Here is a 144,179-nt window from a genome sequence, read left to right as displayed (position 1 = left end):
GAAACATGCAATTTTGAGGCGCGGTGGATTTTCCCTGGACACGCGTTGAGGTGCAAATGTGCATGCGTGACATTAGGGGCGTTTGGGCGTTTTCGCTCGCCTCTTTCGCGTCCGGTGTGAACGCACCGTAAGATATGACCTCGGCTTCCTGTGCAGTATATTCTGTTCTTTCTAATCAGACAAATAAGGCCATGAGTCTCTGAAAACAGTATTTCTTATAAATCAGCATTATAATGCATCATAAAACAGTGTAATGATTTTACAAACTTTAATCCAAGGCATGTGGCCTATAGCCATATAATGATTCAACAATTCTTTGATTAGAAGTATAGGGTGGCATTAAATAGTATAATAATCTCACAGTCTGTAATGTCACTAAATCTTCTAATTTCAACAATTTCAATTATTTGTATGTTCTCTATATTTAACATTTTGAACCATTCATACCACTTTCTTCTGTAACAAGTATAAAGGTTTTATATTACTCGCATATGTATTCCCCCACACTTCAGCATAATAACTGAGATAGGGGAAAATTAGTGAGAAATATAAAATACGCATTGCCTTATAATCTAGTATATCTCTGACATTACACAAAGTATAAATATTTTTAACCATCTTTTTCTAACATGTTCAATATGAGGTTTCCATGTTAGTTTATCATCCACTATTATCCCCCAAAAACGGAGTTCAGTAACTCTCTCAATCGGAACTCCATCAATGGACAGAGTTACTTCATCCTCTTTTACACGATTTCTGAAAAATCATAAATTTTGTTTCTGTCAGGTTCAAAGATAATTTGTTTACATCAAACCATTTCTTTAGTTTTTCCATGTCAGAAACCATAATTTCGACCAATTCTTTTAAATTGTCCCCAGCACAATAAAAATTTGTGTCGTCTGCAAACAAAACAATGTTTAACATTTTGGACACATCACAAATATCATTTATATATAAATTAAACATTTTTGGTCCCAAAACAGAACCTTGAGGAACCCCTCATTCAATTTTCAATCTTTCAGAGGAATTGCCTAAATAATGCACTTACTGGGACCTATTTTCTAAATAACTGCTTAACCAGTGCAATTCCTCTCACACCATAAGTATTCAGCTTAGAAATCAAACTAGAATGTTGCAGCATATCAAAAGCTTTTTTAAAAAAATAATAAATACCCCTATTGTATATTTATTATTGTGTGTTGCAAATGAAATATCTTCAATAGTATTAATCAGTGCTAATGCTGTTGATCTATTTTTTTAAAAAACCATATTGATTTTCATTGATTTACAGTCCAATGTCTTTTTAACTATAACCATATCTAAACCATCGCAATCAGTAGCTGTCTTACTTTTAGTCTGTTGTATAATTGCTGCAATTTCTTTTGGCTAAAAATATAGACTTAACCACTCTGCTTTCACCTTTCCAACCATCCTTTTGTTCTAGCTCATCATGTTTTCTAATTAAATTTGCCAAATTAGGTCCAATATTTACAAAAAAGGAATTAAATTCATTTACTACTTCATTCATATCCTTTAAAATCTTATTTTTCTTATTAAAATAAAAAGGCAAATCTAAGGATACGTTCTTATTACCCAATACGTCTTTGAAAATATTCCAAATACCTGTAATATTATTTTATTTTCTTGAAATAATTTGTTACAGTAATCTTTCTTGGCCTTCCTGAAAATTAATACTTAAAACTTATTTTTATAGACTTTATATGTCATTTCAGCAGTATTTGTTCTGAGTTTTATATAGTCACTATATAATTTGTTTTCCTTTTTACATGCATTGACTAGCCCCTTAAAAATGTTATTTGTACCATCAATTAACTTCATCCTCACTCTAACCCGTTCCTCAAATACTGTGCACACACAAACTGGAGGAATATTTACACTGAACTACGTAAACCAGTCAATCAATCAGTAAGTAAATACAAACACTTCCATTAGTTACACAAGAAAATTTTTTAAACCTTTTCATTACAAATGATATTTCTCCTCCTCTTGTTTGTGTAACCAAAACCTGAGTCACAGACTGAATCAAACATTCGTGTCAGTGGTTCATAAAGCCTCGCTTTACCTGGACTGAGATTCAAGTTTCAGTAACATATAAACATCAAAAGGCCAGAGCAGCTCTACCACAGTGAGTAGGTCAAAAATCAGGCAATGAGTGGAGAGAAGAGTTGGAGTGACTCTGGAGAAGGAAGCACAGGTAGTGAGCCAAACAAGTGGGTGCAGAGGTCATCCTTACTGAGGACTGACTGAACAGGAGTGAATTTGCATGTTCTCCCCATGTTACCATGTTGTTCTCTGGTTTTTCCCCACCATCCAAATAAGTCCACATCATTGGAAACTCTCAATCATCCACTTAATCTGGCTGTTAATTTGAAACTAAAGCTGATCATCTGGGTATTAAACCCAGGCTTTCTTGTGATTTTCTCCAAGAACATGTCTAGTTGAAAGTGGCTTAACTGTTTTGCAGTAAATGTAACTGACCATGAGAGGGAGAGAAAAACACACAAATAAAAAGTCATTGGTTTGTGACTGAAAGTACAATATACTCATTAACGTTTTACTGGATAGATCTGACACAAAAGAACACTGAACCTTCTAAATTGATGAGTAAGATAATAATTATTAATTAGAACTATTAAGCTATTAAGGTGTGAAGAATCAGCTGTCTACCCTTGCTGCACAACAACCAAACTGTACTTACTGTGTTACTCTGAAGCATCTCTTGATATGTGATTATTGTTAGTGATGAAAAAAATCACTCCAGATATAATGGAAAAAAATATATTTAGATTGTAATTGATATTTAAATGTATTTGTCAACAGATAAATGAGTCATTTAGTAAAAGAAGAACCATTTAAACACACTGAGAATGTTGGTCAACACGTTGACAGCTTTCTGTAATAAAGTTATAATTAATGTTAGATTCATGTCAAAGTAACATCAATATGGATGTCAAGGGCCAGCAGAAGAGCACACTGTAACAAGATGAGCAGTATTATTCACTTCACTGTAGCTGTGACCTCAGTAATAATGTTGTGTATGTGCTGAACTAGGGATGGGTACCGGTAACCGGTGCCATTCTGACATCTTTTTTTTCTTGAGATGTCATACACTTTGGATTCTAGCCAATCATTTTACCTTTCCAAGGATAGTAGGCGGGCCCAAGTACGTATGTTCTTTTAGAGCAGAGCTACAGATTAAAAATGCCCAAGGCGAAGCGGTCAAACTCTGGTTGTACTTCACAGCAAAAGATGCAAACCCAGCAGCCTGCAACAAGTGCTTTAAGGTGATACTGTGCAAAGGAGGTAACACCTCGAATCTGATGAAACACCTGGCGACACATAGCGTTTTTTTAAAAGCCAAGAAATGCACCGTATTTGATAGCTTGCTGCGAGACCTCACACCGAGCACATCTACTGCGGGTGTGGTGCCTGTTATCAGACCTGCAGTTAGCAACATCCCCCAAGAACCCGAAGAGTAGAGTCCTGGCCCCTAGCCCTGCCAGTGTAGCAGAAATGATGACGGATGATGATGGCAGCAGCAGCCGTTCTCCTCTGCGTGAGTAGCTTAATGTTGTTCGTGTGTAATTTACGTTGAGTAGGCTAACCACATTATTACATTAATGCATGTAAGGTGAACTAGCAAACACCGTCGTAGTTACATGCGGCTGTCTTCTTGTTTGATGGCAGATACTCCCTTCACCCTGGCCAAAAAGGCTAAAATGACCAAAGAAAAAGTGGAAAACAGCTAAACATGAGAGGTTTTTGGACAAAGTTTGTTTTTTCCATTGTTTAAGCACTGCTTCCAGCCAAGAGTGATGCCATAAATCCCCTATAGCTGCAGAAAAGGCTAATATTGTTATCTTTTTACAAAAAAACAGCTAAACATGAGAGGTTTTTGGACAAAGTTTGTGTTCTCCATGCTTTAAGCACCAGTTCGAGCGCCATTTAAGCACCGGCACAGTTTCAAAAGTACCGGTTTGGCACCGGCATCGGATAAAACCTAAACGATACCCATCCCTATGCTGAACAGAAAACATTTCTGTATAAGGCTACATCTGTCTTCAGTGAGAGCAAGTGAGAGCAGAGTGCATGATGGGAACATAAAAAGCAGACTGACTGAATAAAGAAAGACAGAAAACCAAAAGCATCACAGGTCTGTTTGCTTTGACATTACAACATCTAAACAGAGAAGTGTTTCACTCGCTCTGTTTCTGCTTTACTTAGCAATCTGATCATTAGGTAAGGCATTTTTTTTCCATTTTAATAATTGTGTATATTACTCTAAAAAGAGAGTACCTGCTTTAATTTACAACCTTTGAAATTTGTGACATGATTTTCTGTTTTGATCTTTTTGTGTAATTATGGCTTTCCTTTCTATATATTTTTTCCAAGTGATGAGTTTTGTGACAGTCCAGTCTGTGAACATCATGACAGACATCATGTTACTGAGTCTCCTCTTTATTCCAAGTGAGCCGTCTCATTTCAATCATTTACAGTCTGACAGATCAGCACAGATAGAGATACTTTACAAAGTCACACAGTTTATACTGAAGGTGTCGAGAAAAAAGAAACACGGCTGCTAAACTCAACTTAACATAATTATGTTTTTCCTCATATGTATTAGTCTTTTTTTCCAGACACTTTGGCAGCTTGTCCTCAGGATTCACGCCTGTTCATCACTGCACCAACAGAGATGGAAGCTCTGAGTGGATCTTGTTTACAAATCCTATGTAACTTTAGTGAGACAGGAACAGAAAAGTTTGACAGCACAAGACCCGTCTGTGGAGTGTGGATTAAAAATCATTCGGATGTTTTTGCACATCCAAACAATGAGATCTTCAACAGCAGTGGGACAGTTAACATCTATCCAATGAATATTACAGGAGACCTGAAGGAGAAAAACTGCACCACTCTGTTTTCCAATTTAACCACAACTTATACAAACACATACTACTTCAGAATTATGAACTGGCCGTTCAGAGCAACAGCTGTTTGTGATCCTCTTAAAATAATAATTAAAGGTGAGAACGTTTTCATGTTAATAATAAAAAGTCTGATTGGATTGTAAACGGGTGCAGTGTTATAGAAATCAATACCTTCTATTTATTTTTATATTGTTTAACAAACAATTGTTTTAACTACACTACCATGATTAAGTAAAGAGATTACATTTTGCATGTACTGACTTTACCTTTGACAGCTGAATGTCTGAATGCTGAGAAATATCTCATTTTCTCTGCGCTGACTACAACACTCACCAGTTTCTGCTATATGTAAAAAAAAAAAATCTAAAATAGTGAATACATTTATGTTCCTAATTGTACACAAGTTAATTATATTATGAAAAGTTTCAAAAATCCACACTGACCTTCATCTTTTCAGATCATTAACTATTCCTATATTATCAGTGTACAAACTGTGTTTATGATGTGAAACCACAGATTCTCCTTGGAGGCCCAATATTACAATCCCAGGTGATCTGAAGGAGAAGGTCTGTCACTATAACCTGCTCAGCTCTCACTCCCTGTCCACACTCCCCTCCTCAACTCACCTGGAATCTCCAACAAGACTCTCACAACAAAATAGAGGAAAACACAGATGGAAGCTTTACAACTAAAATCCAGCAGACCATCACTCTGTCAGACACACATGATGGAAAGAAGATCAGCTGCTCTGCCAGATATCCTGTGAACCAAGGAAAAGACACCAAGACAGCAGAGACAGAAGAGACTCTCAGTGTTTCATGTAAGACAATCAGAGTTTGTTGTTAAAAACCTGTCAAAATATCATGATTTATTGGGAAGTCAGCTTTTTATATTGAATAATGATAATCTGTGTCACACTTTTCTCCAGATGCTCCTAAAGACACCTCAGCATCCATCAGTCCATCAGGTTTGGTGTCAGCAGGCAGCTGGGTGAAGCTGACCTGCTCCAGCAGAGCCAAACCTCCAGTCAGCAGCTTCACCTGGTTCAAGAAGAGCAGAGATGGAGCTGTGAAAGTATCTGAAGGAGAGATTTACAGCTTCAATGTAACAGATGGAGGAGTTTATTACTGTGTGGCCACTAATGATCTGGGTAATCAGACATCAGCAGAGATTCATGTGACTGTTGGAGGTAAATGCTGAAGCCACTGATGTTTTTTATGCTCTTATCTATTTTTTTCTTCTTCTTTTCTTGAGAAACTCATTTCATCTCTTTGCTTTGTTTTTTTCTAAACAGTGCTGTTTAGATTGTACAATTAAACATGATGGTGATATGAATGAAAAGAAAGATAAAAAAAGAACCTAATCTGTTTAACTCATGTGTTGTTTCATATTTATCTTGTTCTTCTATCAGGAGAGCAGAAGAGTATCTCCTTCCCACTGTGGCTACTTCTTGGAGGAATTCTTGGGATGACGTTACTCCCCTTGGTCATCTTTCTTGTGTAAATATTACATTACAGTAGAAAACATGATAAGTTAGTGTCACTGACATGTTACCTGCATGTTAAATTATCTGTTTACTCGCGCATATATTTAACCTCAAACAGAGGAGTCAGTTAAGTCATGTTAAACTCTCTCTTTTATCTTTTATCTTCCAGGTGGTTAAAGTCAAAGCATCAAACTCAACAACAGACTCATGTAAGAAAATACTCAACTTCTCTGTAATTTATTGAACTGATCAGAAAGTTATTTACTGTAGTACCTCCACCAGAGTCTGCTTACTAGATTTAAATGATACAGAACTTTCGATTTGTTTAATTTTGTAGATTCAAATAAGTGAAGAACAGGTTTGTGAAGAGCCAGCAAGTAAATCAGAAGAAGAAGAAGAAAACATCCATTATGGAGAGATCAGCTTCTCTGTGCTGGGACATGAAGCATCAGCTGACTCAGTGCAGGACAGAGGACAGCAGCAGGATACAGTGTACGCACAGGTGAAAGTCAACAAGCCAAAAAACACAGAGCGCACTCACGACTAAGAGGAACTCTACTCTGAGGTCAAGAAAAAGTTATAACATTACATTAACAAAGTGTATTAAAGAAACACACACACACAGAACCTGCACACAAAAATGTCATTTTCACAGATCAAGTTAAACCAACAAATCACATCCTGCAGCTTTTTATGTTCAGCTTTAATTTCTAACGTCTATTTTGGTTTTTTTAGGTAATTGTTAAAGTGTGTAAATAGTTGTTTCAGCGCTCCAATAATGAACTTGTTTAGATGACAGTCAAGACGTTTCTACAGCAGACTCAAAACCTCCACATACTGTAGCTTTTTTAAATTTTAGTTTTCATCATGTTCACACACTATTTACCTGCTGGTGCCCTGCCTTGTTGTGGGGTTTTTCCAGAACAGTAGTACTTTGGGGTTTGCTGTTCCCGATCTGTTTCTATTTTGTAATTAAAGCTGATTTTTAAGTTTGTTTCTTGTTTTCTGAGTCCTTCATGTTGGATCCTCTCTGCCAACTTTGACAATAGCCACCAAAATGCGGTTGCTAGGTTGTTGAACTACTACATGCTTTGTGTTTGCAGTAGAGTCACAGAATGTAGAATTCTCACTAATATTTTTTGTAACACAGTGAGGCCTGGGTCGGTGTATTACAAGGGTTAGAGAGGTATGTCGAGCTTAAAGTCAGTTTTCAGTGTCTTGAAGATGATGATTTTTTATTCTGCCCAGATCACCAAAGATATTCATGGTTAACACAAGCTGGTCCACAGTGGGTTAGGTTCAAAGTTTTGGTCTAAAATTGTGTTAATGTTCCACATGTTCACTGATTCTTGAAACAATAGTATTTGACACAAATCACACTGCAAAATAGCCTGGGAGGAGTTGGCTCTGTCAGAGAGCTGTCAGAGTCAGAGCCCAAAGCAAAATTAGACTTTTACTGTTGATAATACTGATTATTCACACTCCTATTATAAACTTATTTCATTTTCTAAATAGTAAATAAAAATGCAGATTGTACATTGTAAACTGTATTTAATAATATATTTTTTTTAAAATTAGGAGCAATTTCCCTTATAGCCCACACAGAGAAGCAATGCATAAAACCTCAAAGAGCTGCACAGTTGCACCAGAGCTGTTTAAATCATCCCATTGTCAGCTGGCATGTTTTTACCCATCTCTGGTTTTCAATCTAAAATGGTGGTAAAGTCAGATACAAGTGTGCCGAAACTTGGATAATGAATGTCACTGGCTCACTAAATGTCACAAAATAAACAAACATAAAATAGATTTTCTATAAACTTCTTTATGATTTTTAGTTTTAGATAATCAGAATCAGCATACTTTATAATCCCTAAGGAAATTATGTGGATTTAAGAAATAGCACTAATAAATATAAATCGCTCAATTATAAATATCAAGAATATTATAGAGGTGAAATATATATGATTGACATCTAAATCTAACCTGTGAAACTTTTTATTTGTTGTTGACACTCTGTTCCTCAGTAGCTCTCCATCCTCCAACAAGAAACATAGCTGTAGATAGATTATCAACAGCCCTGCCCAGCAGGACCTCAACTCGGCTGACCAGCAAGGAGCCCAAATGCAAAGTAGATGAAACCAAGCCGCCAGGCCATGAATAGAAGGGCAAGAATGATAGTACAGAGGAGCAGGTGCTGCTGGGGGAGGACCAGATGGACCCAACACTGGGCTCCAAGTCTCAATCAGATCTGTTGTCAGCATTTAGCAGCCATGAGAACATGGCCAAAATAAAACATTATTAAAACATCTAGATCTTTCCAATAAATCTGAATAAATAATGAGTGTAAAACTCCGAAATAACTGCTAAGACTCAAGCCACAGCCCCGTGCGCCCCCGTCCTTCCAAAACAAACCTCTTCTATTCTGTTTCTTTATTATCTAATGTCTGATTAAAGTAAATATCTCCCCAACTGACAAAATGAAGTACACGTGTGCAGTCCACCAGTTTACACAGAGACACAGAATAAGCTGCATGTATTTTGCAAATAGCACAAAACGGATCAAATTAACTGTTATTTTTAACATTTATCTGCATTTTAATAAGAACTCTGACAAGATGCTTAGAAGATGAGTACATATTGTTCGTTTTTCCCTACATTTTGAGAAAATTACTTAAAATTTAAAATGATTTACGCAATACTTAACATTACTTACAGTTCAATAATTTCCTTATTATCTGTAATTGCAAATGAAATTTGCAAATGAAAGACACTGAAATTTCATTTAATCACAGGGAAAGTATGAACTTTGTCATCAGCCTGAAGTGTTTTCAAAACTGTCCAGTTGCTCTGTAAATTGGTCTAAACCACCAGTTTTGCAATTTTTTTTATCCATCCATCCATCCATTCGCTTCCGCTTATCCTTTTCAGGGTTGCGGGGGGTGCTGGAGCCTATCCCAGCTGTCATAGGGCGAGAGGCGGGGTACACCCTGGACAGGTCGCCAGTCTGTCGCAGGGCCAACACACAAGGACAGACAACCATTCACACTCACATTCACACCTAGTGACAATTTGGATTATCCAATTAACCTATCCCCACAAGCTGCATGTCTTTGGACGGTGGAAGGAAGCCGGAGTACCCGGAGGGAACCCACGCAAACACGGGGAGAACATGCAAACTCCGCACAGAAAGACCCCGGCCTGATGGTGGAATTGAACTCAGGACCTTCTTGCTGTGCGGCAACAGTGCTAACCACCGTGCCACCGTGCTGCCCAATTTTTATATATTTTTATATTTTATATGAACAGGAATTGACAGTCCTGGTGTTAACTCCACATGTTAAAAATCTACTAAACGTACAGTAAACCTCTCACCAAGCAGCCAGTTATTCAGTCTTAATTACATTCCATTACACAAAGGGGATTTAAATCTTGTAGAGTTATATCATAACACAGTAAGTAAAGAATCCAAAAGAGAAGATAATTATTGTTTGGAACTCTTAAGCTCAAGTATCAACAATCAGCTGTCTGCTGCACAACAACTAAATTGTATTTACTGCAGTGTTACTGTATAGTTTTCATTCTGACCAAACGAGAATGTGATGAATGATAAATTGCCTGCTTGTTGCTGATTCACTTCACTGATGAACAGCTGACAGAGTAAAAAGGGAACATTTAAGTACATAGGGGAAGTTGGTCAGTGGGGTTCAGACACTGTTTTTAGGAGCTGTGAGAAAACAGACGCACAATATTTTGCAAACAAATGTCTTAATTATGTGGCCTACTATCTGTTAAGCAACTACAAAGGTTATGTGTTCAAGAAATTTACTACAGGACTTTAGGTTTTGTAGCAGAAAATTATACTGGAACAAAATGATTCACCTCTCAGTGGTTTCAATTTTGTGTCTGATTGATGTGAATTCTGCCGTCAGTAAATGACTAATACAGCTGTTGTTGAATCATTTAATCAATTAACAAGATAACATCATTAATGGTGTATAAAATACAAAATATTTATTTTGGTAAACCTTAAGCAGCAAAACATGCAAGGACATAATAATCCTGTATGCATCAACACTGATATAAATTTCCTCCATAGTATTCTTGTTCTTGGATGTATGCCGTGGAGGGTTTTTCTCTTCTTAATCATATCATATTACAGCTCTATATATATATTAGTCCGTAGATGCATAAAGGAGTCTTTCAAATGAAAAGTTGTTATTATTTCATATTTCAGCTAGTCCTCAAAAGCATGTTATTAAAATCAGACCATTTACATTTTTAACTTTTCTTTTATAAATTTGATAAAATTGCTGTTTTTGTATTACTACCCTAAACCTCTATAAGTGGTTTAAAAATGACCCACATTTACTTCCTATGGAATTTCATGTGAACCTTTTATTCTTATCAGCTGTGACTGTCAGGAGTATGGATTTTGTTGACCACAGAGTGTCTCACAGAGTTATTTTACACAGCAACAATTAACAGGGCAGCACTCAGAGAGCAATTCATCAGTGATTGTGTGACTGTAGACAAACAGCTTGCACCATTGGGGCAGAAGTGAAAGTTTCTTCAGTACATGCCAAACAAGCCCTAGTATGGCCTTAAGGTCATCTGGGTTTGTCCCCAATGCAATAGATAGAATGGGAGCTCACAGTATCTACAGTTTAATAAGGAGAGATCATTAGAAGGAATTGAACATGATTTATTGATGTACAGAATTCAGCAGAAAGATGACTGGAGTAGTGATCTCACAATCGGCTTTACAGTGTCAGAAGGTGGAAGTGACGTAAAGCTTAGATTAGCTACAAACACCTGGGAAGCAGAGATGTGTGACTAAAGAGCATACTTATTAAACGTACGCATTAGCTTCACTACATGATGCACACATCCCCTATGCAATAGATGGAATGGTTTACATGGGGAAAAAACCAGAGAAAATGTTCAGAACTATCAGAGGGGAAATATTGTTTAGAGGTTGTGCAGTAGATTCAGAAACACAGGAGAAGGATCCTCACTCTACAACAGAGTCCCTACAATAGTGGGGACATAATTAGATTCTTTGGCAACTTTACCATGGTTAGCTATGTCACATGGAAAGGAATGGCTGTTGTACTCCTGATCATGATGTGTCACAATAAAAAGGCTGATAAAAATAGCAGAAAGGAAAAAAAGACGAATGATCACATTCTACAATAAAAGCAAAGAGGGTGTACACACCATGGAGCAGATGGTTGGTACCTACAGCTGCAAGTATCAAACACAGAGTGGACCCATGGTGCCGTGGTACAACATTCTTGACATCGCCACCCTTAATGGCGACACGTTTTTCAGGGGTCAGCACCCTCAATTCAAGAGTAGTGTCACCAGTACCCGATGTATCTTCGTCAATGAGTTCTCACAGGAGCTTTTCACACCACACATGAGAAGTTGAGTAGAAGGTTGTTGCAACTGCAAAACCAATCACTGAAGCAATGGGAAGGTGTGGTGTGATAAATGCCACAACTCGGCCACAGAAAAAAAAAGCAGAAGGGTTGACCAAAGAGATGGAAGTATCAGATGTGTCCAAGCAATCAACAATCTGTGGGAAAAGTACATGTGTGCAGTGATTAGAGGTAGAAACAGAAGTAGTAATTTAGTCATTTGTCAAACTATATACAGTGAGGAGACAAGGCAAGAAAACATGAAATTTGTCATGATCTGGGTGAGTGCCAGTGTTTTTCCACAGAACCAACAGTTCCTATGTTCCTGCTCATTGCTGTCACCTGTGAGTAATTAAGCTGTCGACATATAAGGCCAGTGCTCTCAACTTCTCTTAACCACAGTTAGTGCAGGCCACCGCTGTGTTTTGTAAACATCATAGTAAATTACCTTGACTTACCTTGTACCTCTCGTTCAGATTATCAGACACAAATCCTTGCCATAGAACCCGCATTTGGACGCTGGAGCTCTCGACAGTCTTCATAGTCACGGTTTTTGCTCACTCCACGCACCTGCCTGCCTCCCTGCCTCAACATCAGGAGATTTGGATTTCTTACCACTCACCCACACCACTGTCCCCTCCACTCTGCTGATCCACCTGTGGCAAGTAAGCAGCTTAAAGGAACATTCAGAACCAATATCTACCAGCATTCTCTTGGAACCATACCTGAACTTGTTTACTCTTGTTTCAGTGACTCTGACCCCCCATCCGGTCTCTCCCTTTGGCCCCAAAATCACAGAACTGCAGTTTCCACAGTTGAAATCTCACTTGTTGTTTGCATAGCTCAGGTTGCCTTTTGGCTTTGTTCACGGCACAAGTTTGAACTCACTGCTCAGTTCACAGTTGAATAGCTTCGTTGCATACACTTGTATTGTATGTAAACCCCAGGTCTGCTGGGGCGGCAACATCTCCGCCGGGGACAGGAAGAGACTGAACAGGCTGATCCGCAGGGCCAGCTCTGTTCTAGGATGCCCTCTGGACCCAGTGGAGGTGGTGAGTAACAGGAGAATGGTGGCTAAGCTGTCATCCCTGTTGGACAACATCTCCCACCCCATGCATGAGACTGTGACAGCACTGAGCAGCTCCTTCAGTGGGAGACTGCGGCACCCACGGTGTGGGACGGAGAGATTTCGCAGGTCTTTCCTCCCCACTGCTGTCAGACTCCACAACAAAGACTTTAACTGATCAAACACACACATCCACAAATGTGCAATAACACTAATGTGCAATAATCTTTTCTGGCATCGTTGTATTTTTACTCAACTGTATATAGCATTTGTACTCTATTTTTATCTCATTGTATATTTTATTCTATTTTATTCTACTGTATATAGTATTTTATTTTATTCTATTCTGTACAGTTGTGTACTGTATTTATTCTTATTTTATTTTATTCTAATTTTTGCTTCATAACTTTTGCACTGTCCACTTCCTGCTGTGACAAAACAAATTTCCCACGTGTGGGACTAATAAAGGTTATCTTATCTTATCTTATCTTAATTTATCATTGATATAGCATTTCTCATCTTCATTGTGTTATTTATAAATACAGGTATATTATTACGGGGCGATCGTGGCTCAAGAGTTGGGAGTTCGCCTTGTAATCGCAAGGTTGCTGGTTCGAGCCCTGGCTTGGACAGTCTCAGTTGTTGGGTCCTTGGGCAAGACACTTCACCCGTTGCCTACTGGTCTTTGGTCAGAGGGCCCGGTGGCGCCAGTGTTTGGCAGCCTCGCCTCTGTCAGTGCGCCCCAGGGTGGCTGTGGCTACTATGTAGCTTACCATCACCAGTGTGAATGGGTGGATGACTGGATATGTAAAGCGCTATATAAATAAATTTACCATTATAGCTGTGATTATGATTATTTAAATCCAAGAAGCCAGTAGTGAGGAAGGAAGGTATGAAGTACTTCCAGCGTCCTTAATCACCAGAAAAGCTTGATGGCTAATATGTGTTTACAAGTAAATGAGTTATTAATATATGTTTAAAAGCTTTCATGTGATTATTTTCATGTTGGATTTCAATAAAATATCTTCCTCTGCTGTTACTGCAGATTACTGCAACATCTGAATGAGGGTCTGTTTCACACTTCACTCAACAAATCATGAAATAGACATGGTGGATCAGTGTATCTGTTACACGTTTTGCTGTGATACTGGGTTAAACTAGAGCAAGGAATCTCACATTACCCAAATTTTCTTTTCTTTTTATTGACTTCCAGGTGATTTTAAAATGTGTTTTAAAATTCCCTCACTTAAATAAACAGCACTAAATGGACAAAATCCAGACGGCTTAACTCAACTTGACCACACTGCTGCTTGCTGTCTCTGCTCAGAATCTATTTAATTTGTTGTTCAGCTGGAAGCTCTCAGTGGATCTTGTTTACAAGTCCCATGTAACTTCAGTGAAACTGGAACAGAAAAGTTCCAGCATTAGATCAGTCTGTGGATTGTGTATGAAAAATCATTCTGATGTTTTTAAACAGATACAGAAAATGAGATCTTCAACAGCAGTGAGACAGTTAACATCTATCCAATGAAGATTACAGGAGACCTGCAACAGAAAGACTGCATCACTCTGTTTTCCAATTCAATCACAACTTATACAAACACATATTACTTCAGCTGTTTGTGATCCTCTTAAAAAACAACTGAAGGAGAGAAAGTTTTCATGTTAATATAAAAATAAAAGGTCTAATTGAAATATTAACAGGTCAGATATTACAGAGATCAGACTGTTTAAATGTTTTCTACATATAGTTTAGGTTATTCAGCAATTTTGCACCACTGTGATTATAGTGGATGGAAAAAATTGGCACTTACTGTATTTGCTGACTTTACAACTGTCAGATAAAAGAGTGAATCCTGAATGACCAGTTTTCTCCGTTATAATATAGCAAGCATCAGAGGTGTTTGGAATGGGGAGGTGAGTGTACAGCTGTGTCAGTTTACATGCGTATGCAAAGATGACAGTGTTTTACAGCATTGACATCTATGGTTGCTAAGTGTGACACTGGTGTAAATATTCATCTTATATTAGCGACATCTCTCGACAGAAAAATTCATTTTTGTTCCTGAGGATTCCAAATAAGCGGCGAAACAGTAAGCATATCAGCATTTTTACTCACCAGTGATTCTCAGCCTATCACAACAAAAGTGATGTTGTGATGGTGACGAATGAAACCAATATGTAAATAAAACCTCTCAAAACAGTTTTTCAGTTTATGTATAGCATATCCATTAAACTGTTAATGGAGAATATAGTGGTAAAGAAATCTCTACAGTGAGTCCAGTTTGTGCTTCTCCCAAAATCTCCTGGAGTTTGTATACTGTATTTAAGAATAGAATAGAATAGAATTCAGCTTTATTGTCATTGCACATGTCACAGGTACAGGGCAACGAAATGCAGTTTGCATCCATCCAGAAGTGCTTTAGCCATGATATAGATATATTACAATATATATTAGCAATAATAGAGACATGTAAGTATATTACAGACATGGGTCTATTATGGTATGTTACAATGTACACGGTATGAAGTATCTTATGAATATGCTATAACTATAAGTATGTGCAGGCTGTAGTGACTACAGGCTATGTACAGGATATAAATATGAAAAAAACTATACAGAAATATGAGATATACAGTTGTAGGATTAAAAATTATTGTATGTAGAGAATGATTATTTACACAGAACTATACAGTAGTGCAGTTAAGATAAGTGAGATATGTGGATAATTTCTACAGAGGCTATATAAAGTGCTAGTGGTTGTGAGTGGTGGTTCAGTCCATGTTATTATTGTGTGTTTGAGGGTACAGTTGTCCATTGTGTGTGTGTGTAGGTGGTTGTGGGTGTGTGTATGTTCAGTCCATGAGTTTAACGTGGGTCAGATGTCAGGAGGCAGAGTTCAGGAGTCTGACAGCTGTGGGGAAGAAGCTGTTCCGGTACTTGTTGGTCTTAGTCCGGAGGCTCCTGTAGCGCCTCCCAGAGGGCAGGAGGGTGAAGAGTCCATGTGATGGGTGACTGGGGTCTTTGATGATTTTCCCAGCCCTTTTCAGACACCGCTTCCTGTAGATGTCCTTTATGGCAGGAAGTGGTGCTCCGGCGATGCGCTGGGCAGTTTTCACGACCCTCTGCAACGCCTTCCGGTCCGAGGCGGAGCAGTTCCCGTACCAGACTGTTATACAGTTGGTCAGGATGCTCTCGATGGTGCAGCGATAGAAGTTCACCAGGATATCTGAGGACAGGTGGTTCTTCCTCAGAGTCCTCAAGAAGAAGAGGCGCTGGTGAGCCTTCTTGACCAGCTTGGAGCAGTTGGTCGTCCAGATGAGATCCTCGGAGATGTGGACTCCCAGGAACTTGAAGCTGTTCACACGCTCCACAGCCGTCCCCTTAATGTGGATGGGTGGATGTGGGTCAGCATTCCTCCTGTAGTCCACGATGAGCTCCTTAGTCTTCTCGGTGTTAAGCAGCAGGTTGTTTGTGTCGCACCACTCAGCCAGACGATCCACCTCCTCCCTGTAGGCGGTCTCATCGTTGTCACTGATGAGGCCAATCACCGTGGTGTCATCTGCAAACTTAATGATGGTGTTGGAACCATCAGCAGGTCTGCAGTCATGGGTGAAGAGGGAGTAGAGGAAAGGGCTCATCACACAGCCTTGTGGTACACCGGTGTTCAGTGTGATTGTAGATGAGCAGCGGTTATCCAGCTGGACATGTTGGGGGTGGTTGGTCAGGAAGTCCAGTAACCATTTGCAGATGAGGGAACTGATGCCCAGGTCTGTCAGTTTCCTGATGAGTTGTGAGGGGTGGATTGTATTGAACGCTGAACTGAAGTCTATAAACAGCATTCTGGCGTAGGTGTTGTTGTTGTCCAGGTGTGAGAGGACAGAGTGCAGTGCAATGGACACTGCATCCTCTGTGCTCCTGTTCTGGCGGTATGCGAATTGGTGAGGGTCCAGGGTGGGGGGCAGACAGGATTTGAAGTGTGCTAAGACCAGTTGCTCTAAGCACTTAGTGATGATGGGGGTGAGTGCTACTGGGCGGTAGTCATTGAGGCTAGATGGGTTGGAGTTTTGGGGTATCGGGACGATGGAGGTGGATTTGAAGCAGGCTGGTACCACAGCGTGGGCCAAGGACAGATTGAATATGTCTGTCAGGACTCCTGCAAGCTCCCCAGAACACGCTCTGAGAACACGCCCGGGGATGCCATCAGGACCTGCAGCCTTGTGGACATTGATCCTGCTCAGCACCGCTCCTACATCGGTGGGGGAGAGAGTCAGAGGTTGGTGGTCTGGCGTCATGTCTGTTTCGGTTGTGGTTGTGGGGTTCCCTCGCTCAAAACGAGCATAAAAGTTGTTGAGCTCGTTGAGGAAGGAGACATAAGAGGATGTGGGGGAGGGTTTGGTGGTCCTGTAGTCTGTAATGGTCTGGAGTCCTTGCCACATGCGTCGGGGGTTGGAGTTGGAGAAGTGTTCTTCTACCTTCTTTTTGTAATGGTGTTTGGCTTTTTTGATGCTCTTCTTTAGATTAGCCCTGGCTGTACTGTAGGCGTGTGCATCTCCTGACCTAAAGGCGGTGTTGCAGGCCTTCAGGAGGAGACGAACATCCCGGTTCATCCAAGGCTTCTGGTTGGGGTACATGGTGATCCGTTTCTGGGTGGTGACACTGTCTGTGGTTTTGGAGATGTAATCCAGTACAGATGAGGCATACTGGTCCAGGTCTGTGTGGGTGAACATATTCCAGTCTGTGTTTTTAAATCTGTCCTGGAGCACTGCGTCTGAATTTAAATGAAATTCATTAATCCTTTTTTTCTCATTTGAATTCAACTTTTGACATGTCACATTTAACTATCACAGCTGGACTATCACAAGTCCAGCTGTAAAGTTACAGCAGTACTACTGTAACTGTGGACTTGAATGTGGAAAGAGCTGTTTCTGAAAAATTTAAATGCTCATGACATCTGTTAATATTAAAAAAGTGAAGGCAGCATTTATTTCATGTGATTTAATGTGCTGACCTGATGAATATAAAATGTGGAATTATTAATTCTTCACTTTATGGTTTTATATTTAGTTTATGTATTACTTGTGGTGTCTCTTTGTTTGATTTTATTCCAGCAGGGTGAGCTGTTGGTGCACTACGTAAAGTAACATTTACAACTCACAGCATACAAGTATATCATTTAAGGACATAGATAATTGAAGCAGAAATCATACAACAACAAAGTAAAATCTTTTTAATATTTATTTTTAAATGAGATTAAAGAAATAATTAAACTAAAAATTAATCTTTATGGAGTCTTTTATCATTTTATCAGCAGTGAAAACACAAAAACAAACAACATGACAACGAATCTTAACAATGTAAAAAGAAACAGTGGTCACAGTGTCTCTCTGACCAGCAGTCAGTGATGTTTTCAATCAATCCTTATCATGATCTTTACTTTCCTTGTCCTGTAATTCACTTTCCAACCATATCTACGTCTTATAAAATGCCTTTGCGTTACCTCTCCTGTAAACTAAACCAAGCAGCAAAGGACAAGATAAAATATAAAGCATGTAAAAAATAAGAACATTGAAATGCATTAAGAACAAAACTCCTCACATTAGTGGCCTCTTTTTTCTTCACGGTTTTCTTTTGGTTTTATAGAAGAGTCTACTTCAAAATGCTTGACATGTAAAGAGAAGGAAACATGAAATGTGTCACTTATGCAAGTGAAGGAGAAAAAACTATGACGGCTAAAAAAAATTTCAGTTCAGTGTTATTTCTATAGAACTAATTCACAATAACAGTATGGATGTATAGTATCGAGGTATATTGCAAATATTAGGCAGATAACCCCAACAATCAATGATCCCCTATGAGCAAATACTCATAGGCAACAGCAGTGAGGAAAAACACCCTTTCAACATGAACAAACTGCCAGCAGAACCAGGCTCAGGGAGTAACAACATCTGCCATGGTTGGTTGTGGATGAAAGGAAAGAGAAGAGTGAATGGAGGTGAGAGAGAACAAAAAGTAAATGACATGCAGTAGTGGTATATAAACATACTCTGACCAGGGGTGACATGTTTAGTCACAGTGCTGGCTGTCTTATTGGTGTCCAAAAAATAACTTGGACTTTATAGATAGTTTGGAAGCTTTTTGGCCAAATTTATTTAACCTCCCTAAAACATGAGATTAAAACTGCAGCTTCTCTCCTCCTGTTATCCCCCCCCAAACCCATCCTCTTCAAGAAAGTGTCTGCTCCCAGACCCTCCAAAAAACAATTTAAACATAAAACAAATGACAAATATAGCATCCTCAGCTCTACCAATATTGTGGGTGTTTTTAATTACAGCCTCAACACGACATTTAATCTATCATTAGACTCAAATGACTTCTCTAAAATATTAAAGACCCCACCCACAATTTCAATTACAGTGGTTCTTATGGTATAGAAACTGAACATTTGAATGTGTTCCCTGAAATGGTGTTCCCTTAAATTTGTCATCATTTCTTATAAATATTTAAATTAGATGTATTTCAGAAAATTATGTCACTAAATTTAAGGATATAATACTTCCACTGTTACTCTTTTCAGTACTATGTGCAAAAATAGTACACACAGATTAGTTATCTCATTAATACGATAACACTGTACACGACTGGGTACTTGGCTCCCAGGTATAACTGTCAAACACTCTCCTTAAAACAATTACCTTCAATGCTGCTGATGTTTGGAATCACCCTCTCTGATTGATGCTTCTGAGCTTACTTTGGTAATTACTCCCTCTAAATGATCAGTGTCTATTTGATCCTATTCCTTTAAGACTGTTAAAAGAAGTCATACCATTTTTAATGCTTCAATCTTAAATCAGATCAATCTATCTCTATTATTGGGCTATGTACCACAGTTAAACTGCAGGAATGTCTTAAAGACATAAAGACCTGGATGACCTCTAAATTCATGCTTCTAAATTCAGATAAAATTGATGTTATTGTACTTGCCCCTAAAAAAATGGTCACTATCCAGATGCTTACTCTGGATGACATTAACTTGGCTTCCTGTAAAATTATGAGGTCAGTCTTCTGTGGAATCAGCTCCCAGTTTAGATACGGGAGGCAGACACTATCTCTACATTTAACATTAGGCTTAAAACTTTCCTTTTCACTAAAGCATATAGTTAGGGCTGGAACAAGTAACCCTGAGCCCACCCTTAGCAGAGATGGGCTGTAATCCAATTACTTTTTTCAAATAATGAGTAAAGTAAGGGATTACTATTGTAACAAATGTAATTAGATTACTGTTACTGTCCCGTAAGCACGCTGTGTTACTGCGTTACTAAACCATTGTGATTTTGTTTGTGAGAGTGTCTCCTGAAAATGACGTCCATGGCAGCAACAGACATGTGCAGATCAACAATGGATAATATGGAGTGCGGGAGAGAGTATGACCATGTAACATTTAAAGCTTGGAAGTACTGACATTACTTTGAGTTTAATTCCATAAGAAGTGACAAAAACATTAGCGTCCACTGTACACATTGCATGGGAAGAAAACTTCTTTCTACAGCAAAAAATTAAACTTCAGATCTGAGCAAGCACCTAGCACACTGCCACAGGGATGTGAAACCCCCGGATCCCCCCACTGATATGTCTGATGCAACACCGGGCAAACCTCCGCCTGCTCCACTCTTGCTAAACAGGTGAAAATAGATTTAAGAGTGACAGAACTTAGTGCCACTGAATCTTGAATTTTATTTATGTATTGCTGTAGTTTTACTTGCATCTATTTGAAAGAGTGAGCGTAAACACAAAATAGTATTTTATTTTATATCCTGGAATATGCTGAAAATAGGTTTAAATGTTAAACAAATTTCAAGTCAAAGACAGTTGCATATAATTAAATTTTTGCTTAATGCAATTTGCATAAAGTTCACACACGCCATCAGACTGCTTATCTCCTCACTGGAGGGGAGAGGGAGGGGAAACAGGAGGACAAGGAGGGCAGGAGCAACTGAGCTGTAGTGCTTTTTTATACTGTGCAATGTTTGCAGTATTTTTTCTTATATTTGACTGTGCAATAATCACTGTGCAATATACTCACTCAAATGTGCAATCCTATTTATCCAACAGGATTACTTTCTTGGAGAAGTAATCAGTAATTAGTCACTAATTACTATTTTCAAGTAACTTCACCAGCACTGTTCCTCAGTTAAGTTGCAATAGCCTAGGCTGCTAAATGTTTCTTCTCACCTTTTTCACTCACTATGTGTTTATACACCACTCTGCCTTTAATTATGACTCACAGCAGATGGCTCACTCTCCCTGAGCCGGAGGTTTCTTCCTGTTAAAAGAGAGTTTTTCCTTCCCACTGTCAAAGTTTAATTGTTGGGGCTTTCATTCTACTATGGTTGGGTCTTTTCCTTACAGTATAAAGCATTTTGGCTTCACACTGTCGCCAAAGTGCTTGCTCATAGGGGGTCATATGATTGTTGGGTTTTTCTCTGTATCTATTATTATAGGACATACTGTACAATATAAAGCACCTTGAGGCAACTTTTGTTGTGATTTGGCGCTATATAAATTGAACTTAACGGGAAGTGAAAAAGGAGTGGACAAGACGTGCTCAGTGGCTCATGACAACTCCATCAGCCACCTAAGTCTCCTACCATTCATCCACCCAGATGCTCTCTGTGGTCTGGGTGGATGAATGTGATGAGGACTAACTCTAAGCTTTATCAAAACAGAGGCCTAATCTTACAACACACTGCTTAGTTAAAGATCATACGCTCCTTGGTGGCAAATTGCGATATACCACCGCCAGGTTCAAATTAGTTAATAATCTCTAGTGATTTAAACTACATTAGCTAACGCTTTTAACACTATTTGGAGAACAAATAAAAATAAGCAGACACTTTATAACTCACAGCAAAATGCCAGCATTGTCTGAAAAGTGTGAACTTTTGTTATATTTCAGTTACAGCGTGTTTTAAATCTGTGTCACTGATTTGTGTGTTTTGAAATGACCTCTTTGCCCATTTTCTGCCACAGTACCAAAAGACTTCTTAGGTCAGGGGCATCCAACTCCAGGCCTCCAGTGCCGGTGTCCTGCTGAGTTTAGATATCAACCTGGGTCAACACACCTGAATCATGATCATGATATCAACAACACTGGGCATTCTATCCTGTACAAGTAACTGTAGACAAGTTAGGGAAATATAACATTTGATGACAATGTTAGTAAATATTACTAAGATGCTCTATGATTACTACTATAAATATAATTATTTTTAAGGGTCCTCAGATTAAATTTGCTTTAGCACCACCAAAATGGTTTAAACTCACCTATAGTTGTGATTAAAACTTTCAGGTTTAAGTAAATCATAAATTTCCTCAATTATTTGTGTTTTCATAGCTCCACAAGACCTGTGCAGCTAATTTCCTGCTGTATGATACTCTGAGTTACATATTCTGTAAAAGTCTGCAAACTTGGAATAACTCAAGTTAGTGAAAAGCATTTGCATGTGTGGGTAATTTTAACAGGTAATTTTAAATTTTAAAAATGTAACGCCTGACTTCCTCTATCACAGGATATTAGCAAACTGATTGTACTTCCGCAGAATATTTCTCAACACCTATAGCAAATATGATCAAGCAAACTGACATTGCACTTTCTTAAACAGTATGTCCTCTTTCTGTGCTTCCTTATTCTAACAACAGTTAGGCGACATGTTTCCCTGTAATTCTGGTTAAGAAATTATGTTCACTTTAAAAACTTCTCCTGAGCTGTGTGTGAACATGTTGACAGTCGGCATGTTACTGATGGTCCTGTTTCTTTCAGGTGAGCTGTTTGTTCACTATAAAAGCATTATTGGATTCATTTAAATCATTAACAGCTTTAAGGAACAAAATTAAAAGGCTGATGGAGAAGCTTTGTTTTTCATACTGTTCATAGTCTGACTGGTAATTGAAATACTTTTTGTTACCAACAGAATTAAAGACATGTTATTCATGTTACAATAGATTGTATTTCAAGCAACAACTATGTAATTTAGCATCATTAATCAAAAAAGGCAGATGGTGAAAATGTGTCTGTCACTTCTGGATTATCTATTATAAATTTAATTTTACATAAACAATTATTTAATTTTAGGAATACTTTGATTAAAGTTTATATCTTAAGTCCTATGGAGGACAAATTAAAATAAGAAAAGTTTATGTTTGTAATAAAATTAATTAATTAATACGTTAGTCGTGACACTGTATTTACAGGTGCTTTGGCTGATTGTCCTAATGAAGCAGACCTCTTCATAAATGCATCAAAGAAGCTGGAAGCACTGAGTGGATCTTGTTTGTTAATCCCATGTAACTTCAGACCCAAAGAAGGACAGAAATTTATCAGCACAAGAAAAACATTTGGAGTGTGGATTAAAAATGATTCTAGATTTGGCATTTATCCAAACAATGTGATCTTCAACAGTAGTGGAGCAGTTAGCACCTATCCAATGAGTATTACTGGGAACCTGAGTCAGAAAGACTGCACCACTCTGTTTACTAATTTAACCACCACATACACGGACACATACTTCTTCAGAGTAGAGAATGAAACATTCATGGCGACAGCTGCTTGTGATCCTCTTCAAATAACAGTCAGAGGTAAAGAAATTTTGAGTTTTTCAATAGAATTATTTTTTCACTTTATTGGGTTTATTTGACTTGCCTTCAGTTAAGTTCATCAGCATTTGTTGAAGAAATATTACATTTCAGTCATAATGATTGTCCCAGAATACAGTTTAATATTGGTCCAATATTTTATTATTAAGCTAAAAAAAATACTTAAATAAATAAATACTCAATAAATCATGACTTTATTAAATTAATAACTTTATATGTAAATTTAAGATAAGATGAGTGGTTTAGAGATTTTAAACACTGGTATAAACTGCAGTCTGCTCTGTAGTGTTAATATCTCTGTGTCCACAGATTCTCCTTGGAGGCCCAATATTACAATCCCAGGTGATCTGAAGGAGAAGGAGTCTGTCACTATAACCTGCTCAGCTCTCACTCCCTGTCCACACTCCCCTCCTCAACTCACCTGGAATCTCACACAAGACTCTCACAACAAAATAGAGGAAAGCAAAGATGGAAGCTTTACAACTAAAATCCAGCAGACCATCACTCTGTCAGACACAGATGATGGAAAGAAGATCAGCTGCTCTGCCAGATATCCTGTGAACCAAGGAAAAGACACCAAGAGAGCAGAGACAGAAGAGACTCTCAGTGTTTCATGTAAGACAATCAGAGTTTGTTGTTGGATCCTGTCAACATATCAGTTGATTCATTGGGAAGTCTGCTGTTTAGAATGAATAATGGTGATTTCTGTCAATCTTTTTCTCCAGATGCTCCTAAAGACACCTCAGCATCCATCAGTCCATCAGGTTTGGTGTCAGCAGACAGCTGGGTGAAGCTGACCTGCTCCAGCAGAGCCAAACCTCCAGTCAGCAGCTTCACCTGGTTCAAGAAGAGCAGAGATGGAGCTGTGAAAGTATCTGAAGGAGAGATTTACAGCTTCAATGTAACAGATGGAGGAGTTTATTACTGTGTGGCCACTAATGATCTGGGTAATCAGACATCAGCAGAGATTCATGTGACTGTTGGAGGTAAAAGCCACTGACATGTTACAGGCTCCTGTTTCTTTTTATCCATTCAAACTCCAAACTTTAAAAATAACTTCAGGTAGTAACCTTTGTATTTCTTTAGGAGACACACTGTGGCTACTTCCTGGAGTAATCATTGTGATCATTGTACTCTTACTTATAATTCTACTCTGTTTGATCATCTTTGTTTGGTAAGTATCACACATCAAAGCAGAAAAACACAATTAGCTACTCTCACAGATATTTTAGCTACACATTAAAAATTTCTGTTTCAAGCTTAACTTTATTCACATATATTTAACATACACAGAGTTAATTTTACTGCCTCTTGTGTCTTCCAGGTTATTAAAGTCAAAGCAACAAACTCAACAACAGATTTTGGTAAGAAAATTACAAAACAAAAATAAAAAAAAAATTAAATAAATAACAAAATAAACTAGCTGCAGGGTTACCTGACTGTTTTGGCGATTACAGCATTGACTTTGCCAGAGCAGTCTAATTATTTAATAAAACATGAATAAGAATGGACCTAATTCACCGAGCTTCCTGTTTTTTAATTCTATAGATTCAAATAAATGAAGAGCAGAAGGTTGATGAACCAGCAAGTAAAAAGGAAGAAGAGGAAGAAAACATCCATTATGGAGAGATCAGCTTCTCTACACTGCCATATGAAGCATCGTCTGACTCAGTGCGGGACAGTGGACAGCAGCAGGAGACGGTGTACGCACAGATCAAAAAGCGAGAAAAGAGCTTAAAACAAAGAGCTCACGGCCAAGAGGAACTGTACGCTGAGGTGAAGAAAAAATGAGAACTGTTGTGAAATAATTTTACATTAACATAGAAATACACACATGGTGCTTGTAAATGTGTCATTTTCACTGCCTACAGTTCAGTGACGTAAAACAGCTAAAATCCCATTCCACGGCTTTTTTATGTCCTATTTTTTGTGCTAATTTCACATGGCTGTTTTCAGATGATTAACTGTGTTCATGGCAAATGTGACTAAATGAGTAAGTGAGAAATTGCAGCACTCCAACAAGGAACTAGTTTTACACAACAACAGATGCTGTTCTGCAAAACTAAAACTTAAAACCTCAACATACTGTAGCTTTTTTTAAGTATATTTTAAGTTATTATGTTCCTAAAGTATTTGCATGCTGCTACGCTGTGTGAGCTGTTGTTTGATTTTGTCAGTTGCATTTTTGAAGTTCTGCTTCAAAAATGTTTTTGTGGAACACCCCCTGAACTAGCGGGTCAAGATGGCTGCACGGAATCTAAACAGAATTAAAACTGTAAACTTTGAATCTGTACTACCATTGTTCTGTATTTTGTCTCACTAAATAAGCCATACACAGAGCATTGATCAGGCTCTATCCATTAAGGTGTTTTTTAGAAGTGTTATGCTGTATCACTTCACATACACATCACTCCAAGTTCCAACATCTGAGTTCCCAGATGTCTAAAATGCAGCACTGGAACCATAAGGCAATATTCCCATTCATGTTGGTGGGTTTTCTCTTTTGGCTGCTCCAGAGTAAGTTTAGCACTCCCGATCTGCATCGGCTAATCTCTTGGAGAGTTGGAAACAGAAGGCAAAGAGGAAATGGAAATATACGCAATAGGAGTGACTTTCTCTGGCCTTTCCATGTATAGTTATCAGTGTTCACTGGCAGGGTAGTTACAGCATGAAGAGAAGCCAAGTAATATTTCAGCTGTTCGTTTAAGGAGTGCAAAAATGTTCAGTGCAAAACCTTCTGTTCCCCACTACCAGAACTTGGCATTCAAATTAAAATTCCACTAAGCTGCTGTGAATTAAAGAGGCATTTAGCAGCCTCAACATCTTAGAGAGCAAAGTCAAAAACCTTTTTAAACTCTACAACGAACTGGTTTGCAATGCTCTGGTCAGTTTCAGTGCAGGAGTGTGCATTTCAGTGTTTGTGTAGCACTGTTCAGCTGGTCTGGACATCAGTGCTCAATTACCTGTGACTCTGCTAGTGCTTACTTAACAACACTGATGTGTAACAGCTGTGTGTACAGCTAATGTTTGGGCAGATCACTCTGTCATAATCCCAGTAAATATGAACCCAAATGCACGACTCAGACACCAGAAACAATTTAAGTTTATTTTTGGAAAACTAAGAACTTACAGAGTCTGGGCTTCTGAACTGTCGAGAGAACAGGAAACCAGAAACAGACAAACTCAATGTGAATCTATGTGAAAAATAGTCAAAGGTTAGACATTTTTATCTGTTCACCACCAGTCCATTCATCCATTCCAAAAAAGGTTTTGTTTTTTGTGGGGTTTTTGTATATTGCAATGGTTTGGTTTAATCAATTAAAAAATGACCATCCATTATGTTCAATTGGTGGTGAATTCAGCTTATTTATTTATTTAGCATATTTTTTCATATGGTCCAGTGTTGTCTTTGTTACTATAACATAAATATAATGTAATTTACGTGGCATGTACCGACTGTGGCTCTGACTGCTGAAAGCGGGAAGTGCTCAGTAATGTTATCTTTAATATTTTCTTAAAAAATGTCTTTTTATCCATTAAAACTGGATAAGTGATTTTTAAAAATCCTTTCAGCGTTGGGTTACTAGAAAGGGGAAAAAACTCAAGAAAAGCATTATTTTTTTTATTATTGTCTTATCTGTTGTTTAATTTCTTCTTTTGTTTTTTAATGTTGAGTTAAGTCAATGTGACAATATGTTGTTTGTTTTGAAGAGTTAAAAAGCTCTTTGTATCCATCTTTGATGTCACTTTTTGGATTTCAGTGCCATCTGCTGTACAAGCTCCTACAGGTTTTGCTTCAGTTCTTCATTCAGTGTGTAAAGAGGAAGCATGAAGACACAGAGCTTTCTGCATGCTGTTGACTGATTTTGGTAGATTTATTTTCTATCAGGGCCAGATGATATAGGTTTGAGTGTTGGGAAAACAGACATTAAGCTGCACTCTGGGACTGCAGAGGAAATTTTCCTTCTCAAAAACTGTACTTGTGCATCCTGATGAATTACTAAACAGATGTTTGTATATTTTTGTATTTGTTTTTGCAGCAAATGTCTTTAAGAAAGTAAAGGACCACACAATATCAGTCACCATGTAACATTTCAACAAATACCGTGATGTAATGCAGTGAGACTCCTAATTCAGTATTTTTTTCCTGAATTTGAGTCCTCTGAACTTGATGAGAGCGTTTGTGTATGTTTATGAAAGGCTGACTAAATCACTCAGAGATCATATTAAGGCTTACATGGGACCCCCAAAAATGCTCGTTTAAAAAATGAGCATTCCTTTCCTTTTTTCTTCACATCTTTAGGCAGTATGGTTTCATGAGAGTTGCTCCCTGCCTGAAGGGTTTTGGTGAAAAGTCATTAAACAACCAGCAGAAGCAGCAGCGAGCTCTTCTGTGTAGTAGATGTTGCAAAAAATACTTGTACAGCAGTTGAAGAGTGATGAGAGCGAACAGGACCTTTCCATCACATGTTATGCTGCTCCACACGACTGACCTGTGTGGCATGTTTGCCAAAGTGAATGATCCTCTATGCTATTCTATGCTATCCTACTTTCAAAAATAAGATAACTTAATTTGAACTGTAGCATTCAGGTTACCTCCTTAAATATTATTATTGGATTTATCGAGTTAAGTACTGCATTTCATCCATCCCTCTCTTTGTATGTGTGTGCAATTATATAGGTGTGGTATGTGGGACGTTTCTGCACCTCTTTGTGTGACACATCAAGGTGATTTGTATCTGTGTTCATTTTCTTTTTACAGTTAATGATACAGAAGTAATGTTTGTGGAGAAGGCACAATACTCCTGTAGTGAAAATAAAATAGGAAACAGGAAAAATTTTAGAAGAATGAAATTATTCAAATCAGGAAAATGTACTTAAAGTATTAAAAGCAAGAATTACAATAATACTGCTGTCACTGATGAAACAATGAAACATTTCTCTGTTTAGATGTTTTAATGTCAAAGCAAACAGACCTCTGATGCTTTTGGTTTTCTGTCTTTCTTTATTCAGTCAGTCTGCTTTTTATATTCCCATCATGCACTCTGCTGTCATTTCACTTGCTGCCACTCCCACCTGCCTTTCTTTAGATTCACCTCGCCTGTCCCTCCACTTACATAATAACCTGTTTATTATTGTAGGGTCTACCTTACAATGTAAGGTGCAGTGAGGTGACTGTAGTTGTGATTTTTCACTGTATAAATAAAATTGATTTTTTCCACTTTCCTCATTCCCTCATTAGGTATATGGTGTTTTTAGCAGCTTATTTCCTCATTTCCTGTCTCCTGCATTATTCTTGTGCCTCAGCTTTCCAGTATTTTGCTTTATGAGTTAATGTGTTCATGCTCATGAACTTCTTCTTTGTTTGTCTGTATCAAATGTTTGTTTTGTTGTATTTTCCCTAATTGAAAACTCTTTACTTTTTACATCCCTCTCCTGAGTCGTGCTCTCCTATCACAAACCTGCTATGAGAACAGTGAAACATTGAAAAGTTTTCACTTTCCTGTGAATAAGGAAGTTAGCTCAGTCTCATCAGGGTGCAAATTGATTATTTTTAAGTAGTCCTGTCAGCGTTGATCTCGTTAAAATGACGTTAACGCCATAACCGCATTAACGCGGCAAATCTCCGTTAGCGAGTTAGCCTGGATCGCCCCATGCATGGGGCTGCACGGCGTAAACGTTTTAGTGCGGTTAGTTCAAATGAGTTCAAATCTTCACAACTGTTGTATTTATGCTATGACTATTATATAGGTACAGTGTAATTGAATAACACTGATCATCTTGTTACAGTGTGATGTTCTGCTGGCTCCTGACAACCATGCTGGTTTTACTTTGACATGAATCAGTCATTTAAACCAAATAAACACAACCCCAAATGTGACTGCAGACACAGACCACATGACTGGGTAATTTTATTACAGGAACTTGTGTGTCTGCAAAGCTTCCTGTTGACGAGCTTCCTCAATGTGTTTAAATGTTTCCGCTTTTATTTAATCAGTCCTTTATCATAAATACATTAAAATGTCAGCCAGAATCTGACACTTAGTGTAAATGTACTCCTTTGGGAGCCAAACAAGGGCTTACAAAGAACCAGTCTTGACATGTTTCACATCTATGTTTTAATTCTTAAGTGGTAATCGTTGAGGTGAACTTCAGTAGAGCTGGACAAAAAAAAAAAAAAAAAATTGGCACCCCAGGAAATGTTATCTCATATATGAAAACACAGACATGTATGTTAACTTATCATATTATTATTTTTAAATAAACTCAGAGCTCTCTGATGTGAACCGAAGCAGTAGTGATGATAATTCCAGCTCTCTTATGGCTCAGCTCACTGAAAAGAGCTCACTCTTCTGCCTCCCAAACAACTCTTCACGTTGTTTTTCTCAATTCATTTAAAAAGAATTAGTAGTGACAAAATATACATTATATCAAAGATTTATTATTTACATGGCTTACTATACTAAACATATAACAAAAAAATGCACATCCCAACTTTCCAAAATTTTCCAAAAATTCCAGTGTCTATGAAGAATTTCTTTTTTTTCTTTTTTTACCACTTACCTCAACTTTAATGTTTTTTTTCTTAGCCATTTATTCTGAAAAGAAATAATCATGCTACAAGGACACATATGGACAATCTCAATAGGGGAGACCGGGGATAGTTGTAACGTGGGTCAGTTGTAACACTTCCAATTTCTCCAATCAGGGCTAGGTTTCAAATGATGTGACTCATCCTGTGCATGCCCAATTCAGTTCTGCTATCACATGTGAAAAATCAGCACATTTTGTCAAACACAGAGAATTTAACAAGAAAAAAAGTAATTTGTATGCCAAAAAGTACGTTTTTCTACTTTATTTCAATTTCTAATAGTATTATCTGCTTTGCAGTTAAACTCATCAAACTTAAATTATGTTATTTGTATGTCTATGGGGATATATTCTGTGTTGGTCTTTAGTGCTAATGTTTTAGCCGTTGGCTGTAATGTTAGCTAGTTCATGGCTATAGGAGTCTGGGTCAGTTGTAACAGCAACAGTCTGGGTTAGTTGTAACAATAATGCAAATGTTACAACTTACCCCACTATTACTTTAACTTATATTAAACAAGTTGGGGCAATGACATCAGCAGAGAGAGGTTCACTGGTCGCCTTTGTATATGCGGTTAATGCCATTGGCAACACAATTCCTCCACTGTTTGTGTTCCCACACATACATTATGCAGACCACTGTGTCAGAGATGGACCAGTAGGAAGTATTGGTAGTGGAAATAAATCAGGATGGGTGCAAGAAACTGATTTCCTCATCTTTCTGAAGCACTTTGCAAACCACACCAAGGTAAGCCATGATAAAAAGTAATGGAATTGCGATGCTGGTGAACAACTACATTTTTTCAGCTTCATTGTTATGTTCAAAAGTTGGTGCAAGAGTTGTAGGTTATAATGCCCACTGAGCCAATGAGGGCAAACTCAAGGAAGACCAACCGAAATTAATCAAATATTCAGTTGCAGAAAATTCCATAATTTGTCTTTTTTGGGGGGTTGGAATATTCTGCATTCTGTCACACACACATAGCTACATAAATGGCTCTAAGTGCATTCATGTGTTGAATAAACAAAGATTACATGTTAATGTTTTGTCAGTACCCTTATTTCATTGTGTTACATTTCACCCCAGGATATGTTACAACTAACCCAGACTATGGGGTTAATTGTAACATTTCACTCTTTGTGTTTGAGACCATAACATGCAATGGGTAATTGTGCTGCAGAGAAAATAGCTGCACTATTTAATAGCAGAGACGTGTAAATACTTTGCATTACATTTTGAATCCACTAACTTAAAAGAGCTCCAATTTACAGACAGAAATGTGAAAAATGTTACAACTATCCCCGGTCTCCCCTACGATGCACAATGCAGAGTACATGAATGAGAAATCACGGTAGGAATTCCTCCTCTCTATTCTTACACTCAATGAGCTCCTCCCTAACGAATGCCAAGTTATCTTCTCCATACTGTTTATATTTGTGTGTAATTTCATCGGAAAATCCAACATCGGTGTACTCAAGTGCATAAGATGGAAAACAATTAATTCTGAAAAAATACAAACCAAGAGTTCTTTGTTGACAGTATATATAGTTTTTTTTAACCTCTTACCACCCACCGGGTCCCTGGTGACAGGGTAGCCACGTCAGATGCCGGTCATTTAAGCAACCAATAATTTTTTGGAATTTAAACAGTGCTAACTCACTTTGTTCAGCACAGCCCAGAGTAAAATTAAAAATTAAACATAGTAGAACTAATTTTGTTAGACACAAGAACAACTCGAGCATCTTTTTTGGGAGCCAAACTAGGGCTTACAAGTTTTGCCATACCCCTGGGACCAACGCGAAGTTCCCGGCGTGGAAGCTGAGGGTCCAGCCAGCCGGAGAAAAGACCGGTTGATGCCTGGATGTGCGTTGGAGCTGCACTACTCGCACAGAGCGTTTCAGGTGTTGCTTATGCAAAAGAGAATTGCAACAATACAGCGTGTTTCTCTGCTCCAAGACGCCAGCAATCCTTTCACACGGTAACCATGCGCTTCATAAATGTATGTTTGATTATTCAAACCTGGTTTAAAACGTGACTCATTTGTTGTCCAAAAACATTTCCTCTTGATATGGAAAGTTACTGATTTAAAAATATATGTATATTTTCAAGTTTTTAGCTGGATGTCAAACATATGATAGACTCTTGAGCATATTTATATAGCAAAATCCACAATGGTATAACCATGCTAAATAAAAGATGCCCAAGTGCGCACACTAATGCAAGCCTTTGAACTGTATGTTAATCAGTACATGAAGTGTACCTCTACCTCTATAGCTGAAAAGAGTCTGTATCCATAATTTGTGAATCTACTGATTTGTTTTTAATGTGACACCTTTTTTCCCCACAAACTGCAGATGATGAAATCCTCTTTATTTTAGAAAATGTCCTTAAACTATGGTTGTTTGTACTTACTGAGTTCCCTAGCTACTTCTTTACTATGTCAATAAACTATTTGAACAAGAAAGGTATCGTAGATTTAAAGACACATCTTAATTGAAGCAAAGTAATTGCCTTGTAATCGGAAGGTTGCCGGTTCGAGCCCCGGCTCGGACAGTCTCGGTCGTTGTGTCCTTGGGCAAGACACTTCACCCGTTGCCTACTGGTGGTGGTCAGAGGGCCCGGTGGCGCCAGTGTCCGGCAGCCTCGCCTCTGTCAGTGCGCCCCAGGGTGGCTGTGGCTACAACGTAGCTTGCCATCACCAGTGTGTGAATGTGTGCGTGAATGGGTGGATGACTGGATGTGTAAAGCGCTTTGGGGTCCTTAGGGACTGGTAAAGCGCTATATAAATACAGGCCATTTACCATTTTACCATTCAAAGGCAAAAAATTTTGAATGAATTTTATGTGGCTGTTCCTCTAAACTAAAGCAGAGATGGAAAATCAAAAAGTTCCTGCAATCCTTTGTATTAATCCGCTCTCCCTCTCTCTCTCTCTGTGTGTGTGTGTGTGTGTGTGTGTGTGTGTGTGCATGCTCGCAGATGGGAGGTCACAACAGGAGCTTCCTGAGTTGACATTTATAAACTATAAAGTCAGTTTGGACTGAGGACTTCCCGAGCTGTTGGTAAACATAAAAGTACATTCACTCTTGATAAAATTACTTTTTATCTACTTCATGCACATCATGCAACAAGAATCTAAATCTCTGTATCATAATAATTTCTATAAAAGCATGGTGTTTTATAGGGACAATATGACACATCTTTACCATAGATCATTAATAGGGAACAAAAAAAAGAGGAAAGGAGGATAAAGTGTCACTTCAGCAAAGCTGCTGGGAGACAGAAGTGTTGACACGTTTTTAACAAAAGGCTTAAAACACAAAACTCTAATATCAGTTACAACCGGTAAGATGATGAGTTTTACTTCTCACTGTCCACATTATGGTATGCTACTTTTGCTCTGTGGGACTGTAAAAAAAATGTTTGTATTGATGGTATAAACCAGACTTTCACAGTCTGCATCTTTACTGTTTTTGCTTCTTTTGTTCACTCCTAGGCTGATAAAAAACCCAAAGACATCCGCTACCCACAAACACAGAACCCACTAACTAAATACAGTGGCTTGCAAAAGTATTCGGCCCCCTTGAACTTTTCCACATTTTGTCACATTACAGCCACAAACATGAATCAATCTTATTGGAATTCCACGTGAAAGACCAATACAGAGTGGTGTACACGTGAGAAGTGGAACAAAAATCATACATGATTCCAAACATTTTTTACAAATAAATAACTGAAAAGTGGGGTGTGCATAATTATTCAGCCCCTTTGGTCTGAGTGCAGTCAGTTGCCCATAGACGTTGCCTGATGAGTGCTGATGACTAAATAGAGTGCACCTGTGTGTAATCTAATGTCAGTACAAATCCAGCTGCCCTGTGACGGCCTCAGAGGTTGTCTAAGAGAATATTGGGAGCAACAACACCATGAAGTCCAAAGAACACACCAGACAGGTGACGGATAAAGTTACTGAGAAATTTAAAGCAGGCTTAGGCTACAAAAAGATTTCCCAAGCCTTGAACATCCCACGGAGCACTGTTCAAGCCATCATTCAGAAATGGAAGGAGTATGGCACAACTGTAAACCTACCAAGACAAGGCCGTCCACCTAAACTCACAGGCCGAACAAGGAGAGCACTGATCAGAAATGCAGCCAAGAGGCCCATGGTGACTCTGGACGAGCTGCAGAGATCTACAGCTCAGGTGGGGGAATCTGTCCATAGGACAACTATTAGTCGTGCACTGCACAAAGTTGGCCTTTATGGAAGAGTGGCAAGAAGAAAGCCATTGTTAACAGAAAACCATAAGAAGTCCCATTTGCAGTTTGCCACAAGCCATGTGGGGGACACAGCAAACATGTGGAAGAAGGTGCTCTGGTCAGATGAGACCAAAATGGAAGTTTTTGGCCAAAATGCAAAACGCTATGTGTGGCAGAAAACTAACACTGCACATCACTCTGAACACACCATCCCCACTGTCAAATATGGTGGTGGCAGCATCATGCTCTGGGGGTGTTTCTCTTCAGCAGGGACAGGGAAGCTGGTCAGAGTTGATGGGAAGATGGATGGAGCCAAATACAGGGCAATCTTGGAAGAAAACCTCTTGGAGTCTGCAAAAGACTTGAGACTGGGGCGGAGGTTCACCTTCCAGCAGGACAACGACCCTAAACATAAAGCCAGGGCAACAATGGAATGGTTTAAAACAAAACATATCCATGTGTTAGAATGGCCCAGTCAAAGTCCAGATCTAAATCCAATCGAGAATCTGTGGCAAGATCTGAAAACTGCTGTTCACAAACGCTGTCCATCTAATCTGACTGAGCTGGAGCTGTTTTGCAAAGAAGAATGGGCAAGGATTTCAGTCTCTAGATGTGCAAAGTTGGTAGAGACATACCCTAAAAGACTGGCAGCTGTAATTGCAGCAAAAGGTGGTTCTACAAAGTATTGACTCAGGGGGCTGAATAAATACGCACACCCCACTTTTCAGTTATTTATTTGTAAAAAATGTTTGGAATCATGTATGATTTTCGTTCCACTTCTCACGTGTACACCACTTTGTATTGGTCTTTCATGTGGAATTCCAATAAAATTGATTCATGTTTGTGGCTGTAATGTGACAAAATGTGGGAAAGTTCAAGGGGGCCAAATACTTTTGCAAGCCACTGTAACTATTAGCTGTTTTTTTCCCTAGACAGTTGTTCAGTTGACTGAGAGAAAACCCTGATGTCATCCACTCGGGTCATTGTGAACGTTGAAGGAGATGTGCTCCATAGTCACACTTATATTTGTATTTCCTTAACTTACATCCTATGTTTTATTTAAATCCGACTTCCCTTTATGATTTGATGAGAAATTGGTTAAACCATTGCTCAACTTACGTCTGGATGATGGCAGATAATTCTGATGAAAAGGAAACTGATCCCGTAACTATTTGTAAGCACTTTGCAGGTGAGTCGAGGGCTAATAAAAATAAGACCATGGGGTGTCCAGTGTAACTACATGTGCAGCTGGATATTCCATTGTGGACATCTGAAAGACTCATTGTGTAACTCAGGGTGTACGCAGCAAGTCCTGTATAGTAGACTGACATAAGACAGTAATATGCAGTGGTACTACTAATACTGAATATTAAACATTGTGCAGCACGTAAGATCGATAGGAACCAACTCCTCAAGCCGGTAAGAGGTCAAGGACACAGTTATATGATTGCTAGAATACCCTCTTTGTTTCTATATAGAGACTGGGCATCTAAATCTCTGTATCATAATAATTTCTATAAAAACATGGTGTATTTCATCAGTCAGTTAAACCTTTGACGTATGTACAATATTACAAGATAACAGAGTAGGATAGTCTGAGTAGAAGCAGCAGGATCACTGCAGTAGGAACTAAGCAGAGCGACGCCAGTCTTATCAGGTCCTAGTTTAAAGTTTCCTCATCCAAGCTCTAAACCAATGGCCAGCTGCCACCTAACACTTACTTAACAGAAAACATAGGAAAAATTGACAGAAGCAGGCTAACTACCATGATCAATTTGTCTCTAAGCAGCCGTATGTGCTTTGACCGGAGATTCTGATGCATCCCTGATCCGGTGTGTTACCCAGAACAATGATGCAACAATGCCTCAGGAATGCCTTGCTCTGACATGCCCCCATCAAAGCAAACATCCCCTCTTCAGCGTTTTAATGGGTTAATGGGTTTTTTAGTGATGCAAGCAGTCAAATGTGTCTGTATATAGTGCATTGCTTACTTAGCAGCCCACGTCTAGATCTTTTTCTTTTCTTCTGTGCCTCAGGTGTCATCACAGTCATGCCTTTTATTCATTTATTCTGCATAGCTAAGATGCACACAGATGCTACTTCATCAGTCTGAGAGGAGAGGCCTCGTCACGTGCCTAGCACGCTTCTGGTCAGACTTTGCGGCACACTTCCAGTCAGGTGACAGGTGGGAAAGTCCCAAGGTCAAAGGTCAAAGGCATCAATCAAACTCAAAGTGACACATGCTATATACCTATATCTATCCAGCCAAATCTCTCCAGAGTACCTGGATTCTACCCCACCCAAAAGGTCCCCTGCAGGCATGCTAGTCACATGCCTGAACCGCCTCAACTGGCTTCTTTTGATTTGGTGAAAAAGTGGCTCTACACTGAGCCCCTCTTGAATGACCACACTCTTTGCCCTATCTCTAAGGGAGAAGCCAGCTACCAGAGCTGTCAGAGACAGCTAATTTCTAGGAATCTGTCACTACCCAAAGGGCACAAGTTGTTTTCCCAAGTGGAGATTAAAAACCAGACTTCAGAAAAGCGAGTGTCCTGCAGAAACAGTCAAAATGTGAGATATTGTCTCAAGATGGGAACAAGAAAAAAAATGCTCTTCCGTCCCAGATAAAGAAGGAGAAATTCTAACTGGACTTCCAGGTGGTAAAAGCTAAAGCATCAAGCTGTGTTAACCTTCTCTGTTCAGATTGTTTTTTTACTATAGTACCTGTACCTGAGCAATCTGTTCTCTTACTTTAAAATGTCTAACAAAAGTTTAAAAGGTTAGAAGGTCTATATGATAGATCCTCAATGTTTTATTTTCTTGTATGACATAAATGAAGAACTGCCAAGTAAAGGAGAAGCAGAGGAAGAAAACTATGAAGAGATCAGCTGATCTGTGCTGGGATTTGACTCTGCCACAGGACAGAGGAGGATAGAAGAAGAGGGGCCGATGGCGCGATATGGCAGCCTCGCTTCTGTCAGCCTGCCCCAGGACAGCTGTGGCTACAACTGTAGCTTGCCTCCACCAATGTGAGAGTGAATGAATAGTGGAATTGTAAAGCGCTTTGAAGGTCTCGAAAAGCGCTATATAAATGCAATCCATTATTATCATTATTATTATTAAGATGGTACACATGGGTAAAGGCTATGAGGAACTCTACACTGAGGTGAAGAAAAAAATGAGAACTGTTGTGAAATAACATTATATTAACAGAGAGTCTTAATGAAGAAATTCACACTGAACCTATAAATGTGTCTTTTTTACAGCTCAATAAATTTAAACAAACTACATCCATCCGCTTTTTATGTTAAGCTTTCTGTCCTAACTTCATCCAACTGTTTTCAGATGATTTCTTGTGGTCATAATAAAAATGAGTAAACGGAAGTTAAAGCACTCAAATAAGGAACTGGTTTCCACAGAAACAGAAGCAGTACTGCAAAAATGAATCTCCACATACTGTAAAACCTTTAATTTGGGTTATCATGTTCATTTAGGATTTCTATGCTAACATGCTTTGTGCGTTCTGTTACGTTTTGTTATTTATTTGGGAGCAAACTTGAAATAAATGTCTCAAATAACAAGAAACTTGTCCAAATGACTGCAGGGAGGCTAGCATAAAAAGCACCTCTGTAAATATATTCAAAGTGTGATGGGTTTACTAGGACAGTATGATAACACAGTTACACAGACACTAACCACTGCCTCACAGCGAGAAGGCCGTGAGTTTGAATCCACCATTCGGCCAGGGCCTGTCTGTGAGTTCTTCATTATTCACAGAAAAGTGAGACTTTTATTTTATTGTCTTAAGTGATCAGATCTATGGACTCAGAGCACAACTCAAGACTGGGATATAAAATGAAAAGTCTAAATTTACGTTATTAAACAAGTATACAAAGGTCAAAGTAGCCAGTGATCACAGAAAATGAAGAGCAGAATTGGCAGAAATAAAAAAATTGGAAATCTTTGGACATCCTTGGAAAGCTCAGACAAAGACAAGTAAGCAGACAACTGATGGAAATGAGCAGCTTTATGTATGAGGGACATTTTGAGGGAATGAGGAACACGTTAAAATGTGAAAGGAGGGTCAGCACAGGTGAATCTAGAGGCAGGTGGGAGTGGAAGCATCTGAAGTATCAGCAGAGTGCATGATGGGAATATAAAAAGACTGACTGAATAAAGAACGACTGAAAACCAAAAGCATCACGGGTCTGTTTGCTTTGGCATTACAACATCTAAACAGAGAAGTGTTTCACTCGCTCCGTTTCTGCTGAAATCACACATTGACATTTACTTTGTCGTCTCTCCTCTGCAGCCTGATCATTTGGTAAGACTTTTTATTTTTTTACATATAGTAATTATATAAAATTGTATATTAGTCTAAAAAGTAACTGCCTAAATTTACTCCTTAGGTTTAGAAATTTGTGACATGATTTTCTGTTTTAATCTTTTATTTGTGTAATTATGGCTTTTTATATATTTTTTCCAGGTGATGAGTTTTGTGACAGTCCAGTCTGTGAACATCATGACAGACATCATGTTACTGAGTCTCCTCTTTATTCCAAGTGAGCCGTCTCATTTCAGTCATTTACAGTCTGACAGATCAGTGCAGATAGAGATACTTTATGAAGTAGACCCATGGCTCTTGGAGTCGATTTTGTCATTATAAATTTTATCTTCATTTAGATTTGCACCTTTTAATTTTTCTCTCACCTTTTCCAGACACTTTGGCAGCTTGTCCTCAAGATTCACACCTGTTCATCACTGCACCAACAGAGATGGAAGCTCTGAGTGGATCTTGTTTACAAATCCCATGTAACTTTAGTGAAACTGGAACAGAAAAGATTGAAAGTAGAAGATCTGTGTTTGGAGTGTGGATTAAAAATCATTGGGATGTTTTTGCACATCCAAACAATGAGATCTTCAACAACAGCGGGACAGTTAACATCTATCCAATGAATATTACAGGAAACCTGAAGGAGAAAAACTGCACCACTCTGTTTTCCAATTTAACCACAACTTATACAAACACATACTACTTCAGAATTATGAACTGGCCGTTCAGAGCAACAGCTATTTGTGATCCTCTTCAAATAACAATTAAAGGTGAGAAAGTTATATTTCAATTTATTAAGAACATAAATCCGAAACAGCTACAACTTTTGTGTAAACAACACAAAGCAGTTGTGGTCAAATGTGCAAATCAACCTGTTTAATTGATTTGTATTCAGATCAGAAATTAATGGAAAATTGTAACTTCATTTCATGAGAAACAAAGACATGGGAAATGAAAAAAACAATTTATAATGTGTTCAACAGTGCTATATAGTAAACACAGTTTTTAAAACCTAAAATACAAACTATATTTCACACTGTTAACAAACAGATATATTTACCACTTATTATCCAAACCTCACAGAGTTCAATAACCACCTTGTTCAGAGGACCGTAAGCTACTGGTGTAAAGCCCTTAAAAATGAACAAGCCTCCAGCAAAACTGCAAGAAAACAGAAAATTAAAAATCCAAGAAATTATTCAAATGAAGAAAAAACTCTTAGTGGCTCATTCTAGTAAAACTCCAAGCAACAAATTAAATTATCAGTTAAAGCATGAATGCAATAATGCAAAATACACAGTGTGAATGCATATTCACGTTTGTATAACAACTTGATTTCAAAGGAAAATAACTAATGGTCATCACAAACTAGAATCCTGCGATTCTCTCTGTTCTCCACTATTGCCTGTGCTTACAATGGGACACAAAAAGAGCATTGTTCTCTGACAGTGATTGGAAATTATAACATATTTTGCAATGGTATTTTGTACAATATCTTATTTACTTTTTTACACACATTTTTTTAGTTCTTCTTTTTTAGTTTTTAGAGAACCAGAAAAAATTAAAAAACATGTTAAAAATGTATGCAAACACTTTTTGTCCACTACATAGGGAGTATATTTTTTTATTATCCAATAGTATCACTGATCTCTGTCTATTTCTTGACTCTATTTCCTGCATTATTGGTGTAAAAAATGTTTAATGTGAAACCACAGATTCTCCTTGGAGGCCCAATATTACAATCCCAGATGATCTGAAGGAGAAGGAGTCTGTCACTATAACCTGCTCAGCTCTCACTCCCTGTCCACACTCCCCTCCTCAACTCACCTGGAATCTCCAACAAGACTCTCACAACAAAACAGAGAAAAACACAGATGGAAGCTTTACAACTAAAATCCAGCAGACCATCACTCTATCAGACACACATGATGGAAAGAAGATCAGCTGCTCTGCCAGATATCCTGTGAACCAAGGAAAAGACACCAAGACAGCAGAGACAGAAGAGACTCTCAGTGTTTCATGTAAGACACTCAGGGGGTTTTTTTTTTGGTTTTTTTTATACTGTCATTAAAAAAATTGTTTACAGGATTTCATTTTTTTTCTCCAGATGCTCCTAAAGACACCTCAGCATCCATCAGTCCATCAGGTTTGGTGTCAGCAGGCAGCTGGGTGAACCTGACCTGCTCCAGCAGAGCCAAACCTCCAGTCAGCAGCTTCACCTGGTTCAAGAAGAGCAGAGATGGAGCTGTGAAAGTATCTGAAGGAGAGATTTACAGCTTCAATGTAACAGATGGAGGAGTTTATTACTGTGTGGCCACTAATGATCTGGGTAATCAGACATCAGCAGAGATTCATGTGATAGTTGCAGGTAAATGCTGTAACCAAGATCTGTTCTCAAATTAGTTTTTCTTTGTGTCCATGCAAAATTAATTGTTGTTACTTGATCTTTTCTTTAGGTCCCATTTCATCTGGAGTCACATTGTGGCCACTTATTGGTGGAATCATTGGGATCATTGACCTCTTACTCTTGTAATGTTATTCTGCTTAATGGTTTTTGTTTGGTAAGTATCACACTTCAAAGCAGAAAACAGAAAAAAAGTTCCTGACACAAATATTTTACCTGCACATTAAAAATATTTGTTTCCAATCACATTTAATTTTTCTCAAATCTAAATTTGACACAATACATACTGTAGTCAATTTAACTGCCTTTTATTTCTTCCTGGTGATTAAATATAGCTCCTTTGTTTATGATCATGTTTATACAGTTTTCCCATGCTCAGATGCTGTGTGTGCTCTCGTGTGATTTATTTGTATGTTAGATATCTTGGTATAAATGTCTCAGAGTTAACAAAAAACTTGTTCAAATGATGTCCAAATGCAACAAAACCATCCTGAAGCAATTCTGTAAAGATTAAATGTGGTACTGTGATACTTCCGATTCATCACACAATAATAAACTAAGTACAATTTTTGACAAAGTGGGATTTTGCCAAAATGTTAGTGAAAATTAAAGGGTTGCCATTAAAGCACGTTTTATTAAAAAGTATTAAATTAAGAACCCTGCCTTATCAAATAGAATAGAATAGAATAGCCCTTTATTTTAATTGTATATGTACAATGCAATCATGAAATTAAGCAGTTAATAAGTTGTGTTTTGTGTTCTTTACATTTGCAAATGTAAAGTGGCAATACATTACAACAACTGGAATTAATGTAATTATTAAATCTTTCATTCAAACTCTTGGATTTTATTCGCTTGATGTTGTGGAAAGCTTTGCTGACTAAAAAAATGCCTAAGACACGTGTTGAATTTATAAATGTTTAACTACAAAGTCTGACATTAATCAACATCTTCTTCACTGAACTTTTTTACACTCTGTGAACAAACTTAGAACTTCCTCAGAGTCGAGCTGTCCTACAAATACAAAGAGTTCCAGTAATTCCACATATCATCAGGGTCTTTCAGTCACAATACAAAATAAAACAGCAACCAATGATTCTGCAGTGTGTTTGGGGTTATTTTATTTATTTATTTTATTCCAGATTATAAAAGGTAGGCAGCTTTACTTATTAAAGTAAGACACATGTGGACTAATAAGGTGTTACAATATTACATTTTATTTTTCAAATCTCATTAATTCTTATGTGCCACAAAGCAAGACATACAAAATAATTATCCTAAACACTCATTCAACACAGTGAGATGCATTTAACATCGAAGGATTAAGGAAAAGTATCAAAAAACTGCATATGTGTCAAACACTCGGATAAAAAGTGTAGCAGAGATGTCAACTCATCACCACCTGGTGGTGTGAATCTGCAGCATTTATTTTATTCATGCAGCATGCTGACTTTTTTAAAATGCTGAAGAAAAGTGATTAGAATAATTTAATCCTGGAATTTATGGTAATTCATCCAGCCTTTTATGAAAGCCATCAACAAAACTCACAAAGTGGTGCAGATCATGTACGTGTTAAGTACTTTTACATTATATTTTTGACAACAGCGTGTTAATCCCATAGCTGAACCATGAAAAAAATCACACTGCTGCTATTGAATCTAATTGTCATCAAGTTTCTGCCTTGTGTAAAGAAGGTAGATTCACATACACTCTGTGAATGCAGATTAGCTGTATTCATTGTTCAAAGTGTGTTTAAGGTTTTTTAGGGCAGGACTGTGGAGACTAAATGTAGGGACGATGACTGGTAAAGGGAGAGAGTTGGCTCATATGATGAAGGTAGATATACTGGGTTTGCAGGACACCGGGTGGAAGCAAGGTCAAGAGCCCTGGAGGTGGATTCAAGCTGTTCTGCCATGATGTAGATAAGTGAAAAAGACTGGGGGTAATCCTGAAGGAAGAGTGTGTGAATACTGTTGTAAAAGCAAAGAGAATGTCAAAATCATGAGTTTGAAGATGGAAATCGAAGGTGTGATGTCTTGCTGTTGTCAGTGTGTATTCACTACAGGTTGGATGTCAGTAGAAAAAGAAATTCCCATGACTAATTAGGTGAAGTTAAAAGGGGCTATGAAGAGATTTTGGGTAGGTATGTTCTTAAGAAGAGAAGGACAGATAGTGGATTTTATGAAAAGAACTGAAATAGCTGTGGTTGACATCTACTTCAAGAAGGAGGAGGAACATAAGATGATGTATACAAGTGGAGGAAGTTGTACACAGGTGGACAGAAGTTGCAATCTGAAAAGAGACAGGAGACAGTGAGGTGGTGTCAGGGGAGAATGTAGATAGGCAGCATCATTGGGTAGTCTGTAGGAGGACTTTGGAACTCAAGAAGAGTGAAGGTAGAGGGGAGGATTAAATGGTGGAAGAAGCTAAAGTAGGGACGAATGTTACCCAGAAATCAGAGTAACAGAGTTTCCTTGCAGTCATTTGGACGAGTTTCTTCATCTTGTTATTCCACTACAGTTCTCAATTTTTCTTCAGTAAAAAGTTCCTCATGGCCGTGAGAACTCTGTGTTGAGCTGTTTTCTGGCTTGTTGACTTTCACCTGTGCGTACACCGTATCCTGCTGCTCTCCTCTGTCCCGCACTGAGTCAGAGGGCACTTCGTATCCCACCATAGAGAAATTGATCTCTCCGTAATGGATGTTTTCTTCCTCTCCTTCTGTTTTACTTGCTGGCTCTTCATCAACCCGATGTTCAGTTATTTGAATCTGTTGAAATAAAACAACAGAAGGTTCTATGATTCTGTGAGTTGGGCCAATTCTTATTCATGTTTTTAGATATTTTACATTAACCTTCCTTTTTTTCTTGTATCAAAAATGGCATTAAAATGTGTTTAACAACAGAAAACCCCTTAGATGTTGTTTTTTCAAATTCAAATGTTATAACAAAAAATGGCAAGATAACATAATCCACACCATCATATGACAACTAGAGCAGCATGGCACCACTAAATGTCACAGAGATGACTCTACAACAACAAAATATATGAAGCATTGTGAACACATTCCAGATATACTAATGCCCTGTCATAAGAGAGGTCTGGGACTATTGAGTGAAGCGGCTGCCATAACTCTACAACCCTAGCACTGAAGTAACAGTCAACAGGCAGCTGGTTCCATTCAGATATAAATGTTCATTCCATGTCTTTAATCAATATTCATTTTGTTGTGTGTTGCTGTACAGCAACACATAATATGGCAGCTTTCTTAAGATAATACTGAGTGGTTTCAACTGGATGAAGCAGTCATTCTGCACTGTGAAAAAGGAAAACTGATATTCACATACAGGGTTTTTTTCTTGCAAAATGGTGTTGGTATTTAAAATTAAATGGCTTTATTTTAAATCTTTGGTGATAATGGGACAATTATGACCCTGAGAGCAACAGCCATATATAGAATGTGAAGACAACAAAAGGGTTAAAAAGTTAGACCGCTCTCATAGAAGTATTACAGTAAATACTTATCTGAAGAGTCAGGTAACACTACAGGTAGTGTTGTATTTCTGTTTTCTTACCTGAGTCTGTTGTTGAATTTGATGCTTTGACTTCAACCACCTGGAAGACGTCAGAGACAGTTGTATTAACTATATTCTGTCTTTTTTATGAGGTAAAAATAAAATTAACTAACTGACTCATGTGTTTTGCTTAGATAGATGATACTTACCAAACAAAGACAATCAAACAGAGTAAGATTAAGAGTATAATGATCCCAATGATTCCTCCTATACGTGGACACTGGGATGAAACATGACCTACAGAAAACAGCAAGTAAAAAACAAATAGAGCATGATTTAATATTGACACATTGATCCAGGCTTGTTCACAACCTGAAGTTAGAAGAAAGAAAAAGAAGAAAAGGAACATTTTGGAGAATATCTAACACATTTATGACTTTAGCCTTTACCTCCAACAGTCACATGAATCTCTGCTGATGTCTGATTACCCAGATCATTAGTGGCCACACAGTAATAAACTCCTCCATCTGTTACATTGAAGCTGTAAATCTCTCCTTCAGATACTTTCACAGCTCCATCTCTGCTCTTCTTGAACCAGGTGAAGCTGCTGACTGGAGGTTTGGCTCTGCTGGAGCAGGTCAGGTTCACCCAGCTGCCTGCTGACACCAAACCTGATGGACTGATGGATGCTGAGGTGTCTTGAGGACCATCTGGAGAAAAAAAAAAGAGATATCCCATAAATCATGTTGTTCTATATGATTCAGTTCAACAACAAACTCTGATTGTCTTACATGAAACACTGAGAGTCTCTTCTGTCTCTGCTGTCTTGGTGTCTTTTCCTTGGTTCACAGGATATCTGGCAGAGCAGCTGATCTTCTTTCCATCATGTGTGTCTGACAGAGTGATGGTCTGCTGGATTTTAGTTGTAAAGCTTCCATCTGTGTTTTCCTCTATTTTGTTGTGAGAGTCTTGTGTGAGATTCCAGGTGAGTTGAGGAGGGGAGTGTGGACAGGGAGTGAGAGCTGAGCAGGTTATAGTGACAGACTCCTTCTCCTTCAGATCACCCGGGATTGTAATATTGGGCCTCCAAGGAGAATCTGTTGTTTCACACCAAAAACAGATTGTACACTGATAATACAGTCAAGAAAAAGATACAAAAAAGTGACAACATTGAATAAAAACAATATAAGTTGTGACAATTACTGATTACTCCCAGATGTGTGCTCCTCAAACAGCAGCACATCATTCCACGATTTAAAGACCCAGCTGAGAAACAAAGTCATTGATGTATTATAGTCTGAAAGGATTACAAAACCATTTCTAAGGCTTTGTGATGCCGCATGAACCACAGTGAGAAGCATTATCCACAAAATGGAGAAAACCTGGAACAGTGGTGAAGTTTCTAGCCAACCTTCCAAAATTACTCAAGAGTGTATTTATGATTCATCCAGGAGTTCACAAAGACCCCAGAACAACATCCAAAGACCTGCAGACCTCCCTTTTCTCAGTTAGGGTCAGAGTTCGTGATTCAACAATAAGAATAAGCAATTGGGCAATAAATGGTCTCCATGGGAAAGTTTAAGGAGAAAACAAATAGAGCTAACAGAACACAAAGGCACAACTTACATCTGCCAAAAATACTCTTTCAAGTAACAAGATGAAACTTGAAATTTCCTGTTACAACAGGCATTAAACTAACAAAGCATTTCATCAAGAGAACATTATACCAACAGTCAAACATGGTGGTGGTTGTGTGACAGTCTGAGGCTGCTTTCGGAAAATGTGGTTGTGATGTGTTCTTAAAGAAAGTGCCATTTTTCATACAGGGTCAGATAGGTCTGCCTTAACCCTAGATGTCCCCAAATACATAAAATCACCATTAAAAAGTGAATTTCTGAATTTTCTCAGGTTATATTTGTTTAATCGTGAACTTTATTTCATTTCAAACATGCAGAAGTGACAAATACACAAAACCTATTTAAGTTTTTAATCACTAAAAGAAAGGATTTCTCCTTTTGCGTCCCCTCTAAGTGCAGGGAATGTTGGGAGAGAGATGTAAAGATAGATTTGTGTCAGAAAGTTAGTTTGTGTTGATGCAGCAGTAACTTGTGAAGGAGTCACTACTTATTCTTTTGAATGATTTCTTCTCTTTGATTTTTAATTTCCAGTTTTCTTGCAGTTTTGCTGAAGTTGTGTTCATTTTTAAAGGCTTTGCACAAGCTGATTAAGGTCTTCTGAACAAGCTGGTATTGACCTCAAGGAGACTTGAGTAATATGTGGTAAATATATCTGTTGACAGTGTGCAGTACAGTACAGACTGTTAAAACCTATGTTTACTGCAGAGCACTGTTAACAACTTTTTAAAATTATTTTTGACTGAATCCCAATTTTACTGTTCACAATAAAGAATACAAAATATAATCTAATATTCTGCATTCCAGTTCACTTTACAGTTGTGGTCAAATAAACAGGGGTGATATCAGCCTGTTTATTTGACCATAACTGCTTTTGATGTTTAAACTGCTAATGATTAAACTTTATATTCTTAATAAGAATTAAATGAAACTCTCTTACCTTTAATTGTTATTTGAACAGATTCACAAGCAGCTGTTGCTCTGAACGGCCAGTTCATGATTCTAAAGTAGTATGTGTTTGTATAATTTGTGGTTAAATTGAAAAACAGAGTGGTGCAGTTTTTCTCCTTCAGGTTTCCTGTAATATTCATTGGATAGATGTTAACTGTCCCACTGCTGTTGAAAATCACGTTTTCTGGATGAGCATCAATGTTGTTATCATGTTTAATCCAAACTCCAAAAACTGATCTTGTGCTGTTAAACTTTTCTGTTCCAGTTTCACTAAAGTTACATGGGATTTGTAAGCATGATCCACTCAGAGCCTCCATGTCTGTTGGTGCAGTGATGAACAGGTTTGTGTGCTGAGGACAAGCAGCCAAAGTGTCTGGGAATCCAGAGAGCAAAAAATAAAAGTTGTAAATCTAAAAGAAGAGAAAATTCATATTTACAAAACTGACTTTAAGTGTCATGGGTTTGCTTTTTTCTCCTGTTCTGTTCACACCTTCAGTATAAAATGTTTTACTTAACTTACAAATATAAAATGTGCGACTTTGTAAAGTGTCTCTATCTGCACTGATCTGTCAGACTGTAAATGACTGAAATGAGACGACTCACTTGGAATAAAGAGGAGACTCAGTAACATGATGTTCACAAACTGGGCTGTCAAAAAACTCATCACCTGTATAAAGAAAATACATAATCACACAAATAAAATATCAAACCAGAAATTATCTTTTACAAGGTGTTTGGGGTTTTTGTAATATGCACAATTGCTCAAATTTTAAAACAAATGTCTTACCTAATGATCAGACTGCTACAGAAGAGAGACAACAAAGTAAAAGTCAATGTGTGATTTCAGCAGAAACAGAGCAAGTGAAACACTTCTCTGTTTAGATGTTGTAATGTCAAAGCAAAATTTTAGTATTCTGTCTTTCTTTATTCAGTCAGTCTGCTTTTTATGTTCCCATCATGCACTCTGCTGACACTTCAGACACTGCCACTCCCACCTGCCTGCCTCTACATTCACCTGTGCTGACCCTTCCCTCACACACTAACCTGTTCCTCATTCCTTCATTATGTCCCTTGTGCTCAGAGCTGCTCATTTCAGTTGTCTTCTTACTTTGTTTTGTCCCATCACTTTTTTCTGTCCTACAATCTGATCTTTATTATTTGTGACTATTGGCTGCTTTGACTTTTCGACCTTGCATTTTTCCCTTAAATAAAGACTTTTAAAATCTTATATCTCACTCCTGAGACGTGCTGTTGGCTCACAATCATTCTGTCTCAACACTGTAACATAAATGTATTTTTATAATAACTGTTTTTGGAGACAAACATGTTATCACACAATATCACGACCTGTGTTACCCCAGACAAGCACTGCTTATTTCAAACTACTGTAGTCTGTGCATTCAAGGCAGTGGTGGGAAACCTTCCATATGTTTCACACACTTTTTTTATGTTTCTTCTCAGTTTGCTGGCTGGATTTACACAGTGCTTTTCTTGTCTTACTGAACATTCTGATCACTTTTAACAACATGTCACACTTTCTGTATAAATCCATACAGCATTTACCTCTATGGTAGCTGGACATTTATTTCAAGATTGCTCCCATATGAATAACAGATCCCATAAGAAGATACAAAACATGTTGGCAGGAACATAAAGACTCAAATTTAAAAAGCTGAAGTATGTGGAGATTACATTTTGCAGAACTATTTCTGTTTTTGTGGAAAAAAAGAGTTCCTCCTTCAACTTCTGCTTCTTGTTATAACCACAAGAAATCACCTAAAAACAGTTTGCACAGGTGAAGTTAAGACAAAAACTGAACTTAAAACCTGGCAGGATGTTGTTTGTGTAATTTCACTAATCTGGAAAAGAGACACATTTATAGGTTTCATGTGCGTATTTCTTGTTAATGTAATGCTACTTCACTACAGTTCTCGTATTTTCTTCACCTCAGTGTAGAGTTCTTTGTAGCTTTCACTCGTGTTTACATATCCTGCTCTCCTCCTGGGTCATAGAAAAAAACACTCCAGATTAACAGAGAAACCCATTTACATGGCAGCTTTTGGCTGGCATGTAAATCTATTTATCAACCAATAAATTACTGATTAAATAAAAGCAGAAACATTTAAACACATTAGGGGAAGTTTGTTATCAGTCAAAGTTTCTGCCACCTGTGTGAGTACAGGCACAAAAATTTCTGTGACGAACCTTTGCAATTTTCTTTCTTCCACACATGATGTCATCTAAATATGATCTCTAGTGATGTAGTCAGCCTTTTATGCACATATATGAACACATGAATCAAACTCAGAGCTCTCTGAAGAGAAGCAAACTACTGAAGTGTAAAGTTCATACCATCAGTGATAAAAGTATGGTTTATATTAATCATCAGATACATCATATACAAACCAGTTATATCTATATTAAGGTCTAAACAACATTAAAGTCTAAAGTCCAAACAGGATTTAAAGCAGTTTTTCTAACTAACATTAACATAGTAACACCTGCAGCAGGAGCAGGGTTTGTTTTTCTTTAGAGAAAGGATCACTCCCAAAGAGAGGAAACTGAAAATATGTGCAGGCAATATAAAATGCCAGAGGGCTCCACTGTATTATATTACAGTATGTGTTAAACTATTACATGGTGTGTGATGCTTTATATTAATGAAGAGATTTACTTCATAAATAAAACTAAAAACCTGAAAATTAGTGAATAACGGTTCACAGAAGTGCAGGAAAAAGTTTCTGTCACAATTTCCTATATAGGGTTAGACCCCTGTTTAATCTTCAGATACTTCAGATTCACAGCTCCATCTCTGCTATTCTGAGGTACAAAGTCTGGTCATCTGTTCATGACCTCAAGCTGAAGAACACAGGTTTTGCAGCAGGGCAATTATCAAAAACATACCATCAAGTCCACCTCTGAATGGCTTAAAAGAAACAAAATAAAGAGTTTTTTAAGCCCTTGTCAAAGACTAAACTCGATGACCCTGAGATGATGTAGCATCACCTTAAACAGACAGTTCATGCTCAAAAAGCCCTCCAATGTGACTGAATTGGAACAGTTCTGCAAAGATGAGTGGGCCAAAGTTCCTCCAAAGCTTTGTAAAAGACAATTGCTAAAAAGACATTGCTAGTTGTCACAAATGCTTGATTGCAGTTGTCGCTGCTAAGGTTGGCCCAACCAGCTAATATATTTAGGAAGATATCCCATTTCACACAGGTAAGTTTGAAATGTTTTCCCCCTTAATAATAAACACCTTCATTTAGAAACTGCATTTTGTGTTTACTTGTGTTATCTCTGTCTGTCATTTGTTTAGTGATCTGAAACATTTAAGTGCAACAAACATACAAAAAAATTGGAAATCGGTAAGGGGGGAAACACTTTTTCACAGCATTTTATACACCGCTCAAAAACATTAAAGGAAGATTGAAAACATATCAGAGTTTAATGGGGGAAAATATCAAACTGATATGGGCTAGTTATGTGCGATACAAAGCAAAATTCAGGGTTGTATCAACGATACGGATCTGATTCTGATACTTTGTACATAAATTTAATGTGTTAATGTTGTATTTCAAATTATAGCTCCACAATTATTACAGGACATCAGACTACTTGATCTTATTGTTTAATTATGAAGAATTATAATATAGAAATAAAGAACCTGAAGCTTTCTGTTAATTGATGTCATTTGAACATGTATGTGTTGTTATTTAAAATGTATATACTTGCCTGGACATTTCAAAAAAAAAATCAACATTCACACTTTCCCTCTTTCTCAGCAGTGTTGTGCCACACTACAAATTTTGGTATTGATCCAATACCAAGTAAACACAGGGCCAGTATAGCCGAAGTTATTTAGGCAGCTAATTGAGGGAGAGTAGTGTGCCGTTACTTATGAGATGAATTCTCAATTTGCAAATTCTGAACACAGTTTAATCACCACTATATCACAATTGTTATTTTCCACAATAATTAGCTAACACAACAAAACACACCTTTCAGCTTTTCATGTGTTTTGAAACTGGGTTTTTGGAGACCTGTGATGAAAATGTTTCTGTCTCTATAGCACACAAAAAGGTTCCGCATTTTTCATAGTGCATGTAGTGCATTTGTTTGAGTATATTATGCAGATAGTAACAAGTTCAGCAGCATACTGATCTGGAGGATAGAAGCAAAGTATCGATCCAGTGTGCTAGTATCGATCAATACAATACTAGTGTTGGTATCGATAATATTGATATTTGGATTGATCCACCCACCTCTAATATCGGCCAAGTACTGTGTTAGAGACAAAGGAAGCCACATTGTTTGATGGAAGTCAAAATTTTCAGCCTGCACAGGGATTAATTCAAAGAAGCCCCACAAATCAAAATAGAAAAAATGGTGCAGCAGACTATTTTTGCTCAAACTTCTTTGCAGCCACTCAGTAGTTTGTATGGTGCCCGCATGCTTGTTCTCATGCCTGGCAATTTGGGGTATGCTCTTAATGAGACAGTGGATGGTGTCCTGGATCCCAGATCTGGGCCAGGTCATTACTGAGCTCCTACACAGTCAGATTATGTCAGATGGACTGATACATAATGTCCCAGAGGTGTTCCCTTGGATTTAGATCAGGTGAGCGTGGGGGCGAGTAATTGCCTGCATATCTTCGCCACATGGCATTCTCGTGCACCAGGAGAAACCGATGACCCACTGCACCAGTGTAGAGTCTGACAATGACTCCACGGAATTCTTCCCAATACGTAATCGAAGTCAGGTTGATGCTGCCTGGCCTGTTTAAGCCACAGCTCTGTAGTGTATTAGTGTATGTGTATCTTATTAGTGTATGTGAAACATTGTACTGTATTATTTCTTGAAAGTGCGTATTTATTGCTGTTGGCAGGGGTATGTGTCACACAGTGGAAATTTGTGTTTGTTTTATGGTTTGTGTTGTCTTGATCTCACTGTGTATTGGTGTGTACAGTATATTTATTCCTGTCAACAGAGACTTTAGCATACAGAGAATGTTTTTATTGCATAAGTATCTTTTAAAATTGTGTTTGTTAATTCCATTTTTTCTTCCTTCTCTGGAACAAATGGTCTGTTTAAGACCTGCTCAGTCTCTGTGCCCTGAGCTCTGATTCACTTGCTCCCCTCCTCCTTGTATGCAAAACAATTTTCTGGGGTGAGATTTAGACCTACCAGCTTTAGTACACAAAGTACTAGTAGCTGCACATTCCATGTCTAGCTTTAGCTTCACTAGTTCGGTGGTATAGTTTATTTGCCTTTTTGTTTCTACATTTTTTTAACAGCCAGAATAAAAGGCTCGCTTTTTGTTAAACTTCACTACTCTCCCTTTTGTTTTCTGCTTTTGGGTCCGCTCCTCAAACACACCGGCCACCCAGGTCATAACAAATAAATTATCTAAACTTAGCAGGTAGCTAGCATCCAACACAAATAACTTGGCAAAAACATTATTTTTTTTTATTGGTCAGAGTTCTGGTCCTAATAAAAGAGTGGCTTCTTAGCACTGATATGTAAAACTGTTTTGAAACTGAGTTTCTGGAGACCTGTGATGTCAATTTTTCTGTCTGTAAAGCACACAAAAAGCCCCCCCCCCCCACCCATGTGAAAATAATAAGCAATAGCTCTAAATGACAAAAAATGTGTTTAGTAGCCCTGTATTTCGCATTTTTCAAATTTACATGAAGAGAATCTACAATGAATGTTTCAATAAATCTGTTTATTTAGAGAAGTGTTATTTTCTTTTCCTTTTTCCAGTCAACAGATTCAGTGTAAATGTGTCTTTGTAAAGAATCTCTATCTGCACTGAACTTTCATACTGTAAATGACTGAAATGCCAACTTGGAATAAAGAGGAGACTCAGTAACATATTTGTAATGAAGTTCACAGATTGTCTGCCACAAAACTCATCACTTAATGAATCAAAAGATTAAATAATTTCATAAATACAATGACCTTAACCTGTTCCTCTTTGTGTAAAGTTTTTATATTTTATATGAACACAGTAATTTATGACAGTTGATTCAACAGAAACTGTATCAGTTATAAAGTAAATTTATTTAGAATTACCGATCACACGCAACAAACCACTGAATGGACACATTCACTTATTAATGGAACAAAAATATATCTTAAAAAATGAACACACACAAAGAATCAGTACACAGAATCACCGAACACATGATTAAGAAATGTTGTTGTAAAAGCTGATAGAAACTTCCTCAGTAAGGTTCTGTTTTTAATTGATCAGTTCTTCACCAGTGAAGTAAATCAGCCACAAACAAACACTTTATCATTCATCATATCACATCATATACACAGCAACACCACAATAAGCACAGTGTCGTTGTTGTGCAGCAACACCATGCTATGTTGTTAGTTAACTTAAACAGTAGGTTTCACAAATGTTGACATTACTTTGAATTCTATACAGATGTTTGTGTCAGCATGCAGATGTTAACACTGCTGATGTCCGAGATTTTTGTCCTCCCGTTGCACTAGTTTGGACTGTGATGCAGCTGGATTCATGTAGATGGTTTCTGTCACTGGTTTGTTGAACTGTCTTGATCTAAACCAGCTGAAGAAAAAAACTAATTGAAATGAAACCAGTTTTTGGTTCATTTTTGTAGCTATGAATAATAAAGCTCAAAATAGAAGTGAAATTAAGCATGTAGCCTGTAAATAGTTATAAATGACTATCATAGAAGCAGCTGACTCACCACTCAAATAAGACCAGTGTGCTCACAAGCAGTATGATTCCCACAGTCTTCACTACAATGCAGACACCAAACAGTTTTCCTGGCTGTTCATCTGCAAGGCAACGAGATTTTAGAGCTACAAAAAGATGAAATAAGAGGAAGACGAACATTTCACATTAAACACGGCCCTCTGAGGTGACTCGACTAGGATGCTATCTATGTGGCTGTGTCCTGTTTTCTCTTCGCTCGCTTAGATACAGCTAACGTGCAGCTAACCCCAGTTATCATTTTGCATCAGACCAGTCTTGAGGCTTAATTCTTCGGCTTATTGTAGAGCAGTGTGACTAGAAAAGTTAATATTATCACCCTCTGTTATTTTGTGACCATTTTTCTATTGTGCGTTTCTTTTTTTTCATGATGAAAGTGGCTGTACTGTGACTTTTCAGCTAATTTAGGACAAAGTTAATGTTTCTTTCATAGGTTTTTTATCGTCCTTAAAAAAATAAATAATAAAAAAATTAAAATATGTTTGAAAAATGCATTTGCTTAGCACTTGAAGCTATATATTAATGTTAGTTTTCATGGACACAAAAAAAGAAAATATGTGAATATAACACATCAGTAGCCTTTACCTTTACCTCCAACAATCACAAGAATCTCTGCTGATGTCTGATTACCCAGATCATTAGTGGCCACACAGTAATAAACTCCTCCATCTGTTACATTGAAGCTGTAAATCTCTCCTTCAGATACTTTCACAGCTCCATCTCTGCTCTTCTTGAACCAGGTGAAGCTGCTGACTGGAGGTTTGGCTCTGCTGGAGCAGGTCAGGTTCACCCAGCTGCCTGCTGACACCAAACCTGATGGACTGATGGATGCTGAGGTGTCTTTAGGAGCATCTGGAGAAAAAAAAGAAAAACATATCCCATAAATCATGTTGTCTTATAGGATTCAGTTAACAAACTCTTATTGTCTTACATGAAACACTGAGAGTCTCTTCTGTCTCTGCTGTCTTGGTGTCTTTTCCTTGGTTCACAGGATATCTGGCAGAGCAGCTGATCTTCTTTCCATCATGTGTGTCTGACAGAGTGATGGTCTGCTGGATTTTAGTTGTAAAGCTTCCATCTGTGTTTTCCTCTATTTTGTTGTGAGAGTCTTGTGTGAGATTCCAGGTGAGTTGAGGAGGGGAGTGTGGACAGGGAGTGAGAGCTGAGCAGGTTATAGTGACAGACTCCTTCTCCTTCAGATCACCTGGGATTGTAATATTGGGCCTCCAAGGAGAATCTGTGGTTTCACATCACAAACACAGTTTGTACACTGATAATACAGGAAAAACAGAATTTAAAAAAAATTACATTTAAAAATCATAAAACTGAAAGCACTCAGCATATACTTTTTTAACTGTCAAAGAGCCAAAGAAGAACAAAACTGCTTCTCCAAACATTAACACAATGGTAGTGTTTAATAATAAAAAATAGAGAGAGAAAATAGTTGAATAGGTGTATTTCTGTGACATCTGACCTGTTAATAATACAATTCGACTTTTCATTGGTTAATATTAACATCAAATCTTTCTTACCTTTAATTGTGATTTGAACAGGTTCACAAACAGCTGTTGATCTGAACGGCCAGTTCATAATTCTGAAGTAGTATGTGTTTGTATAAGTTGTGGTTAAATTGGAAAACAGAGTGGTGCAGTTTTTCTCCTTCAGGTTTCCTGTAATCTTCATTGGATAGATGTTAACTGTCCTACTGCTGTTGAAAATCACGTTTTCTGGATGAGCATCAATGTTGTTATCATGTTTAATCCAAACTCCAAAAACTGATCTTGTACTGTTAAACTTTTCTGTTCCAGTTTCACTAAAGTTACATGGGATTTGTAAACAAGATCCACTCAGAGCCTCCATGTCTGTTGGTGCAGTGATGAACAGGTTTGTGTGCTGAGGACAAGCAGCCAAAGAGTCTGGGAATTCAGAGAGCAAAATTAAAATGTGTAAATCTAAATGAAGAGAAAATTCATATTTACAAAACTGACTTTAAGTGTCATGGGCTTGCTTTCTTCTCCTGTTCTGTTCACACCTTCACTTAACTTATCTCTATCTGCACTGATCTGTCAGACTGTAAATGACTGAAATGAGACGGCTCACTTGGAATAAAGAGGAGACTCAGTAACATGATGTCTGTCATGATGTTCACAGACTGGACTGTCACAAAATTCATCACCTGTATAGAAAATAGATATATATTGACACAAATAAAATATCAAACCAGAAAATGTCTTTTACAAGGTGTTTGGGGTTTTTTTGTAATAAACACAATTACTACAATGTAAAAATAAATGTCTTACCAAATGATCAGACTGCTACAGATGAGAGACGACAAAGTAAAAGTGATTTCAGCAGAAACACAGCGAGTGAAACACTTCTCTGTTTAGATGTTGTAATTTCAAAGCAAACAGACCTGTGATGCTTTTGGTTTTTATCTTTCTTTATTCAGTCAGTCTGTTTTTTATGTTCCCATCATGCACTCTGCTCTCACTTCAGACACTGCCACTCCCACCTGCCTGCTTCTGTGGTCACCTGTGCTGACCCTTCCCTCACACACTAACCTGTTGCTCAATTCCATCAGTTGTTTTCTTAATGGACTTTTTCCTATCACTTTTTTTCCTACTCTTTATTATTTGTGACTATTGGCTGCGTTATCGCACACAACTTGTATTACCCAAGACTAGCACTGCTTATTTCAAACTACTGTAGTCTGTGCATTCAAGGCAGTGGTGGGAAACCTTTCATGTGTGTTTCCCACACTCACTGAAATAGTAGCTCAGGTGCCAATTTAATCATTTGAGCCCCCAAACCCCCTTTTTTATGTTTCTTCTCAGTTTGCTGGCTGGATTTACACAGTGCTTTTCTTGTCTTACTGAACATTCTGATCACTTTTAACAACATGTCACACTTTCTGTATACATCCATACAGCATTTACCCCTATGGTAGCTGGACATTTATTTCAAGATTGCTCCCATATGAATAACAGATCCCATAAGAAGATACAAAACATGTTGGCAGGAACATAAAGACTCAAATTTAAAAAGCTGAAGTATGTGGAGATTACATTTTGCAGAACTATTTCTGTTTTTGTGGAAAAAAGAGTTCCTCCTTCAACTTCTGCTTCTTGTTATAACCACAAGAAATCACCTGAAAACAGTTTGCACAGGTGAAGTTAAGACAAAAACTGAACTTAAAACCTGGCAGGATGTTGTTTGTGTAATTTCACTAAACTGGAAAAGAGACACATTTATAGGTTTCATGTGCGTATTTCTTGTTAATGTAATGCTACTTCACTACAGTTCTCGTATTTTCTTCACCTCAGTGTAGAGTTCTTTGTAGCTTTCACTCGTGTTTACATATCCTGCTCTCCTCCTGGGTCATAGAAAAAAACACTCCAGATTAACAGAGAAACCCATTTATATGGCAGCTTTTGGCTGGCATGTAAATCTATTTATCAACCAATAAATTACTGATTAAATAAAAGCAGAAACATTTAAACACATTAGGGGAAGTTTGTTGTCAGTCAAAGTTTCTGCCACCTGTGTGAGTACAGGCATAAAAATTTCTGTGACAAACCTTTGCAATTTTCTTTCTTCCACACATGATGTCATCTAAATATGATCTCTAGTGATGTAGTCAGCCTTTTATGCACATATATGAACACACGAATCAAACTCAGAGCTCTCTGAAGAGAAGCAAACTACTGAAGTGTAAAGTTCATACCATCAGTGATAAAAGTATGGTTTATATTAATCATCAGATACATCATATACAAACCAGTTACATCTATATTAAGGTCTAAACAACATTAAAGTCTAAAGTCCAAACAGGATTTAAAGCAGTTTTTCTAACTAACATTAACATAGTAACACCTGCAGCAGGAGCAGGGTTTGTTTTTCTTTAGAGAAAGGATCACTCCCAAAGAGAGGAAACTGAAAATATGTGCAGACAATATAAAATGCCAGAGGGCTCCACTGTATTATATTACAGTATGTGTTAAACTATTACATGGTGTGTGATGCTTTATATTAATGAAGAGATTTACTTCATAAATAAAACTAAAAACCTAAAAATTAGTGAATAACAGTTCACAGAAGTGCAGGAAAAAGTTTCTGTCACAATTTCCTATATAGGGTTAGACCCCTGTTTAATCTTCAGATACTTCAGATTCACAGCTCCATCTCTGCTATTCTGAGGTACAAAGTCTGGTCATCTGTTCATGACCTCAAGCTGAAGAACACAGGTTTTGCAGCAGGGCAATTATTAAAAACATACCGTCAAGTCCGCCTCTGAATGGCTTAAAAGAAATGAAATAAAGAGTTTTTTAAGGCCTTGTCAAAGACTAAACTCGATGACCCTGAGATGATGTAGCATCACCTTAAACAGACAGTTCATGCTCAAAAAGCCCTCCAATGTGACTGAATTGGAACAGTTCTGCAAAGATGAGTGGGCCAAAGTTCCTCCAAAGCTTTGTAAAAGACAATTGCTAAAAAGACATTGCTAGTTGTCACAAATGCTTGATTGCAGTTGTCGCTGCTAAGGTTGGCCCAACCAGCTAATATATTTAGGAAGATATCCCATTTCACACAGGTAAGTTTGAAATGTTTTCCCCCTTAATAATAAACACCTTCATTTAGAAACTGCATTTTGTGTTTACTTGTGTTATCTCTGTCTGTCATTTGTTTAGTGATCTGAAACATTTAAGTGCAACAAACATACAAAAAAATTGGAAATCGGTAAGGGGGGAAACACTTTTTCACAGCATTTTTCATACCGCTCAAAAACATTAAAGGAAGATTGAAAACATATCAGAGTTTAATGGGGGAAAATATCAAACTGATATGGGCTAGTTATGTGCGATACAAAGCAAAATTCAGGGTTGTATCAACGATACGGATCTGATTCTGATACTTTGTACATAAATTTAATGTGTTAATGTTGTATTTCAAATTATAGCTCCACAATTATTACAGGACATCAGACTACTTGATCTTATTGTTTAATTATGAAGAATTATAATATAGAAATAAAGAACCTGAAGCTTTCTGTTAATTGATGTCATTTGAACATGTATGTGTTGTTATTTAAAATGTATATACTTGCCTGGACATTTCAAAAAAAAAAATCAACATTCACACTTTCCCTCTTTCTCAGCAGTGTTGTGCCACACTACAAATTTTGGTATTGATCCAATACCAAGTAAACACAGGGCCAGTATAGCCGAAGTTATTTAGGCAGCTAATTGAGGGAGAGTAGTGTGCCATTACTTATGAGATGAATTCTCAATTTGCAAATTCTGAACACAGTTTAATCACCACTATATCACAATTGTTATTTTCCACAATAATTAGCTAACACAACAAAACACACCTTTCAGCCTTTCATGTGTTTTGAAACTGGGTTTTTGGAGACCTGTGATGAAAATGTTTCTGTCTCTATAGCACACAAAAAGGTTCCGCATTTTTCATAGTGCATGTAGTGCAAGTTTGAGTTTTATTTTTTGCAAAGAAATAATTAACACAGTTCAGCAGGCTACATACTGATCTTGAAGGGTAGAAGCAAAGTATCGATCCAGTGGTGCTAGTATCGATCCAATACCAATACTAGTGTTGGTATCGATAATATTGATATTTGGATTGATCCACCCACCTCTAATATCGGCCAAGTACTGTGTTAGAGACAAAGGAAGCCACATTGTTTGATGGAAATCAAAATTTTCAGCCTGCACAGGGATTAATTCAAAGAAGACCCACAAATCAAAATAGAAAAAATGGTGCAGCAGACTATTTTTGCTCAAACTTCTTTGCAGCCACTCAGTAGTTTGTATGGTGCCCGCATGCTTGTTCTCATGCCTGGCAATTTGGGGTATGCTCTTAATGAGACAGTGGATGGTGTCCTGGATCCCAGATCTGGGCCAGGTCATTACTGAGCTCCTACACAGTCAGATTATGTCAGATGGACTGATACATAATGTCCCAGAGGTGTTCCCTTGGATTTAGATCAGGTGAGCGTGGGGGCGAGTAATTGCCTGCATATCTTCGCCACATGGCATTCTCGTGCACCAGGAGAAACCGATGACCCACTGCACCAGTGCAGAGTCTGACTCCACGGAATTCTTCCCAATACGTAATCGAAGTCAGGTTGATGCTGCCTGGCCTGTTTAAGCCACAGCTCTGTAGTGTATTAGTGTATGTGTATCTTATTAGTGTATGTGAAACATTGTACTGTATTATTTCTTGAATAGTGCGTATTTATTGCTGTTGGCAGGGGTATGTGTCACACAGTGGAAATTTGTGTTTGTTTTATGGTTTGTGTTGTCTTGATCTCACTGTGTATTGGTGTGTACAGTATATTTATTCCTGTCAACAGAGACTTTAGCATACAGAGAATGTTTTTATTGCATAAGTATCTTTTAAAATTGTGTTTGTTAATTCCATTTTTTCTTCCTTCTCTGGAATAAATGGTCTGTTTAAGACCTGCTCAGTCTCTGTGCCCTGAGCTCTGATTCACTTGCTCCCCTCCTCCTTGTATGCAAAACAATTTTCTGGGGTGAGATTTAGACCTACCAGCTTTAGTACACAAAGTACTAGTAGCTGCACATTCCATGTCTAGCTTTAGCTTCACTAGTTTGGTGGTATAGTTTATTTGCCTTTTTGTTTCTACATTTTTTTAACAGCCAGAATAAAAGGCTCGCTTTTTGTTAAACTTCACTACTCTCCCTTTTGTTTTCTGCTTTTGGGTCCGCTCCTCAAACACACCGGCCACCCAGGTCATAACAAATAAATTATCTAAACTTAGCAGGTAGCTAGCATCCAACACAAATAACTTGGCAAAAACATTATTTTTTTTTATTGGTCAGAGTTCTGGTCCTAATAAAAGAGTGGCTTCTTAGCACTGATATGTAAAACTGTTTTGAAACTGGGTTTCTGGAGACCTGTGATGTCAATTTTTCTGTCTGTAAAGCACACAAAAAGCCCCCCCACCCCCCACCCATGTGAAAATAATAAGCAATAGCTCTAAATGACAAAAAATGTGTTTAGTAGCCCTGTATTTCGCATTTTTCAAATTTACATGAAGAGAATCTACAATGAATGTTTCAATAAATCTGTTTATTTAGAGAAGTGTTATTTTCTTTTCCTTTTTCCAGTCAACAGATTCAGTGTAAATGTGTCTTTGTAAAGAATCTCTATCTGCACTGAACTTTCATACTGTAAATGACTGAAATGCCAACTTGGAATAAAGAGGAGACTCAGTAACATATTTGTAATGAAGTTCACAGATTGTCTGCCACAAAACTCATCACTTAATGAATCAAAAGATTAAATAATTTCATAAATACATTGACCTTAACCTGTTCCTCTTTGTGTAAAGTTTTTATATTTTATATGAACTAAATAATTTATGACAGTTGATTCAACAGAAGCTGTATCAGTTATAAAGTAAATTTATTTAGAATTACCAATCAGACGCAACAAACCACTGAATGGACACATTCACTTATTTATGGAACAAAAATATATCTTAAAAAATGAACGCACACAAAGAATCAGTACACAGAATCACCGAACACATGATTAAGAAATGTTGTTGTAAAAGCTGATAGAAACTTCCTCAGTAAGGTTCTGTTTTTAATTGATCAGTTCTTCACCAGTGAAGTAAATCAGCCACAAACAAACACTTTATCATTCATCATATCACATCATATACACAGTAACACCACAATAAGCACAGTGTCGTTGTTGTGCAGCAACACCATGCTATGTTGTTAGTTAACTTAAACAGTAGGTTTCACAAATGTTGACATTACTTTGAATTCTATACAGATGTTTGTGTCAGCATGCAGATGTTAACACTGCTGATGTCCGAGATTTTTGTCCTCCCGTTGCACTAGTTTGGACTGTGATGCAGCTGGATTCATGTAGATGGTTTCTGTCACTGGTTTGTTGAACTGTCTTGATCTAAACCAGCTGAAGAAAAAAACTAATTGAAATGAAACCAGTTTTTGGTTCATTTTTGTAGCTATGAATAATAAAGATCTACTTAATAGACTCAAAATAGAAGTGAAATTAACCATGTAGCCTGTAAATAGTTATAAATGACTATCGAAGAAGCAGCTGACTCACCACTCAAATAAGACCAGTGTGCTCACAAGTAGTATGATTCCCACAGTCTTCACTACAATGCAGACACCAAACAGTTTTCCTGGCTGTTCATCTGCAAGGCAACGAGATTTTAGAGCTACAAAGAGATGAAATAAGAGGAAGACAAACATTTCACATTAAACACGGCCCTCTGAGGTGACTCGACTAGGATGCTGTCTATATGGCTGTGTCCTGTTTTCTCTTCGCTCGCTTAGATACAGCTAACGTGCAGCTAACCCCAGTTATCATTTTGCGTCAGACCAGTCTTGAGGCTTAATTCTTCGGCTTATTGTAGAGCAGTGTGACTAGAAAAGTTAATATTATCACTCTCTGTTATTTTGTGACCATTTTTCTATTGTGCGTTTCTTTTTTTTCATGATGAAAGTGGCTGTACTGTGACTTTTCAGCTAATTTAGGACAAAGTTAATGTTTCTTTCATAGGTTTTTTATCGTCCTTAAAAAAATAAATAATAAAAAAATTAAAATATGTTTGGAAAATGCATTTGCTTAGCACTTGAAGCTATATATTAATGTTAGTTTTCATGGACACAAAAAAAGAAAATATGTGAATATAACACATCAGTAGCCTTTACCTTTACCTCCAACAATCACATGAATCTCTGCTGATGTCTGATTACCCAGCTCATTAGTGGCCACACAGTAATAAACTCCTCCATCTGTTACATTGAAGCTGTAAATCTCTCCTTCAGATACTTTCACAGCTCCATCTCTGCTCTTCTTGAACCAGGTGAAGCTGCTGACTGGAGGTTTGGCTCTGCTGGAGCAGGTCAGCTTCACCCAGCTGCCTGCTGACACCAAACCTGATGGACTGATGGATGCTGAGGTGTCTTTAGGAGCATCTGGAGAAAAGTGTGACACAGATTATCATTATTCAATATAAAAAGCTGACTTCCCAATAAATCATGATATTTTGACAGGTTTTTAACAACAAACTCTGATTGTCTTACATGAAACACTGAGAGTCTCTTCTGTCTCTGCTGCCTTGGTGTCCTTTCCTTGGTTCACAGGATATCTGGCAGAGCAGCTGATCTTCTTTCCATCATGTGTGTCTGACAGAGTGATGGTCTGCTGGATTTTAGTTGTAAAGCTTCCATCTGTGTTTTCCTCTATTTTGTTGTGAGAGTCTTGTGTGAGATTCCAGGTGAGTTGAGGAGGGGAGTGTGGACAGGGAGTGAGAGCTGAGCAGGTTATAGTGACAGACTCCTTCTCCTTCAGATCACCTGGGATTGTAATATTGGGCCTCCAAGGAGAATCTGTGGTTTCACATTAAACACAGTTTGTACACTGATAATACATACAAGATACAGATGAAGATCAGTGACAACAGTGGTTAAAAAAACAAAATGTGGTATTTTCCTCCTTACTGAAATCCTGCATATTTGTTTCACTTAAAAGTTTCAGATAAAAACTCATTTTAATATTAGACAAAGATAACCTGAGTAAAAGACGGTGGTGGTTGTGTTATGGTCTGAGGCTTAAAAAAAAAAAACTGAATGAAGGTTTTGGAGCGGCCTAGTCAAAGAAGCTTAAATCCAATGCAAAATGTAATGCTTTGATTTTAAACAGGTTGTTCATGCTTGGAAAATGTAGCTGAATTAAAATAATTTTGCAAAGAAGAGGGAACCAAACTTCCTCCATAGTAATGTGAATGACTCATTACCAGCTATCAAAAACACTTAATTGCAGTTCTTGCTGTCAAGACATTTAATCTTTCACACAGGGGCAGGTAGGTTTGAATAACATTTTTCCTTAAAAAATAAAATCACTGTTCAAAAACTGCAATTTTTATTTAGTCAGGTTATCTTTGTCTTATCATAAAACATTATTTCATTTCATACATGCAGAAGTGAAAAATATCCAAAACCTATTTTAGTTTTTAGTCACTAACAGACAGAATTTTTCCTTTTACATCCCCTGTAAGTGCAGGAAATGTTGGGAAAGAGATGTAGAGAGAGATTTGTGTCAGGAAGTTAGTTTGTGTTAATGCAAAAGTAACTTGTGAAGTTCCAATGGAAACCAGACTATTTAAACATAAAAAATCATAAATATGCTTTTAAACAGTGACTTTTTCTTTGAATGCAGGACTTGTTCTCTCTCTCTTTTTTTTTCTTAGTTTTGCCTGGGGCTTGTTCATGTTTAAGGGCTTTGCAAGCAGCTTAAGGTCTTCTGAACAAGGTGGTATTGAACTATGAGAGGTTTGGGTAGTATTTGGTAAATATGTCTGTGTTTGTTAACAGTGTGCAGGACAGTTTGTATTTTACATTGTTAAAAACTGCTTTTACTACAGTTTTTTTTTTTTGACTGATTCCCAGTGTTACTGTTCACAATAAAGATCCCAAAAGATAACTTACTGTCCTAAGCCAGCTTAATTTGACAAATTTTCAACTAGACATAAAACACTTAAACGTGTTGATGTCTGTTACATTTGACCATAATTTCTTGTTGTTTGTTGTGTCAACAAAAGCTGCAACTGATTATACTTTATTCTTTACAGCAATTAAAGAAAACTTTCTTACCTATAATTGTTATTTGAAGAGGATCACAAAAAGGTGTTGCTCTGAACGGCCAGTTTACAATTCTGAGGTAGTATGTGTTTGTATAAGTTGTGGTTAAATTGGAAAACAGAGTGGTGCAGTTTTTCTCCTTCAGGCTTCCTGTAATATTCATTGGATAGATGTTAACTGTCCTACTGCTGTTGAAGATCTCATTGTTTGGATATGTAAAAACATTGGAATGATTTTTAATCCACACTCCAAACACAGGTCTTGTGCTGTCAAATCCATTGCTCCCAGTCAGTCCATAGTCACTAAAGTTACATGGGATTTGTAAACAAGATCCACTCAGAGCTTCCATCTCTGTTGGTGCAGTGATCAACAGGTTTGTAAGATCAGGACAAGCAGCCAAAGTGTCTGAAAAACCAGAATCATGAAAATATACAAATATAGATAAAGAAAATATTCATAATGAAATATATGACTTTAAGAGTCATGGGTTTGCTTTTTATCTCTTGTTCTGTCAACTTCTTCAGTATATACAGTGTGACTTTGTAAAGTATCTCTGTCTGCACTGATCTGACAGACTGTAAATGACTGAAATGAGACGGCTCACTTGGAATAAAGAGGAGACTCAGTAACATGATGTCTGTCATGATGTTCACAGACTGGACTCATCACCTAGAAAGTAAATATATAAAAACAAAAGCCACAACAACACAAATAAAAAATCAAACCAGGAATTTCCTTGTTTTATAAACACCAAAAAAATTAATGTGTCTGTAGAAATTGAAACATTAAAAAAGCTAAACCAGTTATTTTTAGTGTGATATACAAATGTGTTTTCTTACCAAATGATCAGACACAGAGGAGAGATGACAAAGTACAAGTCAATGTGAAACTCTTCTCTGTAATGTCAACGCAAACAGACCTGTGATGCTTTTGGTTTTCTTTCTTTCATCATGCAGTCAGTCTCCTTTTTATGTGTTCCCATCATGCACTCTGCTGTCACTTCAGAAGCTGCCACTCCCACCTGCCTCTAGAGTCACCTGCCCTTAGCCTCCTCTCACATTTTAACCTGTTCCTCATTCCCTCAGTATGTCATTCATACATAAAGCTGCACATTTTAATCAGTTGTCTGCTCACGTGTCTTTTTTTTTTTAGCTTTCCAGTGCCATGTCATGCTTTCTTTTCCTATCATCTTGATATTCTTGCATTATTTCCCCTAAATAAAGACTATTTAAATCTTATATCCCACTCCGGAGTCATGCTGCTGGCTCATAGTCATTCTGTCAATGTAACAATTGTTGTTGGAGACAAATATGTTAGACAGTGTCATTACCTGTTCATTTTACATTCATACATTCTACACACAACAATTAACCTAACATGCATGTCTTTGGACTGCAGGATGAAGCTGTAATCCCCATCAAAAATGCCCAACAGAAAGGCCATAAATTGTATTGGAACAAGTAACCTTCTTTCTGTGGGTGAAACTGCTATCAAAGCCTCAGTTTGACCTTGGATTTTTTACTATTTAATATATTTTGAGACCCTTTAAACATGAGCAGATGCTCATCTGTACAAAAACCTGAGGAACTGTGTTGGTAACAAGCTTGTGTAAGAATGTCAAGGTACTCCTTTTAGCTTCCTCTGACCAATATTTCATTGATGTGACCCAAACCGATGGATCTAAAATCCATCTCAACAGATATGATTTACAAAAAGGATTACAAATGTAAGCAGTGCTCATTCTCCAGCTTTGAAATTACCTCATTTGATGTGAGTTGCACAAACCCAGTTTTCTGCACTGTCATCAGTCCACCAGCTCACCCTCATCTTCACCAGAATCTTCAGTCTCTCCCTAGATCAGGCAGCCATCCCATCCTGTCTAAAATCAGCCACAATCATCCCAGTGACATAGAAGTCTCCAATCACCAGCCTGAACGATTACCGGCCTGTGGCCCTCACGCTGGTAATCACGAAATACTTTGAGAGACTAGTCCTCCAGCACATCAAGGATTACCTCCCCCCAAAAGTCGACCCCCACCAGTTTGCATACCACGCAAACAGATCCACAGAAGACGCCACGCCATAGCCCTCCACTCTGTGCTGAGTCACCTAGACGTCGGAATGCTCTTCGTGGACTACAGCTCAGCTTTCAATGCAATCATCCCGGACATCTTCATCACCAAACTGGTCACTCTTGGCCTCCCCCCTCTCACATGTTCCTGGATAAAGGACTTTCTCACATTCTCACAAACCAGCCCCAGACTGTAAGACTCGCCCCTTATCTCTCCTCCACTCCCACACTGAGCACCGGTTCCCCACATAGCTGTGTGCTGAGCCCCCTCCTCTATTCTCTCTACACCCACAACTGCAGTTTGACCCACAACAACACTCTCATCATCAAGTTTGCTGATGACACCACGGTAGTCGGACTCATGTCAAAGGGAGCTGAGACAGACTACAGAGAGGAAGTCCTGAAGCTGGCAGCATGGTGTTCAGAAAGCAATCTGGCACTGAACACTAAGAAAACCAAAGAGCTCATTGTTGACTTCAGGAGACACAGTACTGACTTAGTCCCCTTTACATCAAGGGGGAGTGTGTGGAGAGGGTCCACACCTTCCGGTTCCTTGGTGTCCTCATCTCTGCTGACATCTCCTGGACAGACAACATCTCAGCAGTCATTAAGAAGGCCCAACAGCGGCTGCACTTCCTGAGGGTCCTCAGGAAGTACAAGTCGACCTCCAACCTGCTGCTGACCTTCTACCATTTGTCCATTGAGAGCCTGCTAACATACTGCATCACGGTATGGTACGGCAGCTGCACTGAAGCAGATAGAGCGAGGCTTCAGAGTGTGGTCAAGACAGCACAAAAGATCATCGGCTGCCCCCTCTCCTCCCTGATGGACATTTATTCCTCCCGCTGCCTCAGCAGAGCAGCAAACACCATCAAGGACAGAAATTTTAATGAGCGTAGGCCAGTCTGGCCTTGACGTTATTAACAGCAGTCTTTCCTCTGGTATCGTTCCTGAACATTTCAAACATGCAGTAGTGCAGCCCCTGCTTAAGAAACCTGGCCTTGATCAGGCAGTATTAGCTAATTATTATTATTATTAATCAATTAAATGATCTAGTGGCACTCCACTGCAACCTTCCTGTCGTGTTCGCATGTTTGGGTCAAATATGGCCGATTTCCAACTTACAACACTCATAAATATTGTGTTTTACATCCAATTGCCTCAAGGCTTTATGACATACTCCATACTTTGTCATGCCTGGACTACTGTAACTCACTCTATGTGGGGGTCAGTCAGGCGTTGCTCTCATGTCTGCAGCTGGTTCAAAATGCAGACACACGACTGCTAACAGGAACTCGTAAAAGAGCGCATATAACCCCTCTCCTGGCCTCACTGCACTGGCTCCAATGTTCTTTAAAGTTCATTTTAAAATTCTTAAGTTTGTTTTTAACTGCTTTCACGATCTTGCCCCACCTTACCTCTCTGAGCTTCTACATCCCAACACACCCTGTCGGTCTCTTAGGTCAGCTGACCTAAGAAGTGCCGAGACTCAGGAGGAAGCTCAGAGGGGACAGGGCCTTGTCTATCGTGGCTCCTAAATAACTTGCCCTTGCACGTTAGAGAGGCCCTTCACACTTTTTAAAACACATTTTTACTTTTTGGCTTTTGACCTCAGTGAGACTTAGTTTCTCTTGTATTTAAATTAGTTATTAACTAATTAATTATTTTACTTTTTCTTTTATTTGGCTTTTATTTATATCTTATGTAATTTTATTATTTAGTTCCAATCTACAGCACTTAGCGTCAGCTGTGGTTGTTTTAAAGTGCTTTATAAATAAAGATGATGATGATGATATGACAACAGATACATATTTGACCATAACAACCTCATAAAAACAAAAATTTTTAGTACCTGTATGAACATGCACAAATTTAAAACATTTTGGGGTTTTTTTTAGTTATTTTAGCAAATGTCATGAAACTTGATGATAATGAAATTTAGGGTATTTGTGGAGCCCTGTGACAGACTGGCAACCTGTCTAGGGTGAACCTAGACAGGTAGACAACCTCTTGCGCAGCTGAGATCAGCTCCAGCTATCATGGAAAAGGATGGATGGTATTTTTGCTGCTGTTACAAATAAACTAAAGGAGATTCAAACTGAGCAGCATGGTAACTGTATTTGTTAGTTTATCCTGGGTTTACAGTTTTTAAAAAACCCCACAAGTAATGCGAAAATGTAAAGAACACAAAATATTAAATGATAAGACTTACTTAAAAAAATGTGTCCAAACCAAGATAAGAAATTGCAGTGAGTTTATTAACTTAGGCAGACAGATGAGGTGGTCCTTGTCCTGCTACTTTAAATCTGAAAGATCACACAGAGAAAGTTTTAAGTGAAACTTCACACGTTTAATGTTTGCAGAGGTGTTTGTGACGCCACCTTCACTGCAGTCATTTGGATGGGTTCACTGTTTGAGCTTTGAGGTATTTGATTAAAAATATCCACCATATAAGTAACAAATCATACATGACCACACCTAGCATGTCAGCATGCAAATACTCTATGAACAAAACAAAGAAGCTACTGCATCTGTAGGATATCATTTTCAGTTTTACAGAACAACATCAGCTGTAATTTGAAACCAGTTCCCTAAGGAATTGTGCAACTTCTGTTTATTCAGATTTTTTATCAACACAAGAAAATGAAAACAGAGAATATAAAACATGCACGGTGTGGTTTGGAGCTTTGAGACATTAATTTCAAGTTCAATTAATTTCAAATTAAATAAATCCCTCAAGAGCACAAAAAGCATGCTTTTATAGAAATCCTATATGAACATGATGACACAAATTTAAACAGCTGAAGTATATGGAGACTAAATTTTGCAGAACTGTATTTCTTTTTTGTGAAAATCAGTTCCTGATTCAACTTCTGTTTAATCAAATTACTTATGACCACAAGGAATCACCTGAAAACAGTTGGATGAAGTTACTACAGACAACTGAACTTAAAAAACGGCAGAATGTTGTTCGTTTAATTTTACTAAGCTGTAAAACAGACACATTTTGTCATGGCACTGGATCTGGTGACCGAGTGTTTGTGTTCTTTGTTTAAGTTATATTCTTTGAATTATTGTTTTTTGTTTGTATTGTATTTATAGTTTCTGGTTTCTAGGTTTTCTGTTCAGTTTCTGTGCCCTTGTATTCCTGGTTTCATGTCTCTAGTTAATGTTTTAGTTCTGTATTCTTGTTCTCCTTATTTGTCTCCGTGTTGTACGCTTGCCTTGGTTCTCTGTCACTATGTCTTCCCTGTGTTCCATGTCCAGTTACTTTGGTCTCTGAGCTTCACGTTTCCATGTCTCAATGTCTAGTCCTCATTTTTAAGAGGGTTGTTAGATTTGTATTGTGATTGTCATTTATGCTTAGAAATATTTACTCATATATGCTTAGAAGTATATAATCATTTGTAGATTGAAAGAATGTCTCATCCTAGGAGGTCTGTAACAACTCTGTGTAGCATGAAGAGGGGAGTGCGTTCACTCCTCTTCAGAGTGTTCTGGCATAGATCACACACCTCCTAGGAGAGGTCGTATCTTCTCCTGCTGATATATGGTATAGCAAACACACGTATATCTGTTCGAGTCTAAGAGCCTTTTGTTCAGATGTACCGCTAGACTCCTGGCACCAGCTTTGGGGAGTCTTCCTGGGGTTACATCTTGACCCCATACACACACAGATACACACACACACACACACACACACACACACAGGGTATTCTTTGTTCACATGCATACCTATATAAGATGTCATATGTTAATGAACCTATGCATATTCATGTAACCACAATAAAAGGAGTGCTATGGGGAACCTGGCTGAGAGTCTGACGGAGGTCAAGTGGGTGGAATGACACTTGGCTCCAGGCAGGCCTCCCTCATGCATGAGTACTACAAAGAACTTTGCCTACTTGTGTCTTGTTTTTGCTGTGTAGCAAATTGTCCTGAACGTTCCAGCGAATAGGTTTATGCTACAAACCTATCATTAATTGGTCCTTCGAGCCGGATCCTTGGAATTGACATTCACCGAGGGGAAAAAGAGACACACCGAAAGACGTCAGCCAGGACTTATAGAGGTCCTGCAGCAAAGACCCGAGACGTGAGAATTCGTCATCGGGCCGGTGGATTAGCCGTCTGTTTTTCTCCTCGATGGATGACGATTGACAGGATCTGACGGGACTGATGCTGCACGCAATAAGCAACACCGAGTAAGTTCAAAGAGAACGACTAAGAGATTACTGTAGCTGCGCGGGTTCACGCGAGCACGGTCGCGCGGCTTGCACGCGGACCTTAGCCGTGCGGTTAGACGCAGGCTTATAAAAAAAAGAGAGCGACGGCTCCTTAATTGTACGGCCGCGCGGTTTCACGCGGGCCTATGCCGTGCGGTTTCACACAGGCAGGTGTAGCTCAGTGACTGCGCGGGTACAAGCAAGTCCAGGAGCGCAACAGCCGTGCGGGTTCACGCAGGCTGGGGAAAATTATAGGCCTATTTTGTGTTGTTGTTGTTGTGTGAATGACTGCGGAGCAGGCGCGGTCTGTGACACGGTTGTTGTTGTTATCATGGGTTCCTGAGCAAGTAAGACTGCCTCACAGGGAGAGGACACATCGCGAGATATTTATATTCTCATACAAAACTGTGATTTTTGAGGGTAAATTGGTTGCTGTAAAATGTCTAGATTCAAATGTTAGAATTTTTCAGGAAAACAGCAGCCTCGAAGAGCGTGTGGAGAAGGCCAGCCCACATCAGCAGCAGTTAAGCTATGCTCTGGTGAATGGCTTTCCCCCACCCCGTGCTGACACAAAATGTTTAGATGATTCTTTAGATTGCCCTGATCAACAACGGCCTGTGCTCCAGACCATTACTTTAACCAGTTGTTAAAAGTAATCTGCATTAAGCTTAAGGTTGCTCAAATTCAGTACAATGACATATGAGATGAAGTAAAATAGATAAATATTTTACCTAATTACGTGCATAGAGGCACTTGACCTGTTTGAAAGACTGTCATCCCATTATGAGCCATTGTTGAGATATAGAGCACACCTGTGAAAACAACTATTATGCTGAACCCTGTGTGAAACAGCTGAAAACTACATGATGGAGAAGCTGAGTTGAATATGGAAGTGTAAGTCTTTGCCACTGTGGGCAAAGCACACAACCACTGTGTGAGGTTGTGTTGCTGTCTCTTCTGAGCTGATGAGCAAGCTACACATTATCAGATCAGGAGCTGGCTGAGAACTCATCAAAGAAAGGGGAAGAGAACTATGATAACTCGAGTATGTAGCGTATCCGTGAGTTCAGCTTCTTCTTTCAGATGCGCAGCAGTTTTCCTGGATCTTGATTCATGTGTGTAGAGTGTTCATAGCATCAGCATCATGTTTTTGTTTATTTGCTTTGTTGGGTCGAAAAATAATTAAATAAACTTGTGATCATACTTATGGATCACCGTGGCACATATCATCAGCCATATGATTTATTTATGCAGATGAAAACAGTGAGTGTGAATGTGCCTGATGTCGCAGTGTGTGTGTGCGCGCTGTGTAAATGTAATTGTCACAAATTGTGAGAGCGGTGATTCTGCAGGTCACCAGTTAGAAGAAAAAAGAGTAAAAAAGAGACAAAATCTACATTGTAGATGGAAAATCATAGGAAAAAGGTTTTGTGTTTATCAGCCAAGAACAACTACAATCTCATTTTCTGCTCTTAAGAAAGGAGAGTTCTGTGTGTTGGTTACACAGTGATAATAATAATGAAAAATGTCTTAGTTTTGTCACTTTCAGATGAAACGCAGACCTGGATCAATTTCCCATATGCAGCAGTCGGAATAAAGTTATAGTTTAATATCATTGGAAATATTCAGGCCAAGTTTCTGGCTAACTTATTTACAGCACCATGTGTTCCTCATCCTCACAAGTGAGCTCTCACTCTGATTTGATTGATTGATTGATTGATTGATTTTATTGATTAGCATACAGAATACAAAATAAAGATTACCAAAAAGCAAAAAATCATGAGCCAAGGCTAATCAAAAGGTATTGGCTGAAGCATTTGCTTATTATGCCAACCCTTTTAACAAAAAATCTTTTGCATGCAGCTCCTGTACACAGGGCTCGAAGCAAAGAATAAAACAAAGCAAAGCAAAAACAAACAAACAAACAAACAAAAAAAAATTTCCACAGCAAAACAATCAAGAGTTTCAGAATTATTATTTTTGCTCTTTTCATTCTTGATTAATATATTTTTCTAATACTCTATTGTCTACCTGAAGACAAGGAATGCAGTTCCAAAGAGCAATAACATGGCAGATAAAGAGACAGCAGCGAAGTCCTGAGCAGAGAGACCCAGCAAGCAGCAGCAGTGTGGACAAACAGCAGTGGAGAAGAAGAGCAAACCATCATCCTGACTGGATGAATGACACTGTGCTTCCAGCAAGCTGCAAATTCACTGTGCTTGTGAAAAGGACTTTTGAGGATAACTGAGGAGACTGTTGGAGTTTGACATTTGCCACTTTCGGAGCAAGATGGCAAGAAGAGACAGTGGAACACAGGACAAAGCTGAAGAAGAACTGCTGGCTATTGGACTGTTGAAGTGGGAGAGGACAGAGTGAGAGCAGTAGGTGAGAACACAGAGGAAAGCTGTTGTTTAATGTGGGAAATCAAAATTTGGGTTAGCAAACCTGGGGAAAAGAAAACTGACTGCTTAAGTGGAGAATTGTGAAAGAGTCTGAAACACTGCAAAAGAAACATATACAAAGTCACACACACAAGCAGAACATGCATTAACCCTACTAACACAAACACAAGAGAGCTTATGAAGAGTAGACAACATCTTAAGCATGTGAGTCTGTTCATCATCTTGTCCAAGTCACTTAGTGTGATGAGAAGTGATGCAAAGACCAGTGGACTCACAGCACATTACTTGAAAATGATGATCAATTAATAGCAGAGAAGTGTGTAGGAAAGGCAGCTTTAAGAACATGCCCTGCTGGAGATGCAGCTCCACAGACATTGATTAAACCTGCCTAATAACACAAACACACATGCAATGAAAATCAGCTTGTTATCTCTCATCAGTGTTAAAATAGTGTAAATTTAACAGACACTTGTTATCAAATGTTGAATTTATCCAATGCTGACAGTTAACTCTCAAAGTTGCAGGACAACAGTTTAATTTTTGTGGGAAAAAAAAGGATTCTGGTTTGACCAACCAGTGATCAGACAATAAATGTAGTTGTTAATATAGTAAATTGGGAGATGCTTTCTGCCTGATTGATGCAGCACAAGTAATTTACTGTATGAGGGAAATTCTATTTTTGTGATAATATTTTGAACATGCATTTCTGTTGTCCTGTCAACTTAGTGGGTTAATAGCTGATATGCAAATTAGTTGATGGTTCTTAGATTAATGAAAGGTGACTGAATTCTAGTACGAGTGAATGGGATGTGTTGGAGTTTGTTAGAGTGGAGACTCTAAAACACTGAGTTTCCTGTTGTGATGTGCGAGTGAATCCTGCACCCAGATACCAAACTCTGAATACATAACAAACGTCTTTTGCGAAATGCATGACAACATGTCACATGTTTTATGATGACGGGGAAAAAGGAAAACTAAATAAAATCTGTGGCCTAAATGAGTAAAAAGTACAGTCCTGGGGATTAAAATTCATAGCTAATGAGACATGAGGCTTATGTTGTGTGTTGTGCGGCTAATGGTTGGGTTGGAGTTTATCTAGCTGATGATTTTTCTTTTGTTGTGAAGTTGAGCCTGCCAATTAGTATGATGGTATGATGAACCATGCTAATGGTATGATTTACCCTCCTGAGATGAGGAGCATGTGTCATGACTTAACGAGGCCTTTTTATTTTGATACTTTCACAGTGCACTGAAAGTTTTGTTTGATGACCTCTGTTTGAGCAGATCTGCACGATTACAACAGAAGCGCTATACGACACGTCGTCAAGAAAATTGTTGTAAGTGAGTGTCTCCAAAAGATTACAATGGGCTCTGGAGAAAGCCACTTATATGGGACAATTAGAAAATAGGTCCCTACCCAAAAAAGGATTAAGCGAGATAATCCAATATAAAGTTCTTCTTTTCTTTTTGAAATGACGTCATTTTGCTGAGAAGTGGAAATGAAAATGCGACGTTAATTTCCACTATCAGCAAAGAAAGAATGAATGAATGCATGAATGAATGAGTGAGAGAAAATAAAACTGACTGACTGGTAAAAGCGGACAGAAGCTGACAGACTGACTGACATCACTGTGCGAAGTTAACCCCCACCTGACAAAGGTGCAGATGAATCTATGTGTGTTTCTTTTTACAGGAGCAGAAAGATGACAACAACATTCGAGGTTGCGTGATGATTTAACCTTTTAAATGTCACTTTCTGTGTCTGTGCATCTACCAGGGGTGTTATTCACTACCTTGTGTTGCTCACAGAGGTAACTGTGAGAAAGTGTGTATACACCTGCGCAGCACTAACTTTTCTACAGCATTACAGTTCTTCATGTGATTTGATCATGTGATTTATACCAGGATGGCTGGTTAATGTTCTTTCTACTACAGGATTACTGGGTTTATGAGTGAAGGGAATTGTGTTTACAGGTTATATGTTGATTATGCTATTACACTGTGTGCTTGGGAAAATGTTGACTATTACAGGGAAGAAGTGAAAATAGTGTGAAACACATCCTGTGTTGAAACCAGTGTCATTCCTTTTGAGCAGGCTTAACCTTATGACCTTTTACAGCACCTCTGGAACCTGTCGACCTGCGTCTGACCACCAGGATTGTCCATATGTGTTGTTAATGTTTGTTTGTCTAAGAGTGCATGTAGAGAATTCAGCAGAGATGGACAAGTAACATGAGAAAGCAACTAAGAGATGCAGTATCTGTGGAATAGTTTGATATGGGGCTCATTAGCTGGCCACTACTGAGCTCCTAGTGTTAAATACATGGAGTGACTTTGCTTAAGGGAAGTCACCGATTACACTAATGTTAACTGAGTACATGGGATGATCCATGTCTGAGGCAAATTATGGCAATAATTGTAGTTTACTGATTTGAGAAAACCTGCACATGGTACTTGTCCTGTTGATGCTGAATGCTTTATTACTCTAATGATAAAATTGTTTATAAGTGGGAAGTTTGATTTCACTTCCAGATCTTGTTTTCCAGGCCATGATGGTGTGTATGATGGCTCCAGGCGGAGCCAGATGTGAAGCAAACTTATTATGCAAAACACACTAACAGCTTTTATTGCAGGGTTATAGGTCCGGGGTGGTGCTGTTCCAGAGGGGGAGACGCCCTGATGTTGCCTGGGACATGATCTAGCTAACCTTTTCCTTTCAGACAGGAACCTGGGTTTGATGAGTTGACTCATGGGAGTGTCCATGCGTCAAGAGGAGGGGTCCAGAATTACAAGAATTACATGAAACTATGTTTTCTATGTTTTCTAAACTATGTTTTTTAAGATTGTTGCAGTGATTTGTGTGATTAACAGTTAGTCAACGGGTATTAAACCTATGCAAAGTGGTGCGTCTGTGTTCAGATGAGGCTTTGATGGTCCATAGATGAAGCTCACTGAACTAAAGAATGTGGTTTGATGATGCTTTACATGCTCTCCAAATAGGAGTTTTTCCTCCTAGAAAGGAAATACAGATGCAGCAATTAAAGTATTGCTGAAAGGAATCTCCTGAGAAATCTTCTGAGGCCAGTGAGAAGCAACCCATTCCAGGCATAGCTGACAGTCCAGGCAGTGGTTGAGGTCAAAGGTCGAGCTTTTTGGGGCCCACCATGGGATCAGATTTCGGAGCCACAGCAAGGACCACGAAGCTGCGTTGGAATGAGAGCTGTGCCAAGGGGGCTTTCCAGAGGCCAACAGAGGAGATTGTGGACAACAGACGGGCACCTGAAGGATGAGGGGAGCATGCCAAGCTCCACCGACAGCGCAGAGGGAGTTCGAGGATGGCATCATGATTCTGTGAGAAGCACAGGAGCCAGAAGCTATGGTGGTGATGACAGCAGTTTCCTATGAACATCACCTAATGCTGTGTCACTATACTGGGCACACGATGGCACACTGAAGACTGCTGGGATCATAACAGCAGTAAGATAACTGGATCCAGCACCCTTTCCACAGAGGGTTTTTCCTGCAGAGGATGGACAATGGAGGATATGTATCCCCCACAGGACAAAGAGGCCTGAAGTGAGTTGATGGGGGTTGGCAGAGAGGCCATAAAATTAGAGTGCAGAAGAGATCTGTAGCTTTCACGAGAGCTGAGACCCATGTTGACAAACAACAAACTCAACTGGTATGTTTGAATGACTATTCTACATACATTTGGACTCTGGTCCTATGGACAGTGAGGGAAACAACTGGAAGAGACATTTATGACGCCCTGCAGAACTTAAACCACTCTGCAGAGAGACGTGCGATTTACATGTCTTGCAGAGGAGCACCACCAAGCTGGAGTGATCTTGAAAATGTTAATTTCTCTTTTGACCATTAACAATTCATTTGTTCACTTGTAAGATGCAGTTTACCATTGTATGAGATCAATGAGAAATTGGATAACTGCTAATATATTTGTCAGACTGTGTGCGTTTACATATGCTGAGTATAAAAATGTTTGCATTGACACTGTCAGACATGAGGTATTCATAACTGGGGACTTTTCTAGCATAATTGTCAAAAGGGGGGAAATGTTAGATTTGTATTGTGATTGTCATTTATGCTTAGAAATATTTACTCATATATGCTTAGAAGTATATAATCATTTGTAGATTGAAAGAATGTCTCATCCTAGGAGGTCTGTAACAACTCTGTGTAGCATGAAGAGGGGAGTGCGTTCACTCCTCTTCAGAGTGTTCTGGCATAGATCACACACCTCCTAGGAGAGGTCGTATCTTCTCCTGCTGATATATGGTATAGCAAACACACGTATATCTGTTCGAGTCTAAGAGCCTTTTGTTCAGATGTACCGCTAGACTCCTGGCACCAGCTTTGGGGAGTCTTCCTGGGGTTACATCTTGACCCCATACACACACAGATACACACACACACACACACACACACACAGGGTATTCTTTGTTCACATGCATACCTATATAAGATGTCATATGTTAATGAACCTATGCATATTCATGTAACCACAATAAAAGGAGTGCTATGGGGAACCTGGCTGAGAGTCTGACGGAGGTCAAGTGGGTGGAACGACACTTGGCTCCAGGCAGGCCTCCCTCATGCATGAGTACTACAAAGAACTTTGCCTACTTGTGTCTTGTTTTTGCTGTGTAGCAAATTGTCCTGAACGTTCCAGCGAATAGGTTTATGCTACAAACCTATCAAGGGTTATACTTTCTGTTTTGTTTTGATAGTCCCTGTCTTGTGTGCAGTGTATCTAGTGTTTGTTAAGGTTCAAAATATTGAGGAGGAATCCAAAATAACCACCACTGATCCGGCCGTGTGCAATTTAGACGGCATTTTAATGAATACACACATGTGGAGCCAATACTGTGTAGATTCAGTATTGAACTGCTTTACAATAGTCAGACAAAGGCTTTATAGGGTTAAGATAGTACAGCCCCCTTTTCTGTTGCCAGGCAGACTTAATACAGCATACGTCAATCCAAAACCCCAAATGTTCTGTTAACTCTGAACACAGTTTTAAAAAAGAACATCGTCTTCGGCTCGGTGCTTCCCCTCAGCTCGTCTTCGCTGTCGCTTATCTCTGGGACATCTGGTGTACTTCCTGGAACAGACTAACACGTACGCACCCAAACTTTGCAGTTATAAACTCTTACCTATATAAATGAGTCTATCTAATATGTGTGTGCGTGCACGTGCGGGGGCGCGTGCGTGCTGTGTACTGCGTACGTGTCATGACCTCTCTCACTATATGTGTCTGTATGTGTGTGTATGTGTGTCAGCTTCTGCTGCCCTTTGTTTCACCTCTCAGCTCCCCAGCTAGACCTTGTAACCTTTCCACTAGACAGAAGGCCAGCATGTACTGAAACTATGTGTGTGTATGTGTGTATGTCTGTACATACACGCTGCACCTTAATTGACCTCAGCTTAAGCAACCAGGCTAAGGCCATCCTGTGTGTGCCTATCTTGACTTATATGTAAAATGTATAAAACAAATGTTTCAATCTAATACAACTACTCAAAGCTTAATCAGCGATAAATGCATAATAAAACACCCTGCTCTTGGCTTACACTCAGGCTCGGCTTTCAGTTTCACTTCTGCAAAAGCCTGGCATTTCCTGTCAGCCTGCAACTCAATTTCTCCCCCTCCGAAGACTCCAGTGTAAGAATATAAAAACATTCAAAAGCCTTTAAAATTATAGATTCAACTCAACAGTTTAAAGTGGTTCTAACTGCCCCTGTAATAAAGACTTATATAATACCAATATATTTGAACATTTGAATGCATCTGAATGCAACATCACTATTAATAATGAAATGGTAATGATGATTATAAAAATAGCAGCAAATAATAGCAGTAAAATATTCTACCACTCCGGACATGTTGCTTCCCTTGTCTCATTACATCTGATTTGTCCCATCTGTGTTCCCACCTTTCCCCCCATCCTCACCTTGTCCTCCTTTTGTATTTAAGCCCTCTGTTTGTCTCTGTCCCTTGTCATGTCGTTAACCCTCATGGATGTCCTCTTTGCTGTGTGTTTTTCCTCTGTGCTACTCGTAGTTTTCGAGCTCTCTGTTTCCCAGTTTCTTAGTGATCTGGTTTGAGTTCTTTTTTTGTAGTACCTTGCTTTTGGTTTAGGTTTCTGTATTTGTGAAGAATTATTTCATTTTTTTGCAAATACATTAACATTAATTCACACTTCAAACACAGGTCTTGTGCTGTTAAACTGTTCTGGTGCAGCAATAGAGTTACATGTGATTTGTAAACAAGATTTATTCATTTTTAGATGTTGTTGTCAGGGGTTGTGTCGTGTGGAGGCGAGGAAGTGACCCAAATGCGGGACTCGTGGATAGTGAAGAACTGAAGATGGTTTATTATGAAGCGTGGATGAACAGGGCAGGAATGAAAGGACTGACTGACTGAAAGACTGAATGGCTGGCTGAACTGAACACAGGCGGAAACGACAACATAACATCAATGACACAACAGTGAACGAGTGGAAACAGAGGACTTAAATACACAGACTGATTAGGATGATAATGAGAGACCGGTGAGTACACAGCTGAACATAATCTGGCTAATAACACAAGAGACGAGCTGACACAGGAAAAACAGGAAGTGAGAACATAGATGTAGCAACATAATGTAAACATAACCTAAACGTGACAAAACTGAAAACACTGGGTCACCGACCCAGGAACCCTGACAGTTGTAACATCAAAGCAAACAGACCTGTGATGCTCTGGTTATTTTCTCTCTTTCTTCACTCAAGCCGTTTCTCAGTTCTCAAGTAAGTAGGTCCGTACTTGCGTTCTTGCTAGTCTGGACTAAGTTCACAGGGGAATCCAGACTTCCCAAGAACGCAGCGTGACCGTTCTACAATTGAAACGGCAGTGTACTTGATGACATCACAGCTCTGGAGTTTTTACTGACATGTCTGATTAATATTTACATGTGACATGAAAAAAAAATTACACATGGTGTAGTAGATTTTTTAAGAAAAAAAGCTAATTTAAAAAAGTATCTTATGCACTTTGGCGAAATTCGCTTTAACATATCATGTCTTTCATAATGTCTAATAAGCTTCATATAGTTAAGCACAATCACTATGACTGAAACACACGCTTAATCTCTCTATTATTAAAAATAGTATATATGTATGCTTGAATAAAAACAAACAGGTGAGATGTTAGAACGTTTTTATTTTTATTTTAGCAGACAATCAAAAATTACAACAGCCAGCTGCTGGGGTTTGGAAGAGAACTGAACAAATATTTATAATATAATCTGATTATTTTTGGAGCAGCCTTCAGGATCTCCATGTATTAACATGCTGTCCCGTGCTCCCTGGGAAAATGTTTCCTCCTAAATGTAAATATTTCTAATGTTAGATTTAATTCATAGTCAGCTGTTTAAATAAGAACAGCACATTTTACATCACGGGATATGACGGGTTAAATATTCCGTTTAAAATATACTGACAGCTCTCCAAGTGAGACGATTTACTCAGGAACAAATAAAACACTGAAATAAACCAAACATTAACATTTAGAAGTTATCTAAGAGACTTATATATCATGTTTAACCTGGGTACTGAAACACCGCAGGGGGTTTGATAACGATGTGCCGGGAGTCCGCTGTTCTCACCAGCTCTAGTGAGCCTTGACCTCCCGGTCTTCTATCGAGCTGGTGGGTAACAGACATTGGAAGCACTTTTGCAAATATGTGATATCTTGATAAATCGAGCAGATATTTGAAGTTTACACAGCTACATTCTCATCTGAAAATATTTTTAAAAGTTTATTTTGTGATCCAGACTGCACCACCCATCCATGCTCAATAAAACGGGAGGAGCAAGACCACATCCGGAAATTTTGAGCGTACTTGGCTTGATGCGTCCTTTGAATTGGAACAGTACTTGGTCTGCAACTGATGACGTATCACAAGTCCACGAGAATGCAAGTACACACAAGTACCCATATTGAGACATGGCCTCACGACCTCAGTCTGCTTTTTATGTTCCCATCATGCACTGCTGTCACTTCAGAAACTGCCACTCCCACCTGACTGTCTCTAGATTCACCTTCCCCTCCCCTCACATGCAAGCTTGATCCTTATTCTCTGATTATATCCTTTATTCTTTATATCCTTTATAATATAGATCAGCGGTCCCCAACCCCCCGTGAGACCTTTGGTACAGGGCCGTGAGAGTTGAGGCTTGGGTGTGAAATTTATGGTTTTCAGGGTTTTTATCTTTATCGTTATTTTTTTTAAATCTTTTTTATCGTTAACTTGTTTTCCCTGGGTCTTTTCCCATGTGTTACAAATAAATCTTCTTTTTTGGTAAGGGTACTGGTTTTATTTTGTTGTATTTATCTGCGACACCTAAAGGCCGGTCTGTGAAAATATTGTCAGACATATACCAGTCTGTGGAGCAAAAAAGGTTGGGGACCGCTGATATAGAGACACTCACTGATCTGCCACTGATTTGCAGATGACAATATGATCTGTAATGAGAGTGGGGAGAGTCACCTCTCAAGAGAGCCTTGAGAGGTGACGTATGACAGAGGAGGATGCTTGGGATAGGGTGCAATGGAGGCAAATGATCCACTTGGAAACTCCCAAAGGGAGCAGCTGAAAGAGGGAGATTTGCACTTTGTGTCTGAGATTAAGTGATGGAGAGAAATTTACTTCTTTGATAGAAACTGATATAAAGGGTTTACAGTGGACCATTTTTTATATTATAAGTTATAGGTCCCTTTTTCCATTAAAGTTTCATCCTTTGTGGTGAAGTCACGTTTATTACTGGCTTGTGGATTTCCTTACAGAGCTACATTAAACAACAGAACAACAGAAACACAATGAACTGCATGTATAACTATGCACACTTTGCAGTCCAGCTTCGTGACCTTGTACTTTGATCACTGCAGGCATCGGTCCTCACATCATTAATTAGTGTAAGTGCGGTCCTAATAAATTCTCCCTGCTGATGAAACTTTCCATCAGGATCAAGTTAAAGAAAGAAAAAAGAATTAGAACATTCTTCTTTTTGGTCTTATCTCGTCTCTCGTCTCGTCTTCTCAGGCAGAAAAAAACACCATATATGTATTTACCATTTTAATCTGAATATCATTTTAATATCCAATATCAGAAATATTTTAGATTCTAAAAATGTTATTTTAGAAAGCTATCATGGGGTTTCATTGAAGAAAGGGGCAGGTAATACAGAGGAAGCTGAGGCAGTTGGAATACAGGCTGAGAGCCCGGCAGAGGCAGAGGAACAAGATCTGTACCACTGTGGCATCTGGGTGGAGAAATTGGGCTGTAGTAGGCAGTGTTGGGAAGGTTATTTTTAAAATGTATTCCATTACAGAATACATGGCCCAAAATGTATTTTGTAAAATATTCCATTAAGTTACTCAATTAGATAAACGTATTCTGAATACTTTGGATTACTTGTTATATTGTCATGGTTTTTACAACTACATGAATATACTATTGCTGTGTGATTTATAAATATTACTCAAGGCTACTCACCATACCAATACCAACTAGCTTTTTAAATCTTAATATAAAATGAGTAACAGTAGGGTGGAGATTAGGTAAGGCTGCACTTTTTGCAGCAATCTCATATAGTAAACTATTTCTGTATCAGTAATATGTTTTCTTTTTGTCTGTTAATAATCATGTGAAACTGCACATGATTGCAGCTAGCAGGTTGTTATTGCTATCCATCAAGTCTAAAAACAGCATGTTAATACGTGGAGATCCTCAAAGCTCCACCAAAATTGATCAGATTATATTTTAAATATTTGTTCAATTCTCTTCCAAACCCCAGCTGTCTATTGTAGGTCTTGAGTGTTTACTAAAATAAAAAGAAAATTGTTCAAACATCTCACCTGTTTCTTTTTATTCAGGCATACATGTATACTATTTTTATTAAGAGAGATTAAGTTTGTGTTTCTGTCACGTAATCATTGTGCTTAACTGTATGAGGCTTATTAGATATTATAAAACATATGATGCGTAAATTATCTTTTTTTTTTCTCAAGGAAATCAACTACATCATGTGTAATTTTTTTATGTCATGTGCCATTTTGTATTGCAAATATTAATAACAGTTAAATTAAGAGGCGATGGCAGTAAAAACTCCAGAACTGTGATGTCATCAAGTACACTGCTGTTCCAGTTGTAGAACGAGCGCGCTGTGTTCTGGGGAAATCTGGACTCCTGTGTGAACTTGCAAAGTCCAGACAAGCGAAAACGGGAGTACAGACTTGCGTACTTGAGAACTGAGAAACGGCCTAAGAGTCTGCAGACTATGAACTAACCACAGCTAACACCAGCTAACAAACGTGAGCTCGGTGGCGAGTAGCCTTCATTAATAGTAATAAAAATCCAGTCAGAGAATGTTGCATATAATTTAATTTTTGCTTAATGCATAAAGTTAAAAGATTAAAACCAATAAAACAAGTTTTAAAAAGAGACTTTTTCATTTGATTACATTTTGTATGATGGATTATGCAGAAAAAGTAGAATTGGGCTGAAAGATCTATTGCTTTATCACCTATTCAGGTTGTAAATCGTGTTTTTAAAAAGTAACTAAGTAATTAATTACTTTTGAAAATAATTAATCAGTAAAGTAACTTTTTTGGGGAAGTAATCAGTAATTAGTTACTGATTACTTTTTTCAAGTAACTTGACCAACACTGTATGTAACCATATCACAGCCACATGTGCTTCTACTCCTAGTGTTAGTCCAAAATGGCGAGGGTTGCATCAGGAAGAGCATCCAACGTAGACTCTATGCAAAATAAAATGTGGATATAAAGAATGATATTTCAATGGCAGATCACCCAGATTAACTCCCCCTGTTGATATTGTTCAACATGGTGCGTGTGGAAATTGTACCACTGTTGTCCAAAGACAAAGGAAAAGGAAAGGGGAAACATGTTGAGAGCCAGGGTCAAAGTATAAACGCAGGAGTGTGGAGGTAACAGTCGGGACTCTAAAGGGTCTAACAAAAGCAGCTGAAAGAAGAAAAAGATGACTTAAAAGAACTATATCAGGAATATTTCACATAAACAGTCTGATGCATAATGACATCAGCTGTCCTCTCTTTAACAAAAAGCAAGCCGTTTATTCAGGCTGAAGAAAAAATACAAAAGCAAATGGCAAACAAAAAGGCGAACAAAGCTGAAAACTAAACTATCACTTATACTGGGTGAACTAGGACTAGACTTGAGAAACATGAACATGATGAGATTTGAGAATTCCAGTGACATGAGACAAATAAAAGATAAACAAAGGGAGACAGAAGACTTAAATACACGGAAGGGTAATGGGCGAAGTGGAAACAGCCGATGCAAATAAACATGATGACACAAGGGAAGCAAAACTAAACACACTGAACATGAAACACGAGAATGTCAAAATAAAGGAGAGGCGTAGACTGGGACACGTGAGCTTGACACAACTGTTGAGTGCAGGGTGCAGAAAAAAACTCAAACAAAGAAGCTACAGCATGTGTAGGTTTTGATTTTCAGTTTTACAGAACAGCATCAGCTGACATCTGAAACCAGTTCCTTATTGAAGTAAATTTGAAGTAAACTTCTGTTTATTCAGATTTTTCATGAACACAAGAAAAATGAAAACAGAACATGAAAAGCTGCAGAGTGTTGTTTCTTTGTTTAACATCACTGAACTGTGAAAATGACCCACTGAAAAGCTCCATGTGTGTATGTCGACGCTGAAGTAATGTCATTTCACAACATTTCAAATTTTCTTCACCTCACTGTAGAGTTCCTCCTGGACACGAGGACTCTGTGTTAAGTTGTTTTCTGGCTTGGTGACTTTCACCTGTGCGTACACTGTATCCTGCTCCTGTCCTCTGTCCTGTACTGAGTCAGAGGATGCTTCATGCGTGGAAATGTTAATCTCACTATAATGGATGTTTTCTTGAACTTCCTCTGTTTTACTTCCTGGTTCTTCAACAACCTGCTTTTCATTTATTTGAATCTATGGAATTAAAATAATAGAAAGGTCTTTTAGCTGAGTCAGTTATTTTTTTGTTACATTAAATGATCAGACTGCTCTGACAAAGATGCTACTGTAAATAATCACTAGAACAGTCAGTTATCCTGCCGATAGATTTTTTTGGTTTTGTTTTAATTCCTTTACCTGAGTCTGTTGTTGTCTTTGATGCTTCGATTTTAACCAGCTGGAAGACACAAGAGGCTGTTAAATTAACTCTATTAAATATAAGTGTGAATAAAGTTAATCTGTTGGAAAACAGATATTTTAATGTGCAGCTAAAATATCTTTGACACTAACAGTATGTGTTTTCTACTTTCATGTGTGATACTTACCAAACAAAGATTATCAAGCAGAGTAAGATTAAGAGTAAAATGATCCCAATGATTACGCCAATATGTTGCCACAGTTTGTCTGTTGAAGCACAATCAACAGAAATCATGAAGTAACAAAAAAAAAAAGATTTTATGTTGACCTATTGATTCAGGCTGTGCTTCGTTACTACTTGAAGTAATTAAAAAAAACAATTACAGATATAACAGATTCAAAAAAGTTTTTAAAAAATGATGGGAGCATATAACACACATACTTTCATCTTTACCATTGCCTTTAACAGTCACATGAATCTCTGCTGATGTCTGATTACCCAGATCATTAGTGGCCACACAGTAATAAACTCCTCCATCTGTTACATTGAAGCTGTAAATCTCTCCTTCAGATACTTTCACAGCTCCATCTCTGCTCTTCTTGAACCAGGTGAAGCTGCTGACTGGAGGTTTGGCTCTGCTGGAGCAGGTCAGGTTTACCCAGCTGCCTGCTGACACCAAACCTGATGGACTGATGGATGCTGAGGTGTCTTTAGGAGCATCTGGAGAAGTAAAAGACAGAAATAAATATCCCATAGATCATGTTGTCCTATTGGATTCAGTTCAGCAACAAACTCTGATTGTCTTACATGAAACACTGAGAGTCTCTTCTGTCTCTGCTGTCTTGTTGTCTTTTCCTTGGTTCACAGGATATCTGGCAGAGCAGTTGATCTTCTTTCCATCATGTGTGTCTGACAGAGTGATGGTCTGCTGGATTTTAGTTGTAAAGCTTCCATCTGTGTTTTTCTCTATTTTGTTGTGAGAGTCTTGTTGGAGATTCCAGGTGAGTTGAGGAGGGGAGTGTGGACAGGGAGTGAGAGCTGAGCAGGTTATAGTGACAGACTCCTTCTCCTTCAGATCACCGGAGATTGTAATATTGGGCCTCCAAGGAGAATCTGTGGTTTCACATCAAACATAGTTTGTGCACTGATCATACAGTCAAGAAAGAGATGGAGATCAGTGACAACAATGGATAAAAAAACAAAATGTGGTATTTTCCTCCTTCCTGAAATCCTGCATATTTGTCATACATAAAAGTTTCAGATAAAAACTCATTTTAATATTAGACAAAGATAACCTGAGTAAAAGATGGTGGTGGTTGTGTTATGGTCTGAGACTCAAAAAAAAAAAAAAAAAAACTGAATGAAGGTTTTGGAGCGGCCTAGTCAAAGAGGCTTGAATTCAAAATTAAATGTAATGCTTTGATTTTAAACAAGTTGTTCATGCTTGGAAAATGTAGCTGAATTAAAATTATTAAGCAAAGAAGAGGGAACCAAAATTCTTCAATAGCACTGTGAATGAGTCATTACCAGCTAACAAAAACACTTGCAGTTCTTGCTGCCAAGACATTTAGTTATTAACACAGGGGCAGGTAGGTATGGATAACATTTTTCCTTAAAAATAAAATCACTATTCAAAAACTGCAATTTTTATTCAGTCAGGTTGTCTTTGTCTTATCATAAAATATTATTTCAGTTTAAACATGCAGAAGTGACAAATATGCAAATACCGTTTTAATTTTTAATCACTAACAGACAGGGTTTTTTCTTTTACGTCCCCTGTAAGTGCAGGATATGTTGGAGAAGGGATGTAGAGAGAGATTTGTGTCAGGACGTTAGTTTGTTGAACAGTCACTTGTGAAGTTTCCATGGAAACCAGACTATTTATGTCACGGTACTCGGTCATGTGACCCAGTATGTGGGTTGTTAATGTGTCATTTTGTACTCATTTGTGTTCTAGTTTCAGTTTAGCTCATCCAGTCAATTTCTAGGTTGCCATTAGTCCTTTGTTTCTTAATTTCTTTGTGTCATCTTCCCCTGTATTAAAGTTCCCCTTGTTGTTTATTGGGTGTTACTGGTCATGTTTCTTGCCTGCCTGGTTAATGTTGTCAAGCTCGTGTCATGCCTCCGTCTTGTCATGTTTTCCTGTTTATTGTGAAAGTCCAGTTTCCATGTTGTTATATCTTCACGGCGTGTTACTAGTATAACAATGATTCTCGACCACGACGTAACGTCAAGTATTTATTGATTGCGGCATAACTTCCAGCACATAGCTAGTCCGAACAACAACAACAGCATTTCCCATAATGCACCTGGTGCATGACCGCTACGGGTCCTGTTATAACCCAAAATACACAACATCTCCTCCCCTCTTACAAAGGATGTACTACGGAATAAACAGGTGACCTACTCAAAAACGTCTGTCTTCACTGGAACATGACAGTAATAGCATCACAAACATTTCACCTTTCCCCTTCCCTTTATTAACTGTAAGGTTATAACAACAACTCTTTTTAATTGCTAATTTGGGAGTGAGGGTAGACTACCCCAACCTCCCCCATGACCCATGGGGATTATTCTGCCCCGTTCACATGGGTCAGGTGCTATCTAATAACTCAGACGAACAGGAGGCCGCCGCTCTCTGTTGGGGTATCGGCGGTCTGTGGTAACGTCAGTCTGTGTGCTCTTTTGTGGAGCCTTTGTTTCTGTCACTGAAGATGTCTCAGTCTCTCTTGCAGTCTCATTTACAGTGGGAACCACTTTTCCTGATGTGGTGGAGTTCTCTACTTGCATGTGTGGAGGGACTGACGAGTCGATGAGTGCATTTTTAAGATCTTCGAAAGACCTTTCTGCAGACACTGGTGCGGTCTGTAGTAGCTGATCCACGTGCCTTCTCCACACTCCATCGGCAACCTGTACTGTATATGAAACTGGTCCAGTTTGTGCGATGACAGTGGCAGGAACCCACTTGTGTGCTCCTCGGTAGTTCCTGGCCAGCACTGACTCACCGGGGCTGAAGACTCTGTCCTTGACCTGTTGGCCCCTGTACATAATTTGTTTCTCTTGTTGTTTTTGCACAGTGTCCTTCACAGTTGAGGGTTTCAAAAGATCAAAGGTAGTGCGCAGATCTCTCTTGAACATTGCGTTGGCAGGCGATGTCCTTGTGGTTGCATGTGGACTGTTCCGATAGCTAAGCAGAAACTTGTGCAGTCTCTGATGCAGTGTTCCTTGGCCTTGTGATGTTTTCAGTGCATGTTTCATTGTCTGAACAAACCTTTCTGCAAGACCATTCGTTGCAGGATGGTATGGAGCTGATGTAATGTGCTGCACTCCATTAGCCTGCAGGAAAGCCTCCATTTCCTGTGAAACCAGTTGAGGTCCATTGTCAGAGACTATCTGTGTAGGAGATCCAAACCTACTGAACATTTCTCCTAGTGCTTCTGTGGTCTTCTCAGTGGTGGTTGATTTCATGATGGTCACTTCAGGCCATTTACTGTGTGCATCAACAGCTACAAGAAACATTTTGTCCTTGTATGGACCTGCAAAGTCAATGTGCACACGATGCCATGGCTCCTGTGGGAACTCCCAGGGATGGAGAGGAGCAAGTGGTGGGTTGTTCCGGACCTTATGACACGATGAACAGTTTTTAGCAATCTCCTCAATCTGTTTGTCCATATTTGGCCACCAAAAATAGCTTCTCGCTATTTCCTTCATTCTCACTATTCCACTGTGTCCTGCATGAAGTTGCTTCAACAGTTTTGTTTGAAGTGACAGGGGAATAATGACTCTCCTCCCCCACAGCAAACATCCCGCCTGAACAGAAAGCTCCGCCCGCTTTCCAAGGAAGGCCTTCAAGTCTACACCCTCACCTGCAGGAAGACCCTTAATGATCCAGTCCATCACTGCTGACAACACAGGGTCATTTCTGGACGCCTTTTTCACCTGCACAGCCGAAACAGGTGCTGTCTCTACCTCCCTGAAGTAGAGGATCTCAACAGTGTCAGAGACGGGTTTTCTAACAGGGAGAGGTAACCTGGACAACCCATCTGCATTGCAATGAGACTCCGATTTGCGATATTTGATGTCATAAGAATGTCCTGACAATATCAACGTCCACCTCTGGAGACGAGAAGCAGCAAGAGATGGAATTCCCGTGTAGGGTCCCAGGATGGTTGTGAGAGGTCTATGGTCAGTTAACAGTGTAAACTTCCTACCGTACAAGTACTGGTGAAATTTCCGAACACCAAATACAATGCTCAGAGCCTCTCGTTCCAGCTGAGCATAGTTTGTCTCTGCCGTGTTTAATGTCCTTGATGCGAATGCAGTTGGCCTTTCTTCACCGTTTGGGAGAATGTGGGAAATCACTGCCCCTACCCCATAGGGAGAAGCATCACAGGCAAGCTGAATTGGGAACTTAGGATTGAAGTGGGTTAGCACCTCAGATGCAGTCAATGAATCCTTTGCCTTTTGAAAGGCCTCTTGACAGCTTGCTGTCCACTTCCATGCTTCCTCCTTGCGTAGCAGGTTATGCAGTGGTTTCAGGAGTGATGCCAAGTTGGGTATGAACCGTCCATAGTAGTTCAACAGTCCTAAGAAAGACTTTAACTGGCTGACATTTTGTGGTGGGGGTGCATCCATAATTGCTGTGATCTTCGAAGGCGCCGTGTGTAGTCCATTTGCATCAATCACGTGCCCTAGATATTCCACAGATGACTGGAAAAAGTCACATTTCTCCTTACGGACTCTCAATCCGTATTCCTTCAGTCTCTGAAGGGTCGCATCCAGGTTGAGCAGATGTTCTTCATCATCTGCTCCTGTACACAGGATATCATCCAAGTAACACTGCACACCAGGTAATCCGCTCAGGATTTGATCAATCGCTCGCTGAAACAATGCTGGAGCTGATGTGATGCCAAAAGGCAACCTGCAGTATCTGAAAAGTCCCTTATGTGTGTTGATAGTCAACATTTCACGTGACTGCTCTTCAACGTGCATTTGCAGGTAAGCCTGGTTGAGATCTATTTTGCTGAACTTTTGTCCCCCACTCAGACCAGCAAATAAGTCATCAATCAGAGGGAGGGGATACTGCTCTGCAGTTAATACAGGATTCATGGATACCTTGAAGTCTCCGCAGATCCGGATTCCTCCGTCCTTTTTAGGAACTGGGACGATAGGCGTGGCCCACTCGCTGGTTGTAACCGGCTCCAGAACACCATTCTTGACCAATGCGTCTAAGTTAGACTCCACCTTGGGCCGAATGGCGTACGGCACAGGTCTAGCCTTCATAAAGACTGGCTTGCTGTCAGGTTTGAGATGCAGCTTCACTGTAATTTTTTTCATGCTGCCCAGTTCCTCACGAAAAACCTCTTTGTGCTTTCCCAGTATGGCCTGCAGCTGAGAGGAACCATGCGACAGCTTTCTCACTTCTTGCCAGTTGAGTCTGATTGCTTTGAGCCACACACGTCCCATTATAGCAGGGCAGTTCTTCTGCGTAACATACACAGGCAGCTTAGCAGTTTGGTCATTGCATTGAACAGTCACCTCTGTCATTCCTTTCATAGGCACTCGATGTCCAGTATATCCTTTAAATACTGTGTCGGAGGGTTTGAGTGGAAGGTGCTTCAGACACTTCCTGTAGACATTATATGACACTAATGATGCTTTTGAACCTGTGTCAATCTGCATTTTTACAACATGTCCTTCCAGTTTGGGCTTGACCCAAAAGCCGTCTGAGGTTTCATCCACATTCAGTATTCGCACAGTATTTATTGCAGACAACACTTCTTCATCTGAGGAATCACTTGCTCTGTCCTCATGAAGCTTAACTCTGCGAACATGTCTTTCCTTTTTGAATTTTGCAGTGCCTCTTTTATTTCCAGTCTTTGAGCCCTTATCCTTGCTCTTTTTGTTCCTGCATGCCCGTGCTACATGGCCTTTTTTCCCACAGTTGTTGCAATCCATTTCCTTGCACCAGCAATCACTAGCAAGGTGTCCTAACTTGCCACAGCGGAAACATGGTCCTTGTGCATTTGCTTCACCACTGTCAAGTTTGTGTACTCTGTCTGTAGCATGCAGAGCATGGGCTTCTTTCGACGCCATTTCCATGGTCACACTGATATTAATTGCCTTCTCAAGAGTCAAGTCACTTTCCGTGAGTAATTTCTTCTGTGCAGCTTCATTCCTTAATCCACACACGAGTCTGTCTCTTAATGTGTCATTTAAAACATCTTTAAACTCACAGTGTTCAGCTAATTTGCGTAACAATGCAACGAACATTGTGACAGACTCACCCTCTTCTTGGTTTCGCTTGTGAAACCTGAACCGTTCAGCGATCACGAGGGGCTTGGGCGAAAAATGCTTGGTCAGCGTGTCCACAATCTCTGTGAAACTTTTATTGCCTGGCTTTGCTGGCTGCAGCAGGCTCCTTAACAGGTTAAAAGTCTTTGGGCCTATCACACTCAAAGAAATGGGCACCAATTTATCATCCTGTATGCCATTAGCCGCAACGAAATATCCAAAACGCTCCGTATATGAGCTCCATTGCTCCATGCTGTCGTCGAAGGCACCGATAGAGCCAATAACTCCAGCCATTACTCGGCTCCTGGTTGAATGGCACTCTTCCCCTCACAACTGTTCCTTTTCGTAACGTCTTTTTTCCCCGTGTCACTCACGGAGTTTTCCTTCATCGTCTTTTCCGCTGTTCACTCCTCCCCGTTTCGCTGAAAAAATCGGCATCCACCGCCGCACACCGGGTGTCTCACCCTCACACCGCGCCGTCTAACACCGGGTCAGCTCGAGGCATCGGCAGGAAAAAAAACAGGGCAAAACTCCATATTGTCGCGGACTGCAGCGCCGGTCCAGTCGTCCTCGTCGCCACTTTTTGTTATATCTTCACGGCGTGTTACTAGTATAACAATGATTCTCGACCACGACGTAACTTCAAGTATTTATTGATTGCGGCATAACTTCCAGCACATAGCTAGTCCGAACAACAACAACAGCATTTCCCATAATGCACCTGGTGCATGACCGCTACGGGTCCTGTTATAACCCAAAATACACAACACATGTCTTTGTGTTTTTGGTTTACATTTCCTGTGCATCATTATGTTCATCCTAGTCAGCTGTTTCCTCATGTGTCTCCACTCCTCCTGATCACTTTATGTGTATATTTAAGTCCTTTGTCTCTTACTGTTCTTTGTCAGGTCATCTGTTATCTTCGCCACAGGTTTCATAGTTTTCCCTCATTGTTTCACTGTGTTTCATAGCATTCCTAGTTACTCTGTGTTCATAGTATTTCATAGTCTTTTCACAGTGTCATTGTCTTTTAGTTTACGCAGTGTTCTTAGTCCCCTTACTTTTCCCAGTTTCAGTGAGTCTCTAGAGTTGTTCTCATGCCATCAGCCACAATAAAGGCTCGCTTTATTTTTGGAAACTTAGTTCTGTCTTCACCGTGTCCGCTTTTGGGTCTACCTCATCTACACACCGGCGCACCCCACCGTGACAATTTAAACATAAAAAAATCATAAATATGCTTTTAAACAGTGACTTTTTCTTTGTATGCAGGATTTCTTCTCTTTTATTTTTTATTTTCTGTTTTCTTGCAGTTTTGCTCGAGGCTTGTTCATTTTTAAGGGCTTTGCAAGCACCTTAAGCTCTTCTGAACAACATGGTATTGAACTCTGAGAGGTTTGGGTAGTATTTGGTAAATATATCTGTGTTTGTTAACAGTGTGTATTACAGTTTGTATTCTAGATTGTTAAAAACTGTCTTTACTACAGTTTTTTTTTTTTTTTTTACTGATTCCCACTTTTACTGTTCACAATAAAGACCCCAGAAGACTAACTATTGTCCTGAGCCATCTTAATTTTCCAAATTTCCAGCTAAACACAAAACACTTAAATGGGCTCATTTCTGTTACATTTGTTCATCATTTATTTTTTAGTTGTTTTGAATAAAAGCTGCCGCTGATTATACTTTATTGTTTATAGAAATGAGAGGAAACTTTCTTACCTTTAATTGTTATTTGAAGAGGATCACAAACAGCTGTTGCCTTGAACACCAAGTTCACAATTCTGAAGTAGTATGCGTTTGTATAATTTGTGGTTAAATTGGAAAACAGAGTGGTGCAGTTTCTCTGTGTCAGGTTTCCTGTAATATTCATTGGATAGATGTTAACTGTCAAACTGCTGTTGAAGATCACATTGTTTGGATTATTGCCAAAGCTATGATTATTTTTAATCCACACTCCAAACACGGGTCTTGTGCTGTCAAACTTTACTGCTCCAGCATCACTAAAGTTACATGGGATTTGTAAACAAGATCCACTCAGAGCTTCCATCTCTTTTGGTGCAGTGATGAACAGGTTTGTAGGATCAGGACAAGCAGCCAAAGTGCCTGAAAAAACAGAATATCATGAAAATATAGAAATGTAGATAAAGAGAAAATTCATGATGAAAAATCTGACTTTAAGAGTCATGGGTTTGATTTTTATCTCTTGTTCTTTCAACACCCTCAGTCTACTTGACTTTGTAAAGTATCTCTATCTGCACTGATCTGTCAGACAGTAAATGACTGAAATGAGACGGCTCACTTGGAATAAAGAGGAGACTCAGTAACATGATGTCTGTCATAAAACCCATCACCTGGAAAAACATGAAGAAAAGAATCATTACACAAATAAGAAACAAAAACAGGAACTTGCCTCGTTTTGTAAAGCACTTACAAAAACTAAAAATAAAAAAAATTAAATAAAGCCTTTTTTTCCATTGCAATGCACAAAATTAATAAACTGTATGAATGTTTTCTTACCAAATGATCAGGCTGCTACAGAGGAGAGACGACAATGTAAAAATCAATGTGTGATTTCAGCAGTGCGAGTGAAACACTTCTGTTTAGATGTTGTAATGTCAAAGCAAACAGGCCTATGACAATTTTGGTTTTCTGTTGTTCTTTATTCAGTCAGTCTGCTTTTTATGTTCCCATCATGCACTCTGCTGACACTTCAGATGCTGCCACTCCCACCTGCCTCTAGATTCACCTGACACTCCACTCACATGCAAACATATTCCTCATTCTCTCAGTAGTTCCCTTCCATGTACGCCTCCCTTGGCTTTGTCTGTTCTGCTTTGTTCTTATCAGTTCTGATCTGCATTTTTTGAGACTGACCTTAGTGTCCGTGTGTTTGTTTTATTTTATTTGCTAAATAAGGACATTTGATTTTTATTTGTATCTAAAAATATTTTAGATATATTGGATTTTTTTTTCTTACAGCAACAGAATAATTGCCAAAGAGCTATTACCCAAAAACATAGTATCTGCATGGTGTACACTGTATTTTCAAAAAAAAAAAGAAAGAAAAATGGAGGACAAAAGTGGCATGCCTTGAAAAAATCTGCAGCAATTTCACAAAAGATTGCCAACTTAATGTCCATGCTGATGAAGTGTGAACTGAATCTGCTGTGTGGGAACTAAAAAACACCGAAGATGGACTACAAAAATGTTTCTTACATACTTTGCCCATTGTGTTCTTAGTGTGTTTTTTTTTTTTTATGCAGCTCGCGTAAAAACAACAAATTCTCATCCTAACTCATCAAATGTGTGACGCATGGTCTGCTGCAGTGGAGGGGTGCAGTGAGCTCATGGGGCAGTGCTGGGATGTCAAAGAGGACAGGTGATTTTGATGGGATTAGTGACTCTCTCCCCTTTTTGTAGTGACAGAGGAGACTGGCAAGAGGTGAGTGTATAAGTATAACAATCAAATCATTTTAATTCTACTTAAGTTGTGTAAATATCAACACTTCACCGAGTTCTTTTGATTCCTCAGAGGCATCCCATGGAAGACAAAACACTGCTCAGTAGACCATTTAACACTTTATTACTCTTTCACATTACTTCCAGAAGGGAGCTGCATCCTGCATGACACGCTACCGCGGATCTCAAAATGGTGCTGTGCCCCTAACAGTTTTATTACAGAATCTCTCACATTCTAGTCTAAACAACAGTGTCTCATTAACTTTCCACTAGAGATGGTCCCCTCTTATCTGCATTTTCCCAGGCAAGCATGAGCGAGAGTCTGCAGCTTTCTACTCCCCAAGGACACATGGTCTCATGCCTTTATTTTTCAGGGCTGTGTCCACTTAATACTACACTATATAACACTTATTAATAAAAAAAGCATAGCATTATTGAGGCACTGCAAATTATTTAATCCCAACAGTTGCTAACCTACTCTGAGCTAATACTGATTTTATTCTGATCCTTTGGAGGAGAAAGGTTGGAGAACAAAGCAAACCAGATCCAAAGATGCATGTATCGCTGTGTCCCGAGTTGATGATGATCACCCAATAAGAAAGCAGCATCCCCTGGGCATTCAGTGGAAGTATGATGCAAAACAAAATCCTTCTAAATTAATCATCTAACTCGGCAAGAATTGAGAGGAAAAAGCAAAAAAATATACTAAACAAATTTGCAAGTTCACAGTTTGAACAGCGGTTGATCCCTCTGGTCTCTCTGCTGGAATTTTTAGCTGTGAACGTGTGAACGAGCAGCTTTCTTTCTGATTAAGCTCTGGAGCCGGGGAGCATGTTGGTCCAACACAGCATAAAAGTAGTTCTTCAGGTAGAGGTGTGTAATCCTGTGGAATTATGCACAGATCTGAACACACAGGATAAATTTACATTTACAAGTTTCAATTAGTCTACAAATCTTTGCAAAATACATCAAAATCCTTACACTACAAGACATACATACAAGGCATAACTTGTTCAGACAGGCCTGATAACAGAAGTCAATATAAAATACATCTTGTTAGATACATCTATATACATTCTTACCTGAAACTCCAATTTCAGAGTAGGCCAGCAATCCAGGATCTGACCTACTGATAATCACTGATAATCTCTTTGCATCGCAAGGCCAAAGTGGTGTGCATCAGCTTTGTAATCAGGACAGGATTCTTTTTACTTTTCTTGACTTCATCTATAATCTGTAGTCTTAGCTGGTCAAAGCGAACAGCAACTTCACCCCAGAAAATTTACTTCTGGTCTGGCATGGACATAACAGTAAAACACAGAAGACGAGACCGACTACCAGTGTTGGGACTAACGCGTTATTAAGTAACGCGTTACAGTAACTACGTTATTATTGTGGTAACGAGCACGGTAACTAGTTATTATGCCAAAACCAGGAACGCGTTACTCGTTACTGGGATTTAGATAGGCTCGTTACTCGTTACTTCGTGTGGTGGATATCGCGGAGCTTCCACAGATTCAATAACATTAGCAAGTGGTGGAAGCCAGCAGGTGGATGAAGGAAAAGGGAGGCAAGAGGAGAGACCCGAAGCGGCCGCCGGTCCGCGTGTCAGGTGAACTGAACTTCAGGTAACCTGCAGTCTATCTGAGTCAGATATAAACCAAGTTTAGGTGGAGTTTATTTTCGGTATGCTGACATTTTCGTACTGCGTGCTAGCTAGCATGACGGAGTTTCTATACAGCTGGGTGGGTGCTATGTTACTGATGTTGAACTTTATTTTGTTCATACGGTTAATTATTAGAGTTGCCAACCATCCCGTAAAAAACAGAATCGTCTGGTATTCAGAGAAAATATTACGCGTTTCGTACTGAGGTGAAAAGGAACACAGTTTGTCCCGGACTGTAGCTACAATGAAAAAGACACAAAGCTGAAGCTGCACAGCTGCCTCTTCTTCTCTCATTCTCTCCCGTTTCTACTTCAATCACGAAACTGATCAATGATCAGCTGATCGGCTTTTCTCTCTTGTTTATTTATCGCCCACTTTGCGCCAGAAAGAGGAAACCAGCGGATGTCGCGTTAAACAACAGCAGCACGTTTAAGCTTGATCAGCTGTTGTTAGAATTTATTTAATATTAATTTCTAGTATCAGCTGATGTTTGCTGGAGCCACAGCTGTAAAAGCTGCTGGTCATGATGTCGGTTTGGTTGTCTGGTGAGAGGGAAACATGCAGATGAAACCAGGAGATGTCCTTACTGAATCATCAGAGCTGAACAGGTGATGGAGAAACAGGTTTACCTTTTAGGTGACACGAATGAGTTGAAGGGAAGTTATGAACTGTTTCTGAGAGACAAATAACACCAGGATCCTTTTCTAAGTAGCTGACAGCTGGTAACTGTGCAGGGGCGGGTCTAGCAAAGTTTTGCCAGGGGTCCATGTAGGGCATTAACAGGGAAAGGGGGGCACAAGGAAATACTTTTCTTTATTATTCTCATTTAAAATGTCTCGCTTTTAAAAAAATAATTACCTGAGTCTTACAACAAACAATTGATAGATTGATACATATATACCATCAGAACAGTGTACATCACTGTCACAACAGTGTTTATTTTCATTCAAAGGCTTTATGATTTTTCCTATAATGGTGGGCCGGTCTCTAGTCAAAATGCCCGGGACGATTTTTTTGTCCCAGTCCAGCTCTGTATGCAGCTCATCTGCAGTCTGGTGTTACCTACATCTTCCTATTCAGAAGGCAGAATTTCCAAGTTCTGAGTACAATCAAAAGCACCACGACTGCAGTTTTTGTGTTGGATGTAAAAAGCAGGATAGAATCATGGCGGCGGTCAACGACGGTCCAGGCGTGGGATTTCTCTCGTGGAAATGTGCACATGATTTTTTCCTTTCTATTGGTAGGTGGCACAGTGCACTTGTGGCAAGTAAGCAAGCTAGAAGACTGGCAGTCTGGCTGGGTATCCAGTTACAGAAGCAACACATTAACAAGAGAATTCTGAGTAAAACCAAAGTTACTTTCCCTAGTAACTAGTTACTTTGAAAGTAACGAGTAACTTGAAGTAACTGAGTTACTTTTTTAGAGAAGTAACTAGTAATGTAACTAAGTTACTAATTTAAAGTAACTTACCCAACACTGCCGACTACACAGAGAACATAAAAGACACATGACCAGGTAGACATAGATGAAACATAACTAGCCCAGAACTCAACTAAACCTTAACTAATAATAACAACAATAGAAGAACTTCACCTCATTTCAATATAACATAAGAAAGCAAAAATGCAAAATAAACTCAAAATGCTGGGTCACAGACCCAGCCCCTGACAGAAAAAGAAACCATAAGGCCTTCACTAATGTACACAGGGCATCAGAATCAAATAAAACGAAAAAAATAACTGTTGGATAAATATATTATTGATGGATTCACCCTTCAGTTAACCTAAAATAGACCAGGCACAACAATTTTGCAGTTCAGAAGCTTCTACATTTCAACTTCTGTATTACATAAGTTCTACCGCTTAATTATGTAATGATTAATCACTGCTTTTGTAAATATCATCCTGTGCCTACAATTTTGCTGCCCCAGTTTTAATATGTACAATTCCAGAGAACTAAACGTAAGTTTCAAGTTCCACCAGTTAGCAAACAGGTTAGCCAAAGTCAATATCCATGTATGCGCCAAGCGTGAAGCAGTGCAGCAGTGCACATGAATTCAACAATTTATCCACAAGGCTGTTTATAATCTGCAAATCCAGAAACGCCTTCTAAAGACTTCTTTTAAAATAGTAAGAGATTAGAAAAGTAGGAGCAGCACCTCTGCTGGGACTAATAATGTGTTATACTAAATGTCTTGATGCATTCTCAATCATCAAGATAAGTAAATCTCCAAAACACCAAAAGTTGATTCTGTTCATCTGGACGTAGCGTTTTCCACTGAAAACGTTATGTCCAGACACTTTTGGTGTATGTTCAAAACTTTTGGTGTTATACTAAGGCTACGTCCACACGTACACGGGTATTTTTGAAAACGGAGATTTTCCGTTTTCGTTTTAAAAAATAATCCCGTCCACACGTAAAGGCAGAAATGAAGGAAAACGCTGCTAGGAACATGCCAAAGCAGCAGGTGGCGCTATATTCCTAACCGTGTAGAAATGTTGGCCAATCAGAAGTCTAGAAGCCTCGGTGGGAAATAGTAAACAAAGATGGGGCATAGAAGCAGAACCGAGTGGTATGTGTGGAGGGACAGTGACTGTGTGTGTATATGTAAGCATTTAAACACTGCAGAGAGTACAATTAACAGTAACAGTATTGTAGAAATTCATTTCACCGAAACAACAACGTGGCGCACACTGTGACGTCAAAAAAGGCGCACACCTTTGACGCTGCGTTTTCTCCGTTTTTCTCGTCCACACGTAAATGCAAAAACGGAGTTTTAGAAAATATCCACCCTAGCGGGAGTTTTTAGAAATCTCCGTTTTCAGTGACCGAAAACGGCGTTTACGTGTGGACGAAAGGTGCAAACGCATAGAAAAATCTGCGTTTTCAAAAATACCCGGGTACGTGTGGACATAGCCTAAGGCTACGTCCACCATGGTGCGATATGGCAGCCTCACTTCTGTCAGACTGCCCCAGGGCAGCTGTGGCTACGACTGTAGCTTGCCTCCACCAGTGTGTAAATGTGAGAGTGAATGAATAGTGGAATTTTAAAGCGCTTTGAGGGTCTCAAAAAGCGCTATACAAATGCAATCCATTATTATTTGTATTATATGTCTGAATTGCTAACCTTAACAAACCACAATGACCTGTGTTATGAAGGAAGGAATGGCTCAGGGTTTAGGTAGTAATCATCATGGGCTCATCCGATTAGAATGAGAATAAGCAGTCATCAATCATTCACAGGGTTCTCCTTTTATTCTCAAATCAATAAAGGAAAGAAGGAAAGACACACATGGACTGCTATCTCTGAAAGGAAATAAAGTATGATTTAAGTAACTCAAAATAATACATGAACTCAGGAGACTCAAAGAGAAACTCACCTCAGCTGCCGCCCCATGTGGGAGTGAAGAAAGGTGAGTGCAGTCCTTATATAACGAGTGACAGGTTAGTGCAATTAAGGGCAAGCACCACCCCCAATCAAAGGTGAGGAAAAGAAACAAGGTGCATCTGGTGAAGTGAATGTGCTGAAAGGTGAGCCTTCACAACAACCTGGACTGTCAGCATTATTACATGCTGTGAACATAAGTAGCTTTGATCACATGCTTGTCATACATTCACAGCATAGGATCAGACTCACTGTGCGACTGTGAAATCAGGCCCATATCTATGGGACTGATTTCTGCTAATAACACCTATTGTATGGACTAATAACATCTGAAGCGGGTGAATAACGTTACCCAGTCGCTAGCTGTACCATTACCCAGCATACATCACTCCCTCCATCAATGCAATAAACGATACAAAAGTAATAGCCTGTATTTAATTTATCTACTGTTTTTCAGTTAGTTGTTTTCATTATATAATTTACTGTGTTCAGTATACGTCACTACAATGTGATTTCGGAAATATATAAATATACGGACAACAGGCTCTTCCGTGGCAATCTTTTGTTGTCAATAAACAACGTTTAGGGAGCTCTATCGCATTCAATAAGAGGACCCTGCACGTCAGTTCTCGACGCGAGGGGGATACACGGCGCGTCGAGAAGTGAACCAGAGGGAGCCTGACCATGCGTCGCACATTTGATGAGTTAGGATGAGAATTTTGTTGTTTTTACACGAGCTGCATTAAAAAAAACACTAAGAACACAACGGGCAAAGTATGTAAGACACATTTTTGTAGTCCATCTTCAGTGTTTTTTAGTTCCCACACAGCAGATTCAGTACATCCTTCATCAGATTACTTTATTTTTTGTTTTTATAAAAAAAAGAAGATTGCTTTATTGTCAGATCAGTCTGATTCTCTGAGCACCACACTTCTCTTTTCTTAGCTCCTCGTTAATTCTCCTTCATATCGTTCCTTCCTTTCAACACATTTGTAATCCACATTAAGGTAAGGTGATTAGGAAAAAGAGGAAGCAGGGATCTGGACTGGTACCTCTTTAAACTTTATACTCGACTCTGGAGCTCCCCCTGTTGGGCTCCCGAATAAATTGCAGCCCCTTTCTGTACAGCGATTAACCGGAAGTGGGATGAGGTTACCATTAAGCACCATGGGTCTTTGCTCCCTGATCTGTTGTTTGTGTTTGGAAAGAGCTCCAGCTTTGTCGCAGAATTTCTGTTAGTTTGTAGGCTGGACTCATGTAAAGGTAAGCTCTGAGCTAACTTTAATCTGAGTTCAGTTCATCTTGAGTTAGTGATGCTTAATTATAGGCAAAGCGAGGCTTTTCAAACACTGAAAGCTATTGTGCCGAGTGTTTCAGAATAACCCGTTAGACTTGTTAACATATTCCACTCTCCATTTTCTAGATGTTCCATCCAGAGACGTAGCAATATCTGCCAGTTTATACAATTTAATCAGATTAAAGATGAAAAAGTAAATGGCTGTCTTTAGTTCATGCAGATGTATATGTGCATACATCAAGCAATACCGTCAAATGAAGAGTTTAGTAGCCCTGTATTTCATATGGGTTACATTTACATGAAGAGGATCATCATGAAAATCTATGATGAATGTTTGAATAAATGCATTTCAACAGAGAAGTGTTGTTTTCTTTTCCTTTCCCCATTATTGTCAACAGATTTAGTGTAAATGTGTCTTTGTAAAGTATCTCTGTCTGCACTGATCTGTCAGACAGTGAATGACTGAAATGAGGCTTGCAAAAAAGAGGAGACTGAGTAACATATTTGTTATGAAGTTCACAGATTGGACTGTCACAAAACTCATCGCTTATGGAATCAAAAGATGAAATCATTTCATACATAAATTGGCACTAGTAACCATGATAACCCATTCCTGGTTTGTGTAAATACAGTTTTTGTATTTTTATATGAACACAATCAGTTATGACAGTTGATTCCGCACGAACTGTATCAGTTATAAAATAAATTTATTTAGAATTACCAATCACACACAACAATCATACCACTGATGGGTGACATGAATGGACACGTCCATGTATTTACTGAAAAGATAATATTTTAAAAAATGAACACACACAAATAATCAGTACACAGAGTCACTGACCACATGATTAAGAAATGTTGTTGTAAAAGGCTGCATGTCTGTACTCACAGATCTGACAGAAACTGTGTTTGTAGAACCCTTTTGACCAACTTCCTCAGAAAGGTTCTATTTTTAATTGATCATTTCTTCACCAGAGAAGTAAATTGGCCACAAACAGACACTTTATTATTCATCATATCATATCATATACACAGTAACAGCACAATAAGTACAGTGTTTTTGTTATGCAGCAACAGCAGACAGCCGACAGACTCCGGATAATAATTATGTTATATGTGCTAGCAGCAAATGTTAAGGCCAATCATAGACCTGCATGCAAACATGTTAGTTAACTTAAACAGTAGGGTTCACATCCAAATGTTAACATTACTTGAGTACTATACAGATGCTTCTGTCAGCATGCAGATGTTAACACTGCTGATGTCCAAGATTTTTGTCCTCCTGCTGCAGACACTTTTTGGACTGTGATGCAGCTTTGTTCACGTAGATGGTTTCTGTCTCTGGTTTGTTGAACTGTCTTGATCTAAACCAGCTGAAGAAAAAAACAAATTGAAAAAATTTTTTTTATTGATTTATTTTTGTAGTTATGAATAATAAAGATCTACATAATAGACCAGACAGCCTGTAAATAGTTATAAATGACCATAACAGAAGCAGCTGACTCACCACTCAAATAAAACCAGTGTGGCCACAAGCATTGTGATTCCCAGAGTCTTCACTACAGTGCAGACACCAAACAGTTTTCCTGACTGTTCATCTGCAAGGCAACAAGATTTTAAAGCAAATGAAACATTAAGAGAAAGACGAACATTTCACATTTAACGCGGTCCTTTGAGGTGACCTGACTGTAATGTCGTTTGTGTGGCTCTGTCCTGTTTTCTCTTCCCCCCCTTAGATACAGTTGCAGCTAACCCCAGTCATCATTTAGACGAGAAAGTATTTAAGGCCAGGAAGAGGGAGCTGTGAGTTTGTCTTTACTGTGTTGTTAAGGTTGTTTACTTCTGCTTATTGAGGAGTAGTGTGACTTTATGATTTAACATTTTCACCTACTCTTATTGTGTGACCAGTGGTGTTTTTTTATTTGTATTTTTTATTTATTTTTTAAAGGCTGAAAGTGGCTCTGTTGTGTTTGAAAAAAGCTTGTATTTTTATTGTGTCTCTTTTTCAGCACTTTTAATGTTACTTTCCCACATCGATTTACAGTTTTAATGTTGACATATTGATACAAAATGCATTTGATTATCACTTGAATTAAATATCAACATTAGTTTTCATGGACACAAAAAAGGAAAATATGTGAATATAACACATCAGTAGCCTTTACCTTTACCTCCAACAGTCACAAGAATCTGTACTGATGTCTGATTACCCAGATCATTAGTGGCCACACAGTAATAAACTCCTCCATCTGTTACATTGAAGCTGTAAATCTCTCCTTCAGATACTTTCACAGCTCCATCTCTGCTCTTCTTGAACCAGGTGAAGCTGCTGACTGGAGGTTTGGCTCTGCTGGAGCAGGTCAGCTTCACCCAGCTGCCTGCTGACACCAAACCTGATGGACTGATGGATGCTGAGGTGTCTTTAGGAGCATCTGGAGAAAAAAAAAAAAGAAGAAATAAATATCCCATAAATTATGTTTTCCTATAGGATTCAGTTCAGCAACAAACTCTGATTGTCTTACATGAAACACTGAGAGTCTCTTCTGTCTCTGCTGTCTTGGTGTCTTTTCCTTGGTTCACAGGATATCTGGCAGAGCAGCTGATCTTCTTTCCATCATGTGTGTCTGACAGAGTGATGGTCTGCTGGATTTTAGTTGTAAAGCTTCCATCTGTGTTTTCCTCTGTTTTGTTGTGAGAGTCTTGTTGGAGATTCCAGGTGAGTTGAGGAGGGGAGTGTGGACAGGGAGTGAGAGCTGAGCAGGTTATAGTGACAGACTGCTTCTCCTTCAGATCACCTGGGATTGTAATATTGGGCCTCCAAGGAGAATCTGTGGTTTCACGTCAAACACAGTTTGTAAACTAATAATACAGTCAAGAAACAGATGGAGATCAGTGACAACAATGGATAAAAGAAACCAAAATGAGGTATTGTCCTCCTTCCTGAAATCCTGCATATTTGTCATACATAAAAGTTTCAGATAAAAACTCATTTTAATATTAGACAAAGATAACCTGAGTAAAAGTGCACTTCTTATATGATGATTTCATTCATAAAGGGAAAAGAACTACTCAAACCAACCTTGTCCTGTGTGAAAAGGTAATTGTGATTAACTGAGTATGATTATTGCCAGATGTGTGCTGCTCAAACAGCAGCGCACAAAAGAGGGGGCAGAACATGACATTAAGGACAGAGTCCAAGGAGAAAACCACTGCGGAGTAAACAGATCACAAAGGCTCGACTCACATTTGCCAAAAACATCTTGATAATCCCAGAGACTTTTGGGAAAATGTTCTGTGAACTGACCACATAAAACTTTTTTGAAAACGTTTAAACCTGTTACAGCTGCACTGTTAGACTTTTCATCTCCACTTTACGGTAACATACTGGCGTCACTGTTGCCAGCGTCATACCGTGACGCCGTGTTACTGTAGCTTACCGTTCTGCAGGATGATATCGTTTTTTGCTGTTGTGGTATAATACTCTTGGACAAATTATGGTAACGCACCGTAGCTTTTTTTTACGGTACGCCAGTGAGATACCGTTATGTCGTTATGACGTAAAATACGTCAACAAAGTAACATTATACTGTGATTAAGAAATTGGTATACTATCGTTTATTCACGGTATGTCACTGTAAGCCCGCTGCAAGGTAATAAACTGCAATATATTTACCAGTAACTTACGTTATCACGCATCATCAATACCAAAAATATTCATCTCTGCTAGAGGATACCGTGTCCCAACAGGCGGTCATTTACTGTTTAACACGTCGTAATTTACCGTCATTTCAGGAAACATAACATACTTTAAGAGACTGGAGGGTTCCAAAAAAAATTGTATTGTATATAAAAAAATTATCATTTATTTATTTATATATATATTTTATATATATATATATATATATATATGTACACACACACACTATTGATCGATCGATATATAGATAGATAGATAGATAGATAGATAGATAGACACACACACACATAATATATTTCATGTGCTTTACACCACTTTTTATTTCTGTTCTGATTTTCCTCTGCTGAAATACACATTTCCAAAATCAAGAACTGAAAAGAACTGAAAACATATTTTGATTGTGGAAGCACTTGTTTTTACTAAACCATTTAACCCATGTATTTCCTCAGATGGTTGTACAAACAATAACGATATTATGTCATATCCATATCATAAAAGCCAACATATGCTCAAGTGATGAGTTTTCTTAGTTATATTTTGTAGGGTTTTAAACCTACACTGTGAAGTGCCTTGCATTCATTTTGTTGGCACAAAAAAAACAGGACAGCAAGCAACAGCATTAAACTTAGAGCTGTATGTAAGAAGCTTACATCTGCTAAGACAAAGAGGGAGTCTTCATTTTCCTTGTAATACTTCATCATGAGAAGTATGGTTGCTGTGCCAACCTTGTTGTTGGTCAAAACTTCCTCACTTTCTATCTGCTGGATGAGTGTCCTTATACCAAGGTTCCATTTGAGCTTCTGGCTGGAGAAATAGTTAATAATCCTTCTGCCTTTGGTTATGAGGGCCTGACCTAAGCGCTCACTGATATCGATGCCTGTGAGTTTGTAAAAGTGGTTCGAAAGACCTTTCTGAGTAAACAAGAATGGCCACTGCTCCTGAATTTCAGCTACTGAAAGTGAGGGACAACTGTTGATAAGCTGCCGCTGAGAAATATATGTGAGGCACATGAAGTCATCCACATCAGGTCTCTCCACAGCTCCACGTCCTTCTGAATTAAAAATTGTTAACAAGATGTGCTTCTTTTCCTCTAAAGAAGCTGGCGTTTCCCCCTCAGGAAGTTCAACTGGCTGCCAATTAATACAACCATAGCGATCAACAAGGCATCTAACTTTTTTAGGTGAGGTTGCATTACTGTTGGGACTTCAGTCTTCCTCATTCCTGGTTCTCTTTGTTTGACGAAGTCTATGTGTTGTATTATCTCGATTAACATGTTCAACTCTAGATTTGATGCTTCTTAGTAGTGAATAATGTCCACAACCCAGTCTTTCTCCCTTTTCAATAAAATCTGCAAAATGTTTGAGGGTATCTGTTTTGAAAGTAGCAGGGCAGTTCTCAGTTCCACAAGAAAGCCTATAGTTAGCTACATGTTTGTGGCTTTTAACATGCAAACTGAACAATATAAATTTGCGTGCACGGAAGCCACAAAATTTATAAATACACATAGTTGCAAAAAGTTCAATAACCAATTACGTTTCCTAAATGACATATGCAATGCAAAAAATAAAATAAAATAATAAGAGTATTGTCAATAGGGACCAATTCCCAGTTTTTACATGATCAAAATTATTCACAAAAGGCTCCAATAAACAGAAAATGTGTGCTGACAAAAGACAAGAGTGCGCAAAAATGAAAAAATATTTGAGCTCGACGCTTTAATGGGTTTAGCCTGACTAAGTCAGCACTCCGCACCGTACAGGTAGTACAAGCACACCTGAAAACACTGACCAGCTAACAGCATTTGGGCGCAACCTCGGTAGTTCACCGATTCACCTGTTCCAAACGTCCAAGTTTCTATCAAGTCTCATAAATCCATCGGCAACTATTACCTAACTAGTCTTTTGAGTCTCCACATTCATAGATATTGATATTTTGTCTTAGCATTTGAATGAAAATAACCTGGCTGGGTAGCTTAAAAGTCAAAACAAACAGTAATAAGAACGCATTTCTGACTTCTCTCGAATAAGTGAAAAAACACTTACCTTCAGACTGATTAGCTGGTGTCAATCCAACTTTAATGTTTCCCATGTCAGTCCGTTTTAGGGAAAAAGTGTTAAGTTTAGTTGTTTCATTTACTTTTGAGATACTCCCTCATGGACGAGAAATTTGGAGTCTAGCAGAGTTGTCACGAATAGCATACGATCTTCAGATATAATCCAATCAACCTTGCATTTAACCCGATTGAACTCCATCCAGTTACCTCTGACTGCTTCTAAGTTGCACATGTTAACGGTCCATAAATTGTCTCTGTTGTTCTTCCACCATCTCATCATCACTCTGTGCTGCAGCGAACTGGACCTGTGGCACAGAATAGTTGATGGCTGATAGGTTTGTAGCTTGAACCTATTCGCTGGAACGTTGAAGACAATTTAATTACACAGCAAAGCAAGACACGAGTAGGCAAAGTTCTTTATGTTTTACGTGCAAGGGAGAGAACTGGACAGGCGCCGTTCCTTCGCTTGACCCCAGTTGCTCTCGTCCGCTCTCCCGTAACACTGCTCTTTTATTGTGGTTACATGAATATGCATAGGTTCATTAACATATGACCTCTTATATAGGTATACATGTGAACAAAGAATACCTTGTGTGTGTGTCTATGTGTGTATATGTGTGGGGTCAAGATGTGACCCCTTGAAGACTCCCCAAAGCTGGTGCCAGGAGTCTAGTGGTCCATCTAAACAAAAGGGTCTTATGCTTAACCAGATACAGAGAAGGTGTCCTCCTATACCATAAAACAATAAGACAAGGCACGGCCTCATGCTCCCAGAGTGCTCTGGAATGCACACAACGTGTCTCTGCAGACTACTAAGGATCAAACCTCTATTAATCTACAACTAATTATAAAACTCTAAGCATATATGAGTAGATATTTCTAAGCATAAATGACAATCAACAATACAAAACCCTATGGTCATGTTGTTCTCCTGCTTTGCAGCTTTGTTTGAGTCTGAATTGCGTCTTAAACGTGCAAAACTAAGAAAAGCAGATCAATATTTTCTTCTTGTTGTTATTTAATGGTGGTTGGCAACCAGCGAAAGGAGCATTAACTGCCTTGAGCAATATTTTCTATCCCCATTGTTGTTTTGAAAGTGAATACCCAACGTGTGCGTCATACGTCACGTTGTACGTCAGGTGAAGGTGTGGTGTCAGCTATCGCTCTCCCATTGAGATGTGTAACCAGTGCTACACACACCTGTCGCATAAAAACACTTTAAAAACGTAACAATCGCTTTAAAAACACAACCCAACGTGCTAAACATGAACAAACATAAACACCCGTGTTACATTATCATGTATATCCAGGACATCTCTTCTGAACCAAGATGAAGTGGTGCTACAAAGGAATTATTTCTTTAGGAGAGTGCATTTAATAGCAGTCTGGCCTGCCACAAAATGCACCGCTACAGTTTCTGCTTGTCCCAGAATTGATTAATTTTGAGAGTGAAGTTGTAGGACTGATGCTGGTTAGTGGTGTAGGTTTCATGGATGTGACACCTGAACTTGTGTAAAATGACGACCGCAGCATATTCTTTTCAGTGAACTTTTGGTTAGTTCACTGTAGTTAGGCAGAGGTGTCTTAAAAAGTACCATCTTATACAAAACAAATGAAGGTCCAGTATAAGAAAGAATAAGAAGAGAAAAAAGGAACACCCAGCTAAATGAAGTCATTTGTAAACATTACTCTAAATGTAACCATTAGTTTTTGTTGCTGGCCATACAAAAAATAAGTATACTTCAATTATATTTCCCAAGTATACCTTATCTATACGTATACTAATAATGCTTCTTGGGACTACATTGGCCTCCGTTTTAGTACATAAAAGTATTCTTGAAATTAACTTTTAGATGTACTTTTTGTTCACCATAAATGTACTAGCATAATGTCCTTTCCAGTCTATAAGAGTATACTTAAAATATACTCGACTCTATCACAATACTAACCTTACAAGTGTACTATTTACTTTTTAGTTTATATTTGAGTTACTTCTGATTGAAAAACAGTAATTAAAATGTAACTGAAGCTTATTTTTTACATGTAACAAATCTCTTCATTCCCCAGACAGTAAGATAACAATCCTAACTATCTGAAGGCTTCATTTATAGAGAACTACACTCACAGTTCAAGTACCAGAATTATATTGTGAACAGGTGAGAAAGTGTTTTGAGAGTTGAGGTTTATTATCTATTGACCCTTTTCACTCACGGTTTGAACAATTTCCTTTTTTTGAATTAATGATTTACCCCACTTACTCTATTCAAAAGGTAAAAGACATTACACAAGAATTTTTGACAGATTCTTGTTTTAAAACATCAATCATTTGTTTCATAGTTGTTTTAATTTCACAGTTAAAGCACTGCAATGCATGCTGGGTATTTACTTGTACTTCTTAGTAAACCTCAGGTATACTTCAAATAAACTACAAACTACATAGTATACTACTAGCACTACTATACTACAAGTATAGACTAAATGTACTTCGACTTTTCTGTATACTTCTAACTGTACTTAAAGTATGCTTAAATGTAATTTGGTCTAAAAAATCAAGAAAATACATACAAAGTGAACTAACGGTATACTTGCTTGTTTTCTAGTTTTTAAAATATACTTATACTTAAATATTCTTTTTTGTAAGAGTGAGACTGGTTGTTTGATACAAAGTGGACTGTAATAATGTTTCAAATTGTTTGAATAAACAAATACATTTATTAATATATGAGGTTCAATTCAAGAAATTCCATTTGAGTGTGGCTGCAACTTACTCCTTAAGTTAAAAATGATGCTGTATATTGTAGTTTATATGTTATACTACTCTCATACTGAATTGCATTTTATGGTAATACACTCTGAATGAGGATTTAAGTAATTACTCTTAGATCTACAGTAGAAAACAACAGAAATCCCGATGGTGTAATAGTATAATCTCAGTAACATCACCAGTTGTTACATTTGCTGTATTTTACAGCTGTTTCCATGAGTACGGTGAGTTACCGTAAAAATAATGTAATCTCATGGAATTTGCCCACAATTACTTGCAAATTACAGTACTAAACTGCAAACATCCTTTAGAGTTTTTTACTGTTGATTTTGCAGTACTAAGCTATGGAAATTACTGCAAAGGCTAACAGTGTGGCACAAAACTAACTAAGCATTTCACCAATCCAAAATAAAGTGTAATGCTTTGATTTTAAACAGGCTGTTCATGCTTGGAAAATGTAGCTAAATTAATTAAAACAATTTTGCTAAGAAAAGTTGACCAGTATTCCTCCAGAGCGATGTCAATGACTCATTGCCAGCTATCAAAAACTCTTCATTGCAGTTCACCATTCAAAAAACTGCATTTTAACTGCAGGTTATCTTTGTCTTATTATAAAGCATTATTTGATTTCAAACATGCAGAAGTGACAAATATCCAAAAGCTGTTTTAGTTTTAATAACTAACAGACAGGAATTCTCCTTTAAGTGCAGTGAATGTTGGGGAATTTCTTCTCTTTTATTTTTTATTTCCTGTTTTCTTGCAGTTTTGCTCAAGGCCTGTTCATTTTTAAGGGCTTTGCACCAGCAGTGGTAGTGAACTCTGGGAGGTTTGGATAATATTTGTAAATATGTCTGTGTTTGTTAACAGTGTGTTTGTATTTTACATTGTTAACTGTGTTTACTACAATTTTTTGACGGATTCTCAATTTTACTGTCCACAATAAAGAACCCAGAAGATAACCTATTATCCTGAGCTGTCTTAATTTTCCAAATTTCCATCTAAACACAAAACACTTAAACATGCTGATTTCTTTTACATTTGACCATAATTTCTTTTTTAGTTTTTCAACAAAAGCTGCAGCTGATTATACTTTATTCTTTATAGAATGAGAGGAAACTTTCTTACCTTTAATTGTTATTTGAACAGGATCACAAACAGCTGTTGCTCTGAACGGCCAGTTCATAATTTTGAAGTAGTATGTGTTTGTATAATTTGTGGTTAAATTGGAAAACAGAGTGGTGCAGTTTCTCTGTGTCAGGTTTCCTGTAATATTCATTGGATAGATGTTAACTGTCCCACTGCTGTTGAAGATCACATTGTTTGGATATCTGCCAAAGTCATGATTATTTTTAATCCACACTCCAAACACAGGTCTTGTGCTGTCAAATCCATTGCTCCCAGTCAGTCCATAGTCACTAAAGTTACATGGGATTTGTAAACAAGATCCACTCAGAGCTTCCATCTCTGTTGGTGCAGTGATCAACAGGTTTGTAGGATCAGGACAAGCAGCCAAAGTGCCTGAAAAAAAAATATCATGAAAATATACAAATATAGATAAAGAGAAAATTCATAATGAAATATCTGACTATCTGATCATGGGTTTGCTTTTTATTTCTTTTTCTGTCAGCATCTTCAGTATATACTGTGTGACTTTGTAAAGTATCTCTGTCTGCACTGATCTGTCAGACCATAAATGACTGAAATGAGATGGCTCACTTGGAATAAAGAGGAGACTCAGTAACATGATGTCTGTCAAGATGTTCACAGACTGGACTGTCACAAAACTCATCACCTGGAAAGAAAATATATAAAAACAAAAGCCACAACAACACAAATAAAAAATCAAACCAGGAATTTCCTTGTTTTATAAACACCAAAAAAAATTAATGTGTCTGTAGAAACTGAAACATTAAAAAAGCTAAACCAGTTATTTTTAGTGTGATATACAAATGTGTTTTCTTACCAAATGATCAGACACAGAGGAGAGATGACAAAGTACAAGTCAATGTGAAACTCTTCTCTGTAATGTCAAAGCAAACAGAGCTGTGATGCTTTTGGTTTTCTTTCTTTCATCATGTAGTCAGTCTCCTTTTTATGTGTTCCCATCATGCACTCTGCTGTCACTTCAGAAGCTGCCACTCCCACCTGCCTCTAGAGTCACCTGCCCTTAGCCTCCTCTCACATTTTAACCTGTTCCTCATTCCCTCATTATGTCATTCATACATAAAGCTGCTCATTTTAATCAGTTGTCTGCTCACATGTCTTTCTTTTAGCTTTCCAGTGTCATGTCATGCTTTATTTTCCTATCATCTTGATATTCTTGCATTATTCCCCCTAAATAAAGACTATTTAAATGTTATATCCCACTCCTGAGTCATGCTGCTGGCTCATAGTCATTCTGTCAATGTAACAATTGTTGTTGGAGACAAATATGTTAGACAGTGTCATTACCTGTTCATTTTACATTCATACATTCTACACACAACATTTCACCTAACATGCATGTCTTTGGACTGCAGGATGAAGCTGTAATCCCCATCAAAAATGCCCAACAGAAAGGCCATAAATTGTATTGGAACAAGTAACCTTCTTTCTGTGGGTGAAACTGCTATCAAAGCCTCAGTTTGACCTTGGATTTTTTACTATTTAATATATTTTTAGATTCTCTCCATGACCCTTTAAACATGAACAGGTGCTCATCTGTACAAAAACCTGAGGAACTGTGTTGGTAACAAGCTTGTGCAAGAATGTCAAGGAACTCCTTCAGCTTCCTCTGACCAATATTTCATTGATGTGACCCAAACCGATGGATCTAAAATCCATCTCAACAGATGTGGTTTACAAAAGAGTTACAAATGTAAGCAGTGCTTTCTACAGCACTCATTCTCCAGCTTTGAAATGACCTCATTTGATGTGACTCACACAAACCCAGTTTTCTGCACTGTCATCAGTCCACCAGCTCACCCTCATCTTCACCAGAATCTTCAGTCTCTCCCTAGATCAGGCAGCCATCCCATTCTGTCTAAAATCAGCCACAATCATCCCAGTGCCGAAGACGTCTCCCATCACCAGCCTGAAGTCGACCCCCACCAGTTTGCATACCGTGCAAACAGATCCACAGAAGACGCCGCGCCATAGCCCTCCACTCTGTGCTGAGTCACCTAGAACAGCAGCAGACCTACGTCGGAATGCTCTTTGTGGACTACAGCTCAGCTTTCAATACAATCATCCCGGACATCTTCATCACCAAACTGGTCACTCTTGGCCTCCCCCCTCTCACATATGCCTGGATAAAGGACTTTCTCACAAACCGGCCCCACTGAGCACCGGCTCCCCACAGGGATGTGTGCTGAGCCCCCTCCTCTATTCTCTCTACACCCACGACTGCAGCTCGACCCACAACAACACTCTCATCATCAAGTTTGCTGATGACACCACGGTAGTTGGACTCATCTCAAAGGGAGCTGAGGCAGACTACAGAGAGGAAGTCCTGAAGTTGACAGCATGGTGTTCAGAAAGCAACCTGGCACTGAACACTAAGAAAAATAAAGAGGTCATTGTTGACTTCAGGAGACACAGCACTGACTTAGCCCCCTTTACATCAAGGGGGAGTGTGTGGAGAGGGTCCACACCTTCCGGTTCCTTGGTGTCCTCACCTCTGCTGACATCTCCTGGACAGACAACATCTCAGTGGTCGTCAAGAAGGCCCAACAGCAGCTGCACTTCCTGAGGGTCCTCTAGAAGTACAAGTCGACCTCCAACCTGCTGCTGACCTTCTACCGTTTGTCCATTGAGAGCCTGCTAACATACTGCATCAAGGTATGGTACGGCAGCTGCACTGAAGCAGATAGAGTGAGGCTTCAGGGTGTAGTCAAGACAGCACAAAGATCATCGGCTGCCCCCTCTCCTCCCTGATGGACATTTATTCCTCCCGCTGCCTCAGCAGAGCAGCAAACATCATCAAGGACAGAAATTTTTCTGAGCGTAGGCCAGTCTGGCCTTGACGTTATTAACAGCAGTCTTTCCTCTGGTATCGTTCCTGAACATTTCAAACATGCAGTAGTGCAGCCCCTGCTTAAGAAACCTGGCCTTGATCAGGCAGTATTAGCTAATTATTATTATTATTAATCAATTAAATGATCTAGTGGCACTCCACTGCAACCTTCCTGTCGTGTTCGCGTGTTTGGGTCAAATCTGGCCGATTTCCAACTTACAACACTCATAAATATTGTGTTTTACATCCGATTGCCTCAAGGCTTTATGACATACTCCATACTTTGTCATGCCTGGACTTCTGTAACTCACTCTATGAGGGGGACAGTCAGGTGTTGCTCTCACGTCTGCAGCTGGTTCAAAATGCTGATGCACGACTGCTAACAGGAACTCGTAAAAGAGAGTATATAACCCCTCTCCTGGCCTCACTGCACTGGCTCCAATGTTCTTTAAAGTTCATTTTAAAATTCTTATGTTTGTTTTTAAATGCTTTCATGATCTTGCCCCACCTTACCTCTCTGAGCTTCTACATCCCAACACACCCTGTCGGGCTCTTAGGTCAGCTGACCTAAGAAGTGCCGAGATTCAGGAGGAAGCTCAGAGGGGACAGGGCCTTGTCTATCGTGGCTCCTAAATAACTTGCCCTTGCACGTTAGAGAGGCCCTTCAACCTTTTTAAAACACATTTTTACTTTTTGGCTTTTGATCTCAGTGAGACTTAGTTTCTCTTGTATTTAAATTAGTTATTAACTAATTAATTATTTTACTTTTTCTTTTATTTGGCTTTTATTTATATCTAATGTAATTTTATTATTTAGTTCCAATCTACAGCACTTAGCGTCAGCTGTGGTTGTTTTAAAGTGCTTTATAAATGAAGATGATGATGATGATATGACAAGAGATATAAATTTGACCATAACAACCTCATAAAAACAAAAATTTAAGAAAATTACATTTTATTTATGTAATTAACACATTTTGAACTCTTAAAGAAATATAACAAAAGGAAAGACACCCAGCTGAACTAAAATGATCCATATAGCAAACAAAAATTGTTGTGAGCTGCCACCCTTATATCACCTTTGGGCTTTTGGAGCCTTGACCTGAAAAAAGCACTATGCTGCAAAAAAATTAAAAATAGATATTAACCTCTGCGCACAGCGTCTGCAAGTCGGGGCTGTACAAAGTGACTTTCATCTTTACGCAGGACTGTAAGTTGTCATCTGTGAGGTGTGAGCGGTGTTTGTTTTTAACATAGTTCACGGTGGAGAACAGCTGCTGACATAATGTGGATCCGAAGATCCATAATTGGCCTACCTGGGTTGAAAGTCTCGATAAATGCACGGTGTTTCTGCGGGTACACCGGCTTCCGCGAGTGTGACGCTTATATTGAGCGATGAAAAAATAATAGAATATAATTTTATTTTTATATTTCAATATCACAATAATCTTCCAATTTAGAACTACGAGTTAAAAAGAACTAAACACAAATAAAATACACTTCAGCTAAACACTTCTAATTTATTTTCCCAAACCACGCGGAGCCGCGCTATAAGGACTAAAGAGCCGCATGCGGCTCCGGAGCCGCAGGTTGCCGACCCCTGACCTCTAGGCAGACAGATGAGGTGGTCCTTGTCCTGCTACTTTAAATCTGAAAGATCACACAGAGAAAGTTTTAAGTGAAGCTTTACACGTTTAATGTTTGCAGAGGTGTTTGTGATGCCAACTTCACTGCAGTCATTTGGATGGGTTCACTGTTTGAGCTTTGAGGTATTTGATTAAAAATATCCACCATATAAGTAACAAATCATACATGACCATACATAGCATGTCAGCATGCAAATACTCTATGAAAAAAACAAAGAAGCTACTGCATCTGTAGGATATCATTTTCAGTTTTACAGAACAACAACCAGTCCCCTAAGGAATTGTGCAACTTCTGTTTATTCAGATTTTTTATCAACACAAGAAAATGAAAACAGAGAACATAAAACTTGCACGGTGTGGTTTGGAGCTTTGAGACATTTATTTCAAGATTGCCCCAAATTAAATAAAAAATCCCTCAAAAAGAGATTTTTATAAAAGCATGCTTTTATAGAAATCCTATATGAACATGATGACATAAATTTAAACAGCTGAAGTATGTGGAGACTAAATTTTGCAGAACTGTATTTCTTTTTTGTGAAAATCAGTTCCTGATTCAACTTCTGTTTAATCAAATTACTTATAACCACAAGGAATCACCTTGAAACAGTTGGATGAAGTTACCACAGAAAACTGAACTTAAAAAGCGGCAGAATGTTGTTCGTTTAATTTTGCTAAACTGTAAAACAGACACATTTTGTCACGGCACTGGATCTGGTGACCCAGTGTTTGTGTTCTTGGTTTAAGTTATATTCTTTGAATTATTGGTTTTTGTTTGTATTGTATTTATAGTTTCTGGTTTCTAGGTTTTCTGTTCAGTTTCTGTGCCTTCCCTGTGTTCCTGGTGTCATGTCTCTAGTTTTAGTTCTGTATTCTTGTTCTCCTTATTTGTCTCTGTGTTGTATTGATTGATTGATTGATTGATCATACTTTATTCATCCCGAGGGAAGTTGGGTTAAGGCTGCCAGCCGTGCCAGCGCCGTCTTAACCTTCCGACCATACATACATTACACAAACATCACATGGGGAAGACAGGTCAGAGGGGTATAACATGGAAAAGCACAACATGAGGAAAGACGAGGAGAAAAAATAACTCCTCCCAGACTGAGCTCCAACAGGGAGATCAGTTTGATAACAGAAAAAAAACACCTCTGCACATAGCACATGAAAAAAACTCTTAATACACCAAAGAAACACATGACAAGCAACAGGGGTGGGTAAAGGGTGAGAGACAGCCAATGTAGACAGTACATCCGGGCCTGCAGCCTATGCGCTGGTCTCCATGATCCACCGTCAGCATCGGAAGGGAATAAGCGTCGAAGGCGTTTGGAGGGGGAGGGGGATGAGTGTACATCTGCATGTGTATATATGTCTGTGTGCGTGTGTGTGTGTGTGTGTGTCCAGAGTTCAGCTGAGACAGTGTCCTTCGCCCTGCCAGGCTAAGTAAACAGTCTTCCAGCCAACCCAGGTGGCCTTGCATAGAATGGGAAGAACAGTCTCAACACAGTCTGTTATCAGGGTGTTTTGTTCAGCTCCAGCCTTGAGACCGCAGCTGGCGCCGAAGGGGTATCCGCATGAAGTGATGGTGGTTTTAACTTTACTGAGAACAACTCATATGAATTTCAAAGCTCTTCTAACAGTCCTACACTGGTCACTCAATCTCCCGTTGGGGAGCCGCGAGCTTCTCCATGATGTTATCAAACTTACGCTCCGTGATGTTGTCCTTCTTGTGCTCAAAGAGCAGATTCTGAGAACTCACGACCGCAGTGAGCTTCTCCAAGATGTAATCCAGTTTGCGCTCAGAGGTGTTATTCCGAGTGAGCCCCTCCAGATGTAATCCAGTTTGCACTCAGAGGTCTTGTTCTGAGTATTCACGGCAGCCGTGCGGTTCTCCAAGATCTTATCCGTGCTGCACTCAATGAGCCCATTTTGAGAAACTCACGCCTCGTCCCATCGTTTCAATCCCAGCGGGCAGCTTGTGGGGGTTTGAATGGCCGGTTCCGCTTCCTTAATTTTTCGATAAGCCAGGGCCAGGCCAGCTCCGATCAGCAAGAACCCTGTTACCATGGTTCCGAATGGGTAGATATCTTCAGCAGTCAGGCTCACCCGAGCCCAGACTTCTCGTTGAGAAAGGGGTGTCAATTGCATTCAGGGACCAGTTGATCAAATCCATAATTCCTCTTTTAGGTTTTAGAGAACAGACTGTGAGAGAGTGTTCCAGGGAAAAGTAATACAAAAAACACGAGACTAGACAAGGACAGAGGCTAAGCAGGGAAGCTAAGGGAGAGGAGGAGGAAAAAAAGTGCGACCGCCTTCGCCGAGAGCAAGAAGAGTTCTCTGTCACTATGTCTTCCCTGTGTTCCACGTCTAGTTACTTTGGTCTCTGAGCTTCACGTTTCCATGTCTCAATGTCTAGTCCTCATTTTTATGAGGGTTATACTTTCTGTTTTATTTTGATAGTCCCTGTCTTGTGTGCAGTGTATCTAGTGTTGTTTCCCCTTGTGTCATTAGGTCCCATTATCCCATCTGTGTTCCCACCTTCCCCCCCCCATCATCACCTTGTCTTCCTTTTGTATTTAAGCCCTGTGTTTGTCTCTGTCCCTTGTCATGTCGTTAACCCTCAGTGGGTTTAATTCCAGTGGGTTTAAATCTGGGAAATGAGCTCACCCGAAACCCTGGCTGATTGTGACCCACACCCGTTTTCACACCTTGGCTCATGTGATTAGGTAGAGGATCATCAGGGGGTCCTTTTGTCCCTCTTTGGGGGGAAACTCCCACTGGGTTTAAATCTGGGACTCTCCACCATTTGACCTTAGAACTGAAGAAGCTTCTCGGATGAGAGGTGAAACGTCTTCAAGCAACTTAAAGAAGTCCAGACGCTTTTCTTTCCAAGTTCCTTAGACTACGATGACTTGGATGACTGAGAACCTTCACAGGCATTTTTACACAGCTACAATCCTACCTGAAAATATTTTTAAAATTTATTTCGTGATCCAGAATGCACCACCACCGATCCATGCTCGATAAAACGAGAGGAGCAAGACCACATTCGGAAATTTTGAGCGTACTTGACTTGATGCGTCCTTTGAATTGGAACAGTACTTGGTCTGCAACTGATAACGTATCACAAGTCCACGAGAATGCAAGTACACACAAGTATCCATTATTGAGTCACGGCCTCACGGCCTCAGTCTGCTTTTTATGTTCCCATCATGCACTGCTGTCACTTCAGAAAATGCCACTCCCACCTGACTGTCTCTAGATTCACCTTCCCCTCCCCTCACATGCAAGCTTGATCCTTATTCTCTGATTATATGCTTTATCCTTTATCATATAGAGCAGCGGTCCCCAAACCCCCATGAGAGTTGAGGCTTCGGTGTGAAATTTATGGTTTTCAGGGTTTTTATTTTTATCGTTATTTTTTTAAAAATCTTTTTTATCGGTAACTTGTTTTCCCTGGGTCTTTTCCCATGTGTTACAAATAAATCTTCTTTTTTTGGTAACAGTACTGGTTTTATTTTGTTGTATTTATCTGCGACACCTAAAGGCCGGTCCGTGAAAATACTGTCGGCCATATACTGGTCTGTGGTGCAAAAGAGGTTGGGGACCGCTGATATAGAGACTAGAGATGGACCGATCCGATATTACGTATCGGTATCGGTCCGATACTGACCTAAATTACTGGATCGGATATCGGTGAGAAATAAAAAATGTAATCCGATCCATTAAATATCAAAAAAACACCTCACAAAACTTGCCACACGGCGTAACTCGGCTCATAACCGTAGCACGTCGGAGCAGTGTGCTCACGTGATAGAGCGGCTGTGTGTATTTGTAGCCTCGCTACCAAACCAGCATTTCATCTCCAAGAAAGTTATCCCAGAGAGAAGTAAAGCAAGTGTGTAAGTTCATCTCTGAATGTTTGTAAAGCGTTCCCATGTTAAGCTTAACAACCGATATATGGAGCGACTGCCTCTTCTTGCTGCTACTTCAATCGTAAAACTGCTTAATGATCAGCTGATCGGCTTTTCTGTTGCGAGTCTCTCTTCTTTGTATTTGGCCCACTTTGCACCAGAAAGAGGAAACCAGCGGCTGAACAACAGCAGCACATTTAAACTTGATAAGCTGTTGTTAGAATTTATTTAATATTACTTTCTAGACCAGGATCCTTTTCTACGTAGCTGACGGCTGGTAACTGTGCAGGGGCGGATCTAGCAAAGTTTAGCCAGGGGGGCCGATAGGGCATGAACAGGGAAAAGGGGGCACAAAGACATACTTTTCTTTCTTATTCTCATTTAAAATGTCTAGCTTTTAATAAATAATTATCCGAATCTTACACCCAAAGTTTTAATCTGATGTAAAATGTATAGAAGTCCATTACTGTATATAGTAACTGTTAAGTCTAATATACCCTAGGAAGCTATAGTACTTTTTCCTTTGGGAAGGTACCATCTGTGAATTCTGCAATTCTGTTGAAGAAAGATGTTGAATCTATTTAATTATTCTTGAAAAATAATTTATTTCTGTGCATTTTTTTTCCACCCTGCATCAAGTTAAAGTTGATTACGTCAATTAAGCATCATGAGGTGGAGGGTGGGGGGTGGTTCCGTATTTTTTTTTTTTTTGGCTGGGAGTTTGCAACCCTATTAGTTAGTTTGCTTAATATTTCTGCTAAGTACTCTTTAAAATACCAGAATAGGGAGGATGGAGCAGGTTTAAGTTTATTAGATTGATCAGTATTGCTGAACTATGAAATATTTTGGGTGCAGTGTATTTTTTACACACAGGTATAACAGAATAGCTTTAGTGTTGTTGTTTATTTAAACTTGAGTATGAACTTATACAAAATGCAGCAAGATATTTAAAAAACAGTTTTATTGATTAAAAAACACTATATCGGATTCATATCGGTATCGGCAGATATCCAAATTTATGATATCGGTATCGGACATCAAAAAGTGGTATCGTGCCATCTCTAATAGAGACACTCACCTATCTGCTGCTGAATTTGCAGAGGCAGGGCTACTCACCATACCAATACCAACTAGCTTTTTAAATCTTAATATAAAATGAGTAACAGTAGGGTGGAGATTAGGTAAGGCTGCACTTTTTGCAGCAATCTCATATAGTAAACTATTTCTGTATCAGTAATATGTTTTCTTTTTGTCTGTTAATAATCATGTGAAACTGCACATGATTGCAGCTAGCAGGTTGTTATTGCTATCCATCAAGTCTAAAAACAGCATGTTAATACGTGGAGGTCCTGAAGGCTGCTCCAAAAATGATCAGATTATATTTTAAATATTTGTTCAGTTCTCTTCTAAACCCCGGCTGTCTATTGTAGGTTTTGAGTATTTACTAAAATAAAAAGAAAATTGTTCTAACATCTCACCTGTTTGTTTTTATTCAGGCATACATGTATACTATTTTTATTAAGAGAGATTAAGTTTGTGTTTCTGTCATGTAATCATTGTGCTTAACTGTATGAGGGTTATTAGATATTATAAAACATATGATGCGTAAATTATCTTGTTTTTCTTAAAGAAATCTACTACATGATGTGTAATTTTTTATGTCATGTGTCATTTTGTATTGCAAATATTAATGACAGTTAAATTAAGAGGCGATGGCAGTAAAGACTCCGGAACTGTGATGTCATCAAGTACACTGCCGTTCCAGTTGTAGAACGAGCGCGCTGTGTTCTGGGGAAATCTGGACTCCTGTGTGAACTTGCAAAGTCCAGACAAGCGAAAACGGGAGTACAGACTTGCGTACTTGAGAACTGAGAAACGGCCTAAGAGTCTGCAGTCTATGAACTAACCACAGCTAACACCAGCTAACAAATGTGAGCTCGGTGGTGAGTAACCTTCATTAATAGTAATAAAAATCACACAGCATGAGACTGGATTTATGAAAACACGCTCTTCCTCAGATAACATTCGAAAGCTACTCCATTTGATGTGGCTGAGCCAGTCTAAAGATACCCCAATAGCAGTTTTCTCCTTAGATGCGGAGAAGGCTTTTGACAAAGTTGAATGGAGCTTTCTTTTTTCAACCTTGTAGCAGTTCGGGTTTGGTCCAGATTTTCTAGACTGGGTTAAATTCCTATACAAAGAACCAAAGGCGGCGGTAATATCAAATGGTATGGTTTCTCCCTTTTTAGTTTGTCACGTGGAACTCATCAGGGCTGTTCTTTAAGTCCCCTTTTGTTCTTAATTTTTATAGAAACATTGGCAGTGAGTATCAGATCAATTAAAGGTGTGATAGGTGGGCAGCAGGAAAACAAACTTCTCCTCTATGCTGATGATATTCTTGCCATTATAACAAGAAGAATCAAGAAGAAGTTTATTGTCATTTCGTATGGTGTTACCCAGCCTGAAACGAAATACTGTTTCTCACCAGCCTCTACAGTGCAATAAGCAATACGGTTTAAAAAGAATAAATATGGTTTAAAAAGAATAAATACCATCACCATCTCTTTTGTTTTGTCCACATTGATGGTGAGGTTGTGGGATCTGCACCACACTCCAAGCTGCTCCACGTCCATTCTATAGGCAGACTCATCGTTGTCAGTGATGAGACCAACCACAGTTGTGTCGTCTGCAAACTTTAACTCTCCTCAGTGCCGCATTTAATGGACACCATAAAGGCATTCTCTGAGGTGTCTGTTAGGTTCATTTAAACAGATGGATTCAGTGGCAGAAACACACACAGGCGCAGAACAGCAGTGAAGCAGATTTATTAACCGTGATCAGGAAATATTTACAAGGGGACAGGGCTATATACAATAACCAAATAAATGTGCAAATGAACAGGGCCGAGGGGGAACGGAACGGAGCCAAGGTACGCAGACAGATAGATGAGCAAACCAGAGCTACCTGAGAACGAGGGACAAAACAAAATTAACGAATACCCGGCGAGAATCGAGAATGAAACTAAAATACACGGAGAGAGTTGGAGAGCTTACTTGAAACACCAGGATACAGGAGTAACAACGATCGCAGGCCAGCGCCAGATAAGTCTCTGTCACAGATCCAAAAAATGGGCCAGCGCACAAAGAAACAGGCAGGCGAGCAGGCGGCGAGACAGGCTGGTGTAGGGAAAAAAGCAGACAGGAGATGAATCTTAAAACATGTAGCTCAGGCGCTCGGAACCAACAGGCTAAACTTGCAACAGCACTGTTACCACTTATGGGAACGACAATAATCCGACATCAGACGTCCATCACTCAGCTCCCTAAATGCTCCCACTGATGACGTCCGATGCGCCGCAGGTGTGCCGGCATGTCGTCAAACACCGCCCCCCGCCTACCTGTGCCGAAAAAGGAAAACAAACCCCAGAAACACCAACACACATACCACCAACTCCTAATAGTACCCCCCCCTCAAGGGACGCCTCCTGGCGGCCCACCAGGCTTCTCAGGATGCCTCCTGTAAAAATCAGTAATGAGACCCGGGTCCACAATAAAGGCCCGAGGGAGCCAGGAGCGCTCCTCCGGGCCATAACCCTCCCAGTCCACCAAAAACTGGAAACCACGGCCACGACGGCGCACGTCCAGCAGCCGCCGGACCGAATAGACCGGGCCGCCGTCCACAACCCGGGCGGGCGGAGGAGGTTCCGAGGGCGGGCACAGCGGGCTGCGAGAAACAGGCTTGAGTTGAGACACATGAAATGTGGGATGAACCCTCATGGAGGCCGGCAGCCGCAGCCTCACAGAAACAGGGTTGATGATGCGTTGGATGGTGAAAGGACCCAGGAAGCGAGGAGCGAGCTTCCTGGACACGCACTTCAGAGGAATCGTCGCAGAGGACAACCAAACCTGTTGGCCCACAGTGTATCGAGGTGCAGGTGTCCTCCTCCGATCAGCAGCACGGCGGGTCTGAGTCACCGTCTGGAGCAGCGCCGCCTTAGCCCGGCGCCAGATCCGCCGACAACGACGTAAATGGTCCTGCACCGCCGGGACAGCAATCTCCGCCTCCTGAGAAGGAAACAGCGGTGGCTGATATCCAAGACAGATCTCAAACGGAGAGAAACCAGTAGCCGCTGAGGTGAGGGAGTTGTAAGCGTACTCAATCCAGGCAAGATGACTACTCCAGGAAGCGGGGTCAGAGGAGGCCACACAGCGCAGAGCCGACTCCAGCTGCTGATTAGCCCTCTCAGTCTGTCCGTTAGATTGCGGGTGATAGCCCGAGGAAAGGCTCACCCCCACCCCCAAAACAGCACAAAAAGCCCTCCAAACCCGAGAAACAAACTGAGGCCCCCTATCAGATACAATGTCCAAAGGTATCCCATGCAACCGAAAGACATGGTCCACCAACAAACGAGCAGTCTCGAGGGCCGAAGGGAGCTTAGAAAGAGGAACAAAATGCGCCGCCTTGGAGAACCTGTCGACAATGGTGAGGATGACCGAGTGGTTAGAGGAACGCGGCAGTCCAGTAACAAAGTCCACCGCAATATGCGACCAGGGCCGACCCGGAACAGGCAGGGGATGCAGCAGCCCGGGAGGGGCCAGGTGGCGGCTCTTATTGCGCGCACAGGTGTCACAGGCCAGCACATATTCACGGGCATCACTCGCCAAAGTGGGCCACCAAAAAGAGCGCCGCAACAGAGAAACCGTACGACGCACACCAGGGTGACAGGCGAGTCGAGAAGCGTGCACCCAATGCAAAACGCGCGCACGCACGGCCGATGGAACAAACAGCGTACCCGGCGGACCCGAACCAGGGTCCGGTTCCCGCAGCTGCGCACGGCGCACCAGGCCCTCAATACCCCACGTCAGGGCCCCCACCACACAGGACGAGGGGACGATAGTAGCCGCCCCAGTAGCCTCAAAATCGGGAGAAAATTGACGAGACAAAGCGTCAGGCTTAGTGTTGCGGGAACCCGGTCGAAAAGAGATAGTAAAATTAAACCGGCTAAATAACAGCTGCCACCGGGCCTGCCTGGAATTAAGCCGCTTCGCACTCCGAATGTAGGAAAGATTTTTATGGTCAGTCCAAACCACGAACGGCTGACCCGTCCCCTCCAACCAATGACGCCATTCCTCCAAAGCCAGCTTAACCGCCAGCAGCTCTCGGTTTCCCACGTCATAGTTCCGCTCAGCAGAAGAAAACCGCCGCGAAAAAAACGCGCAGGGATGAAGGCGGCCATCGTCGGGTGAGCGCTGCGACAACACTGCTCCTGCACCCGCATCAGACGCATCCACCTCCACAACAAATTGCCTGGAAGTATCAGGGTGGGCGAGAACGGGCGCGGAGCAAAACAACTCTTTCAATCGGGTAAACGCCTGCTCAGCTTCAGGCGACCAACAGAAAACTCGAGCCAGAGACGTCAAGCGAGTAAGCGGAAGAGCAACTCGACTGTAGTTTTTAATAAACCGGCGATAAAAATTAGCAAACCCCAGAAACCTCTGCAAGTGTTTGCGCGTAGGGGGAGTCGGCCAGTCCATGATTGCTTTGATTTTACCAGGATCGGGCCTAACCTGCCCCCGAGCAAGCACATAACCCAGAAATGACACCGAACTAGCATGAAACACACACTTTTCCGCTTTCACAAAAAGCTTGTTTTCCAGAAGCCGCTGCAAAACATCGCGCACCTGCTGAACATGTTCCTCAAAAGAGCGGGAAAAGATGAGAATATCGTCCAGGTAGACGAACACACAACGATTCAAAAAGTCCCGCAGCACATCATTAATCAATGCTTGAAACACCGCTGGTGCATTAGTCAGGCCAAAAGGCATCACCAAATATTCATAATGTCCACGCGGCGTGTTAAAAGCAGTCTTCCATTCGTCTCCCTGCCGTATGCGCACCAAATGGTACGCATTGCGAAGGTCCAGCTTCGTGAAAATGACCGCGTCCCGCAGGGAGTCAAAAGCAGAAGAGATCAGAGGAAGGGGGTACTTATTTTTTACAGTTATGTCATTAAGTCCCCGAAAATCAATGCAGGGCCGGAGAGATCCATCCTTCTTGTCTACAAAGAAAAAGCCGGCCGCCACCGGCGAAGATGACGGACGGATCAGACCCGCCTCCAATGACTCCGTGATATAATTCTCCATGGCCGCCTTCTCAGGACCAGAGAGGTTGTACAGCCGGCTAGTGGGTAACGGAGCTCCAGGCAACAGTTCAATGCAACAATCGTAAGGACGATGGGGGGGAAGCGAGAGCGCACAGCGTTTACTGAAAACTGCCCCCAGATCATGATACTGCTCAGGTACCGACGAGAGATCCAACTCCTCAGGTGCCAGCTGAGACAAGCAGACAGGCGAAGGCGGAAGAGCAGACTGTAAACAGTGAGACAAGCAATAGCTACTCCAACTCTCAATGCGCCGGGTAGACCAATTAACGTGAGGATTATGACGCTCGAACCACGGGAAACCCAAAACGACAGGAGACTCAGGGGAGGAAAAAACAAAAAACCGAAGAAACTCGCGATGATTACCGGAAAGAAGCAACGAAACAGGTTCGGTCTCATGCGTGACAGAGGGCAGTGATTGTCCATTAAGAGCCGCAACGGAGATGGGGACCGGCAAAGGCCGCGTCTTAATGCCGAGACGATGCGTGAGACCGCAGTCAATAAGGTTCTGCTCGGCGCCAGAATCCAAAAGTGCAGTAGTGGAAAAAGTACCAGACGCTGTATTCACGATAGCAGAAAGCTGCATGCGGGGGACTCGGGAAAGAGAGGAAATATCGCCCACCAGTACCCCCACAGTTACTGGCGGGCACCACCTTTTGCGCGCAACGGACAGGCGGACACAAAGTGGCCCGACTGGCCACAATACAAACACAACCGCCCCTCAAACCTCCTCTGACGCTCCTCAGGAGTAAGCCGTGTACGACCCAGCTGCATCGGCTCCACAGCAGTGTCAGCCGGAGGAGACCATGCGCGAGCCGGACCGGGAGGAGGAGGACGGGAAACCACGCGCACCGCAGCATATTCCCCCAACCCAGCACGGGAACGACCGCCCCTCTCCTCCGCACGCTCGCGAAGGCGATTGTCAATGCGAATGGCCAGATTAACGAGAGCCTCAAAACTCTCGGGTTCGTCGCGAGTAGCGAGCTCATCCTTCAAACGATCGGACAAGCCGATGACAAAAGCCCCGCGCAGCGCATCATCCCCCCACCCCGTCTCCGCGGCTTTAACCCGGAAATCAATAGAGAACTCCGCCACCGAGCGGCTTCCTTGTCGGAGCCCGTGCAGCTGTCGCGCGGCCTCATCAGAGCGCAAAGGATGATGAAAAACAGCCTTAAAATCCCGAACAAACTGTTCATATGTGACAGTCTCTAGGGGATGAAGAGCGAGATAAGATTCAGCCCAGTTCAACGCACGATCACGGAGAGCACCAATAAAATGCGAAATCTTAGAGGCATCATCAGAAAACGCATGAGGAAACCGCTGAAAAACCAGAGAAACCTGAATCAAAAACCCCCCACAACGGCCCAATTCTCCCGTAAAAGGCACCAGAGCTGGGGAGCGGGGTCACGAACAGAGCCCAAACCCTGCGGAACGGGCGGGGGGGTGGCGGCGCACTAGGAACGGTCGGAGGAACTAACCGGACTAAAGTCTCTTGTATGGCTGTCAGGGTCTCATTAACCCGACCAGCCCATTGCTCGGATTCCCTAAACTGCCGAGTTAAGCTTGACAAAGACTGCTCGTGTTCCTGGAGTAAGTCGCCGGAAGCGGGAGCTGTGCGTTCTGCCGAATCCATATTAATGGTCGGATTATTCTGTTAGGTTCATTTAAACAGATGGATTCAGTGGCAGAAACACACACAGGCGCAGAACAGCAGTGAAGCAGATTTATTAACCGTGATCAGGAAATATTTACAAGGGGACAGGGCTATATACAATAACCAAATAAATGTGCAAATGAACAGGGCCGAGGGGGAACGGAACGGAGCCAAGGTACGCAGACAGATAGATGAGCAAACCAGAGCTACCTGAGAACGAGGGACAAAACAAAATTAACGAATACCCGGCGAGAATCGAGAATGAAACTAAAATACACGGAGAGAGTTGGAGAGCTTACTTGAAACACCAGGATACAGGAGTAACAACGATCGCAGGCCAGCGCCAGATAAGTCTCTGTCACAGATCCAAAAAATGGGCCAGCGCACAAAGAAACAGGCAGGCGAGCAGGCGGCGAGACAGGCTGGTGTAGGGAAAAAAGCAGACAGGAGATGAATCTTAAAACATGTAGCTCAGGCGCTCGGAACCAACAGGCTAAACTTGCAACAGCACTGTTACCACTTATGGGAACGACAATAATCCGACATCAGACGTCCATCACTCAGCTCCCTAAATGCTCCCACTGATGACGTCCGATGCGCCGCAGGTGTGCCGGCATGTCGTCAAACACCGCCCCCCGCCTACCTGTGCCGAAAAAGGAAAACAAACCCCAGAAACACCAACACACATACCACCAACTCCTAATAGTGTCAGGTTATACTATTAACTGGGGAAAGTCTGAAGTAATGCCACTATCCCCACTATCTTATCCGTACATGGTAGAAAAGTTCAATTTTAAATGGGTACCTAGAGGGATGAAGTATCTCGGGATTAGGCTAAGCCCAGTTATGGAGGTCCTACTAAAACTCAATTTTGACCCGGTACAAATAAAAACAAATATAGAAAAATGTGGCAAATTAAAAATCTCATTGAGGGGCAAAACTGGTTAATTACTGGGGAAAAAATCAAGCCGGACAGGAATGGCTAAGTATAGAGTCTGAGATTTATACTCCTCTCGATCCAAAAAGTATGCTGTCTCAAAGCTGCACTTCAACCAAGGGCGTCGATTTGGCATGGACGGAAGGGACATGTCCCCACCAATATCCCGCGATTATTGAATTGTCCCCACCAATAATTTGATCTCTTCGAGTAAAGAAAAACAAACCCGATAGAAAGAAAAAAACGATCTGTCAACGTCTCATTCACCCAGCGGTGCAGAAAGAGTTAAATTACGTTCTCTACTGGAGTCCTACCTCATGTGACAAATATGGCCAATGTGATTGGCTGTGCCTTTCAGGGAGCTCTGTTTAGTTTTAGCAGCGGCAAGCTTGCGCTGCGAGGACCTGCAAGGAGGAGAGGAGGATGGCAGCAAAAAGGAAGAACCTGGATATAGGAAAGTATTTTTCAGAGAAACCTGTAAGTCACTTAAAGTCAAGTTCACTCATAAAATGTGTCCGTCATAATAACGTTACAGGCAATACCAGGCCATGCCAACCCTCCCGATTTTTCCGGGAGAATCCCGAATTTCATTGCCCCTCCCGAAAATCTCCCGGAGCCACCATTCTCCCCAATTTCTCCCGATTTTCCACCCGGACAACAAAATTGAAAAACCATATCCTAGATTGGCCCAGCCAATTCCAGTTTCCAACAATGGCTACTCTACTACTACTGCAGCTACTTAGTATTAATATTATTACTTATTACTCTTTCTGGGTCGCGAAATAAACTTTAAACATATTTTCAGGCGAGAATGTAGTTGTGTAAACTTCAAATAACTTAAACATGTTATTGTTTGGCCTTTTTCAGTGTTTTATTTGTTCGTGAGTAAATCGGTTTGGCTGAGATTAAGGTTATTAGATTAGATTAGATTAAATAAAACTTTATTAATCCCTCGGGAGGGTTCCTCCGGGGTTTTCACACAGCTGAATAAATGTCAAACAGAAAACTGATTAAACAGAAGTGTGAGATGGTCGAGAATCTACGCAAGCGTCCGGTTATATTTTATTTTATTTAGACAGCAAGGAGCAGACGGCAGAGGTGACGTAATTATGAAGGCTAGACCCCCCCCCAATTTCACAGTCGCTCATTTCCGGTCTACCCGGCTTTCGGAGGACCCGGCCCACTTAGACCGCGAAGGCCGGGTCCTCAGGTGGACGCAGCCTCTGAATTTGGACACCCCCGGCCTGAAACAGGCCGGTGACATTTAACTTATTTTTTTCCGATAAGTAAACACTGTAAAAACCCCTTTAAATGTCTCCCTAATTCTGAGGTCTCAATGTTGGCAAGTATGTGCTAGGCTTTGGCCCACATCAGTCTAAAACTGTATGTAACCATGAAAAACGTGTTGCCATGTCCACCAGGACAGTATAGTATAGACAGTATAGTATAGACTCCTTCACATAGTGGACATTGAGTTGTTGTGTGGGGCACCAGTAATCCATGTCTGTTGCTGTAACAGTAGTTCATGTTGAGAATAAAAAATCCCAGCTCACTGATTTGATCGGGGCAATAGTGCCTAAAATGTTGCATAATTTTGCTGAGAGATCTTTTACTTTGTGGTAATCTTAGATGAGTAGTTTTATGGACAAAAACCACCAGGTCATTCAGTGTTCCCTTAGTACTAATGTGTAAGAGATGTTGGTGTACTATAACTGAAGTAATGTTGTTAAGTCCTTAAAGTCATATTCTTTTATTGTCATGACTCTATTTGAAGCTTTTTTATTTTTGTATGATACCCGATTTATATGGAATATGGCTGAAGTAAACTAAAGTCTAAAATCAGTCATTTGTTTAATAGTGATTTAACATTATATAATTCACATATAAAACTATGAATTGTAATTTTAAATGGTTTAAAAGCATGTAGAATAGCATATGTAGTATATTTCTCCTTTTTTATCAAGAAGCAAAGACAAAAAGGAAAAAAAAAAAGAAACAGGGCAGGGTTCGGTGGTTGAATCATCCGTCCCCACCAATGCCAAAACCAAATCTACGCCCTTGACTTCAACGAACCCAATTTTGCTTCACTCTAGCCATGTATGGCTCAATATACATAGAATTCTTAAAATATCACCTCATGTGCAGTTTTACTTATCTCTTTGGAACAATCCAGCTATTCGTATAGGGGGGAAAAACAAACTGTGTTTTGGAAATTGTGGAAGTCTCGTGGCGTATATGTTGTTAGTGACTTATTTAAAGATGGAATTTATGTCCTATATAGATCTTGTCCAAACATACAAATTGGAAGGGAAGGAAAATTTTTGGAGATATATGCAAATTTGACACTGTGTGATGTCGAAGTTCAGAAGGGGACATGAAAATCTTGTTCTAAATTTTATAAATATGCCTCAGGAGTGCCACGCAGCATCATGTTTTTATAGGTTGGTAAATGATAACAGAAGTGTGGAGTGTTCGACTATTAAAACTTTGTGGCAGAAAGATTTAAATGCACCAATTCCAAACAAAAAATGGATGGGGATTTTGGCAGAAAATAGGATTTATGTTAAGGAGGTGAGGAGCAAATGCATACAATATAAAATTCTGCATAGATATCATCATACTCCAACAAGATTACACTGTGTGAAGCTTATGCCTGACAATCTCTGTTGGAAATGCAAAAGTGAGGCGGGGGCTTTTTGTTAAAAGTCCGCTTGGTCACTTTAACTGTTTAGACTACGTTACCCATGATGCACCTTGGTATCTGTACGTCCGGTTGGGAACGTGTTCAGCGCAGTTCTGCACAGATGAGAGGTGTGTCGGAGGATTAACGTTTTTTCTTGTGTTCCTGTGTGAGTTACCCCTGTGTGCGTGCTTATCATGTGAGTATCATAAGACGAGAGTGATGCTTGTTTGACTTTATCTGTGTAATTTGCTCTGTGTAATTTGTTACGTAAGAAGCTAGTCCCGTTGCTATCGCTAAGCTGCGGTTTTTGGCCTACTACAGGCAGCCTTGGTTGCAGCTGATATGTCATTTCATATACGACTTACTGTCAAGCATTGTGGTTGGAAGTGGATGTAACTATTTACTGTGTTTATTATCTGAATCGTTGTAATCTGTAGAGATCCTGTTTGCTAATGTATATACCAGCTAGAAATTCATTTATGGTCCTAGGGTGCCATCTAGTGGCCATGAGGTTATGGCAGATTATATAACCTTATGATGGAAACCCACTGTACTGTATAAGGGGTACACTGCTATCCATAGGGGTTAATATGAATATTTGTTCCTTCTGTTTACAGATGACCACACACTCATATACACACTCACACTCCCTTTACCTGCATTTTGAATACTGTAATGCAATCGCCTCCCCACTGTACATCCTGTTGATGTCATCTGCCACCTCCTTATTAAAGTTACTTGAACTACGTCACTGTGGAGTGCCATTCCTTCTGACCGAGGACGACTCAGTTGAAGCGTGATTGGCAATCAGTGCAAACATACATTACACTTTTGTACATTGTTTTGGGGAATGTTCCCTTATAGCTCCTTTTTGGAAGGAAGTCATCACACTTTTAAAAGGTTGGTCAGGATTAGAAGTGCCCGTAACTCCTGAATTGCGTTTGTTGGGAGACCGTTCTCATATTCCAAGAATTCAAAATAATATTTTTACGGTTGTTAAAGTTGGACTGGTAACTGCATCGAGGATCATCCTTAGGCACTGGAAGACTACAGCATGTCCTGAGCTGAAAGACTGGATTAGAGCAATAGCAGAGACTGCTTCCTATGAGTCCATGCTGAATAAACTTAAAAATGATACAGAAGACAAAGATAAATATTGGGACTACTTTTGGAGCTATCTAAAACAACCAGGAAATCATGACCCTAATATCATAATCTGAAGGATTATTATCTGTGACCACCGGTCCAAATGTTACTTTACTGTCATTTTTATTTGCCTGTTTCTGTGTTTCTTCTCTTGGAACCCACTGTTAGTTAGTTTCTCTTTCCTTTCTCAGACTTTTAAGGGGAGGGGTGCACACCAGCAGTTTTCTTGTGTTTTTGTTTGTTTGTTTATTTGTTTTTTTGTTGTGTGTTTTTTCTTTCTTTCCCTCTTATACAGGTTTAAGTATATGTTTTCAAAAAACTTGCAAAATCAATAAAAACTTAAATGTCCAAAAAAATCACACAGCAATAATACAGATAGATAGACGATAATGAAGTTTCACCCATCCCATTTTTCTTATGAAGTGGTGTCAGAAATGCATTCCTGCCCCTGCACTGCTGGCTCTGGGTCCATTGTGTTACTGATGCCACCAACATTAACAGGACGCTTACATTAGAGCCTTTATTGTGTGTTTTGTTTGGGTTTCCAGCAATCAGAGAAACTATATTAATCCCAGATGGAAATTTATTTAAAAAAAAAAAATTAAAAAGAGCTGCAGGTCATATGCTCTCAGCCTTGCAAATGTATGACTACATGCTCAGCCAGCTGAGCGAAAACCTGTGCCCAACTGCATTAAATCACCAGATTTGGAGAAGGCATAGAGATGGGAAGCCTAACACATGAAACAGAAAATGACCGCTGTGTATTCTATTTATTTCAACAAAGTAACTGTATTCTGATTACCACCTATTTAAACGGTAACTGTAACGGAATACAGTTACTCATATTTTGTATTTTAAATACGTAACGCCAGTACATGTATTCCATTACTTCCCAACACTGGTAGTAGGAACAGAGAATCCTCGGGCTGACGAGAGCTGTTACTTTGCAGAGATGATCATGAAACAGTGGATTCCAGGAGGGAGTAGGTTGGACAGTCTCTAACTACCTGTCCATGCCAAACAGCCAAAGTGAAGATTGGCTCTCAGCTTGGTTACAGCCAAAATACAACAGAGTCGTGGGGTGCCAGGGTGCAGGTTTTAGATGAAAAGTAGTCACTGCAGAAAACAACCTGTAAATATTGTTTATATTGATTGTTTGTATGGATAGCACCACCCAGTGGAGAAAACTGTGTAGTTCTAGCTTAAAAGAAACAGCCTACTAAACATAATGTTGTTCTTTCAATATTATGTAACCAGAGATGGGCAGCAACGCATTACTGTAATCCGATTACTTTTTCAAGTAATGAGTAAAGTAAGAGATTACTATTGCAAAAAAGGTAATTAGATTACTGTTACTTTCCCGTAAGCATGCTGCGTTACTGCGTTACTAAAACCATGATATTTTTTTGCAAGAACTTCTCATGATAGTGACGTAAGCGAGTGCGACGTTCGTGGCAACAGCTGTGTGCAGATCAACAATGGATAATATATCGAGTGCGGGAGAGAGTATGAGTGTGCAGCGTTTAAAGCGTGGAAGTACTGACCTTATTTTGAGTTTGATTCCGTAAAAAGTGACAAAAACATTAGTGTCCGTTGTGTGTGAAGAAAACTTCTCTTTACAGTGAAAAAACCTCCTGAACTTCCAAGCAAGCACCGAGTGCGCTACCACGGAATGTGAAATTCACAGAGAAACTCGCGGATTCTTCCACTGACCGCTGCGGCACACCTGCACCAGGGCAAACCTCCGCCTACCCACTCCTGCTTTACAGGTGAAAATAGAGCAACGGGACCGCTAGTCTTTGATTTTATTTATTTTCTGCTGTTTTACTTGCATCTATTTGAAAGACTGAGTGTAAACACAAAAAAATATTTTATGTGCTGGAATGTGCAGAAAATAGGTTGCATATAATTAAATTTTTGCTTGATGCATAAAGTTAAAAGATTAAAACTAATAAAACAAGTTTTAAAAAGAGACATTTCCATTTGATTACATTTTGTATGATGGATTATGCAGAAAAAGTAGAATTGGGCTGAAAGATCTATCGCTTTATTACCTATTCAGGTTTTAAATCATGTTTTTAAAAAGTAACTAAGTAACTAAGTAATTAATTACTTTTGAAAATAAGTAATCAGTAAAGTAACTGGATTACTCTTGGGGGGGGAGTAATCAGTAATTAGTTACTAATTACTTTTTTCAAGTAACTTGACCAACACTGTATGTAACCAAATCACAGTCACATGTGCTTCTACTCCTAGTGTTAGTCCAAAATGGGGAGGGTTGCATCAGGAAGAGCATCCAACATAGACTCTATGCAAAATAAAACATGTGGATATAAAGAATGATATTTCAATGGCAGATCAGCTCGAGCCCAGATGAACTCCCCCTGTTGATATTGTTCAACATGGTGCATGTGGAAATTGTATCACTGTTGACCAAAGACAAAGGGAAAGGAAAGGGGAAACTTGTTGAGAGCCAGGGTCAAAGTATAAACGCAGGAGTGTGGAGGTAACAGTCGGGGCTCTAAAGGGTCTAACAAAAGCAGCTGAAAGAAGAAAAAGATGACTTAAAAGAACTATATCAGGAATATTTCACATAAACAGTCTGATGCATAATGTCCTCTCTTTAACAAAAAGCAAGCCGTTTATTCAGGCTGATGAAAAAATACAAAAGCAAATGGCAAACAAAAAGGCGAACAAAGCTGAAAACTAAACTATCACTTATACTGGGTGAACTAGGACTAGACTTGAGAAACATGAACATGATGAGATTTGAGCATTCCAGTGACATGAGACAAATAAAAGATAAACAAAGGGAGACAGAAGACTTAAATACACGGAAGGGTAATGGGCGAAGTGGAAACAGCCGATGCAAATAAACATGATGACACAAGGGAAGCAAAACTAAACACACTGAACATGAAACACGAGAATGTCAAAATAAAGGAGAGGCGTAGACTGGGACACGTGAGCTTGACACAACTGTTGAGTGCAGGGTGCAGAAAAAAACTCAAACAAAGAAGCTACAGCATGTGTAGGTTTTGATTTTCAGTTTTACAGAACAGCATCAGCTGACATCTGAAACCAGTTCCTTATTGAAGTAAATTTGAAGTAAACTTCTGTTTATTCAGATTTTTCATGAACACAAGAAAAATGAAAACAGAACATGAAAAGCTGCAGAGTGTTGTTTCTTTGTTTAACATCACTGAACTGTGAAAATGACCCACTGAAAAGCTCCACGTGTGTATGTCGACGCTGAAGTAATGTCATTTCACAACATTTCAAATTTTCTTCACCTCACTGTAGAGTTCCTCCTGGACACGAGGACTCTGTGTTAAGTTGTTTTCTGGCTTGGTGACTTTCACCTGTGCGTACACTGTATCCTGCTCCTGTCCTCTGTCCTGCACTGAGTCAGAGGATGCTTCATGCATGAAAATGTTAATCTCACCATAATGGATGTTTTCTTCAACTTCCTCTGTTTTACTTCCAGGTTCTTCAACAACCTGCTTTTCATTTATTTGAATCTATGGAATTAAAATAATAGAAAGGTCTTTTAGCTGAGTCAGTTATTTTTTTGTTACATTAAATGATCAGACTGCTCTGACAAAGATGCTACTGTAAATAATCACTAGAACAGTCAGTTATCCTGCCGATAGATTTTTTTTGGTTTTGTTTTAATTCCTTTACCTGAGTCTGTTGTTGTCTTTGATGCTTCGATTTTAACCAGCTGGAAGACACAAGAGGCTGTTAAATTAACTCTATTAAATATAAGTGTGAATAAAGTTAATCTGTTGGAAAACAGATATTTTAATGTGCAGCTAAAATATCTTTGACACTAACAGTATGTGTTTTCTACTTTCATGTGTGATACTTACCAAACAAAGATTATCAAGCAGAGTAAGATTAAGAGTAAAATGATCCCAATGATTACGCCAATATGTTGCCAAAGTTTGTCTGTTGAAGCACAATCAACAGAAATCATGAAGTAACAAAAACAAAAAATGATTTTATGTTGACATATTGATTCAGGCTGTGGTTCGTTACTACTTAATTTTTTTTTTTAAATTAGAGATATAATAGATACAAAAATTTTTAAAAAATGATGGGAGCATATAACACACATACTTTCATCTTTACCATTGCCTTTAACAGTCACATGAATCTCTCCTGATGTCTGATTACCCAGATCATTAGTGGCCACACAGTAATAAACTCCTCCATCTGTTACATTGAAGCTGTAAATCTCTCCTTCAGATACTTTCACAGTTTCACCTGGTTCAAGAAGAGCAGAGATGGCTCTGCTCTTCTTGAACCAGGTGAAACTGCTGACTGGAGGTTTGGCTCTGCTGGAGCAGGTCAGGTTCACCCAGCTGCCTGCTGACACCAAACCTGATGGACTGATGGATGCTGAGGTGTCTTTAGGAGCATCTGTAGGAAAAAAAAATGAAGTCCCATGAATCATGATATGTTGACAGGATTTTAACAACAAACTCTGATTGTCTTACATGAAACACTGAGAGTCTCTTCTGTCTCTGCTGTCTTGGTGTCTTTTCCTTGGTTCACAGGATATCTGGCAGAGCAGCTGATCTTCTTTCCATCATGTGTGTCTGACAGAGTGATGGTCTGCTGGATTTTAGTTGTAAAGTTTCCATCTGTGTTTTGCTTTGTTTTATTGTCAGAGTCTTGTGTGAGATTCCAGGTGAGTTGAGGAGGGGAGTGTGGACAGGGAGTGAGAGCTGAGCAGGTTATAGTGACAGACTCCTTCTCCTTCAGATCACCTGGGATTGTAATATTGGGCCTCCAAGGAGAATCTGTGGTTTCACATCAAACACAGTTTGTGCACTGATAATACAGTCAAGAAAGAGATGGAGATCAGTGACAACAATGGATAAAAAAACAAAATGTGGTATTGTCCTCCTTCCTGAAATCCTGCATATTTGTCTCACTTAAAAGTTTCAGATAAAAACTCATTTTAATATTAGACAAAGATAACCTGAGTAAAAGATGGTGGTGGTTGTGTTATGGTCTGAGACTCAAAAAAAAAAAAAAAAAACCTGAATGAAGGTTTTGGAGCAGCCTAGTCAAAGAGGCTTGGATTCAAAATTAAATGTTATGCTTTGATTTTAAACAAGTTGTTCATGCTTGGAAAATGTAGCTGAATTAAAATTATTAAGCAAAGAAGAGGGAACCAAAATTCTTCAATAGCACTGTGAATGACTCATTACCAGCTACCAAAAACACTTGCAGTTCTTGCTGCCAAGGCATTTAGTTATTAACACAGGGGCAGGTAGGTTTGGATAACATTTTTCCTTAAAAATAAAATCACCATTCAAAAACTGCAATTTTTATTCAGTCAGGTTGTCTTTGTCTTATCATAAAATATTATTTCAGTTTAAACATGCAGAAGTGACAAATATGCAAATGCCGTTTTAGTTTTTAATCACTAACAGACAGGATCTTTCCTTTTACGTCCCCTGTAAGTGCAGGATAGGTTGGAGAAGGGATGTAGAGTATGTATTTGTGTCAGGCCGTTAGTTTGTTGAACAGTAACTTGTGAAGTTTCCATGCAAACCAGACTATTTATGTCATGGTACTCGGTCATGTGACTCCAGTATGTGGGTTGTTAATGTGTCATTTTGTATTCATTTGTGTTCTAGTTTCAGTTTAGCTCATCCAGTCAATTTCTAGGTTGCCATTAGTCCTTTGTTTCTTAATTTCTTTGTGTCATCTTCCCCTGTGTTTAAGTTCCCATTGTTGTTTATTGGGTGTTATTGGTCATGTTTCTTGCCTGCCTGGTTAATGTTGTCAAGTTCGTGTGATGCCTGCGTCTTGTCATGTTTTCCTGTTTATTGTGAAAGTCCAGTTTCCATGTCTTTGTGTTTTTGGTTTACATTTCCTGTGCATCATTATGTTCATCCTAGTCAGCTGTTTCCTCATGTGTCTCCACTCCTCCTGATCACCTTATGTGTATATTTAAGTCCTTTGTCTCTTACTGTTCTTTGTCAGGTCATCTGTCATCTTCGCCACAGGTTTCATAGTTTTCCCTCATTGTTTCACTGTGTTTCATAGCATTCCTAATTACTCTGTGTTCATAGTATTTCATAGTCTTTTCACAGAGTGTCATTGTCTTTTAGTTTACACAGTGTTCTCAGTCCCCTTAGTTTTCCCAGTTTCAGTGTGTCTCTAGAGTTGTTCTCATGCCATCAGCCACAATAAAGGCTCGCTTTATTTTTGGAAACTTAGTTCTGTCTTCACCATGTCCGCTTTTGGGTCTACCTCATCTACACACCGGCGCACCCCGCCATGACAATTTAAACATAAAAAAATCATAAATATGCTTTTAAACAGTGACTTTTTCTTTGTATGCAGGATTTCTTCTCTTTTATTTTTTATTTTCTGTTTTCTTGCAGTTTTGCTCGAGGCTTGTTCATTTTTAAGGGCTTTGCAAGTACCTTAAAGTCTTCTGAACAACGTGGTATTGAACTCTGAGGGGTTTGGGTAGTATTTGGTAAATATATCTGTGTTTGTTAACAGTCTGTATTACAGTTTGTATTCTAGATTGTTAAAAACTGTCTTTACTACAGTTTTTTTTTTTTTTTTTTTACTGATTCCCAATTTTACTGTTCACAATAAAGACCCCAGAAGACTAACTATTGTCCTGAGCCATCTTAATTTTCCAAATTTCCAGCTAAACACAAAACACTTAAATGGGCTCATTTCTGTTACATTTGTTCATAATTTCTTTTTTAGTTGTTTTGAATAAAAGCTGCAGCTGATTATACTTTATTGTTTATAGAAATGAGAGGAAACCTTCTTACCTTTAATTGTTATTTGAAGAGGATCACAAACAGCTGTTGCTCTGAACGGCCAGTTCATAATTCTGAAGTAGTATGTGTTTGTATAATTTGTGCTTAAATTGGAAAACAGAGTGGTGCAGTTTCTCTGTGTCAGGTTTCCTGTAATATTCATTGGATAGATGTTAACTGTCAAACTGCTGTTGAAGATCACATTGTTTGGATAAATGCCAAAGTCAGGATTATTTTTAATCCACACTCCCAACACAGGTCTTGTGCTGTCAAACCCATCGACAGTCACTCTATAGTCACTAAAGTTACATGGGATGTGTAAACAAGATCCACTCAGAGCTTCCATCTCTGTTGGTGCAGTGATCAACAGGTTTGTAGAATCAAGACAAGCAGCCAAAGTACCTGGAAAAAAAAAAAACAAAAAAAAAAAAACAGAATATCATGAAAATATAGAAATGTAGATAAAGAGAAAATTCATGATGAAAAATCTGACTTTAAGAGTCATGGGTTTGATTTTTATCTCGTTCTTTCAACATCCTCAGTCTACTTGACTTTGTAAAGTATCTCTATCTGCTCTGATCTATCAGACTGTAAATGACTGAAATGAGACGGCTCACTTGGAATAAAGAGGAGACTCAGTAACATGATGTCTGTCATAAAACCCATCACCTGGAAAAACATGAAGAAAAGAATCATTACACAAATAAGAAACAAAAACAGGAACTTGCCTCGTTTTGTAAAGCACTTACAAAACAAAAACAAAAAAAAATTAAATAAAACTTTTTTTCATTGCAATACACAAAATTAATAAACTGTATGAAAGTTTTCTTACCAAATGATCAGGCTGCTACAGAGGAGAGTCGACAACGTAAAAGTCAGTGTGATTTCAGCAGTGCGAGTGAAACACTTCTGTTTAGATGTTGTAATGTCAAAGCAAACAGGCCTATGACAATTTTGGTTTTCTGTTGTTCTTTATTCAGTCAGTCTGCTTTTTATGTTCCCATCATGCACTCTGCTGACACTTCAGATGCTGCCACTCCCACCTGCCTCTAGATTCACCTGACACTCCACTCACATGCAAACATATTCCTCATTCTCTCAGTAGTTCCCTTCCATGTACGCCTCCCTTGGCTTTGTCTGTTCTGCTTTGTTCTTATCAGTTCTGATCTGCGTTTTTTGAGACTGACCTTAGTGTCTGTGTGTTTGTTTTATTTTATTTGCTAAATAAGGACATTTGATTTTTATTTGTATCTAAAAATATTTTAGATATATTGGATTTTTTTTTTTTCTTACAGCAACAGAATAATTGCCAAAGAGCTATTACCCAAAAACATAGTATCTGCATGGTGTACACTGTATTTTCAAAAAGAAAAAAAGAAAAAAAAAAGAAAAATGGAGGACAAAAGTGGCATGCCTTAAAAAAAAAAAAAAAAAAAAAATCTACAGCGATTTCACAAAAGATTACCAAATTAATGTCCATGTGGCAGGGGTGTGGTCTCTGGCCTGCTGCAGTGGAGGGGTGCTGCAGTGAGCTCATGGGGCAGTGCTGGGATGTCAAAGGGGACAGGTGATTTTGATGGGATTAGTGACTCTCTCCCCTTTTTATAGTGACAGAGGAGACTGGCAAGAGGTGAGTGTATAAGTATAACAATCAAATCATTTTAATTCTACTTAACTTGCTGACCTACTCTGAGCTAATACCGTTTTTATTCTGATCCTTTGGAGGAGAAAGGTTGGAAAACAAAGCAAACGAGATCCAAAGATGCACATATCACTGTGTCCCGAGTTGATGATGATCACCCAATAAGAAAGCAGCATCCCCTGGGCATTCAGTGGAAGTATGATGCAAAACAAAATCCTTCTAAATTAATCATCTAACTCAGCAATAATTGAGAGGAAAAAGCCAAAAATATACTAAACAAACCACAATGACCTGTGTTATGAAGGAAGGAAGGCTCAGGGTTTAGGTAGTCATCATCATGGGCTCATCCGATTAGAATGAGAATAAGCAGTAATCAATCATTCACAGGGTTTTCCTTTTATTCTCAAATCAATAAAGGAAAGAAGGAAAGACACACATGGACTGCTATCTCTGAAAGGAAATAAAGTATGATTTAAGTAACTCAAAATAATACATGAACTCAGGAGACTCAAACAGACACTCACCTCAGCTGCCGCCCCATGTGGGAGTGAAGAAAGAGTGAAGGGTAGGTGAGTGTAGTCCTTATATAACGAGTGAGAGGTGAGTGCAATTAAGGGCAAGCACCACCCCCAATCAAAGGTGAGGAAAAGAAACAAGGTGCATCTGGTGAAGTGAATGTGCTGAAAGGTGAGCCTTTACAACAGCCGCCCCCATATTTCTACTGAGAAATATGTTCAAAGGATTAGAGTTGCTCTTTGTCACGAAGCAGGGGCAGAGGAATCAGACGTGCTACAGGTCTGATATAGGGTTCAGGGGGTCGACCTGGAGGTCGACAACGCAGGCCAGACAGTTCAGGGGGCTGACCATGTAGCCAGCGGTGGCGGCAAAGCAGGTCCAAATGCCAACCGCGTGGGATGCAGCTACAGGCCCAGACCTGCAGACCGTCAGGCAGTTTTGCGGGTGCTGGGGTTAATTTACGGGGCCGCCTGCAGGAGCAGGCGGCGCCCTGACCACTGGCGGAATGGCAGCCACAGGCGGTGGAACTGGTGATAGCGGCACTGCAGGTGACGACGTAGATACTGCTGATGGTAGAGTAGGAGGTGGCTGAATGAATTCAGAGCCATCAGTGGACACGAGGATGTGCTGGAGCAGTTCTCCTGAACCGGAAGATGTGAACAAACATTGGGCATGTGCGGAACTGCTCTGGGGTTGGAAGTCTGTGATCGGACCTTGGAGTGTCCATCCTAAGCGGGTTTTGAAAGCTGCAGGAGATCCAAATGGTCCATGTCTAACTGGTGCAATAGGCGTAATAAGGTGGGTATGATCAGAGCCTATGAGCAGTAGTGGAGCTGCTTTGTTAATAAAGGGTAATGGAATACCTTGGAGATGCTTGTATCTCCGTTGGAGAGATGATACGGGGTAGGTGTGGTCTGAAAGTGCTAAGTGACTTGTAGTGAAGGCATTATTAATTGTGTAGGTTTTCTCTGGATGTGCAATGGGTAAGATTTTGAAACTTACAGAATAACCTTGAATGGTTTCAACTTCTGAGTGATAATTTTTCAGCTTTCCCAGTTAGGTAGAGATGCTGAGCTGCTGATGTCAGAAGCATGGTACGTTGGGAGCCATCATCAAGTATTGCATATGTTTCAAGAGTTCTTTTGCCATTATGCAGGAGCACTTTCACAACTTTTAATAGTACACTAGGACAGTCACTAGGTTTATCAAAGTACAGTGTCCTCACTACAGGATTAACTTTAGTTCTAGGTCTTTGATTCACCTCACACAGGATCTGTAGATGTCGTCCCATGCAGGTAGCACAGTCTTTTCTCAGATCGCACTTTGCAGCCTGATGAGTTCTAGCACAACGCCAACACCGTTTGTTTCTCTTTATCCAGTTTATTTTCTCATCCTTTGTCTTGTTAATGAACTCAGGACACTTGCTAATGTGGTGTTCAGGTGAGCAGCAATATGCACATGTTGCCTTAGTTATTATGATGGGTTGTGTTGCCTGTACAGGATCGGATGCATTTGTCCCATGTAATATTGTTGTGAGTGGAGAGGTGTACTTACGGGCGGGTCGTGGCTGGTTGGAGGATGAAACACGACTACTGTCTTTTCTTGGTTGACACTTGGACTCCATTCGCAACCAGGACGAGAACAAAGGTAAGTCATACATCATATCTCCTTGTTCCCTGTAAATGTGCCGTTTGAAGCGACTGGAATGCTCTGCAGGCAACTTTTCTAGTAGGCGATCGACATGGGAGCCACAATTTAGTTCTGTCCGTCCTTGATCACCCATAGTGCTAAGCAAACCAACTAAAGCTTGCACACGAAGAGCAAAGTTATCCAGAGTCCAACCATCACCTGCTCTGATAGGAGGAAGCTCCAGTATATTCCGTAGCTCTTTCAATCCTAGCTGTCTTGGTTGCCCATAACGCTCATCAAGGGCTTTGATGGCTAGAGTGTAGGGGTCAGGAGCATAGGAAAAGGCAAGAGCTAATCGTTTAGCTTGGTCTACTTTCAGATGATTGAGAAGGACATGATATTTAAAGTGCTCTGTCTCATGGGGGTCAAGAAGGTTAGTAAGGGCCATTTGTAACAGCCTATACTGGATTTCATCTTCACTGGTAAGGTCTGGGAAAGAAGGACCCTCAAGCTTAGACACATGTGTTCTAATGCTAGAGCAGTGACCCGAGCTAGCAGTAACAGGTACCAAAGGTTTTTGTGCATGCAAACCATCAGATATAGCTGGTTGCTGCTTTACAGGAGGGTGCTGCCTTGGTTCTGGAATGCAAATGAGGTTGAGCGGGGTCGTCATCTAGATCAGGGGTCCCCAATCCCAGTCCGCGAGGGCCGGTGTCCCTGAAGGTTTTAGATCTCACCCTGGGTCAACACACCTGAATCACATGATTAGTTCATTACCAGGCCTCTGGAGAACTTTAAGACATGTTGAGAAGGTAATTTATCCATTTAAATCAGCTGTGATGGATCAAGGACACATCTAAAACCTGCAGGGACACCGGCCCTCGTGGACTGGGATTGGGGACCCCTGATCTAGAGGAAAAGCAGGTTGAACACAGGAAATCTGGTGCGGACCTTGCAGTGGTGTAGCCAGGAAATTAAAAGGAGTCTCATCTGGTGTAGGAAAAACTGGTCTAGGCAAACCACTTGAAGGAACTGCAGCATCTAATATTGTTGAATTAGGGAAAGGAGGGCTGGCAGCCGGAACTGCACCAGAGTGACGGCTAACCTGTGGGGCCTGAGAGGGTGACTGACATGTTGCTGGATCAATCACTGGGAACTGCTCATGTTGCTGATGGGCTTGGGGAATGACTTGTAAACCGCATACAGAGGATTTGCTTTCATCAGATGAGACAGTGTGAACTGAAGATCTGGAGGAACTGCGAGAATGGGGAGGAGATAACTGA

General features: G+C 39.5%; 8 protein-coding genes, 2 long non-coding RNA genes and 1 pseudogene across 10 annotated transcripts; 3 read left to right on the top strand and 8 right to left on the bottom strand.

Moving 5' to 3' along the window:
- The first annotated feature begins 4,433 nt into the window (after nucleotides 1-4,433).
- Nucleotides 4,434-7,403, top strand: LOC106096891 (B-cell receptor CD22-like; annotated as a pseudogene).
- Nucleotides 7,404-22,696: 15,293 nt separating this feature from the next.
- On the top strand, nucleotides 22,697-25,363 carry LOC100690149 (sialic acid-binding Ig-like lectin 12). The gene is given in 7 exon segments (NM_001311341.1): nucleotides 22,697-22,739; nucleotides 23,171-23,554; nucleotides 23,882-24,187; nucleotides 24,298-24,558; nucleotides 24,659-24,746; nucleotides 24,897-24,936; nucleotides 25,121-25,363. Coding segments are annotated over 7 exon segments (1,365 nt in total).
- A 13,536-nt stretch (nucleotides 25,364-38,899) lies between these two features.
- LOC100690693 (sialoadhesin) lies at nucleotides 38,900-41,414 on the top strand. Its single transcript, XM_025910246.1, has 5 exons — nucleotides 38,900-38,975; nucleotides 39,133-39,516; nucleotides 40,462-40,767; nucleotides 40,854-41,114; nucleotides 41,203-41,414. The coding sequence occupies exons 1-5, from the start codon at nucleotides 38,903-38,905 to the stop codon at nucleotides 41,277-41,279; spliced, it is 1,101 nt and encodes a 366-aa protein (XP_025766031.1). The 5' UTR covers nucleotides 38,900-38,902; the 3' UTR covers nucleotides 41,280-41,414.
- A 2,227-nt stretch (nucleotides 41,415-43,641) lies between these two features.
- LOC100691759 (sialic acid-binding Ig-like lectin 7) lies at nucleotides 43,642-47,878 on the bottom strand. Its single transcript, XM_019363220.2, has 7 exons — nucleotides 47,851-47,878; nucleotides 47,237-47,620; nucleotides 45,454-45,759; nucleotides 45,112-45,372; nucleotides 44,872-44,959; nucleotides 44,723-44,762; nucleotides 43,642-43,917 (listed from the first exon to the last, which is right to left on the bottom strand). The coding sequence occupies exons 1-7, from the start codon at nucleotides 47,876-47,878 to the stop codon at nucleotides 43,657-43,659; spliced, it is 1,368 nt and encodes a 455-aa protein (XP_019218765.1). The 3' UTR covers nucleotides 43,642-43,656.
- A 5,816-nt stretch (nucleotides 47,879-53,694) lies between these two features.
- LOC109203495 (vascular cell adhesion protein 1) lies at nucleotides 53,695-55,248 on the bottom strand (the record flags this gene model as incomplete). Its single annotated transcript, XM_019362875.1, has 4 exons — nucleotides 53,695-53,830; nucleotides 53,973-54,063; nucleotides 54,584-54,850; nucleotides 54,930-55,248. Coding segments are annotated over 4 exons (798 nt in total), but the record flags the coding sequence as incomplete, so codon positions are not given.
- Nucleotides 55,249-61,830: 6,582 nt separating this feature from the next.
- On the bottom strand, nucleotides 61,831-63,427 carry LOC109203494 (vascular cell adhesion protein 1-like; the record flags this gene model as incomplete). The annotated part of the gene is made up of 4 exons (XM_019362874.1): nucleotides 61,831-61,966; nucleotides 62,123-62,213; nucleotides 62,734-63,000; nucleotides 63,109-63,427. Coding segments are annotated over 4 exons (798 nt in total), but the record flags the coding sequence as incomplete, so codon positions are not given.
- Nucleotides 63,428-63,997: 570 nt separating this feature from the next.
- On the bottom strand, nucleotides 63,998-65,598 carry LOC109203611 (uncharacterized). The gene is made up of 3 exons (XR_002063379.1): nucleotides 65,505-65,598; nucleotides 65,270-65,334; nucleotides 63,998-65,070 (listed from the first exon to the last, which is right to left on the bottom strand). It is a non-coding gene; the product is annotated as an uncharacterized LOC109203611 (long non-coding RNA).
- Nucleotides 65,599-84,043: 18,445 nt separating this feature from the next.
- On the bottom strand, nucleotides 84,044-112,251 carry LOC109203599 (sialic acid-binding Ig-like lectin 7). The gene is made up of 8 exons (XM_019363217.2): nucleotides 112,140-112,251; nucleotides 111,893-111,968; nucleotides 93,572-93,955; nucleotides 86,369-86,674; nucleotides 86,015-86,281; nucleotides 85,749-85,827; nucleotides 85,561-85,600; nucleotides 84,044-85,398 (listed from the first exon to the last, which is right to left on the bottom strand). Exons 2-8 carry the CDS (start codon nucleotides 111,963-111,965, stop codon nucleotides 85,156-85,158), a joined length of 1,392 nt encoding a protein of 463 aa, XP_019218762.1. The 5' UTR covers nucleotides 111,966-111,968; nucleotides 112,140-112,251; the 3' UTR covers nucleotides 84,044-85,155.
- LOC112847805 (uncharacterized protein K02A2.6-like) lies at nucleotides 87,815-89,626 on the bottom strand. The gene has a single exon (XM_025910240.1). It carries the CDS (start codon nucleotides 89,456-89,458, stop codon nucleotides 88,166-88,168), a length of 1,293 nt encoding a protein of 430 aa, XP_025766025.1. The 5' UTR covers nucleotides 89,459-89,626; the 3' UTR covers nucleotides 87,815-88,165.
- Nucleotides 112,252-127,595: 15,344 nt separating the features above from the next.
- On the bottom strand, nucleotides 127,596-128,244 carry LOC106096896 (uncharacterized). The gene is made up of 3 exons (XR_001223237.3): nucleotides 128,058-128,244; nucleotides 127,840-127,962; nucleotides 127,596-127,750 (listed from the first exon to the last, which is right to left on the bottom strand). It is a non-coding gene; the product is annotated as an uncharacterized LOC106096896 (long non-coding RNA).
- A 6,848-nt stretch (nucleotides 128,245-135,092) lies between these two features.
- On the bottom strand, nucleotides 135,093-140,178 carry LOC102082611 (sialic acid-binding Ig-like lectin 7). The gene is made up of 8 exons (XM_019363218.2): nucleotides 139,942-140,178; nucleotides 139,727-139,778; nucleotides 139,122-139,511; nucleotides 136,809-137,114; nucleotides 136,441-136,731; nucleotides 136,179-136,257; nucleotides 135,991-136,030; nucleotides 135,093-135,827 (listed from the first exon to the last, which is right to left on the bottom strand). The coding sequence occupies exons 2-8, from the start codon at nucleotides 139,773-139,775 to the stop codon at nucleotides 135,585-135,587; spliced, it is 1,398 nt and encodes a 465-aa protein (XP_019218763.1). The 5' UTR covers nucleotides 139,776-139,778; nucleotides 139,942-140,178; the 3' UTR covers nucleotides 135,093-135,584.
- Nucleotides 140,179-144,179: the final 4,001 nt, after the last annotated feature.

The sequence above is a fragment of the Oreochromis niloticus genome, linkage group LG9 (genome assembly GCF_001858045.2).
Source record: "Oreochromis niloticus isolate F11D_XX linkage group LG9, O_niloticus_UMD_NMBU, whole genome shotgun sequence".
Lineage (NCBI taxonomy): Eukaryota > Metazoa > Chordata > Actinopteri > Cichliformes > Cichlidae > Oreochromis > Oreochromis niloticus.
The sequence above is the reverse complement of the archived record's forward strand: the minus strand, read 5'-3'. Positions and strand labels throughout refer to the sequence as shown.

Bases quoted from the DNA above. Each gene is read 5' to 3' on its own strand.
- LOC100691759 (XM_019363220.2), bottom strand. From the start codon at position 47,878: ATGTTACTGAGTCTCCTCTTTATTCCAA. The intron at 45,760-47,236 runs GTAAGAGAGTTT...GTGAAACAACAG, and splicing joins TGTTCAAATAACAATTAAAG to ATTCTCCTTGGAGGCCCAAT. The intron at 44,763-44,871 runs GTAAGTATCATC...GACGTCTTCCAG, and splicing joins TGTTTGATTGTCTTTGTTTG to GTGGTTGAAGTCAAAGCATC.
- LOC100690693 (XM_025910246.1), top strand. From the start codon at position 38,903: ATGAGTTTTGTGACAGTCCAGTCTGTGAACATCATGACAGACATCATG. The intron at 38,976-39,132 runs GTGAGCCGTCTC...CACCTTTTCCAG, and splicing joins GAGTCTCCTCTTTATTCCAA to ACACTTTGGCAGCTTGTCCT. The intron at 40,768-40,853 runs GTAAGACACTCA...TTTTTTCTCCAG, and splicing joins AGAGACTCTCAGTGTTTCAT to ATGCTCCTAAAGACACCTCA.
- LOC112847805 (XM_025910240.1), bottom strand. From the start codon at position 89,458: ATGGACTGGATCATTAAGGGTCTTCCTGCAGGTGAGGGTGTAGACTTG.
- LOC102082611 (XM_019363218.2), bottom strand. From the start codon at position 139,775: ATGGGTTTTATGACAGACATCATGTTACTGAGTCTCCTCTTTATTCCA. The intron at 136,031-136,178 runs GTAAGTATCACA...TGTGTCTTCCAG, and splicing joins TGCTTGATAATCTTTGTTTG to CTGGTTAAAATCGAAGCATC. The intron at 135,828-135,990 runs GTAAAGGAATTA...TTAATTCCATAG, and splicing joins AAAGACAACAACAGACTCAG to ATTCAAATAAATGAAAAGCA.
- LOC109203599 (XM_019363217.2), bottom strand. From the start codon at position 111,965: ATGAGTTTTGTGACAGTCCAGTCTGTGAACATCTTGACAGACATCATG. The intron at 86,675-93,571 runs GTAAGAAAGTTT...GTGAAACCACAG, and splicing joins TCTTCAAATAACAATTAAAG to ATTCTCCTTGGAGGCCCAAT. The intron at 85,601-85,748 runs GTAAGTATCACA...TGTGTCTTCCAG, and splicing joins TGCTTGATAATCTTTGTTTG to CTGGTTAAAATCGAAGCATC.